Below are 121262 nucleotides of genomic sequence, written 5' to 3' on the forward strand. Positions count from 1 at the left end.
AGAGCCAAGTTGCGGAGTATAAGGTTATTCCTATTCAAGGTACTTAAAAGAAAATACTAAAGCTCACTACAATGCCTACAACCCAAAATGAGTAAGAGATAGCCAATATTCAAAATAAAGCCTTAGGGACGATACAATACGCGGGCCTTAGCCCTAAAGAAAAGCCCAAATAAAACGTGAAGTCCAGCCCAAGTAGACTATGCAGCGGAGTCATCTCTCTTGTTGACCACGAGTACCTCTCGCATCTGCTCCCATCAATAAATTGATGATCATCACAAAGGTAGAAGAACAACATACAAGGCAATCAAACAAGCAAAGGGTAAGCTAGAGCCAAAAAGATTTCATCATGCAATCAAATATACTTTCACAGTCCAATATACACAGATCATCCAAGCATATTATGACCTTCAAATCAATACACTAAGACTCGACTTGACTCATCCAGATACATATAACCTGGTCGGATTCAGCAAATGCTTGCACTTGTGGTGGATACCACTGCTCACCCCCGAGCTGCTCACCCCCGAGCTATGTGTTACAAGTGTTACAATGAATCAATTTCCTCACACACAAGGTTAGCCCTTGATGAGTTTCAGGCCTCTTGCTACTCTCACCACAGGAGTCAGTCCGCTCTAAGTGAGACTAACTGACTCCTTAGAGTGTCAGGATGCAATCCATACCTTGAATCCTTACCAAGTTATATAGATGGGGCACCACCATGGACACCCACTAACAGGGGCCATGGAATTACGTCCCGACCACTGAAGCACGACCAGGAAGTCTCACCTAGAGACTCATGGATTTATGTACTGACAACATACCAATCACATTCCAAACAAACAAATAATATTGATCATGCATTTAACACCTCACGCCATCCTTTTGTAACTCATCCTCATTCATATTCCATGTTGATTTCATACCATCCCATTCTTCTCAATTCGGGGATATAGAACTTCACCTCATACCAATACCATGCCATCAATATAACATTATTGTTCATACCGAATTCATGACCACATATATAACCAACTATTTCATTGAAATCGCATGCCAAGATTTATCCAAGTTCATCATTCACAATCCATGAATCACATCACTCATGCAAATTCATTCATCTCATACTTTATAAATGCATACCAAGACATACATATATCACAAAATAGTATTCATCCCAAATAAATGAGTGTCAACGTTTAAGTACTTGCAATTTTATACAATCAAGCACAACCCACAACCATAATTCTTACACCAAAATTCCCAAGAAAATTTATTATCACGAAACCAAAATCATTGTAGTAATGTGTGACACATTTCTCAACCTACAGACATCTAATCGATAATCTAACCGGTCAAACCATAAAATAGCATGTTATGAACCACATGTCAAAATTTGAGCTCAATCCAACGGTTAATGAGTCGGGAAAGTCAATTTTACTAAAACGACGCATATCAGAAAAATACACATTCGCCCAGCGAGCCAAGAAACTCGCCCAGCGACTATGCGACGCATCAAAATACGAGAAATGACGTCAAACATCGCAGTTTCATTAATATTTGAACCCCTAACTCATAAATATACCAAAACTAACGTTTTCTAATCATTTAAGCATAAAACAGAAACGAAAACAAACCATGTTTCAAAAACGCGGAAAAGAACCTAGCTTCCCTTACTTGGAAAAGGGCTAATATTGGACTTCGACTCTTAAGCCAGCGAAACCAGTACCTCCAAGGACAAATCTATGAAGTGAACGGGAGACGGAGGTTGAGCTCACTTGAACTTGGGTAGATCTCCAAACCCTAGCAGAGGTTATGTGGAGAGAAAATGGGTGAGTTAGGGCACTGATTTTTCAGAATGACTTACAATTGAGGGACCTTGGCTACTTTAGGGGCCTTGGCACCCTATGGACCAGCCCTTTAGGCCTCCAACAGTGTGACAGCCCTTAACATTAAGGCACTCAATAAAAGTGGGTCTTACAGATACAAATATATTCTTAGATGTTATATTTTAATCTTAATGTTTTAAATAGAGGTATTATAATAGGTTTCGTCTGTAAGTCAATCTGACTCACCGCAAGTTCAAGCTGGATTGAGAAAAATTCAGTTTTTTAAAAAATTGATTGGATTGAATCTGGTTCACCTAACTCACGAATTAAACGGACTGAAAGTGGATTGACCAACTTAACCTACAAACATTTTTTTATAATTCTTTTTTTGTTATAATTATTTACTATTTCTAATTATATAGGTTCACAATTTCATATTTTAAATGCTATAATGTTGGTCAATAATATTCGAATAGTTTGAATGTTTAATTAATTTGTTTGTCAAGTTATATATGTTAATACTTTAATTTTTAACTATTATTTCGGTAATTAGGTGAACACTTTGATTCCACTATTATAAAAAATAAATTAAGTCAATTAACTCTTATTGTAATACAATAAATATATTAAAAATTAGAAAAAATAATTATAAATGAGTCAACCCACCAATCCGTTGTGATTCGGGCTAGATTGTAAAATTTATGACTCAGAAAAAAATGAACCGGGTTGAGCTCGTCCTGTTTTTAGAGCTATTCTTGAGCCGAGTTGGCTCACATTTGATATCCATAATTTTAAGTTTTTTTCTTCTTGGTTTCATATGCCAATACATTTTTAATATTTTTCTTTATTTTAGGTTGTTTATATCTTAATTTTACTACAATATCTTATTTCAATTACTTACATTTTCTTTTTATTATTATTTATCTTTAAATCTTATTTTTTATGCGAATGTGAAGAGGGTTATTATTATTATTATTAATATTATTAATATTAGTATTATTATTATTACAATTACAAGTTGTTTTTTAACATCCCATTTAATAGTTTTTCACGCTATCAAATAAAACATTATATTATGATTAAGCACATCAGATAGTAAAGGAAGCAGCACTATAGAATATACAGTTGATACAGTCATCCAAAAACATATCCTATGAATTTGTGGTGAAGAACATAGGTATTCAAACATAAACTAAAACATCTCAAAACTACATGGCATCTAATCCATGAGCTCTACCACAGGACTACTCATCGATCACTCAGCTCCTGCTAGAGGGAGGGACATCACCATCTGGACTCGGCCCTGCTCACACCAACAACAGGTGATCATAGCAAGGAGAAACATAAAGAAAACAGACATGAACAATAAGGGTGAGCAAACTGAGATTTGAGGGAAAAACATACAATTCATATTGAAAACGTCAATCACAAACATATCGCAAGTATACATAAAATTCTAGACTCGATATCCGAATTGTGTAAGCGACATTGGAGCTCTTGGTGGCTTGCACCTGTGAAGGTTCCTAAACTCTGCAGAGTTTGGACACAAGGGGTTATCACCCAACCTCTCACAGGGTAAGTCCCCTTCGCGTCTAAGGCTCTATCGAGTCCAAAGACTAGGACCTCCCGCTACTCCTCATGACATAATCCATTCTACTCTACATGAGCATGAATGATTATTGGAATTTCAGGATGCCACCCAATACGGATTCCTCATGTCCTTACACACACTAACAAACTCTTATGAATTTCCCTTGAAACTCCATTATAAACACAACTTCTCATCCTTCACAATCATCAACTATTCGATTCTCACTATATCCATAAAATATTTAAAGCATACAGGAGAGTAACTGCACATAATTACAATACTTCTTATCACTTCAATCATTAAAACAGGATTTCAAGCCAACCACTGTAGTGGGCCTCGCCCAAGCTAGATAATCCAGCCTAGGCGAGAGGCCATCTTGCTCAGGCGAGTCAATCTCGCCTAGGCGAGACTCTAACAGTGGCCAAAAATAAAAACTTGGGCGAACTCTCGCTCAGGCTAGGCTGGCTCGCTTAGACGAGAACAGATCTCGCTTAAGCGACTCCAGCTCGCCTAGGCGAGACTTCGCGCAGGAACAGGGGTGATTTCTCTGATAGTTTCGCTTAGGCGAGAGTCACTCGCCCAGGTGAAAATACCAGTCTTCAAGCCTGTTCTTACATGCAAGGGTCCAGATTCATCACAAACTCAGCAACACACAGTAATCACACAATTCAACCATCAATTCGATACTTAAGCATACAATTCAGACTTATCAGGACAGATTCTAAATGGTTTGTGCAAAAGTTAGCTAACTCCCCTTACCTTTGGAATTTCCACTAGGATTGACTCCTCAACCAAAGAGAATACCTCAAACTCCAACCTAAGGCACTGAATTACAATTGCAAATGGTGAGAACAGATTCTACTACCACCCAGAATGCTGGAATTACTTAGAATTCAAAAATCAGAAAATGAGGGGGATACAAGTTGACTTACGCGTAGGAAAGGGAGACTCAGCTTGGGAAAGTGACTCTGATCTTGCTTCAGCCCTAAATTCTGCAACAGGGAAGAGGATTAGACCTACTGCAGAAATTCTTTGAATGAATTTGGTAGAGAGAAGGCTGAGAAGAGTAGGAGAAAGAGAGGGTATTAGAGAGGGAGTGAATTTTTGTTTCTGGTGAAGTGGTGGTAGAAGAGGTTTTCACAATTTTTATTATTAGCATTACTTTTATTATAAATTTTAAATCAATTTTATATTATTTTTTATTTTATATGCGATCATATTTCACAATAAATTTACATTTATTATTATTAGTAATTGATATCCATAACATTAGTATTAATAATAATATTGATATTATTATTATTATATATTATTATTTGAATTAATATTAACATCAGTGTTATTATTAACATTGATAATAATAATAATAATAATATTATTATTATTATTATTATTATATTATTATTATGAGTTATTTTTATTATTAGGATTACTTTAATTAAAATTTTAAATCAATTTTGTGTTATTTTTATTTTGTATATGATCATATCTTACCGTATATCTGACATTGTTGATTTAGGCACCTTTGAATATCTTTCTCTCTTTTAAATCATCTTTATATGCATGGATTTTTATTTACAGATTTTAACATTAATTTCATATCATTTTTATTTTGTTCACGATGCTTCACATATCATAATACACCTACATTTTAATTTGTGTTTTATACGTACATTTTACCTTTATTTACTAACAAGATTGTATTTCAAATACTTATATTTTTTTTTCTTTTTTTTTATTTGTACTTTTAACTTTTTATCATGGACAGATATTATATTCCATAATATACATACATTTTAATTTTATTTTTACATATATTTTACTTTTATTTATTATGAATCATATTTTAATTATTTATATTTTTATTACTTGTAATTTTTAGTTTTTATTTTGGACGAAAATCATTCATATTTTATAATATACGTACATTTTAATTTTGCTTTTACATACATTTAATTTTTATTTATTAAGGAAAAATATTTAAAGTATTTACACTTTTTCTCTTTTTCTTTTACTTAGACTTTTTACTTTTTATTTTGGACCAAAATTATTCGTATTTTATAATATATTTATGTTTTAATTTTATTTTTACATACATCTTATTTTTATTTAGAGATTATATTTCAATTATTTTTTTTTTTGTTTTTTTATTTATTTGTACTTTTTTGTTTTTTTTATCTCTTATTCTCGTATACAATGCAATATATAAGTATATACTACCATTATTTTTTATCTGTATATTAATATTGATATTATTATTATTTTAATTTATATTATCATAAAATAATATAATTATTTAATTTTTTATATGATTAAATTTTATATTTATATAACACATAATTGTAATAATTAAATATATATTTTTAAATTTATTTGAACAAATATATTTTTTAATTATATTATATTTTTAAAATAAAAACAGAAAATTTTCGTGTGTACGCATCGGTCACCAGGCTAGTTAATTTTTAAAATAAATTTATTTTTTCATCAATATTTTTATTTTAAAAAAAATTAAGACTAAAAAATAATTTATAATAATCAAATAAAAAATGAGAAACATAAATACTAAAGAAAATATAATAATCAAAACCACAATTAAAATTAAAAAAAGTTATGAAAAAACATATAATACAAAACTTTTTTCTATATTATAAAAGTAATTATAAAAAGGTTCATGAGATTAAAAAAATATATTAATTATTAAACTAATATTTTATTATTAAATGAGTTAAGGGAGATTTTTTTTAATAATTTATTTTATTTTATATTATATTTGATTTTATATTTTATTATGTATTAACTTTAAATATTGTAATTTTAAAATAAATAAAAATATATTTAATTTAATTTTTATCCATTCTAAATATAAAAATAAATTTTTGGCAAAATATAGTTTAAAAAATTCAAAATTTTTTTATGGCCATGACACCCTCTCCCTTCTGATGCTTCGCCGCATCATTAAATAATTTAGTCAGGTTTACATTTTCTGTTTGTTTTTTTTTTTCACTTTCATATTGTCATAAATATTTAGTTTGAGATGCATTATACAAGTATAATAATAATAAAATAATAAAACTAGGAAAAGATTATATGAAGTTAAAGACATCTTATTATCCTCATTTTAATAGAATGGTCGTAAGTAGTGGCGGATCTTAACCAATAATTTTGGGGAGTCAAAATAATATATTCAAAATTCAAAATTTATATATTTAATTAGTGTCACTAATACAATAAAAATAAAAATGAATAAATAATTTACTATAATTGTACCTACAAAAGAAATCACACATATACAAAGGATTGTCCTTCGTTCTTTCAAATTTTTGAACTCATTAATAATTGAATTAAAACTAAAATTGTCAACTATTTATTTTTCAATATAAATATAAACACATTCAAAATAATTAATATAAAACATGTTTCTCTAATTGAACAATATGATTGTTTGTATCATGATTCAGGATACGTTAAGATAAAATATTGAATTTGAATTATTTTCATCGTCACGGATAACTTTCTTTTTATCACTTTTAACAAATAAATTTATTCTTTTATTCTTCATCAATATATCTATTTTTTTTTTAAATTTAAGATTAAAAAATAATTTATCATAATTTAATTAAAAAATGAAAAATTAAGAGTCACTAAAAGAAAAAATCAATCGCAATCAAGTTCCAAATAGAATATAGTTATAAAAAAACACATAGAACAATAATTTTTTTCTCTCATAATCATAAAAAAAAATGAATATAAGACTCATATGGTAAATAATAATGTTAACTATTAAACAAATATTTCATTATCAAGTGATATCAAAAATTTTCTTTTTTTTTCTTCATGAATGAAAAAAAAAATGAGAAATGAAAGCAAAAAATAACAAATTTGTATTTCACTGTTTTTTTTTTTCAAAATAAAAACAAAAAATGTAAAAGTGCGAAATCATAATAAGTTGTGAAAAACTTAAAAATACAATAAAAAAATAAAAAATATGTTAATAAATATTTTTATTCTTTATTACATTTGATTTTATATTTTATTATTTTGTTGAAATTAAATGTTATATTTAAAATAAATAAAAAATACTAAATTAAACTTCTATTTCACTGTATATATTACATATAATTTGAAAATTTAAAAAAATTAAAAATAATTTATATTTATATATATATATAATATAAACAAAATTAAAAAATTGAGGGGCCATGGCCACCCCTGCTCAAAGCTTCGCCACTGGCTGTAAGAATTATAAATAAATAAAAGTTCTTACAATTTTTTATCAATTCTTACATCTTAGATAAACAAGTTATTTCCTAAGAAGTAATGTGACAATGATACAATAATAATAGGTTTACACAGATTTCTCCTACTTATTGTATTATTGTGTCAAGTGATTACAGGTCCCTTTTGAACTTTTAAAGTCCTAACAACAAAATATTAAATTTTCAGACTAATTAGACATTCTCTTCTCATAAATGTTCTAACCATATATAATTATATATTCTTCTTCCTTCTGTTAATACTTTGCTTTCCATTCAAAAGTTGGTTAACAGTTAATCAAAAAATTATTTGAAATTTTTATCCAAAACTTTCATATGAAAAAATTTGTCAATTTTTTTAAGTAATAATATACAAGTTAGTTTATCATAATCGATTCAACTTGAGTATTATTGGTAAGTCAAAATTGTTATAACTAATTCAATTCATCAAGATTCATAGTTTAACTAGATTGACTTACTTAAAATATGTTATGTATTTATTGTTATATAATTAGAATGAATTAAGTTGACTCATTTTACTAGTGTATGACAATTAAATTGTTAATTTAGTTTTTAAAATATAATTAAAATATCAATTTATATAATTTGATAAATAAATTAATTAAATACAAGCTATTCAAATATTATTAAATAATATTTCAATATTTTAAAAAAAATCATACTAACAATCTATATAATCATTTAAAAAAAATTATAAAATATAATGAAAAATTATTATTGATATAGGTTAATTTATTTTTGACTTAACTCCAATTCTTTTAAATCAAATATTAATATTTTTCCATTCAATCCAAATTAAATGTATGATAAACTAAATTAACTCACAAATTAAAAAAAAATTCTTTATATTAATGTTTTTTCTTTCGGTTTTGTGTCTCTTTTATTATGTCTGCCTTATAGGTATGTGTGTCACAGTAGAAGTCAAATATATGTGCAGTCGCAAGTACATTTATAATGGAAAGACAAATTTACCCTTTTAAAAGAATTAATTTCAATTTTCTGTACACAAGATGGAGGGTACATTTGACTTTCTGATTTTGTCCTCAATTTAAGGCATATGTGTATGTATAATAATCATATATCTTTGATTTGTTGGTTCATTATAATAGAAAAAGTGGCCATGTGATTTTTAAAGAATTATGTATTTCTTATTTCAGGAATCACATTTCAAAAACAAGTTCTTCTATGGTGACATTTCTCAGAAAAACATTTTTATCAAGAATGTTATATTTAGCAACATTTCTAATATGTTGGTTAAGTTTTAACATTTTTTAGAATATTTTTAAAATTAAAATAATTTAAGTAAAATTATAATTTTCTTGAAATTTCTTTGATTGTGTAAGAAAATAACGGTCTTACTATATCCTACAACAATTAATACATTTTCGGAAATAGTTTCTTCTAAATTTGCAATAAACACAACACAACAATAGTACAATGCCAAGTTCGCGTAATTACGTATGAATTTTCAATTCATGAAACAACCACATTTTTTAGGACCAGATAAGTGGTAGGTTGGTCCTGAAATTTAATTTATGAGTTTAGGAAAAGAAAATATATCTTTAAATAGTTTAGTTTCTATACAATTTGGATTTTTTTTATTTATGATTCTTGTTAAAGAATAAATAAACATTTTTAATGTATTGTAAAGATAAATTATACACAACATATTCGTTCATGAATTTATAAATATAATACATTAATAAGTACTAATATAGTTATACTTTCTTTTATTATGTCATATTTTAATATTTAAACAAGAATTAAATAATAATTATAATTTAATTTTATAAATAAATTTTGATGTTTTTTATAACTTATATTTCTGTTATATTTTTGGAGTGTTCTCAAGATATATTGATTTTAACATTCTAAAATATATTAATAACATTTTTAATATGTTAACATCAGTGTATTTTAAGAATATAGTAGAGAAATAATACTAAAAATATTGGAATTATAAATATAAATTTAAGTTTTATATTAATAAAGTTAAAAAAATTATGTATATAAAGAATTATTTTAAAATTTTAAATTAAATTAGTTTCAATGTGTTATATGAGTTAGGTTCATATGTCATCATTATTATTAACATCTTTCCTCTGTGAATATGTGTGAAATGTAAAAAAAAAAATATACTTTCATACAGAGAAGAAGGATCAAAACGTGCCTAGGTTCATTAAAGAAAAAGGAAGTCCTAAATTTTGTTAGTAATCATGTGTGGGTAAATTTGAGAATTATTGCTTTTTAGAAGCTGAGAAAAGAGAAGCAGAGTTAAGTTATATGAATGTGTGTGTTATAAAGTTAAGTAAGAAGCATGTGTTAGAGACCTAAAGAAGATATAGCAAATTGTTTACTTTTCATAATTTAAAAATCCAATATTTATAAAAAAAAGGAACCCTTTTCTTCCTTTTTTTACCCTACTACCCCACCCCACGTCCACAAAACACACTCAATCTCTCTCTCTCTCTTCCTCAACTCAACTGTCATTTTCTCACATATACTTCACACGAAACAAACAACATTTCACTTCCCATACCCATACCTTGTCATTTCCTCTCTCTCTCTCTTTTTCTCTCAATCTCTCTGTTTACATTTTCTCTTTTAAATCTCAAATCTCTTCTCTGCACTGCAACAAATCAAACACCTTTAGAATATCCATTTACTCACCTTTTTCTTGCACATCACTAACCACAAAACACCCTTCAAGATTTTCTTAGCCTTGTGCAATATTGCACAACAAAAGGAAATTGAGCTAGGAGAAAGAACAACTTAGAACAAGAAGAAGAAGAAGTATCTAGCACACATAGATATAGATAGATACATAGATAGACAGAGAGTTTGCCCTTGAAAAGATGGAACTATTTCCAGCACAACCAGATTTGTCCTTGCAAATCACTTCTCCAAACACCAAACCCACATCCAGTAATTGGAAGAAGAGAAGCACAGAAAAGGAGGAGATGGATTTGGGATTTTGGAAGAGAGCTTTGGAATCCAAAACAGTGAGAACAGACCTCTCCCTCTCCAATCCAACAAGGGCTTCTTTTTCTTCTTCTTCTTCTTCTTCAAACACCAACAACACCCCTAACCCCAACCACTTCCAAAACAACACTATCCAACAAAACCACTTCTTTCAGCAGCAGCAAGACCTACGCTTTCTCACACCCATAAGAGGAATCCCACTGTACCAAAACCCTCCTTTCTCATACACACCCACTTCTTCAACCCCTTTCCTCAACTCAACCTTCCTCTCATCACGCTTCCCTCCCAAGCGTAACATCAGGGCTCCTCGGATGCGTTGGACCACTGCACTCCATGCTCGCTTCGTCCATGTCGTTCAACTCTTGGGCGGCCATGAAAGTAATCATGCTTTCCTTTTTCTCTCCTCTTTATCTTCTTCACTTTCTTCTTTTCTTTTCCTCTAACCACTGCATTTCCTTTCTAATTTCCTATAGGGGCTACACCCAAATCAGTTCTTGAGCTAATGGATGTAAAGGATCTCACTTTAGCACATGTTAAATCTCACTTGCAGGTAATTAATCTCATTCTAATCTCTGTCTTCTTATTAATTAATCTTTCTATTATTCACTTTAGTTAAAGTTGGGTACACTTCTTAATTGACTTTGGTAAAAAAAAAAAAACCCTACATTATATACGTCGCAAATTCCAATGGTTTCCTTGCAGAGGGTCTCTCGTATATCATTTACTATTTCATCTGTTGCCTCTGCTCCTGCAAGCTACTAATAAACAGCTTTTTGCTTGGAAGAATGAACCATCCATGTTGAGAGATAGAGAGAGAGCGAGAGAGGTGTTTGTTTCTTTCTATAAACGAGTAAGACAAAACCCTGCAATTCAAAATGAGTCGCAGCGAATCCAGACTTCAGTCCATAGCTATAAAGAAACATATATTAGTATTATTATATAAACTGCCAAAGAAAATGGGGAAAAATAATAGCAAGTACAAAACACCATCATTTCTCAATCATCCCTTCCTCAGTTTTGCTTTTTAACCACACCACTTTTAACCATGGTTACATGCATTCCCTTCCCAACTTCACATGTACCTCAACTCACTGTCCTCAACTCAACATAACTATTTTTTTTTTATTTTAAAAATGAGATTTCTCACAGATAAAAGTCACGAGATTCATCTTTTCCAAAAGTAAAACACCCCTTTCTCTTCAGGTATTGCTTTATTTCTATAATCTGAAATCAAATTTAAACACATATCACACCTTGTAGGTTTCGATGCTTCTATATATATACTACAACTTTAAGGCTACTGCATATCAAATTAGTAAAATAAGTTTGATATATTATTCTCACACAGGTTTTCAGTTATTGTTATCTCTGGTTTTCTTTCTCTTCTTAAGTCATTCAGCTAAATTTTTCTCATTTCTTCGATGTGATATCTGTTAGAGAATAAATTCTGATGATGCAGGAAGGTTTTCCAGTGTCTATAAATTAATGTTTTTTATGTGATGTATTATACAATTAAATAAACATGATTAACTGTGTTGTGTACTTTTTGTTTTATATATTTTCTATTTTAAAATATTAATTAATGCAAAAACATTTTCTAAGCACATGCGTGTTCTAAATAAATTACATGATATAGCTTCTTTCCTGAGCTAATTATTCACACATTTAAATCAGATGTACCGAACAGTGAAAACTACTGATAGAGCTGCGGCATCATCGGGTTAGTGACTATATATATTGAACTTGGATTTAGTTTGAAAACAAATCTATTAGTATGTTACTATATATTTTTTGTTGTTCTTCCTGATTATTTCTCTCATTCTTGTTTAAACTTGAATTAATTATAATTAGGGCAATCTGATACTTATGATAATGGGTCTTCTGGAGATACTTCTGAAGACTTGGTGTTTGATAGAAACTCTCCAAGGAGGTCTGATCTATCTATTAGGCAGACAAGACCAAGTGTTAATCAAGATTATGGAAATGGTGGTCTTTGGAACAACTCTTCAAGGTAATGGCGTTATGATAATTAAGATGAATAATATGTTAAGATACTTAGTTAGAAACTTCTATATAACTAAGCCTTAGAGTTTTCAGAACTTTTTCTTGTCAACTTTATCCTTCTATAACATTTGCAAGATTTTAGATTGAGATTTTGGTGTTGCAAAATGCATCGTTTTCACTTGAAAATGCAAAATTGCAATAGACAATGTAGTTGCAAAGTTATATATAAAATAGTGTACTTTTTTTTTCTTTAGCAAATGTACGAGAAAGATCAATCATCGTATGCAATATGCAAATAGACGGTCTTTGGATTCAAAATACATGAACAGGTCACCAAATTTCAAGTTGTATAAAACCAAGATATATTAAGGCTAAAATTGTGAATACAAACAGTGATTTAGAACTTCATCACTAAAAATGTGTTTATTTGTTCACTTAAATTGAATGTCAATCCATAAATTTTGTTCACTGCATGTTTAGATGCTCGTCTATATTAGTAGTACATAGTTGCTGGTCTTTTTAGTTAAGTAATTTAGAAAACATCAAAATTAATAAAAAATAAGTTTTTATGATTAGTTAACTCAAACCTAACACGGTTTGAACTTATAATAAATATGTAATTAATATTTTTTTTTCTAGTCTTTACGGAGAATTTTTTCTCAAGTATAAGTGAAAAAGTTTTTCCTAACATACTCATAATTTATTATTACCTTTTCATCTAAAAACGCATAACATGTTATTTTGAATGTTAGAAAAAAAAAATTGGTTGGAAGTAACTCGTTATATATATTTGATTCTATCTTTAAATAATCGTAATGTAATTAATGACCGCAATTCATGCATCATGCACGTCTTATTCAGACGAGAATCTCTCTCTTTCGCTTTCTCATTTGATACAAAGAAACCAAGGCTCGAAAAATCACAAAAGGTGTAAATGATGTGAGTTTTTGCTTTGTTGTATCTGTTCTGAAACCAAAACTCCATGATGGGGTAATAATATACACACTCTCTGCAAGCAAGTGGGTGAAAAAGGAAGTAAAAGAATCCCATTCCAAGACATTAGATTTTGATGATTGCACAAATCCACCTCAGAAAGAGGGATATCTCTTTCCTTATGATTTGGTGGGGTTCATCCATAGAAGGGGTCCTACAACTATAGGAAACTTAGTCCTAAAGCCAATCCCTTGGTAGACCATATACCTACAAATCTTGGTGCCAAAACAAAGTGTTTTACCCTTTGAGATGCCCTATCACATGGGATGGCTTCAACTTTATTTCAGAGAGCAGAAGAAGCTATAAATAAGACAGTAAAAAGATTGCTTTCTTTCCTCAGAATGCTTTTCTTCTTCATGCCATTCAGTAATCAGAAATATTCTTTCCATGTGTGTTTGTTGTAGCAGAGAAGCCTTGTTGCATGCCAAGCCAAAGCTTGACTCCATTGGGAAAGTGCCTTCTGTTGAGGTTTGTATAATCTTATCTGTCACCAAATGTGTCCTTTTGCTTAGGATTAAGAAGTGTTTTGAACTGATATATAGAATAAAAGAGAACACGTTCTATTCTTTTCATTTAGCCTTGTACATTATGCAGACAAGGAAAAGAATAATTAGAGACTTTTCAAAAAGTTGCTTTCTTGCTCGCAAATTCAACCTGCTACGTAGACCTATCTTTTTCATAGATGCTGATTACAAGGTTAATAAATTGATGTTTGTGTTGGAAAATAAAATTTAAGCTTTAGTTTATGCCAACCTTTATTCAAACCTAAACCTACCCAACTTGACTCATATAAAGAAAGGGTTGCATATAGTTTTGTACATAAACCCTAGTTCATGTTGTTCTGTAATTCTGATCTTCATTTTCTTTGGTTTATGGAAGGGAATGGATCCAAAGGGACAAAGCAATGAAATATCAGATGGAAACTCTTCCTCAGACACTGCAGAATCAAGTGGCAAGAAGCCAAATTTGGATTTGGAATTCACGTTAGGTCGATCAGTTTGAGGTTTTGTGATGAATATTTTGAAATATATAAATGATTATATATGTGTCTAGAATCACAAGAGCTATAGATAGCAGGAATAAGAATCAGGTAGCAGCAAAGAAAATCAAAGAAAAAGAAAGCTGAAAAGAATAGAAAAGAAAGGATTAAGAAAAGAAAAAGGAGCTAAAGAAAGACAAGGAGACAAGAAAGACAGAAAGAAAGCAACAAAGAAGAGGGTGGTAAAGAAAAGCGTGTCCTTCCAATCAAAGCTCTTTGTGATATTCAAAAATATATATTAATTTCTCAGTAAGTATATTAATTAATCCTAATTTATTATTGTATATTTGCAATCTGACAAAAGAATGTGCAGAAAAAGAGAGCTTTAGATATCTTAAAGTATGAAATGATACTTGATAATTGCAACACAGGACTTTACATTATCAATATTTTAATCTTTTTCCCAATAGAGTTGGGTTCATGATGCCATAGATTTCAATCTGGGCACACTCAGCAAGAAAATATGAACGTAGGGAAATGGTTAAAAAATTGGAATAATTAAAGTGATAAAAAGAATACCATATAGTAAAGGTACAAAAGAGACAATAATAAGGTGAGATCTTATAAAAGAAAAATATTCTTCATCTCCTAGGAAACTGCAAAATCATGGGAAAATCATTTGGTTTCTGTACCTAAAATCAAGTAATCTTAATTTGTCTTTCCATTCCCCAGTTTTTTTGTTCTTAAATTAAATAAACCTACTAAATTAATTGTTTTAGTTGACTAATTACTATTAGTTGACTTAATTATTCTACGTAATTCTATGCCGTTCATTGTTTCTTAAACAAAGTCCACAATAATGATTAATTTGACATTATTAATTGTACGTAGAATGACGATTTAAAGTATTATAGGCAACTTTGTCAAAAGTTGATTGCATTAATATATGCAAGACCCAGTCTTGTTTTTTTTTTTTTTTCATTCGTGCTGCACATAGTATTTTAAAATTGATAACTAATAATTCATTTAAGCTCGTAAACTACACATTTAGCTGATTTTTTGTTATACCAAGCGGATTATAAAAATGTGGTCTTAGTCACGCATAATAAGGCGAGTTTGTACTATGTATAATTTAAAGGTTAAATATGTTTTTGTCCTCTAACTTTCAATCAATTTTAGAATTAGTCTATTTTGAAATTTTGGACCAATTTAATCATTCATCTTTCGAAATACGTAAATTTAGTTCTTTTAATCAAATTTTGTTAGGTTTATTTGATGTTTCGTACGTGTCTCATAATTGTATTTGAGTTGTTTATAGTGTTTGAGATATTTTTGTTTTAATGTTAAGTCAAATACTATTATGAAATATGCTTGAAATGTCAAATAAGCTTAACAAAATTTGATTAAAAAAACTAAATTCACATATTTCAAAAGATGAAGAACTAAATTGGTCCAAATTTTCGAAATTGACTAATTCTAAAATTTACTTAAAATTAAGGAATCGAAAACATAATTAACCCTAATTTTGAAAAGGGTGAACAGGTTACTATTATGAATTAAAGAATCTTTCAACTACTAAATGTATTTGATTTTTAGTTTGGGAGTTCAAATCTGAATTCATTTTAAAAATTATAAATGATGTTGATAAATTTTTTGTTCTATTTTATTAAACTCCAAACATGAGTTACTTTCAAAACAAAATTATTAAATTTTTTCATTAAATGAGATTTTCAGTTTATTCGACTAAATTTAATATTTTAACGACAATCCAAACATATCTTAATTTTTGCGAGGGTCATGCATGCACAAACACTTCATGCATATGATTTTAGTTGAATCAACGATGTTTAGTATATTATCATTGAAAGGAAGTAACGAAAGCAAAGAGTGGATACGAGGAATTCGTGAATTCTAAATCTAATAACATAACTCAATCCAACTTTCATAAAAATATATAAAATATTATTTCTTTTAATAATTTTATTTTATGATAAATATATTATTTATATGTATTAGCAACATTTTCAATATCTTATAAATATTGAAAATAACTATTTTAAGATTTTTTTTTCTCAGAAGATGATATAACTCTTTGTAAATTACTCATTTCTAGGAGTCAACCTAATTAAATTAGATCAAAAATTATATTTAAATTCAATACAATAATCTGTTATTAAATTAAGACACTTTATATATATATATATATATATATATATATATATATATATATATATATATATATATATATATATACCATGTATTGTCACTAGTACAGTTTTGACTTTCTAACTCGGCCTTTATGCCTCGGTTACAGAACAAACGAGACATATAAATACGCGGTGGCAATTTTGAAATGTTTACGTCTTTTATGCCTCGGTTATTATAATACCCGAGGTAGAAATCCACATTCTGCCTCGGTTCACACAGACCCGAGGCCTAATGCCTACCAGAATTTTCAAATCTCCCACAATTTTTAAATTTTCATTTGAACGAAAAAGTTCTGCCTTGGTTGTCTAATAACCGAGGCATATACTTCTTATCTGCTTTGTTTGATTTGCACCTGAGGCATAAGAGTTAGGTCAAATAAATAAAAACTCCCTCTCCAAAATCAGACCCAACACACACCAAAGCGGGATAAGATTGTTCTCGCATTCATGGTTCCTGGTGACGAGGTGCCCGCGACGCCGATGATGGTTTTCAGTGGTGGTTCGCAAGCGTCTCCGGTGAGCATCATGACCATCGTGGCGGCCTGGTTTCGCGACGCCGTCAAACCATTTTTCCTCTGCTGGTTGTGGGTTTTCTTGCAGGTTCTGGTTTTGGCTGCGGTGGTCTGCGTCGATGGTGGTTCCTCCAGCGGTGCGCGATTCGCGATGACTTCGTCAAAGGTTTTCGTCTCCATCGTCACAGCGGCGCCGATCTATTACGCATAGGGGTTTCGAGTCAGCGACGATCTGGTTCTGGGTTTTCCTGCAGGTTCTGGTTTTGGCTGCTGTGATGGTGGTTCCTCCAGCGGTGCACGATTCGCGATGGCGTCGTCAAAGGTTTTCGTCTCCATCGTCACAGCGACGTCAATCTGTTACGCGTAGGGGTTTCGAGTCAGCGACGATCTGGTTCTGCGACTTAGGGTTCGCGTTTTGGGTCCTCAGCAGGTCCGGTGATGGTGCGTCGTGATGGTGGCAGGACTGGTTTTTCTTGTCGTTGGCAGTTACAGCCTTGGGTCGCTGCTGCCATTTCCAGTGAGTGGGTGCGTGGGAAATGGTAATGGGAAAAAAGATTTTGAAATGGCCACTGCGTTACTTTGGGTGCGTGGGTGTTTTAATTTTTTTTTATTTTTAATGCCTACATTAGGCCTCGGTTATTCTAGAACCAAGACAGTAATGATTAAATATGTCTCAGGTGTGAACCGAGGCAGAAAAGTAACATTTTTTGCCTCGACAATATATGCCTCGGGTCTTAAACCGAGATCAAAGATTCAAAATAACCGCGGCAAAAGTACTCTCCTGCACTAGTGTGTGTCACATAAAGTAATAATAGATCCCACGTGGATCAATTATTTACAACTAGTCTAGATGTGTAAATAAAAGCATAGTAGAACAATTTCTTGAATTTTCGCAAGGGAATGTTCCCAATAGTAATTAAAAAAATCTACTTTTAATATGTCAATTTATTGAGTGGATGAGGACTACCAAATGAAGTTATAGAAGAGCATATTTTGTGTGACAATTTTCTATGACATGGTAAATTAATACTTGTACAAGTGTCTCAAACAAAAATATCACAACTTAATTTAGAGATATACGATTAACTATGAAACTTGAGTCATGATGTTTTATAAAGTGCACATGTATGATATAATGTGTAGAATGATGCAAACAAACCTTTGTATCTAAGATGCACTAATCTTAAATGATTGTTGATAAGTATTAAATTTAAGTAAAATGAATATCAAAGTTAACACTTAAACATAACTAAATGATAACAAAATTTCTTGAAGTTATTATAAAAGACCCAATCTTTAAATTATAAATATATTAACTTTATATTGAATTTTGCACAAAAATATGAAAGAAAAAGGATAAAATTCAACAATATATTTCTCTAACTCTTAAACCAATACTCAACTTATAAAGAACCACTTACCCATTGAAAGGAGGATGCTGAAGCTATAAAGAATTATTTAAGACAGTGGTAGTTTCAACAAGGTCTCTATGCCAACTCAAGTAACATGCCTATGCTCAAGCAACGTATTGAAAAAATAGTTCAAAATTATGGTGGCAAGCATGTCCCCCATGAACGATTGATCAAGCTAGGTTATGAAACTTAAGCTCTTAGCCTTCACTCAAACATTCATATTAGAGTTCAAGAGAGGATGGGTACTTTATGTATATATTATTATTTTATTTATATATTATTATCTTATTTATATTAATTTAGTTTGAAAAATCTGTTTTAAAATTTAAAAATCACGTTTTGTTCTCTATTATAATTTTTTATAATTTTTTATTTGGTTTCTCTCTTCCGTGCCTCCATCTCTTTCTCTCCTTTTATTTCCATCTCAATTTTCACCATCAATTCCTTATTATTTTCAAAATCAAATTGCACTACGGCAAAATTGAAGAGTTAAGGAACATTTTGGTTCAAGAGCGATTTTTTGATATTGTGCATGTTAAAGACACTGCAGCAATAACTTTGAAGAATGAATTGTGTGTTGTACTATCTCGACATAATCTTAATGTTTCTAATATCCGTGGTCAAGGGTATGATGGTGCTAGCAATATGAGAGGAGAATGGAATGGATTACAAGCATTATTTTTGACTGATTGTCCTTATGCATATTATGTTCATTGTTTTGCTCATCGGTTACAACTTGCCTTGGTTGCTGCATCAAGAGAAGTTATTCCAATTCACCAATTCTTTTCAAAATTGACTTTCATTGTCAATATTGTTTGCTCTTCTAGTAAACGTCATGATGAGTTATAGGCTGTCAAGTTAGATGAAATTGCATATTTGTTAGAAATTGATGAGCTTGAAAAGGGTAAAGGGGCAAATCAAATTGGTACTTTAAAAAGAGCTGGGGATAACCGTTGGAGCTCCCATTTCTCTTCTATTTGTAGCTTGATCATTATGTATGATGCAACTTGTTTAGTTCTAGAAAAAATTACTGTTGATGGATCTACTTATTTACAACATGGTGATGCTGATAATGCTTACAAAAGCTTGACCTCATTCGAGTTTATACTGATCTTGTATTTGATGAGAGAAATTATGGGGATAACAGATGTTCTTTGTCAAGCATTACAACAACAATCTCAGGATATAGTTAATGCTATGCGTCTAGTTTGTTCTACAAAAGGACTTATTCAAAACTTGAGAGAAAATGGTTGGGATAAGTTATTAAAAAATGTGACTTCTTTTTGTGAAAAACATGATATTGAGGTGCCTAATTTTGGGGCTTCTTATGTAGCAAGGCAAGGACGCTCTTGTCACCAAAAGGATCATATTACAGTGGAGCATTATTTCAAAGTTGAAATATTCTTTATTACCATTGATAAGCAATTACAAGAGTTAAATAGTAGATTTAATGACCAAGCAGTGGAGTTATTAATTCTAAGCTCTGCTTTGGATCCTAAGGATGCTTATAAAGCTTTTAATATTGATGAAATTTGCACTCTTGTGGAAAAAAATATTATCTCATGGATTTCAATGAGCAAGAGAAGATTAATTTGAATTTTTAACTTCAACATTTCATTATTGATGCTCGTCAATATTCAAATTTGAAGAATTTATCAACAATGCAAGAGTTATGTACATGTTTGGCAACAACAAAAAAGTCTAAAGTTTACTACTTGATAGATAGATTACTTCGTCTTATCATGACTCTTCCAGTTTCTACAGCTACAACTGAAAAGATCTTTTTCTGCAATGAAAATAATCAAGAACAAGTTGAGAAATAAGATGGAGGCTGAATTTTTAGCAAGCACTATGATAATCTATATTGAAAGGGATATTGCAACTAGCTTCAGCTCTGATTCAATTATTGAAGATTTTAAGTCATTGAAAGAGCGTAAATGAGCACTCTGAATAAAGGTAACTTTTGTTGTTTTTTTTTATATTATTGTTGATGATAAACTTTATGTTACTCTTTCATATATATTATTGTTATATTGTTTAGATTCTATTGTCATGAATGCTTATTTTGAATTAAAAAATGATGTAAAAAAATTAATTTTTTTTAATTAAAAAAATTTATTATTTTTTAATTAAAAAAAATTATATATAACAAATATAATTTGACACCCCTATAATTTTTGGTCAAGTTCCGTGCTCTTCAAAAAGTAGAGAAAAAGAAAGCAATTTCAAAAAAATCATTCTTCTCTCTCAATTTATTTTACACATTTTAGATTTAAGTAGTGGTGTTTGTAATAACACTGTTTTTAAAAGAGATTAGAGTTAGGGGTGTCCAAATGGATCAGCCTATTTCATCCTGGTCCAAAAAAATGAGATGGGTCAAACTGACCCACTGTATAAAAGGAGGTTTCAAATCTTAACTTGTCTTACTAAAAGATGGATCAATGAAACAACAGTTCTTTTATAAGAAAAAAATGTTTATTTTTAAAAATCGTTTATATGTGTATAAATATTAAAAATATATTTAATCATATAAATTTTTTTTAAATTTTTAATTGACTAAATAATTAACACCTTTAATCAAATAAATTAAAATAATTATTACACTTACATAATAAACTACTTTATTATTTCTAATAATTAAAATTTAATTTATAAGTATTAACAATTTAAATTATAATATTAATACATATTTGCATACTTAAAGTAATATAATATTAAAAAAATTATAGTCATTTGCATTTTAATTTTAATTTTGAAAAAAAAAAATCAACAAGTCAAAGCAGGCTTACAAGTTTAAAACTCTAATTAAGTCTGTCAAAATTTGTGGGTTACCAACTCACGAGTTGTGCCCACTTTGTCATCCATAATCAATATTAACAACAAGTGACTTTGGAAACAACTTTGCTATTATTGTAGTGAGTTTTATTTGTATACTTATGATTTATATCTTCTACCTTATGTTGATAATTTTATATGCTCATAATGCTTGCATTCGTATGATATACAACCATAATTCTTTATGTAAAATTCTAGAAAGTGGTTTGGTAAGTGACTTTTATAATTAGTTTTGATTAAAATCATTTCAAGAGACAGTAATTTTCTTGGACCAAATTTTACTATGTTGATTTTTTATGTTCTTAAAGCCTGGATTATGGAATTACCTACGGAGCATGACATTAGAATTTTAAGGAAAAATTAAAAGTGATTCTTTGGGATTAATTGCGATTAAATTACTCAATATATTAGGATTCATCATATCATTTACTTTTGTGGCACAAGTGGAAATATTTAATCATCTATATGGATATTGTATATTGATTGCTTATAACATGTTTAAGGTTGAAATATATTGTTATAAACGAGAGAAATTATTTAATAAGTATATTCTTGGACTTTATTAACAAGAACTAGTTATAAATTACTTTTAGAATCATGTTGAATAAATAATTCATGGTAGATGTTTGGTTGTAGTCATAAATACTTATCACGGAGTAATATTTACTTTCATACAATGTATATTACTTCATTGATTACAAAATAATTTTTTATAATAACTTGTTCATAATTAGTTACAAATCACTCACTATAATAACTGACACGGTGACAGAATGTTAAATAAGATAACATTTTATATATTGGTTGTAATTATAATTAATATAGAAAGTACAAGCGTTAACCATTTTTCAATGAAAAATAAAACTTTCTATACCGATTATAATTATAACTAATATAGAAATTGGACCCAATGACATTTTGACATAAAGAAAAAAAAATTATGTTAGTTCTAGTTATAATTAGTATAGAAAGTAGTTTGTTATGATATTTTAAATCATACTACATTGAAATCCTAAACTTTTCGGATCCTAATGGCAAACAATATTTTATTTTTTGTTAATTTTTTTATGTTTAATTATATTTTAACTTTTAACAACACTAAAATATAATTTTGTTATTATATAATTATTTTTTAACTTGTTTTTTAATGTGTGACAATTAAATTATCAATTTTATATATATATATATATATATAATTAATATTTATGAGTATTTTTGTTCTCTAGATAAAGTAAAAATGTACTAATAATTACTAAAGTTATGACTCATTAATCTTACAGTTATATTTTAAACTATGTTTTTAGAGTATCAATTAGCATTCTCTTATTTTATTTTAATAGAATGATGTAATTTTGACAAACTTTTATATAAATGAACAAAATCTTAAAAAATTACGAGATTGGTTAAGTAATATAAAGAAATACAACTTTGAAATGAAGAAGTCGCTGGAGGCTTTTTTGTAATTCAGGATTATTTTGACTAAGAATTTGTAAATATGAGTCGGTTGAATTTTTTTTTGTAGAACTGGGTCATGTCGTCAGGGGAGGACGACATTAAAGGTGAAGTCGTCCTCCCCAAAGCTGGATTCTTTTTTTGTTTTTTTTTTTTAAAACGAAGTCGTCAGGTTGGAGGCCAATTTTTGCACTAAAGTCATCAGGTAGGAGGCCGGTTTCAGTTTTTTTTTGTTAACGTTGCAGTTTTATTTTATCTTTTAAAAATTTTCAGTTTTCATTTTTTTTAACCTTTTAGATTTGATAAATTCATTTTTACAAAATTTTCTTAAGAGTCGTTATTATATTTAATCTGTTGGGAATTAATTTTTTTATTGGTACAATAAATTAATTTTAAAAAATACATTATGTAACGTCCCAATTTAGTAGAATAATTATAATTTATAGAACGCCTCATGTTTATAGTATAAAATAGAGCACCGACATAAAGTATATTAGAATTAACCTTTTATAGTTATCCCAAATTATACTGGAATGGAAGTCCAAAGACACAACAATGCCATGAAAAGAATCTAAACACATATTAGATTAAACTAGAAATTTGCTCAAAGAGCAAGAAACTACAAAATAACAGTACACAAGAAGAAATGCTCAACAATGAGCAATAAAGGACCTAGGAAGCCTAACTACATTGCAGCCTCCCTGCCAACATCACGATCGCCAAGAGTCTCCACATATGCTCACACCAAGGATTTGGTGATCATCGCAAAAGGAAAAAGCCAAAGAGAACAGACACAGAGAGAAAAGGATAAGCTAGAGTAAAATATTTAACATGTTATTGAGCAAGCATATTATAAAACAGGTTATAAACAAGCAAAGCAGTAAGCACCCAAAACATGTGAAAACAAACAATTAAAGGACTCCCTAACTCAATATTCAGATCATACTCTTGATATAGAATTCTAAAGGAAGTATACGCCTGTGTTGGCTTCTAAACTCTGCGGAGTCTAGACGTAAGGGGTTATCACCCAACCACACACAAGGTTAATCCTCTAATGTCTTGGACCCAATATGTCCCAAGACTAGGACCTCCTGCCACTCTTACCACATAAATTATTCTACTCTATGTGAGCGTGAATAATTTTTTAGAGTTCAGGATACCTTCCTTTATCTAGACATCTCCTATATTAAGGTATACACTAACCACCATCACCAAGAGTTTCCCTTGAAACTCTTTTACCAACAATTTTCACATGTCATCTCAATCATTCAAGTCTCATGCCAATCCACCACCAATCAAACAAGTCATGTTTTCCATTTCATACTCAACATAACAAGATTTCATTTAATTTCATACTTTATAAATGCATACAATGACATACATATATCACAAAATAGTATTCATCCCAAATAAATGAGTGTCAACATTTAAGTACCTGCAATTCCCTACAATCAAGCACAACACACAACCATAATTCTTACACCAAAATTCCTAAGAAAATTTATTATCACAAAACCAAAATCACTGCAGTAATGTGTGACACATTTTTCAAGCTACAGACATCTAATCAACGATCCAACCGATAAAACCATAAAATAGCATGTTATGAACCAAATGTCAAAATTTGAGCTCAATCCAATGGTTAATGAGTTGGGAAAGTTAATTATACTAAAACTGCACATATCAGAAAAATACACCGTCGCCAGCGACTGCCCGACACGTCCAAAGTACGAGAAATAACGTCAAATATCACAGTTTCATGAACATTTGAACCCCTAACTTGGAAATACACCAAAAACTAATGTTTTTCCCAATCTTTTCTCATATTTCACAAAACATTAATCGCATAAAATAGAAATAACGTGAAACTCTACCTTACTCAAGCTTAGCCAAACGAAACAGGACCCCAAGGAGAGCACCACAGCTCTAGAAACAGATTAAGGAGCTGGAAACTTGTGCCCTAGCAGAGCTGTTGGTCTAGAGTTTGAGGAAGGGGAGAGATCTGTTTTTTGTAAAATGAAGCAGAATGAGGAGTAAGGGACTGTGAGGGGGTCTTGGGGTCCCCATAATGGGCTAACTCTGGACCCTTAAAAGGGTCAGGCCCAAACCCCTTTTTAGAACAAAATTTAAATAGAAAAGGGGGTCTCACTCATTACATAATAGAAATAACATAATTAAAATTCGCAACCTAAAAATACATAATAAAAATGACATAATAAAAATGACATAATAAAAATAACACAATAAAAATTACGTAATAAAAATGAACTAGAAAATTGGATAAAGCAATAAATTACTAACGATAGGGATAGTTGCCCCTATGATATCCTTAATTTCTACAATATGAACATTTGTTTCGTCTGTTTGGATTTGGTTCATCCATCTCATTATGAATTCTATTAGTTGGTGGTCTTCCCCTTACCCTACGATGCATGTTTGGGTCTGAAATGAAATTTGGTCTGGTGTATATTGACCAATACTCTTTATTCCTAACCGGATGAAATTGTATTTCATTTGCTTTGTTGATGTTGTAAAGGCTATAAACTGGATGGATGTATGAGGTTAGGTCTATATGCAAGAAAGAGCAAACAACTATTACGTGATGACAAGACAGTCGAAGAGCTTGAAAATGACCACAATCACACCACCAATCATTTAATTTAACTGTAAAAGATATTGGTAGGCGGTGATCATGTGGAGAAAACATCTCTTGAACTTGAAATTCATTATTTTCTCTTGAGTATCGACGAACTTGACACATTCCCGCTTGTTGTTGATTTTTTCTAATAATAGCATTAATTTCCTCGGGATATTGGTGGCCTGCTCGTAACATGGAGTCTGCCTTAACCCCTCTCTCAATAAACCATGTTGCGGTCCTTTCAAATGTTGCCTTAATTAAAGCACAAATTGGTAATGAACGAGCTCTTTTTAAAACAAAATTCATACATTCTGCCAGGTTTGTTGTCATGTGCCCGAATCTACTACCCCCATTGTAGGCCTGAGTCCATTTTTGTAGTGGTATCCTGTCAATCCAAGTTGCCACTTCTGGTGAATGGGATCTCAAAGCCGCCAATTTAGCATCCAATATGGGTTGTTTTACCTCGTAAGCTGTAAAAATGCAATTATATTAGTTAGTTTAATTATTGAATATGGTGAATGAAAGAAAAATTTTATTACCCATATTCTTTAACCGGTTTTCAATTCGTGATTCTTAAATTTTTTGTTGAAATTTGAAGCAATATAACGTATGCAGTATACTGATTACAGTCCATCTGCTTCCCATTGTACTTCTTTAGATTGTAGGGTTTCCAATATGCCTTTTCCCCTGTTTGTTATCAAGCAGAGGTTTGATTGTGGTGTAATGTGCTCCCTTAAGAGTTGAAAAAACCATATTAAGGCCTCCTTTGTTTCTCCTTCCACTATCGCGAAGGCCAAAGGAATATATTACGTGACCCATCTTGAGCTAGTATTGTTAGCAATGTCCCTTGATATCTTCCTGTGAGAAATGTGCCATCGACTTGGACAACTGACTTGCAATAGTTAAACCCTTGGATGCATGGTCCAAAAGACCAAAATACGTGTTCCATAATATAGCAAGAAGTGTCAGGTTGGCCACTTACTTGTACAGGAGGTTCAATGCATTGAATTATTGTGACAGGATTGCTTTCTTGTACAACTTGATACCACCTGGGAAGTTCATTGTAAGTTCTCTTCCAAATCTCCAAACTCCTTAGCAAGCGCTTTTTGCTTACCATTCCAAGCTTTGTCATATGAAACTGAATATCCGAAACGATTTTTAATTTCAGCTACCAAACTTTTGATAGGTATGGAAGGATTTTCCTTTACAAAGTTCATCACAATAGAACCAATTTGGTTAGAATCAAGATTGATATGATCTGCAGGTTGCATAGTTGACAAACACGTGTGTGATCCGTCAATCTTTCTAATTTCCCAATTCAAACTCCGCTTACTATAAGCAGCCCGTAAATGCCACGGGCAGCCTTTTTTGTAGTTGACACATCGACATATAAATTTTAGATTTGATCTCAACAACGACAAATCTATAACCATTGTCAATATGGTATTGCTTGATATATGACATTGTCGACTCTTTTATGTCAAAAGACATGCCAATACATAGTAAATTTTTAGTCACTGGATTTGAAGCTTCAAATGAGGTGTGACTTGATGAGCCACTATGATCTGTTGTATGGATTGTATATTGGTTGGTAACCAACTCATCTTCACTAAAATCAGACAAAATATTTGGATATTAATTCAATTGATTGGTCATTTGTGTGCAAATTTGATGAAGAGATGAATAATAATATTAAGGTAAGAAAGAAATGAAGTAGTCTCGCGTGTTACTAAAATCAGTATAAATAATTTTTAGAAACCCTAATTCTTAATTTGTGCCCAGGCTAGCAACACATTTATTACTGCACACAAACCGCTATTAATGCCAACGGTTTTGTAATAAATTTGTAATGTATCCGTTGAAGTCGCTATTAATGCCAACAATTTTATCTTAAAACCACGCGACTTCATTAATTAAACCACACGACTTCATTAATTAAAAATAACTGAAACCGGTGCATGTTAGGATGGCTTTGGTGACATTAAAGCGAAACCGTTAGGTTGCCTAGCGACTTCAATTGGTTGTCGTCCGCACTGATGACGACTTCAATTGGTTGTCGTCCGCTTTAATGGCGACTTCGCCTTTAATCAAACACTGACACCATCATGGGCGCAATTAATTTCTTTGACTGTTTGACCTTTGCGCTGCACCAGACCACGAAATCAGGGTAAATAGTGGAATTCAGAGACTCCTCCTACTCCCTATGCCATGCACAGTTCAAAATTTGCATGCAATGGTCCAAAATGGTGGCAGCTTTTAAAGCTTTATTTGAATGCCCTGACAACCACATTGCACACAGCTTTTAAAGCTTGATGGACAACTGTATTGTGCATTCACGTGAATAAAATGCTAGCATTGGTTCAAATACTTTCAACTTGCGCGCATATTCATCACTTTGTGCATTGAGCTTGGACTGGCAGAAAATATTATGAAGTTGCGCGCAGTGGGAGAGTATTCAAGTTTTCACCACTCCTTTCATTGCTTCTACTTTCAAGGTTTAAGTATCATTTAATATTTTGTTTTCAATTAATTTCCAGACTTATGTTCTAATTTTTATTTAGCATTTTTAAACACGTTTAGCATGGCACAAAATGGACGCCTACCTCGGGATATGCCACTACTCCGGCTTCAACATGAACATATCACTCACGACTTATGGGAAGGATGGGAACGAGTTCTTAGACCGAGAAGAGCTGGAGTTTGGATACTAAACAACCAGGATATACTTGATCCCCGTGTCATAAATTTAATTCAACGGGCTGGATTCGGACACGCCTTGTATATCTAATACATGGATGTCAACTACTTCCTCATCAGTTCTTTATTAGAAAGGTGGAGATCAGAAACTCACACATTTCACTTCCCCCATAGAGAGACCATTGTGACACTAGAGGATGTAGTCGTCCTCCTTGACCTACCGATAGACAGAGATGTGGTCACTGGTCCCATTACGGTTCAAGACATATTCTCCACCTTCCATGAACATCTAGGTGTCATTCCACCACCGACGGTGATAAGAGGAAACTCAATTAGAGTATCTTGGTTAAACACTACTTTCCAACTGCTTCCATCGAATGCAAACAATGATGTTATTGCTCAATATGCGAGAGCGTACATTCTCACATTGATTGGAAGTATTTTAATGCAAGACACGTCTGTAGCTAGGGTACATGTTGTCGCAACCGGAATCGCGACGGGAAGGCGAATCGAAAAAAGAAATGGGTTTAAAAAAGATTTAGGAGTCACCACCATAATTATTCTGGAAAACTATGGAAAACCATAAAGATAAGACAAGTCTGCGAAAAACCATATTTTGGATTCGGGAGTCGGTTACACGTAGGGAAGGTGTTAGCACCCTATCGCGCCCACCCAAGGGCGGTACCTTTAATTAAAAAATGCAATGTTGATGTGGTTTTCAAAATATTAACTTTTCCCAAAAAAAAAAATAAGACAAAAAAAAACTAAAAAGAAACAAAAATAATATTTTTTTGTTTTTTGGGCCCGACAAGGATTGACCTTGGTCCTACGTATTCTCATTAAAAATGAGAAATCAGGGTTACGTAGTTCTTAAAAAGATATTTGAAAAAAAATAATTGAGAAAAAAAAAGATTTGATTTTTTTTAGAGGTGAACCTGACAAGGACTGACCCTGCTCCTACGTATCTCACGGTGGAGAATCAAGGATCACGTAGTTCTTAAAAAGATATCTTATTTAAAAACGTTGATGTTTTTGTATTTTGAAATTTTATATATTTTTTGGTGTTTTTGAATTATTTGAAAACATGTGTCATACGATGCGAGTGATCGGGCAGACACTAAAAGGGAGAGAAAATTATTTTAGTATTTTTTAAATTATTTGGAAGAAAGTGTCACACGACGCGGGCGGTCGGACAGACACAATAAAAATGAAAGAGAACCATTTTTTGATTTTTTTCTATATTTTAATTTTTATAATGTTCGAATATAATTGTTTTCTTTTTTTTTTAAATAAAATAAATAAAAATAAATAAATAAATAAGTAAATTTATAAAAGGATGAAAATATTTAAGATGGATAAAAGTGGAAAACAAAAAAGTAAGGGTGCACGAGTAATTGGTGGGGTGCACAAAGCAAATACAACAACAAACCCAAAAACAAAAGGCAAAGGCATGGGGTGCAGGAGTATCACATGTGAGAGGTGCGTGAAGTATCAGGTGGGGTGCGTGCGGTAAATAAAGGAATGTGCTAAGGAAACGCAAAGCAGAGGTGTAAGAATTAAAAAAGGGATGTACGAAGAAAAGAAAAGAGGAGGGTGGGGTTGAGGTAAAAGAGGGGGTGCGTGTGGTAACTCAAAGCCTGCAGCCCCCCCTTTTTTTCTTTTTTTCCAGAAAACCCTAACAAAAGGTTCCTCCCCTCACATGGCAGCCGCTTCTCCTTGACACCACCACGACTCCGACCTCTGACCTCTGGGACCGCGCCTGCACCGCCTGACTCACCGGTGACGATGCCGACCACCGTCGCAAGCCCCGCCGGCGACGACATCGTTATTCGATCCGCCTCGCGTGAGGTACCTCTGCACCAACATACGGCCAGCTTGCCGGCGGCGTCAATCGACGCCGGAGACGTCGCTCTCGTTCTCGGCAGCGGCAGCGGCGTCCACCACAGACGTTGACGGCGAGAACCCCGAGACGCTCGACCTTCACTCTCCCTCTCTCAGGCTCGAGTCGCGCTGCTCTCGCGACACCCAGGGTCGCTGCGATTTCCGTTCAAAGCTCCGAACCGCCAGCGGCCTTCTACTCCTTTGCCTATCTTTGTGCTATGATTGGATGTGACTGATCGGAGAAAATGAGACTAGAATGGGGTTTTGATCCGATGCAGTATTGGATTGCATGGGTGAGGGCTGTGATTCTGATTTTTGTGCAGGTGGATGAACTTGAAGGTGAGTCAAGACAGATGTTGGCTCGTTCGTGTGCTAGTTGTGTGTTGGTGAAAACGAGTATGTGACAGTGATGATGACAAATGAATGTGATTCTGGTTGTTTGTGGTGTTGTGTTTGGGTTCTGGCTTGGCAGTCTTGCAGGTGAAGGTGATGAGGGAAAGATGATGGTGGCGAGAGAGATTGAGATTGAGGATGAGGTTATTTTCCAGCACTCACCCGGACAACAGTAACATCCAAACAAGAACATATCTTAACAGATAAAATAAAAAATAAAATAAAAGAAATTGTGCTCTGTTCTTTATTGTACCAGTTGCAATGGGAATAAACAAAAGAATAACCATGCTCATTTCAAACCATCCATACATTCATGAACATCAATATCAAATTAACATAAGCTCTAATTCTTACACCCATGAACATCAACAACAACATCAAGTCATGGTAACATAAACTAAAGAGGAGTTAAGAACACTTACCGTGAAAATAAAACTTAATGCACTAACAGCTTTGTTTCCGTTTCCAAATTTGACTCCTTCTCTCCCTCACTGATTTCTAGTGCCCTCTCCCCTCTCTGTAGTAATTCAAAAAAAGACCCATCCTCTCATGAATCTTCCCCTTTTTATTATGTAACCCTCTGCACCTTCCAATTTTGAAATTTGGGACCAGACTAAGAGCAGATGTTGCTTCCTGCTTCTTCAGCCATCATGACCATGCCACAGACCTTTCCCAATACAAAACCATGATAGCATAGCATGCTTGGGTCTGACAAAAGAGAGGCTTTACGTTACCTTTTTCTTTCCCCTTTCCCTTCTCTCTGTTTTTTCTTTTTTTTTTCTTTTTATTTTTTTTTTATTAAACTAGAATGAGAGACGTAAAACAAAAAAAGGAGCTGTAATAATAGAAAGAAAAATAATGTAATAATCAAAATAATAAGCCCAAATAAACAAATAAATAAATAAAACAAAACTAAAATAAAATATATAAAAAAAAAATAATAATAATAATAAAATAAATAGATAATTATTTTTCTCAAACCAAAACATATTTTTTCTTTTCTTTTCTTAATTATTTATTTATTTATTCTTCTCAATTGAACTTTAATTAATTAATTATTTATTTATTTATTTTATTTTATCATTGTTACCCGGACGAAATTGGGTGTTGACACATGTCATGTATCTACTTAGGCTAGCTGACTTGAATGTAGTCAGAAATTATAGTTAGGGGTCTGCAGTTTTGGTCTGCCTATATCATTGCCTAGATCATGGCATTCACCTACGCCAAGAAAATATTGGTGGATGCATGATCTTGTTACAATGTTGGACTTGGGAGAGGATTACTTCTATAGCCTCAAAACTTCAACCTTTAAGTGATCAGGAGATGGCTGATGGGGATGGTTTCCCTGTCTGTAGAAGGTAAAAATCTTACTTTTAAATTATTATTTTTTCTTATCATTTAACTAACTTGAAATTGCTACATTTTTTTAGGTGGATGAACGTAACGCATCGAATAAATCCAACTTCAATTTCAATTACTGAATTTCGGTTGAGATTTGATTAAATACGTACAAGACAGGTAATACTTAAGGTAATTCAAAGCTTTTTGTCTTTTAACATTTCAAACTAATGTCTACAATTTTGTTTCAGTTCTTGTGGAGGCCTTACATTCAATACAACATTAATCGATTGATTGTGGTTGACATCCCTCCGGTGTCCAGAGCAACAGTCCCAATAATTTGCTTCGCGACAATAGAAATCCATCAGGCGGATAGAGTGATGCGTCAATTTGGTTTAAGACAAAACATTCCGCCTGAGTCGGTTAACCTGGATCAAGTTCACAGGGATGACTTGAGGGGGAGAAACGACAAAGATTGGGTAGCACATCATCATCAGTGGATTGCAATTTGGAATGATCGACAAAATCGGATCATTCAAGGTACATCGTTCAGTGGAAATGACCATTTGCGTGAGGAAACACCGTATATGTAGTGGTACATAAACCACACTATCCGCTATATATCTACATCGACAAAATCTTCAGATGATGAGGTTATTTATACTACAATGTTGTACATCTGTTTATCATACATACTTATTCATGGTAATAACCATGTTAACCATGTTATTTATACTACAATGTTGTCACAAGAACCTTCCCAACCTGCTTCATAACCCTACACTGGCCATGTTGGGTCTTCTCCAGATTTCATACATCATCCTCAACCTTTTTTCGGACAGTCGCCTATGGGTCAGGGTCAAATGTTTGGACATTCACATCCTCAATTTGGCAACCCATCAAACACATCATTCCAACATGTCCCTTCCTCATATGGTTTTTTCCCGCATTAGTCAAGTTATGGTGCTAGTCCATCACATATGTTTGGCACCACAACCATGACACCATTGTCTACCTATTATCCAGGATCTTCATCATCAATGTCATTCTATCCTCCGCCAATGTCTTCCCAATCACCACAAATAACGGTTCATCATCCGCAAAATGTCCAAAGTCATCAAGATGAAGATGATGATTATGATGATGAACCACAACAACAACAACCACCAAGACTTCCCAACAGACCCAGAAGAAGATCAACATGTGGAACTAGAGAACATAGATGACTGTTTTATTATTTTCAAGTAACTAAATTATTGTATTTTATTTTTTAATCAATTTAAAAATATATTAATGTTTATTTTTATTTTTATTTTAATTTATTATCATTTATTGTTCAAAAAAAAACTTAAAATGAAGTCGTCATCTACAAAGACGACTTCAACGTGCACAACCAAGAAATTGGCCTCCTGCCTGACGACTTTATTTTTACGAAAAAAAATAAAACTGTCATGATGGAGGACGACTTCAACTTCAAAGTCGTCTTTTATCCTAGCGACTTAACCCAATTTTGAAAAAAAAAATTTGAAGGATCTTTTTTACAAATGCGAGGAAAAAGGAACCCCAAACAGAAAAAAAAGCCGTGGCTGGAGGACTTTGAAATAAAGAAGTCACAACACGACTTTGAAATAAAGAAGTTGCAAGATAATTTTCATTTGAAAGAAATTATTTATTTTGTCCTATATTATTCAGTTGAATGATATTCCACTTTTTTTATGAAATTTGTACCTGTTACTGCAGCTTTTGTTGTGAAGGATTCTCTTTTTTGTCATAAACTAAGTTGTGCTCAATTTTAGTGTATTATAGATTTGCAGAATCACTTTTGGTGTTGTATTTAGAATAACGATTTCAGAGCAATATATATATATATATATATATATATATATATATATATATATATATATATATATATATATATATATATATATATATTTCTTTTTTTTTTGGGCAGAAGTCATGCCTGCCTTGTGATAATAATAAAAATGTATTGCACATTCAAAGTAGGACTTCAATATGAATTTTCATTTTAAAGTTATTCCCTTTATTTAACCAATCTTGTAATTTTTAAAAATTGTCCATTGAGATAAAAAGTCAATAGAAATAGCACCATTTTCGTAAATAAACCAAATATTACTTACCCGCATATAATATCTAATTTATTATAAGCATTTCATGTCTATAAACCTCAACTTCATAAAAGTAAGATGAATTCATTATACAAAACTATAGAGTTTGATTATGGTTTGGATTTTTAAAAATCCAATCTAAATCCATATATTTTATAAAAATAATTTAAATCGTTATAAATTTAATTAGATTTTAAATTCAAACCCTTTTTTTTTCAAAGTAATTTAGATTCTTATAAATTTAAATTTAAATATTGTCAGTATCTTTTAGTGTATTGTTTATAATTATGTTCAAAATATTTGTTGTAGTTATTTAGTATTATTTGTTGTAATTAAGAAAAAAGATATATTATTTCAACATTTATCCACTCACCTATTGTATTTGACTTCTTTACGAAAAAAAATATCAGTACGTCTTCCGTAAACATTATTAAGGTCTTAGATACATGGATTTGACTTTAAAAAAAATACATAGAAGATGCACTTTAAATGGTAAAGTGCATTTATGTTGTTGATAAATTGGAATTGATTCTTATAGAATACTCACTTCCCCACTAAATTGCATTTACAATTGTTGATTAAAAAGATCAACCGCTTAAATTGTGATAAAATAAAATACATATTCAATAAAATATAAACTTAATAATAATTACATCTACTAATTTTAAACTTAATTGTCTTTATTGAACTTCAAATTCTTTAAATGCATCTCACCTTACATGTGAGAAATCTTTTAGGTTAAATTATAAATCAGGATACTTGCAAATTAAACCATGTTTAGCATGTAACATCCTAAAAATAAATTCATCAAAGACTTGCACAAAGCTGATATCAATACAATAATACACTTTTATATATATATATATATATATATATATATATATATATATATATATATATATATATATATATATATATATATATAAGTCAAATTAAAAATAAAATCATATATATTTTCATCCAAATGTTGTTGTCCTGGTACTTATATTTGTTTGTGTATAGTATAATCATTAGGATTATAAATCACATCATAACAATACATGCAATAATAAACTATTGAAATAATTTTTGACTTAAAAAAATATGTATAAAAAATTATATATTTTTTGTCATTAAAATTAGTCATTATTTAAGAATTTGTTGTAATGATAATAATTTATCTTATCTGCAATGACTCTCCTGAAGACCAATGACGGATCTTGACCAAAATTATTGGGGGACCAAAATAATATACTTAAAATTTATATATTTAACATTACTGTTACTAATTCAATAAAAAATAAATAAATAATTTAGTATAGTTATAACTATACAAAAAATTACACATATACGAAGGATTGTCCATTATTTTTTCATATTCTTGAATTTATCAAATTATTCAATCATAACTAAATTTTTCAGCTATTCTTTTTTCAATATAGATAATCATATTATCTACAAATATTCATTTTCCATTTTACTAATGTGCACATATCGATTCAAAAGTCATCACAAATATTTTATTTCATTGTTATGCGATGACCAACGATATTGTCTTGTTTTGATCTTCACTTCTCTTTTATCAATTTTAAAAAATGGATTTATTCTTTTATTTTTCATCAATATACCTATTTAAAAAATAAGTTTAAGATTAAAAAATAATTTATCATAATCTAATCGAAAATTAAGACAACAAAAAATTACGATAATCAAGTTCACTTAAAAAATGTTTATAAAAAATCACATAATACATTACTTACTCTTCTATATTCATAAAGTTAATATACAAAATGTCACGTGATAAAAAATAGTGCTAAATATTAAACAAGTATTTCACTATTAAGAGAAAAAAAAATTTCTCTTTAAAAATGGAAGAAAAATATAAAGGATGAGAACAAAAATAATGAATTTCTGTTTAACTTTTTTTTTTCTTTGGTAACAAAAGAAATTAGGTAAAGGTGAGAGATGAATACAACATATGAAAAACTCAAAAGACAATAAGAAAAAAAATGAAAATTATCTTAATAAATTTTTGATTTATTATACATTTGATTCCTATTTTTGTTGTTTTTATTCAATTTGGTCCTCATTTTCGTTTTGTGTTCAATTAAGTACCCATTTTTGTCAAATTATGGTCAATTTGGTCATTTTCACTAACGGTGTTTAAATAGTTAACGTTTTTGAACAGTACATGTCATGTGTCAGCTACTGGTTTTTTTTATTTATTTTTTTCATTTTTTATAACTTTTTAAAATTTAAATTTTTTTTAATTTCAAAAAAATTGTCCACGTATCAACTCACAATTGTGTCACGTGTCAATGCTAATGTCATGTGTCAGTTTGTGGTAATATTATTTTTTTTGTTTAATTTAGTTTCTATATTCGTTATTTTTGTTCAACTTAGTTCCAATTTTTGTTAAAATAAATCAATTTTGTCCCTTTTAAATTGACATTAAATTTAATATCTTTTATAAAAATTATATTAATATATTTTCTAAAATTGACATTTGAATTTATTATATTTTAAATTCAATTATAAATTATTAAATTTAATTATAAATTGAATAAAATTCTTATATTTAATTGTTAAATAGAATATAATTATCTAAAATATTATAAGAATATAATTATTAATTTTTTTTCTAATATTTATATTCTAAAATACTTTTAAAATTGATATATAAAAATGTTTTAAATATTCAAAATAATTTAGAAAAGTAAACTAATATTTGTAAAATTAACATTTATATATAAAATATTTTAGATTTTAATATCTAAAATGCAATGAAAATATTAAATATTTTAAATTTAAATGTGAATTTTACAAATGTTAATATATATTTTTAAAATTTTAATAATTATATTTAAATAATTATATTCTATTTAACAATTAAATTTAGGAATTATATTCGATTTATAATTAAATATTATAATTTATAATTGAATTTAAAAAATAATTAATAATAATGTCAATTTTAAAAATTAAATGGTTCTATTTTAACAAAATTTGAGACTAAATTAAACAAAAATAACGAATATAAGGATTGAATTGAAGAAAATAACAAATATCGGGACTAAATTAAACAAAAAATAATAATACAACCACAAACTGACACGTGGCACTGGCACAATTGTGACTTGACATGTTGATAATTTTTTTGAAATTCAAAAAAATTAAAAAATTAAAAAAAATTAAAAAAAATCAAAAAAATCAAGAGTTGACACGTGGCATGTACTGTTCAAAAACGTTAACTATTTAAACACCGTTAGTGAAAAGGACCAAATTGACTATAATTTGAAGAAAATGAGGACCAAATTGAACACAAAACGAAAATAGGGACCAAATTGAGTAAAAACAACAAAAATAGAGACCAAATGTATATTTAAGCCAGGTTTATACTACACGTTTGGTTATATAGGCATCAATTATTTTAATTATAAAAGTAATTTAAATGCTAACATCTTCAAAATTTCCACTGGTATAAAAGAATTTAGTAACGTAAACTAATAAGTGCAATCCTTATCTATTCTGATGATCATTAATGTAAAAGAAAAAAAATATCTGGAACCAAATGCTAAAAGCAAATCTAAGGGAATAGTGTTTACAAGATATAGTTAAATTTAAACTGCATGTAATGATTACGTTAATATATATAAATAGGGATGAGAGATGAATGAAGTGAAAGTGTGAAAAGTGGTAGAACGTGACAAAGGAAAAAAAAAATAGAGAGAGTTTAGTGATGTGAATTAAGTTCATCTTATATTAAGAAATAGGTGAGTGCAACAAAGAAAAAAAAAAAAAAATATATATATATATATATATATATATATATATATATATATATATCATCAAAGTCTCAATACAACCTTGGTATATCTTTCACAATAAATAAGGTAAGGGGAGGAGACATATCATTTTATCTTTTTACTTTGATTATTTTTATCTGTTCATAATTTTTTTTATCTCTATATTTATCTTAAGTGAGGTGTCCCTAACCTCATTCTAATTTATATTTAGTTATTGTTCTTATTTATTTATTTATATTCATCTCTAGTTGTGCATTGGTCATATTTATTCAATTTATATTTACTCTCATTTATTTATTTATATTTATCTCCAGTTACGTATTGGTCATTTATATTTATTTATATTTATTTTAATTATTCATTGATCTTATCTATTTATTTATTTATATAATTATATGGTTTAATATTGAAATAAAATTTATGATAAATAAAGATTTGATTATTGTAGTCTGAGGTATGACCTTGGGGATTTAAACGAGTTAGTATTACTCAAGATGAGATGTTTTTGAGTTACTTTATTGGTTAGGAGCTTATTTATTCTGACTAGTCATTACAAAATTAATCAATATCTTTATAAAGTATGATAAAATCCAATTTTATGGATTTGGAAGAATTTTCATTTCATTTAATCTTATTGTGATATGTTGTATATTTTTAATGTAATATTTGTCTCACTTTCCTATTTTATGATTGTGTGTGAAAAACAAAATTTTATAACCTTATCATAGATGGTTGCTCCCAACATGCATGATCCCTTCTTCACCGACATTGTGGCTGTTTTCCCGGAGAATGCATGGCAAACCAATGCAGTGAATAATTCTGTGACATTTCAGAAAACTGAAAACTCCACTATTACTTTCCTCTATGCTCCAAACACGTCGATTGTCATTGAAGGACAAATCGGAGTTACCTTCTATTTACCCTAAACAGTCCAAGTGAACCATGTCCATAACATTTTCCCTCCACCTATTTGAAAGTCAGTATATGGAGGGGAAACTGTAAATAAATAACATTTCTTCCTCTTCTAATTTAGGAAATATAAAATGTACTAAATGGTGTGGATATAAGATGCATATAATAATGTAAATATATGTTTATGCGAATGTTTTAATTATGTGATATGTTATTGTAAAATTATGTTTTAATTTTTTTTAGTATAATATAAAAAACAATATAAATAAATAAATAATAGTCAAAAAGTAATAATTTTTTTTCCGCCACAGTTCTTTTTTGGGAAAGGAAGCGACGAAAAGGTGATTAATTGCAATATTACTGCATAAAGTCCATCTCTCTTTTTTTGAAGAGATTTTCGAGATAAATATGACTAATTACCACATTATCCTCTTATTATCCATGTTGATATATTGTGAGAAAGATCAAGTTCGGTGTTGCACTCATAGGCATGGGCTTGAGGTATGCAAACAAGATTCCTATTGCACACATTTGTATCCGATTCCAGCTTTCCACTTACCACATTTGTATCCGGTTACAAATTGTTGAGTATCCGGATACATGTTACTTGTATCCGATTCCACACCACATTTGTATGCAAATGTTTATTTTTTTAAATTAAATATTAAATTTCTAAATAAAATATATTTTAATATTTTTTTTCAATTCATAAATATTTATAATATTTTTATTTATGATAATAATATATGAAAAACTAATTACAACTTATCTAAATATCATTTAGTTATACTTTTTTTAACACTTGACAATTAGATCATTTTACATTTTTATCTATTAAATTTAATTTTTTTAGTCACATCAGTCAAATTGTTCACAAACTTTCACAAAAATTACTCTTAAATCCACTCCACTATCACTCTCAAATTCATAAAAAAGAACAACATAAATATCACATTCTAATCAATCCAAATCAATCATCTCACTATCTCTCAAATCATCACTCACATAAAAACACACTAAGATTCCAAAATATAAGCAATAAAATTTTAGTTTTAGTATATGGTAAAATAAGGTGAGAAAATTATTTTTCTCAACTAACTTTACAGAGATCGATGACAAAATCATATAAAAGATATAAAAGGAAAAAAACTTACTAAGTAAATAAAAACTTACTATGTTAAAAAAGTGATTGATAGAATTGATCTTAAGTAATCAAATTTTAAAATAAATAAATATAAAAAAAAGTTAGAGAGATAAATGAGAAGAAAGAGAAAAAATTAAAATTAAAATATTCTCTATAATTAATTTCCATATTATTTAAAACCACATTATCTTTGACTATAATAGAATATTTGATTTATAATAATTGTTATACCGAGAAAATAAAATTTAGATTTATAACAAAATAAACTGTCTTCGAAATAAAAGTGAACAAATTCGTAATATTTCAACCATGCTTTTATTAAATATTAAATATGGTTGAATAAAAAGAAATACAAAGACATTGTTTTGTCGATTTGAATTGCTTTACATTAAAATGTTGTTGCATGGACTTTTCCAACATTCCAACCAGAAAAAGCAGAAGCTGAGAGTGGTGTTGGATTGAGGTAACATTAAATGTGACTTCAATTCCAAAAAAACATTTATTTGGGAGTTCATTTCCAATGTATTCTTTGTATTATTTCGAAGTAGCAAAATCCAATCTGTTGTTGACAATTAATTTATTTGAATATTAAAAATATATAATTAATATGAGAAGAGAATTTTCACATTAGAAAAAGCTTATTTAATATTTTGTATGTTATAGAAAAAACAAAATACCTTTTGAGCAAAACATCCCAAAGTCTCTTTTTTATTTTTCTTTCACTTTTTCATTTTAGTGATGAGTATTTACTTAGATAATCAACCATTAATAGAAAAACAATTTGACTTGGTCCTTGCGGTTTACCATAAAACCATCTCATGATAAAAAAAGTATAATTAAAACCAAATGAAAAAAACTCAATTATTTTTTCAATATTTTCTTAACTCTATTTAATGAAAAGGACAGATAAGAAATTGTCTAATTGTAATATTTGTTTTTTAAGAGACTACTATAATATAATTTGATAATGTGTTAACTAATATATTTTTTATAATTACAGTTTTATGGGTTAGGTAGGGTTTAAGTAATTTTTTTTTCTTTTTTTACATGTAATTACGATACATAATTTCAAGAATATGATTTTAATTTAGAATTTAAATTATGATATAATTAGATCTTAAAATTTTAAAAATAATTAATATAGTTATTGTTACAAATTTGTTGACGTGACAACTATATTGTCACATAACACATAAAAATACGATGTGATGTTATTTGTCACATCGGTACATTTTTTAATATCATTTAATAACTAAAATAATTACAGTTTTCTGGATTAGATGGGGTTTAAGTAATGTTTTTTTTTTCTTTTTTTACATGTAATTACGATACATAATTTCAAGAATATGATTTTAATTTAGAATTTAAATTATAATATAATTAGATCTTAAAATTTTAAAAGTAATTAATATAGTTATTGTTACAAATTTGTTGATGTGATGTGACAACTATACTGTGATAGCACATAAAAATACGATGACATATTAGTACATTTTTTTATATCATTTAATAATTAAAATTAGGTTGACTAATAATATTTTTATCCATTTTTTTATCCATTTTTAATTTATTATTTTAATTATTAGATCATTTATTTTAATTTTTTTAATAATATAATATAATGATTTAATAGTGGTTGAAATGATGAATTAAGAATAAGTAAAAAGAAAAGTTAGTTAAAATATCATTATTCTTTATTAATAATATTTGAAAATCAAAATTATTCATAATCTAAGACAACGATTAAATTTAATTTAATATGGAAGCTAAAGAAAACATTTTAACCTTTTAAAAAATTATAAACATTTTACTTTTTATTAATTATATATAAAAAATAACAAGGCTTATTATTTTAAATGTACTCTTTTAACATTTACGGGAAATTAAATTGCATATTTTTTTTCAAATTTTGAATATTTTCATTTTCAACACATTCTTAATATATATGTAGTTATCTTAACTTAACAAAGTTAAAATTTTATTATTATTATTTAGTTTATTATATTATTGTTCTCAGAGTGATTATGTAGTTTTTTTAAAAAATTATTCTTTTATTTTTATCTCATAATGCCTTTATATGCTTATATTTTATTCTTTTATCCAAACTTATTATATTTATCAAATAATTTTTTTTCTAAACTAGGTTTCAAACAGGAGAATGTTAAGGGTAAACGTCTTCTTAATATATTAGTTAAGAAATAATTAATATGTATTAGTTCCATATTTTTATATTAACAGTTAAAATAATTAATTTATTAATTAAAATAATATAAATGCATATAACATATTTTATAAAAATAAAAATAGTCTTTAAGATTTTTAAACAGTTAAACTAAATATTTTGAAAATTCAACAAAATCTCAAATTAATACTTTAATTTTTTTTTATAAACTTTTTAGATATTTAACATTAATCTTTTTGTTGGTTTTTGTGCTAATTTAACTTTTTTTATGTTTAATTATATTTTAATTTTTAATAACATTAGAATTTAGTTATTTTATTATTTAATTAATTTTAATTTTTATTAATGAGCATTAAATAAAATATTAACACAATTGTATAATATTTATGGATATTTTTATCTTTTAAATAAAATAAAACTACATTAATAATTATTAATTCAAATTTTATTTAATATCACTATTAATTCTTATAAAATTTAATGTATATTAACTATCTTTAATAAGTATTCTTATGATACCAGTTAACATAACTCTTTGAAGATTTGTATCATTTTTTATTATTCTTTTAATACTCTTTATCTTTAATTAAGACCCATTTTTTATTTTTTTTCCTGTAAAATCAAGATTAATCACTGTTATTTATCAATAAAGTTCATCATATAGAAAAAAATTCAAGATTTAAATTAAGATTCATCTTTTATATATATATATATATATATATATATATATATATATATAAAAGAAAACGAATTTGAGAACAGAGTAAGCACAGTTAAATTAACATTTTATTTATTACAGTGAAAAAACCACTCAAATATTTACTGTATTTTAGTAAAAGGAATATTTAAAAGTTTTAATCAGGAATCCTTTTATAAACAAGTGATTTTAATTTTTGAAAAATTGTAATTTTATATTTAAGTTTCCAATTTTTAAATTAAAAAAAAATAGTTTACCATATTTAACTCTTATTTTTAATATTTTATGTAAGAAGGTATGATATTGTCATAAGCATAGCAATACTTGATTGATATATTGATAACATGACAAATTTGTTTAACTTAAAAGATTGACTGACCAAAGATATAAATAAATTGACACAAAAATTAAAATTACATATTTATAAATCATGGTAAAGTAAATTATTATTTTTCGATTAAAAACTTAACATAGGCACTGTATGTTTACTTGTTTCCATTGTAGCAAAATATTTATTATTATAATTATTAAAATAAATTGTATTAGTAATTTGATTTTTATAAAAAATATTATAAAAATAATATTTTATAATTTTATTAGAAGTAATTTATTTATTTCATAGATATTTTCTTATGAATAATTATTTCAGTTAAAATAAAACAGTTATTAAAATATAAAACGAATAATATGTTATATATCAAGAATTTACTTTCTTAAGGATATTAAAATAAAAAGTTTTATTATAAAAATATATTATTTTCATAATTTGATTATAAAGAACTTATTTATTGTGTAAGTAATTTTTGTAATTAATTATTCAAATTTTAAAAAATAATCATTAAAAATATAAAATTAAAAAAATGGTGTAAATAAATAAAAAGTACGAAATAGATTATTGCACACGTGCGGGTAGTACCGGGAAACTGCGTCGTTAAATTCCAAAACAATTAACTACCGATCCTATCCGATGTTCCAAATGTTGGGAACAATCAAAGCCACTGCATATGTCCTTATACTTCAAAAGTAATTATTCAAAAGGAAAAAAACTAATAAATGCTATCCAAATTGCAATCAAAAAGCTGAATCCATAGGAAACAGTACAGCACACAGGCAACACTGCAACATTTCGCAAGTTGATTGTGCAGTATATATAAGGCCAAAACCCTAGTGGCTTACCTAATCCCTGAGAGTAACCATTTTGCTCTCTTAATTGAAACCTAAATGGAGGATGAATCTAATCCCACACTCCATGTATGGATGCATGCTTTGTTGTGAATTCTTTCTCTTTCACCCATTTTTAATTTGACTAAACCAGTTTTCCTTGGGTTGTAGGTTGATACTACTGTATTTCCATTACCCCAAAAAGGTATTTTTTTTTCAGTGTTCCTTTCCTTTTTGTCCCACTTTCTTTGTTTGTTTATATAGTTGAGTTGTTTTATAATTTTCAGTTTGTTAAAATGTAAAATTTCTATAGGCAGGAGGGACGATGGAGATGAGCAAGAGAATCAAGGAAGTCCAAAAAGGCAGAAGAGAGATGCGGTTGCTAAGGAGCTCAAGAATGGGGTATTATCATATTTGCATAGCTCACAAAATTTCAATTTAATTTATGCATTATGGAAGCTTCAATGGAATAGATTTGATTTGACAACTTTATAACAATTTACGTGCATGCATTACTTACAAATGCATGCTTTTTACCCTTTAAATACTACTTTCATATCTTCTAATGAGTGAGAAATTATTTGTCAATCAATGCCATCCATGTTTATACTGCAGAAAATAAGAGAAAATTTAAGATGAAATTTGGAGGGGTGTAAGTGATATCCAAAATATGTTATTCAGGATCTGTATACCGATGCTGGTATAGGTTATGGAATACATAGATAAGGTTACCAATTTTTATTGGTTAGAAAAGCAATCTATGAGGGTGATAACTCTGTAGAAAGATATGAAGAAACACAAGAGAAAATGATGGAAGTTTTGGTATATAAATTATCAATTGTTCAGTCGATCAAATTTTACCCACTATATTTGTAATTTCATTTTGTTACATGTTCATTTCTTTTAATTGTTTATCAATCAAATTTTCTGTTCTGAAGATGGACACAACATCAGATGCTCAAGAATGTGACTCAGAAAATGTTCAACATGATTCTTCTAGTTATAGTTCAGATGACAACAGCCATGATGACAATAACTCTGATTTTATTGACGAGCCACATATGACTACAAATGTGAGAATCTTGGACATTGTGCATTTGTAATTTCATTTTGTTATATTTTCATTTCTTTTAATTGTTTATCAATCAAATTTTCTGTTCTGAAGATGGACACCACATCAGATGCTCAAGAATGTGACTCAGAAAATGTTCAAAATGATTCTTCTAGAGATAGTTCAGATGACAACAACCATGATGACAATAACTCTGATTTTATTGATGAGCCACATATGGCTACAAATGTGAGAATCTTGGACATTGTGCATGTAATTGTTTATTTTACAAAATTTAATACTTTAGCATGTTACTTTTGTTTGCAGCCTGTGAAAAGTTCAGAGAACAGTGAGGAAGAAATTGAGGAAAATGCCTCTAAAACTCCACAAGTAAATGTATAATATCATAATGCATTTCCATAGAGTTGCTAAAATTTTAAAGGCTATGAATTATTGCAATAGTGTGAAAAATGTTAAGGATGTGGAGAATGGTTGGTACTGCCTCTGTAGGTGAACAATATCAAATCAGTCATATAACATGTTATTTCCTGGATTTTGCAGCCTGAAATGCTAACTACTTTGAAAGAACGAAGTGTTGGATCAAAGACAATATATACTAAAAACTTATCATATAGTGTGGAACGTGCTGATCTGTATGTATTATTTTTAAGGTAGGTGCATGTCAATTATTTTTGTTTTATTTTTCTAATTTTGAATTTTTCAGGGAAGAACTTTTCAAAGATTGTGGAGAAATTGTTGATATTCGTCTACATCTGGATGAGGAAGGGAGGTTTAGAGGCTTTGGTCATGTTGAGTTTGCGACAGAAGAAGCAGTGCTAAAAGTAAGCTGTCATCTTGTGTGGTGTGTGCAAATAGTTTATAACTGCTGGAAGGTTTTGACAGATGGTTGCACCTTTGAAAGTGACAGTTACTTATACTTTTCACGGATAAAAAAATAGCAATTTGATTCAGTGAAATATTTGTCTCATTCCTAGTGTTTTCAATGAATTTGAATCCTGAAGCAAATTGCCACGGTGTACTTAGTTGTGGTTGATATTGCTAAAGTCTGCAATTTTGGCAGACATGGTTTCAGATTGGGGTTGTCTTCAAGATGTGTTGGGTTAATGTGTGAATACAGTGCTAGGTTGCCCTTGTCATTGAAATCTCATGATGGATTGGCATCATAATTGTGCTATATTTGGTTAATGTGTGAATAGAATTGTATTTGGACGGTAGGTTCATGACTATGCAGTGGAAAGAAGTTCCTCTTATCAGTTTTTAAGAATGTATTCCACCTCAAGTTCGTAAATGTTTGATTGAGGTCAGATATTGATATATGTGTGCCTTGATCTCTAACTTAAGGCTTGCGGTGCAAGTCTCTTATTACTTCTTTTAGGTACCTATCAGTACATTTCCGACAGAAGCTTCCTCTCCTATATATGAACTTCTGTAAATTCTTCAGTTGTGTGTGTGTATGTATGCATGCCCTTTGTTGCAATGCATTATCATCATTTCTGCTTTTATGTAGGCACTTAAGTTAAATAATACAGAATTGTTGAGATGTCGCATGAGAATTGGTGTAGCTCGAGAAAGGCGAAAATATACTCCCAACAGAAGGTATTTTACACATATAATGAAACTGTTTAAGAACTTGCCTATTGTTGCTGTCTCATGATAACTTTTCCTATTCAATAGCATTGATCTAAATTTCTTACAAAACATGTCAATTTGAATTGGAGAACATTTCTGTTTAGTGCGCTGCATCGTGTCTAGTATGAATATACTTTTTCAGGGTGTCTGAAAGATTTTTAAAAAACAAGGTGTGGTCATGACATTTTTTAAACTTTGTTTCCTATGCTTCCTTTTCAACCTCATGAGGAGGAAATTTAAACAGATTTGTGCATCATAAGCTGATCCCATTATTAGAAAAAAAAATAGAAATGTTTTTGATTAAAAATATATTACTTTTAAAGCACAAAAAAATGAGCCTATAATCTCTTATGTTGTCTCATTTCAAGATCTTGCGATTATGCTCTCTTCCCATTCCAGTTTTCATGTTAATTATTTTAGCAACAGATATCAAGGTACTGAAGGGAGATGTTCAAAGATTTCAGAAGATTGTGAGCAAGAAACTGAGGAAAAAGACTCCAACGCTGTTCAGACAATTGTAAGTGTTAAAATAGAGAACACAAAGACATTATCAAATGCCTGAATACACAATTAATATAAGTTTTTATAGAGGCATAACAATTATTAGGCTTCAATAGAGGATATTTTGTTTCTTCTAAAATAAAGATCACAAGGCTATAATAAAAAACAAAATGCATTATTCTGATTCTCAAAAACTCCCCCTCAATCTGGAGCATATAGTTCATATGTGCATCAAGCTTGCTACAAGTGCTACAAGTGTATCCAATTCTTGGATTGAACCTCCAAGAGATTTGATAGACATCTGTCACTTGGTCATTTGTGTTGACAAAACTTGTGCTAACATCTCTTTTATGAAATGACATTCGACCTCAATATGTTTGGTTCTCTTATGAAACCTATCAAATATGTTATATAATGTATTTCCTGAAATTTTTCAGCCAAAAGTTCAAGCTACTTGGAAAGAACAAAAAGCTACATCGAAGACAATATGTGCTAGAAATTTGTCTTATAGTGTGGAAAGGGAAGATATGTATGTATTATTTTTTGTTCTGGTGGTTATTAGTTATTTTCTGTGTGTTTTTCTAATTTCAAAATGGTTCAGGGAAATTCTTTTCAAAGAGTGTGGAGAAATTGTTGATATTCGTCTACAAAGAGATCGTGAAGGGAGGTCTAGAGGCTTTGGGCATGTTCAGTTTGCAACTACAGAAGCTGCACAAAAGGTAGGCTTTGTGACCTTGTCTAGCCTTTGCAAATCATTTCAGAACTGCCAAAATGATTTCAAAGAGTTGTACCTTTGGAAGCAACAATTCCAAACACATTTGAATGGTGAAGTTCTAACAATTTGGTTTGTTGAAATATTTTTCTCAGTCATTGTGTTTTATAGAATTATTTTGAATTTAATTCCTGACACAAGTTGCTACCTTGTACTTATTTGTGGTTAAGGCGCTTTATTGTTGGTGATACCATTAAATGTAAAAATTTAAGGAAGAGAGAAACATAAGTTGAAACCATGTGTTTTTTAGACAACATGGGTCCTTTATTTATATTGAGAAAAAAGACATTATATAATAAATAGAGGAACTGATAACAAAAGTTATACAAAAATAAATAAAAATGTTCCGAATAATACATATATAATCTAGATAGTCCTGATTATATAGAATCAATTCCTTATTTGACTAGAACAATATTCATGATTATATAATATTAGTTCCTTATTTCTATAATTATACCACTCTCCCTCAAGCAGGAACATATAGGTTGTCTGTGATTAGTTTGTTGCAAATATAACAAATCATTGGTCCTCTTATAGACTTGGTGAATATGTCAGTCAACTGTTCATTAGAGTTGACAAATCTAGTGACAATGTCTCCTTACTCCAATTTTTCTCTTATGAAATGACAATCCACCTCAATATGTTTGGTTGAGGAGAGGCAATGTGTAATGTTGCCTGGTTGTCACATAGTGCATTTGGGAACTTTATTTACATTTAAGCGCTTTGAGGAGTTGTTTTAGCCATATGATCACAAGTGACAAGTGTTATTGTTATTTATTATCCTTCTGCACTTTACCTTGCCACAGCATTTTTTTCTTACTTTTCCATGATATTATATTACCTCCAACTGGAACACAATATCCTGTATTGAAACATCTACTGCATCATGATCCTGCCCAGTCAGTGTCAAAATACCCAACAATTTAAGTATTTTCATAAATGTGTCCTTTCTAGGATCTTAATATACTTTTGGATTTGTATGACTGCATTCTAATGTTCTTTACACGGAGAGTTTAAGAATTTACTTACTATGCTCACTACAAAGGTGGTGTCAAGACGAGTCACAATGAGGTACCAACTAACCTTCTATATCTTCAAAGACCAAGATAAGGTCCTCCTTGGTCAACTACAAGTTTGACACTTGGATCTATTGGTGTGTCTACAAGCTTAGCATTTATCATCCCTATTTCTTCAGAATGTCAAGAGCATATTTTCTGAGATATGTTTACAATTTCAAAATTGTGCAGAGAAACTACTGAATAATATATAGTTTGAAAATGCCCAAACTATACACGAGCTGATTTAGGTTACCAGCTAGCCATTTGTATCTCCCAGGATTTGAATGGTACAAGTTCTAGATTTAACAATGTGACTCTTCAATTGCGTCAACAAGTCTGTCACACATCCTATATAACACTAACTTTTAAACCATAAGATATAACGGACTAATGGGAAATTAACTTCCTGCTTACTTCAGAACATGGTCTATTAGATTGACATTGTTATTTCTGGGATTTCTTATATATTGCCTGTTTTGCTGTATTTCATCATCTGTTGTCTATGTTTGCTGAACCCCTGTTCTATGCACAGACATTGAGCTGAAAATAATTTTTCTTTTGTCGCATAGGCTCTTGAGTTGGATAATACAAAATGGTTTGGACGATGCATTGGTGTTGGTATAGCTCAGGAAAAGAATGAATATGCCCCCAATAGGAGGTAATACATTTATAATGAAATTGTGCTGTTGTCGTTTGTTGGCAAAGTTTCCCACTAAATACGATTAGTGTAAAATTTCTTCATAACATGGGCTACTGTGTCTAGTCATTTATGTATTATTTTTGTTAAAGGTGATTGGATAAACCATGAAAAAAAGTGCTTTCATCATACAATTATCTTTTTTTTTAATATCGTTCCATCATATGCTGCTTTTTTTAGCTTATATGAAATGGAATAAGGCCTTTTTTCTTCAGAAAGTTTATCTAATCATTAAAGATTTTTTATCAATGTTTTTTAGTTATACAAGCATTATTTTAAAAGCACAAACAAGTGAGCCTTAAATCACTTGTATTTATTCATTTCTGTATCTTGTACCAATTTATTCCCTTTGCTATTGCCTTGTTAATAGTTTTAGCAACTGGAGCAATTCATTCAATAAGTCCGAAAGAATCGAGCCCATCAAAAGGATATGGAGTTCAGAGTCCCGTGAGGAAGATATTGAGGGGAAAGCCTTAAAAGATCCTTGGAAAAATGTATGCATTTCAGGATGCTATTGCTTATGATTGTTGAATGTTCATTTGTTATGAGTTATTGGGGGTATATAGTGGACTTGTTTGAAATGATTAAGCATGCGGAGATGCTCGGTGCTGTTTCCACTGGAAAGAATGCTGTTATTGAGCAATATGCTCACCCCCCTATAGTTTAAATGATAAAAAAAGTTATGCATTATGTTATTTCCTGGTATTTGCAGTCTAGATTGTTGGCTACTATGAAAGAAGAAAATGCTTCATCAATATATGTCAGAAACTTGTCATACAAAGCGGAACAGGCTGATGTGTAAGTGTTATTTTTCATGTAATTGATTATTGATTATTTTCTGAATGTATGTTTACAATTTCAAAATTGTTCAGAGAAAATTTTTTCAAAGAGTGTGGAGAAATCGTTGATGTTCGGCTACATAGAGATAATGAGGGGAGGTTAAAAGGCTATGGACATGTTACGTTTGCAACCGCAGAAGCTGCACTAAAAGTAAGTTTTGTGACCTTGTGTGGTCTGTACTAGTTAGAACTGCCAATAGTATTTCTTAGATATTTGTACCAGAAAATGATACATTAACAAAGTTTTTTTTTTTTTTTAACAAAATTTGACGAACTACTAAATGAGGTAAAAACGTATTATTTTATTACTTCTTTTTGATTAAAAAATAAAAAATTAATCTACTTTAGTCCTATTTATAAAAAGTGTCAATTTTGTCAAAAAAAATTTGTCAAAACCTCATTTTCCGAACCGGTTATCTGGTATGAAAGGAAATGGATATATGAGCGAAATACCCCTAATTGGTATAGAGGTGATAACTAATCTTTTCATAAAATTTTATTGTAGAAAATACCCTTTTATATGAAAGGTTTTTTATAGTGTAGAATAAAAATGTAAAATAAAAGCAGTTATTTCTCTTTATTTAAATTTATGAAAATGAAATAAAAGAATGTTGAAGAAATTCATATTATTCACCATTGTTTTATTCATATGCCTATACATATAAATTTAAAATTGAAAATAAATTATAATGAAAAAAAGTTTAATATTCTTAAAATATTTTTCTCTTGTCTGTGTCTGAGTATTATAATATAAATTTATTTATATTTATTAACTGTCCAAATCCTTTCTTTTCTTTTTTTGTTTATATTTTTTATGTAAAAACTATTGTAAGTATAACATCTTAAAATAAAAACGTTCTGCCTCCCTCGCAGTATGCAATTCAAAGTCCACTCCATACAATAATCACAAACTTCAAACTGTTCTCCCTGATCCGATCCCTTTCTTTCCAATATACGAGGAATTATTCTTTTTAATGTACGGCTCATACTTTCTTTTCCTTCACCTATTGTGTGTGTTGCAAGGGAAGGGAACAGTTTTTCCTGCTTTTCTTTCCTTCACCTTTATACTTTTCAGGTGCTGTTGACTACCTGCATCATTTGAGCCTATGTCTTTGTGAAGCAATTAGTTTTTAACTGATGCATGGCTGAGATTGATATTTCTTGGCTTGTCTATGTTGTGCATGATCATCATTTGTGCTCTTAAGTTTATTAAAACCCTATTCTGTGTGAAGACAATGAGATGCGCATCATTTTGCCTTTGTATTGTTAGGCTCTTGAGTTGGATAAAACAGAGTTGTTGAGACGTTGCATTGGAGTTCAAATAGCTCGAGGAAAGGGTGAACGTACCTGGAATAGAAGGTAATCATCATGCATAATAAGACTGTTCAAGGGCATGCCTCCTACTACTGTTTTTTAACAATTTTCCCTGCCTAGTAGCATGAATGTAAAATAATTTTCATGTGAGTTTGCAGAAATTCTGTGATGTTATGCAAATAATTTTCTATTTGGGGTGCTTGGATAAACTTTCAAAAAAAAACAAAATCAGTCATGATGTAATTTTGCTTCCTTGCCTTTCCTCACCGTTTTTTTGTTAATAATGTTATTAATTGTAGCAACTCATTCCAAAAGCATGAAAGATTTCAGCCCATGAAGGATACAGAGCATTCAGAGGACTGTAAGGAAGAAATTGAGAAAAAAGCCCGCGAAAGTCCTCATGAAAGTGTAAGCATTTCATAATGCATTTACTTAAACTTGGTGAAAGTTTATCTACTATATGACTCATTGGAGTGTATAACTTGTGTGAAAGAAGTTAAGGATGTAAATGAGGCAGCGTTTTAGCGAATGAGTAAAATTGTGTTAGTTATCAAGTAAAGAAAGAAATAAGAATTGAGAATACTATGGTGAACTGAATTTCAGTTTACTTCCTGCCATTTTGAAAGTCTCAACCTATAAAATACTCAAGGAAGGCCCTATCATGGTCAGAAATAATAACTTTTGGATAAACTTGACAACAGGAACTACCTGGTTTGAAAACAATAATTAACCTTAAGTTCTAGATACTATGTTGAATATTAAGAAAAATTGTATAGGGTTAATCTCCCTTGTGTCTAAAATACACATAGGGTGAATGTATTTATAAAAGAGTGATACAAGTATATATGACAACTGTTGGAAGTCCACTTCTAACATGGTATCAAAGTCAAGTCAGAGTCTATCCTAGCGAGATTTCTTGGACATTCTGTTCCACCCACTTTCGGGTCGTTAACAGATCATCTACTAATTTCTAGTCTCACGCACGAGATAAATATACCTCGGCATGAGGGGGTGTGTTGGAAGTTCTACATCAACTAAAAATAAGGTCAGTTCACAATATATAAGTAGGTGCAATCTTACCTTACAAGCTAGTTTTGTGGGGTTGAGTTAGACTTAAAGCCCACTTCTAACAACAACCAAACATAAATATGGTAAATAGAAGATATTGTAATAAACAATATCAACAATATCTTACCAATATCAAATAATATCTATTTTTCCTAATAAACAATAGACGCTATGTTTTCCTAATTAATGCGATATATCTAACAGGTCCTGTTTAAATGGACTTTGTTTCAACAAGTTTCTTCTGAAGTGATTCCTCTCGAATTCTTAGGCAAATGTGATTCTGAAATTGAGAATACAACTTACACTCACTAGGAATGGCAAGAACTTGGATGTTGATAGCTTGGCTTTCAACCTTTTCTCTATCTCTTTTACCTCAAGTTATTGGCAGCATGCCCATTTGGAAGCTTTTGTAGAAGAACCATAACTACTTTAAAGCTCACATAAGCTAAATCTCATTTTTCCGAACTGAATTAAGGAACATGGAGAAAGGTGATTGTTCTGTCACTTGTTGAAGGTCTTGCTTATATTAGGTCATGTTTCTATTGGATGGATTATCCATTGAGTATGAACCTTTTGTCACACTTGTTCATAGTATTGGTCTTATTGTTAATCATACTTGGTTGTTGGTTGATTCACCCTCATTGTTATCAAATGGAAGCAATGGAAAAAATTGTGGTGGTTTTTTCACAAAAATGCCATGCAAGGGCACTAGCATGGTAGGTTGAAAATTGCATCCACTAGACACATTGCATTGGTGGTGAACATGTTGGCATGGAAAAAATTACAGTTTTTTTTATAAAAGAAAGAGAAAGGGAATGTGATAGGGACTTGGGTACATGTGTTGCTTCAGTCCTACGTTTGGCAGTCTTAGTAAGTGAGTTTATGCTTCTCTTAAACTCACAATTTCACTTTGGGCTTTCAAAATTTGGATATGTTTGTGGGTTATGCCATAGGTTCGGTCTTACTGCCAATCCTGAATCCGTCCCAACGAAGGTCGAAAACAATAGGTAAAGATTGATACTAAAGTGTGCAATGTCGAGAAGTGCACTATCCACGGCTCAGTCAAACATATTTTCCATTCTTATGAAAAGTGTGCATGAGTTAGGAGTGAGGCTTATTCCCTCTATACTACTGACATCCAACGTCTATACAATGTTTGCCAAGATCTTTTGACACTACTTGCTCCATGCCGATTTGATGTCTGCTTGGGCAGATTCATGCTGCCTTACATGATTTAATGACTTTCTTATTCCATCTACGAATGTGAAAATACAACTTGAGAACTGCACTGCCTTACATGATTTTAATGAGTTCCTAGCATCATCAACTGATGTAAAAAAAGAATTTGAGAACTGCAGTATATTTTTTATGATTTCAGCCTTGTACGACTTGCTTCACGAGTATGTTGTTACATGTGATCTGATTCTAGAATCACGAGTAATCCTAACTATGACTTATTTTTCTTCAACACTCCTCCGTATTCCTCCAAAAGTAAATATGGAGACGCTAAACGCTTCTGCTGGGACACTAATGTTATATCACTTCGACATGTTACAACACAACTTCAAGTTGCAGATGTCTTCACCAGGGTTGGACTGTAACCATGCCATCAAGTTCTTATCAGCAAATTGATGATCCGTTACTATTTGGATTAATTTGAGGGGGATGTCAATCAGGATCCTGTTTTAATGTTTCCTATTAAATGTTGATTGTAATCTGTCTATTTTGAACTAGAAATCTGTGTTCATTATATTACCTAATTATGTGAATTAGAATAACTGTGCCATTATTTCTAGTTATGGCTATAAATATTTTTATAATAGTTATAGATAGAATGATGATCAATGGAAGAGGCAGAGAAACAGAAATTCTGATATCTAGAACTTGCCGATCAGCACGTCATTCTAGAAAAAACTGCATCTTCTGGCTCGTAACTTCCCTACTCTTGTGTCCTTCAGTTGTGAGTTGTTCAGTTAAGAAAAAAAGTTCATCATTCAGGTAGTTCTGGTGCAGCTAAAAATGTTGAATCACCCTTTACTTTTCTTTGACATTTTAGGTCCTAGTCGAGTTTGTTCTACTTTAGGGTTAACTTCTTTGTCACATTTATTAATGCTTTTCCTTGGTATACTTAGGTTTTCTTAATGAAAATGTGTTCTGATATTTTCTGTCTTCCAAGACTTTTCATGTGAAATTCAAAATCAGTTTGCAACTCTAATTAAAATTTTATGCATGATACTTGCAAATATTCGTCCTCCCAATTGTAGTCTTTTCTAACCTCTTGGGGAATTCTACACCAAGGATCTTGAGTCCACACACCACAATAAAAAGAGGAGCCTAAGTATTCTATAAATGTTTCTTCCCTCCTGCAACACACCACACAATAACAATGGTTTTCTTTCTGTCTGAATTCTCCCTGTCTATTCAGCTATTGGAAACGATTTGATCATATATTTTTTCCAAGTCACTGAAAACCATATGGTGGCTCGCAGGTTTTAGAGTAAATTATACTAGCACCCATTAAGGTGCAGAAACATAAATATGAACATGACCCTTATCTTGTCTTGTAATGTAATATCCGAATCATTTATATACATGTTATTTCCTGGAATTTTGCAGCCTAAAACGCTAGCTACTCTAAAAGAACAAAATGCTGCACCAAAGACGATATTTGTTGGAAACTTGTCACATGAAGTGGAACAGGCTGATGTGTATGTATATTTTTAATAAAGGTGCTCATCAATTATTTTCTGTACATTTATTCTAATTTCAAGATTGTTCAGGGAAAATCTTTTCAAAGAATGTGGAGGAATTGCTTATCTTCATCCACATACAGATCATGAAGGGAGGCCTAAAGGCTTTGTACATATTGAGTTTTCAACGGCTGAAGCAGCACAAAAGGTAAGCTTTAATGACCTTGTGCTGCAAATCATTTAGAACTGCTAAAAGTAATTGAATGACAGTTGTTATTCTGTAAGCAACAAAGCCATATACTTTGTTAGCATTGTTTATTGAATCTTTCTTATCAATATAATATTTTCAATGAAATGTATTGTATCTGATTGCTAAAGTAAAGCGATACCTTGTGCTTAGTTGTGTTCAAGGCTTTAACAGTTCATGGTTGCTTCAAGACGTGTATAACCTTATCTTTGGAATACAATGTTGGATTGACATCAGATATATATATATAATTTTAATGTGTGAATATCATGATGTAATAATAGATGGAGGTGCAAGTCAATACTATGGAAAATAATTTCCTATTAAATCAGTTTTGTAAAATGGTATTGCATTCCTAATAGTTGAGATCAGAGTTGTTCTATTGTCATTATCTTTTTCAAAATCTCTTTAAGACAAAACTTGCTAATATGCAGTATTCTATAATTATTGTAATAATAGTGGTACGGCTTATAATATATGATTTGAGGAAGCGTAATATTTTATTTATGTATAATTAATGTAATTAACCTATATGACCACTGTGTATACACAGTTTCAATCCAATATTTTTGTTTTCTCTTTCTTAACATTGTATCTAGTGTCTGACTGTGACATCTTAAAAATTAAGTTCTACCTTGAGGACCTGTTGTCCACGGTGACAGTTTTTTTAACCAAGTACATATTTAGTTTCTTGCTCCAATTTTTGGTTGTCACCCTTTCTTTTCAGTGATATTTTAACATATAATACATTTTTTTCACATTAATTTCTGTTAATTTGAAAAAAAAAATCATTTATTCTCCTTCAAGGTTGTGAGTTTAGAGAAGACTTATAAATGAGATTTTGAATTCATGTAAGTAAATTTGAAGAGATATTTATAAGTAAAATTGGAGCAGAAAGTTATATAAATAAGTAATATATAGAACAAATTTAGAATTTATTATCTTTTTTAATTAAAATGGTCATAGTATTAGTTGACCCATCCTATGTTATATGCTATGTGTAGTTTTTGAAACCCATATCTAAACCACTCCATGCTTCTACGGCAACAACTAACAAAACATTCCAAAGCTGCGGATCCACGATTTCAGGGTCCATGTTTTAGAAATCATGTGAAAAAATGTTATTTTCTGGCAAGTCTTGTAACAAGAATTCGGGTGGGAAATTTTGATAGGGCTATAATCTTTTACTTACGTACTTTATATATGAAGGTAAGAGAGGTTTGGAACTAGTAGAGAAGTAAAGTACAAAAAGTACACTATCTGTCAGCTAGGGGTATAGGACACCTACTGATTACTTTGAACAGAATGAATATAATTGGTATGCAACAAAAGATAGCTTTTACAATAGGAAATAAGCAGCTTTTCTAACAAGTTCATCCAAACATTCTTAACTCATGCATTGTATGTTGTTCTAACCAGCTCATAGGTTGCAACTTCTATACTTCTTCTTAACCCGGGCAATGATCAGTTGTTGTAAACCTAGTTAGTCTCAACTAACTTGGTGCTCTTGGCTACATTCATTGTTAGAACCTTTGTCTTTGCATAATAACTAGTTTTTTATAAGAAGTGGACTTTAATCCTAACTCAACCCTACCAAACTGGTTTGTGGACTGAGGTTTATACCCATTTATATACTATAAAATTTGTTTTATATTTAGTCGATGTGAGATCTTTAACAAATTTGAATTTATATTTCTATACTTTCTTATGTCCGTCTGTTTGTGCCTCATCATCATCATCACCATCATCATCTGTTTGTTTATGTTTATCAAAGACGTTGAGCTGACAATCAATTTGCTTTTGTATCATAGGCTCTTGAGTTGAATCACACAGAATTGTTTGGACGTACCATCACAGTTGAATTAGCTCGAGAAAAAAGTCATAGCTACAGTAGAAGGTAATCTACATATCTACACATGCATAATAAAACCATGCAAGAGCATGCCTCTTGAGTAAATCTGTCATTGTTTGGAAAAATTTTCCTGCCTAATTGCGTAATTGCTTTAATGTGTATTTCTTATAAACATGGCCATTTTGAACTGGAGAACATTTTACATTTTTTCACTCTGCATTTGCATGGGTTACTGTCTCTTGTATACTCATTTTGTCCAGGGTGCTCGGATAAGCTTTGAAAAAAAAATCACTTTCTTGATATAGTTTTTATTCATCTTTTTTTCATGATTTATGTTCTATCTAATAAAAAATTAATTAAAAATGCACTTTTTAAAACAAACAGATGAGTCTTTAATCACTCGTATTTATAGAATTTTTTTTTTTTTTATTTTGTATCTTGTATTTTGCTCACTTCTTCCCTTTGTTGTTTCCATGTTAATAACTTTAGCAACTGGAGCAACTCATTCCAGAAGGGTGAAAGAATTCAATCTCTAACTGTATATGTCAAGGGATTTGATACTTCCCTCGAGGAAGAAGAGGTAGTTTTTTTTTTCTCTTATCATTTTATATTTTTTACACCACTCCCTGCACTGATTGCATGAATCTCTTTCTATTGACTCTTTGATTGGTTTACCAGCAGTACTTAGCTGTATTAATGCCTACTTTTTTCTTTCAGATCAAAGCTAGCCTGGAAGAGCATTTTGGTTCCTGTGGAGAGATGACGAGGATAACAGTTCCGAAATTTTATGATTCTGGTGCATTTAAGGGGTATGTCTTGTTGTTTTGATGCAAGTTAGGTTATAATATACTGTTAAATTTTTTTTTTCTCAACATCATTCATCATCTGGATAAATTCACTTTGTTTACACATCTGTTGAAAGTTATCTAAGATAATACAGGAATCTCTGCTCCACACATATAGTGTGAGACTTATTTTATTTTATTTTGATTTCTTACTTTACTTTTTAATCTATCTTGTTTACACAAATAGAATTAGCTCTTTGTTTAATACTTTTCCTTCTCTCTCCCTCTCACTTAGCACCTAGAGCATAAATCTCCCCACTAAGTAGAAGGCTGGGTCATGGCTAGCCAGAAAGCAATGGTATAAAAAAATCTGCTTTAGTAATTATTAGAAATGAACTTCAAACCTAATTCAATCTTATAAAATCAACTTAAGGAGATATTTACATTCACTTGTATATTATAATTTTAATTATATCTTTAGTCGATATAAGATCTCTAATGTACTTACTCATGCCAAGGACATCAAGCGTAAGCGTGAGAACAGATAAGTCCAATAAACATTGTTAAGATAAACTCTTACGTGCTCTGGTATTATCTTAGAAGTAAATTTAAGTTTAATGCAATTTTACTAAATTGGTTTAGTAAGAAAATGTCTATACTGACTTATATATTATAATTATGACCATATCTCTTATCGACATGGGATTTTCAACAATAATGACCTTTTCTTGTTTAAGTTTCTCCTTGAGGACTTCCGATATAAACGTTGAGTAACAAATGGCCGTAGAACTCATGAAATCTCTTGAACATAATTAGTGTTTGAATTGTTGTGTATTGCATTCTAGTCTCAAATTGCAAAATTTGCAGGTTTGCTATCCTAGAATTCAAGGATGTTGACAGTGCGAAGAGAGCTCTAAATCTTGATCAAACTGAGATCGGAGGTCATACCTTGTTAGTTGAGAAAGCAAGGCCTCGACGTGATGGAAATGGCTCTAAAAATGGTGTTGGTTGGGGAGAAAGCAGTGGTGGTGGATGGCATTCTGGTGGTGGCTGGCATTCTTTATTTTTCTCATGAACCCATATCTATTTCAGTTTTCTACAGTTAGCTTTTTTGTTTCCTTTGTGATATACTTTATTTACTCAATTACTTATAATTATGTAGCCATTATATTGGCCCTCCATTAACTTTTGTTGTTATAATAAATGTGACTTCCTAATTTTTTTAAGAAAAAATATTTCTTTAAAAAGATTACAAAACCTTTATTTCATATTATTTAATTGACTTCTACAGTATTTGTTCTCATTTCATCTGTGTTTTATGATTCTTATCTTTCGAAAATAATAAAATAAATATGCATATAGGTATATATTACCATACGTGGATAGATGGTTCCCCTTACATTAGACAATTTACTGTATTGATCCAGGCGATTTTCTCGAAAATGCAATGGACTATAGACACACAAAACAATACTGTGAAAGTTAAGAGACAATAATCAACACGCTTATTCCTTCTTGATGGATCCCCACTAATCATCCTGATAGAACCTATTTTGGTCACCTTCATTATTCCTGCCATCATTGCTCACGTGAACTCCTTTTACACAATGTCCATAGACTAATCTATGTAAAAACTCATTCTTTTAAAGCAGAGTCTCAACTGCCTTAGTTCTAAACACAAGCCTCTCTCTTTTCTCTCAACTTCAGTTCTTTATCCTCTTCAACCCAACCTTGTTCTTTATCTTTCTCATTTGAATCTTCATCTTTTCTTGAGTTAGAGGGTAGATTTGGGTTCATGGTGGAGTTCTCTTTCAATCCACCCGAACAGTTTCTACCTTCAAGTAAGTTGATAATATGACTTTCATCTCTTTTTTCTATTTTTGAGGTTTTAATTTCACTTTGATCATGATTAGAGCTCTAATTTGTTTATGTGTTCTTGAGTTTTGGTTCCTTTAGGTGTAATTAGGGTTTTACAACTCAAAAATCATATTGGGGGTTCTTCGTTGTCTCAGCTTTGGTCTACGTTTGAGGTGAGGGAAACTATTTCTTTTGATGGAAGTAAAATTTGTCTAGCATGTTATAATTTGATAGATTGAATTGCTTGAATTGTTGTGTTTTGATGTGTAGAATTGATAAGTACATGTAAAATTTGTGATGGTTTGTGTTTTATGGTTTTGCATGCTTAAAACAGGTGAAATCTGCTATTCTAACTTAAGCGGGAATTTTTAGCTTAAGCGAGAGTCTTTTAGCTCAAGCAAGGAAAATCTAGCTTAAGCGAGAATACTCAAAATTTTAATTCCTTACTTTTTAACCTATGATTGATTGAGTTAATTTTAAAAATATGATGTATGAAGCTATGCATGGATGATGTTGGTATGTTGAGACTTAACTTGGTATGTTTTTTGTAAAATATGTGATTGTTTTGGTATTTGAAATTTGAAATGGAATTATTGATATGTGAATATGAAAGTATGATTAAAGATGTACGTGATTGTGAAAGTATTGTTGTGAAATTGTGATGACATTAGGTTTGTGAATATATATATATATATATATATATATATATATATATATATATATACACACACACACAAGTATTGTATGTGTTTCACGTAATTCAATGGGTCTCATGGGAAGATTTTATGGTGTCGTTAATTTAGTATATGCATTGGACTATGGATTCAAGTAAGGTGATATCCTAAAACTCTAATGATCATTCAGACTCAAATAGAGTAGAATGGTTCATGTCGTGATTATAGACGGAGGTCCCAGTCTAGGGTAGGATAATGGGCTTATATGATCATTGATTAACATTAACAATGTGTGTGGTAGAGTGAAACTCATTGGCAATGACTCCCAAAGCAGTAGAAGCCACCACAAGTGCAAGTCTCTAGTGATTCTGATTCCAAGTGCATGTATCCGGATAATCGACTTTAGTGTCAACTATTTGTGTGTAGTTATGTGAATTAATTGTAGTTACCCATGTATGAATTATAATTTATATGATTAAATGGTCTTAGGACAACACTTTTGTATACTAGCTTACTCTTGCACTTTGTAGTCTCGTGTTATTTTCTTCTTTTGCGATGATCACCATTTTGGTGGGAGTAGATGAAGATGCAGAGTTAAAGGCACCTCTGAAAGATGAGGAGTTCGTAGTTAGAGTCGTGAGATTGTGGCAAAGGTATGAGTAGTTAGTACGTTCAATATAGGAATACCTTTAAAGGTTTTGTGTTGTTTTATAAATAGTATATTGTTTATAGTTTGAACGCTTAAAGGACTGTATAATTATATTTTTTTATTTTGTTAATTTGTTTTTGAATATTATTATGAAATGTCTTATTTAATTAGTTTTATACTAGTAAAATGAGATGTTACATTAATAGTATCAGAGCATTTCTTCCTTAGGATGACATGAGGGTTGCGAGTTTGTCATGTCTAGCTTGTTTAAGAGTTTGAGTTTAGTGGAGTTTGTTTAAAGGGTTGGAAGCATTAAGAACAGAAAATGTCTTGGTAGAGTGATGAGAGTGCACACTCATATATCAAAGATAGTTTTTCTTTCTTAATTTTAAAGGTTTGGGAAAAGGGGAGTACAATTATAGTTTGAGTTTTGTCTTCTATACCTTTTTTTGTCATGTTTGCGCACTTTGGTTTGTGTTTGGTGTTTGTAGTGGTAGAGAAATGCATATTCAAGGTCAAACTTGACTTGTTTACCTTTGCAAGGGTTGGGTAAGGCCTTTGAGACAATCTCTTGCTCGAAGATGTGAATATGTAGAGGGTTGTATATCGGTGGATGAGGAAAGCTAAATTTTGGTTTTAGTAGGTTAAGATATGATGTTGGAGTTTAGAAGCAACGCTTTGGACTGAGGGAGCTTCAATAATAGGTTCTTATGACGAATACTACAAGTTTTGCAAGAGGAGTTGAGTTAAGAGGTTAGAATAAGGGAAGATATTGGTGCGCACTTGTATAACAAGGTTTGAGAAATCAAATTGGTATTACATCCCAACAATGTCTAAGGTCTGAGGTGGAAAGTTGTAGAACGTTTGAGGCTAAGGCTAAAAATAGTAGAGACCATGAAGGGTATAAGGAAGGTAAATTTCAAGTGGGAAGCTAAGTTGAGGCAGAGCTTGGAAGATTAATCCAGCAGGGTGGTGTTTTCCAAGTAAAGGGGAAAAACAATCATGTGACGAAAGGGAGTATATTAAGGGTTTTATACCAAATCAACATCAATAAGACATAGCTAGACTTTCTCAACAGTTACCAGCATTGAAGTGGAGAATAAAAAGGATGTTCCAAATAAAGTGGTTTACACCGGAGAAAAGTTTGACTTGGTTGAGGTGGGGGATTTCAAGTGTTGGAAGAAGAAGTGCATTGTTAAGTTTGATCTTGTAGGAAAGGCAAAACTAGTGATGTCAGAGCACAATAAAGGATTAAAGGAGAAGAAAAGTCTTGCGTAGCCAAAAAGGGTGTTCGTGATAGCTGGTGTCGATATGATTAGCATGAGTGGTCTATTTCAAAGATACTATTTACAAAGTGGTGCTTAGACTAAGGATTTTGGTTCCGTTTGGAGTTGTATACCTCTTGGTGTCACCAGTATGGTGAATGAGTCATGGTTGTATGCAACGGGGAGTTGGAGTTTAGTTGGTGCTTTTTCTACCGTTACGGCCAAGTGAAGATTTCTCGGATATATGGCATGTCTCATGGTGAGCAAAGGATTCGAGTTCAAGTCAATTGAATTGTTTCCTTTGTAAGATTCGGATATAATATCAGAGATAAAATTAGTTGTTTTTTTCAAATCTCATTCCTATGGGATGTGATACTCAACGCAATGATATTCTTTGATTCAAAAAGATAAATCAATGGTTGTGTATCAAGTGAGGAGCAAACTGAAAGGTGGGGAAAGAGTGTCATGTGAATCAGAGGTTTTTAACAAAGGCAAAGGAAGAATAAACACAAAAGATATCAGTTATGGAAGAGTTTCTAAACATGTTTCCGAAGCAGGTACTAGAATTTCTACATAGGAGTGGTGGGGTTCATTATTGCATCAGTGTCTGAAGCATAACCAATGCCAATAGTTCCTAATTGGGTGGTTCTTGCTAAGAGTGTAAAAATAAATGAAGCGGGTTGGGGAACTATTAGAGATGTAACGGTGTAGACTCAATGTAATCATTAGAATAACGATGAGTTTGGTGGATCTTGGAGGAGAGTTAGTGGTATGTTAAATCATTCAAGGGTAAGTGTTAGATAAGGGACGAATGGCTTTCAAGACTTGTGGTCTTAAAGAGTGGAAACATGATGAAGGTAAGGAATTTCAAGCAGACTGTTGGTGTTATCAAGGTTTTGTGGCAAGTTTCTGTTAGCTGAAAAACCAACACGACAAGTGCATCGGTCGCACGTAGAAAGTAATAAATATATAGTTCTCTTCATAGGGACTTGTGCAACACATGACAAATCTCACAATTCAAATCTCAAATAAATAACAAAGCTCATAATAACACAAAGAAACTCTTTTTGGTATTTTATCAAATAGTTGGTGTGCAACAGAAATTTAACATAGATTATACACAAATGTCGAAACTAGATTTCATTCACTTTATTCTCATTCATTCACAAACATCTCAATTTCAATTTCAAGTCAAAATCAACTCACAAGAATACTCAAATCCTATTCCTAACGACTTTGAGTTTATGATAACTCATCAAGTTCCAATTTTTTGAGTCTTCAACAAGTGAAATCATGCATTAAGTTCAAGAGTCTTAAGATTACTAATAAATCATGTTCTATCCTTATACACAAGCTCCATTAGGCATTCAATTTCAGTTCTAGGTTCAAGAGACATTTTCCAACACCCCAAGAACCACAAATCATGCATGGGTGGCCAAACCAAAGCAAGTGTTAAGCACGAAAATCAAATACTAATAGAGAAATGGAAAGCATATGTATTAACATCACACAATACACAAGAATTCAGTTCATTACATTTAATCTCAACAAATAGGTTTAGCTCTCCATGGTGGAGAACCTAGGTTTTACAAATTGAAGAGATAGGGAAGAAATGGAAACCAAAGAGAAGAAGCAAACTCTCTCCCAAGGTTCTTGGTAATTGATTGCTCTATGTTCCAATTGCGCCTCTCATTTGCGTCTCATCTCCAATTCGCAACTCATCTTCCTCTCAACCCCACAAAGGTGGAAACCAAATGGAGGAGAAGACCCAAGGAGAAGTGAGAGAGATTCCCAACACTCCTAGCAACCTCCAATAGGCTCTCAAAGCACCCAAAAGTGTTTCTTTATCATCAAAAATGAGGAATGGTCCATACCCTCACAAGAAACAAGATTAAAAACCCTTTTTTTACATGTCAGCGACGTCACCGCTCAACCTTGTCTCAACAACGCTCAGCCTTGTCTCAGCAATGCTCAACCTTGTCTCAACAGTGCTCAGCGCCAGATTTTACGAATTGAATAGTGCTCAGCCCACTTTCCACCACTCAGTCTTGTGGCACTCATCCCCAGTTTTCCATCGCTCAGCCTTGGGCAGTTTGACAGCATTATGTATTTGAAGCATTGGGTGTGATTCCAATGACGCCCGACGTGGGTATTTGCTTCAAAATCAAATTTTTCTTGTTGAATCATGCTCCCTTGAGTTCTTGTTTGTTTTCTTCCACAACAAATGTTTCCTACTAACTTATTTAACACTTAAAAGAGAGATTATAGGCAAAACAAACATAAAATAGCTAAAGCAAAAAAATAATACAAAACACACTAAACTTAAAGATATAACAAGACAAAAACTAGGAAATAGTTTATTTATTCCTGACAATAAGCACACAAAAAGAGGTAAAAATGGACATTATCAGTCTCTCAAGTGTGAAGACAGTCTTCAGGATGTTGAAGAAGAGCTTGATCGATGCTTCAATGCTAATCATTCTTGGCACAAGTAAGCCTTTGAGGTCTATTATGACTCAACACACTAGAAGTGAGTTTGTGTATGAATTAGAGTAGCGCAGCAGAATAATGGTAAATTATGCTTATCAATGGTAAGAAGTGCATGAGAAAAGTTGTCTTACTCATGACTTGGTGGTTGATGTAGTTAGGAGTGCTCTAAAAACAGCAAATGTGTCATTCTTATGTAGATTAATTAAAGGTATTCAATGACCATCCAGAGGTCGAAGTGTAGAGTTGAATAAGAGGAAATGGACAGAAGAAGTAAAAGATTATTTGAGCTATGGTTTCAAGAGGGGGGTATCAACTTAGAAGTGAGAAGTGAGAAGTGAAAGTAGATGCTTAAAAAGGTATGAGTAAGTTGGTGGAGAAGTATAAGTGCTTAAGTTGGGAAGTGAAGTTGTAAGGAAATTTCATTAGTGTAGTCATCTTACTATAACTAGTGAGTTTCTCAAAATGGTTGGGAAAAAGGCAAATCGAACAATCCTAATTTGAAATGTATCGTAGGGCTGTTAGGTACTGATTAAACTAATGATTTCAAGTTAAGAAAAAATGTGGTTCTAAGGATATGGTGGAAGGATGGTTACAGGTTAGTGGATTAGAAATGAAGATGGAGTGCTATAATGAGTATGGTGGTTGCAACAGTTGGAAGTTCTTGTTTGGAAATGGGTTAGCATTGTTATGGACGTTGTTACCTAGTGGCCAAAGTTAGTAATGGAAGTATGATGTTATGGGGGTGGTTATGGATAGGGGTGATAAAGGGTGTTCAAATATTGTCAGTATACCGAAGTCGTGTGTGATCAAGTCAATTAAATGGTGCTTCAAGAAGGAAAAAATGTGGTGTGATAATGATGTCTAACATGTTTGAAAAATTGGTAACCAAGGTTATCCGTAGATTTTGGTACAACCTATAAGAGGTGGTAAAGAGCATATGAAAGTTGAGTTTTGTATAGTAGATACAAATTATTGGTCAAGCGTAAATGATAGTTCAAGCTTTTGGAACAAAGGTTGAGAAGTTGTCTTAATGGGGTGGTGGTCAGACCAATCTACACGGTTGAACATCATATCACACAACACAAAGGTGTAGTTTTCAATTAGTATGAAGTTATGTGATTGTATGAAGTTATGCATGGATGATGTTGCTATTTTGAGACTTGACTTGGTATGTTTTTGTAAAATATGTGATTGTTTTGATATTTGAAATTTAAGTTGGAATTATTAATGTGTGAATATGAAAATATGATTAAGGATGTACATGATTGTGAAAGTATTGTTGTGAAACTGGGATGATAATGGGTTTGTGAATATATATATATATATATATATATATACATATATATATATATATATACACACACACACACGAGTATTGTATGTGTTTGACGTAATTTTATGGATCTCATGGGGAGATTTTATGGTGGTGGTGTTAATTTATTGTATACATTGAACTATGGATTCAAGTAAGATGATATCCTGAAACTCTAATGATCATTCAGACTCAAATAGAGTATAATGGTTCATGTGGTGATAGTAGAAGGAGGTCCTAGTCTATGGTAGGATAATGGACTTATATGATCATTGATTAACATTAATAATGTGTGTGGTAGGATGAAACCCATTGACAATGACTCCCAAAGTAGTAGAGGCCACTACAAGTGCAAGTCTCTAGTGATTTCGATTCCAAATGCATGTATCTAGATAATCGAGTTTAGTGTCAATTATTTGTGTGCAGTTATGTGAATTAATTGTAGTTACCCATGTATGAATTATAATTAATATGATTTAAATGATTTTAGAACAACTCTTTTGTATACTAACTTATCATTGTACTTTGTGGTCTTGTAACTTATCATTGTACTTTGTGGTCTTGTGTTATTTTCTTCGTTTGCGATGATCATCATCTTGGTGTGAGCAGATGAAGATGCAGGTTTAGAAACATCTCTAAAGGATGAAGAGTTTGTAATAAGAGTCTCGATATTATAACAGATATCAGAGTGGTTAGTACGTTCAATATAGAAATATTTTTAAAGATTTGATATTGTTGTACAAATAATATATTTTGTATGGTTTGAACTTTTAAAAAACCGTGTAATTATACATTTTATCGAGTTGACATGTCTTTAAATATTGTTATGAATTGTTTTATTTTATTTGTTTTATAATAAAATGAGATTTACCGTCTACTTTTTATTTAAAATAACAAATAGATGTGTGTAATGAGTGTTTGTTGCGGATAATCCTTATTTTAATAGTGTTTGTTGCGAATAATCCTCATTAAAAAATAATAAATAATTATATTATAAAGGATAAAATTGATATTATAAAATGTAGCAAAAAAAGAAAATCCTCCTTATTATTGATACAGATAACTTAGGGTTTTCAATTTTTTTTACTATTTCATACTTATTCTCTCTCAACCTTTTTTATTTAGTTACTCACCTAGTTTGCCACTCGTCCTAAAATCATGAATGCAAGTTCCATTATACAACAAATATAGTATGTTTTTTCGATTCTGAACATTAATTTGGTTTCTTCTTAACAAAATATTCAAAGAACAATTATAAAGTCATTGGTTTATGAATATTCTTTCATAAATAAAATTGTTATAATTTTTATTTTTAAAATAATGACACAATTAACCATAAAAGCTAAATTGAGACCTTGATGACGTTTCTTTGAATAATTACTTGTCAGAAGAACTTTATGAAGTTATTATGATAGGATGGAAGCTACTGTTTCATGAGTAAAAATATGTATTCTAAATGAAGATTGAATATTTTAAGAAGAGTTATTTTATAATGTTTAGTATACAAATACTATTTTTAGGTAAACATCCGATTATAATGTTGTTATTGAAGTAATTAACTTATTTATTATTTTATATTAATAAGAAAGACTTCAACATTATTTTCCTCAGAAAACTAAGAACATGCAACAGTTTCTTTAGAGTTTATCGTGACGTACTAATTTTTTTTTTCTCTTACTTATGCAATTTTAAAATATTATGTACTATTTAAAGAAAAGGCTTAAATACCTTTTTGTCCTCATTTTCGTAGTGTTTGTTGCAGATAGTCCTTATTTTGACAGAATGTTTAAAATGGTTCCCATCTTTACCGAATGTTTAAAATAGTCCTCACTTTCGCAATTCGTGTTTTATTTGGTCATTTTCTGTAACGCCGTTTAAATCATTAACGGAGCATTGTACATGTGGCACAGTTTGTATTAGGGTGTGTTACTTGTACTGCACAGGTGTGGTAATTAGATATTTGAGGATAAATAAGTGAGCTAGGGTTTTGGTAAGGAATGTTTGGGCAGTTGGTGAGTTTTGGCAATCTTGTTCCTCCATTTTTAATTGGTGTTGTTGCAATCTTCTTCTTCCTACAATCTCATTATATAGGTATGTCACGGTCTCAATCTTCTTCCTTTACTTCTGGTTGTAATCGTTGGAGGCAACCGTGTTGTATCACTTCGTGCACTGTTGGTGGTTCAACGAGAAATGGATTAATCCTGATTTGTAGCTGCAGAGAGATGACAACTTTAAGGATGACAAAAACTCCAAAGAATATTGGTAGAAAATTTTGGGTACAATCTGTTTTTATTTTTTGTGTTAATAATAAATTGGTTTTAATTTTTGGTTTATTGATTTACATAGTGGTGGTTCTAATAATGTGGGCTGCAACTTTTTCAAATGGTGGTGTTGATGAAAAGGATGTCATCATCATGACACAAAGTAGACATATTAATGATTTGGAGAACTCATTGAAGGTTGTTGAGAAGAGACTGCAATTAGTATTAGGGTTCACTTGTGTTGTTATTGTATTATTCGTACCGTTATTGTGTGTAATCTTTTAAAGTCCAATTTGTTTTGTACTATTGTTAAATGAAGAAATGAATTAGTTTGATTATGTTGATTAGTCCCAACATGTTCAAAATGACATCTTAATCTGAGCATTGAAGTAAATGGTATTGATCTAAGCTTGGGAAAAATTAAATTGATCTAAGTCTGAAAGAAGTTCATAACATTAATTCATCCTCATCAAAATGCACTACATCAATGTTTGACAAAAGTGAAATTGAACGAAGTTGAAGGAAAGTCAAAATGCAGTACATCAATAATGAATTCTACATCAGAAATTCCAACAAATAACTAAGACGTTTGTAGCTGCTATCATGGCCTCCTCCTAATATGTAATTTCATCCTAAACTGCTGAGATGATTAACTGGAAAATTGAAATGAAGAGCGTAATTGCAATCCAATGATGAAATGACAAGTATTAGCTGCTTCTTCTGCAAATCCGAGCTTAAGAAAGACGAAGATGAAGAAGTTTCTCTAATTGCAAAATTTCTCCTAAATTGAAAAATTAACGTTAATTAGGCATATGTACAGTACACGTAACACACCCTAATACAAACTGTGCCACATGTACAATGCTCTGTTAATGATTTAAACGACGTTACAGAAAATGACCAAATAAAACACGAATTGCGAAAATGAGGATCATTTTAAACATTCGGTAAAGATGGGAACCATTTTAAACATTCTGTCAAAATGAGGACTATCTGTAACAAACACTACGAAAATGAGGACAAAAAGATATTTAAGCCTTTTCTTTAAATAGTATATAATATTTTAAAATTGCATAAGTAAGAGAAAAAAAAAAATTAGTACGTCACGATAAACTCTAAAGAAACTGTTGCATGTTCTTAGTTTTCTGAGGAAAATAATGTTGAAGTCTTTCTCATTAATATAAAATAATAAATAAGTTAATTACTTCAATAACAACATTATAATCGGATGTTTACCTAAAAATAGTATTTGTATACTAAACATTATAAAATAACTCTTCTTAAAATATTCAATCTTCATTTAGAATAAATATTTTTACTCATGAAACAGTAGCTTCCATCCTATCATAATAACTTCATAAAGTTCTTCTGACAAGTAATTATTCAAAGAAACGTCATCAAGGTCTCAATTTAGTTTCTATGGTTAATTGTGTCATTATTTTTTAAAAAAAAATTATAACAATTTTATTTATGAAAGAATATTCATAAACCAATGATTTTATAATTGTTCTTTGAATATTTTGTTAAGAAGAAACCAAATTAATGTTCAGAATCGAAAAAACATACTATATTTGTTGTATAATGGAACTTGCATTCATGATTTTAGGACGAGTGGCAAACTAGGTGAGTAACTAAATAAAAAAGGTTGAGAGAGAATAAGTATGAAATAGTAAAAAAAATTGAAAACCCTAAGTTATCTGTATCAATAATAAGGGGGATTTTTTTTTTCTACATTTTATAATATTAATTCTATCCTTTATAATATAATTATTTATTATTTTTTAAAATTAATGGTTATTTTACTTATTTTCTATAAAATTGTTTATCTTATTTTTTTATTCATCAATAATTAACTTTTCTATTCATTTCACTTTATTTTTATCATTTCATTTCATTTTTAATAAATATAAATATAAATATAAATTTATTTTATACATATCACCTACTAAAATACTATTATTTATATTTAAAAAATGCGTATACACCGGCGCGATAGCACATGTGTGTATGCTAGTATTGTTAAAAGGTGAATTGGCAGGCCAATTAAATTTTTTGTTTCAAGTATAGTTAATTATAATTTTTTAAAATTTAGTAACTGATCAATTAATATTTTTAATTAGATAAATTTAAATAATAATTATTTTTACATAATAAACTATTATATTATAATTAATAATAAAAATTAAATTTATAAATATCAATTATTTAAATTATAATATTATATATTTGTATTATTCAAATAATATGATAAAAGAAATTGATTCTATAAATTATTTTAATTTAAAATAAATAAATTAAATTAAAGTCGAAAATTAAAAATACTAACCTAATTTATTAAATTATGGCTTTGTTAACGATTAAGTTATTCATAATCACATTATTTCTTCTATATAAATTTAGTGTTTTCTTGTTGTAATTAGAAATGTAAAAAAAAAAAATTGTACTTGTAGTTATCTACGGATAAAATTCACAATAGGTAGGAAATGAATATTGTAGATAAATATATACAGGTAATGGATACGTGTATTTTTTTATATTGTGCGTGTTAACCGGACGAGTACCTATATCATAGTATCCATATATGTTGATACTCATACTCGCTATACTCTACTTTAAATTAAAAAAAAATGATTAAAACATTAACACATCAATTTTAAATGGGTTATTTTTTATCCATTGGTTTTATTTAAAAATATTTTGGTCTCTTTGTAAACTGTCATTCAACACCATTTATGTGGGTTATTTACACTTTGTTTGAAATTTATGAATGTCATGCATTGTATCTTTTGAATTTATGATTAAAATACATTATTAAATATATTTTTTTTTGTAAATATCAGCGGGTACCCATGAATATTAAAAAAATATGCGGATACCCGCAGGGATATGGATACGAGACGAATATTTATCCAGCAGATAGGGTATGAGGGAGCTATTACCCGTATCCTAACTGCCCCGTTTACATCCCTAATCCCGCAGATAGGATATGGGAGAACTACTACTCATATCCTATTATCCCCATTAATCCCTAATTGTAATGGTGGTTAAGAGTAGGGATGACAACGAGTCAGGTCGGGTATAGATTGTGCCTACCCGTAACTCGATCCGCAAGAAAAATATCTACCCGCTACCCGTCTGTTTACCTTTCGAGTACCCATTTAAAAAAATACCTGCGGATTTTTTAAAATTCGTGGTTACCCATAATTACCTACATACTTTTGATATTTAAAAAAAATATTTTATATTTTTTAAATAAAATTATATAAAAATAATATAATATATAAATTAAATATTAAATTTAATTAAATTTAACTTAATAAAATATAATTTTAATATTATTAAATTTAACTTAATAAAATATAGTTTTAATTTTAAGTTTTAAAATAACGAATTGGATAATATTATACCATATCCAACCCATTCATAAATACTATTTATCATCACAAATTTTATGCGCATATATCATGGGTATTTTTATTATTCCCGTAATATTTGAAAATAGAACCATTAAGTAATAAATTAACAAGTTAGGCAGGTTATATAAAACAGGGAAAGAGATAATCCTGACAACATCTAAAATGGATAAAATAATTTTCTTTAGTTTAACTTCGGATTGTTTTGACCACATTTAAAAGAAAGTGAAATTTAAAACAATAATTATAGTTTAAAAGATACTTTTTTAAAATAATATTTTAATATATAAATTTTATACAGATATATATTATAGTAAATTATAATTATTGATTTAAAATTTAGTCTATTCATATATCTATGAATTGCTCTTACCTAAATTTGTATCAGTCACACTGGATCGAGTTAAACTTTATCAGATTTAACTCAATTTATTATCTGTGAAGTTTAATCGGTTAAATAAGTCCATAAATAAATTAAAATGGAGGGAAACATTTGTGAAATTGGTGAAAGCTAAACTTTCCCGCCATATATAGATAATTTTGTTGCACTTTCTCTCTCTGAGACGTTGGCAGCTTCTCACTGAACCCAATGGCGAAGACTCGAAGCGGTGAGAAAGCAGCGAAAGCAGAAACAGAGGACAGTGGCGATGGCCTCGAAATAATCTCCATCGGTTCACTCTACAAAGGAGCATGGGACAAGAAGTACTGGACTACCTCTAGGGTTTGATTCCATTCCCTCCTTTTTGTCTTTCCCGCCGTTTCACACAATCGATTCGCATTCTTCAGTTTCTTTTACTCTTCATCAACTCTTTGTTTTTTTTTTTCTCTCGTAATAACCATCTTTGACGAAATTTATAGATTATTAGTAAAATTGCGTTGCCGTATAGGTTGCTTTAGAAATAAAAATGTTTTTTATGCTGCTTTTGCAATTTAATTGAAAAATGTGTTTTTTGTTTTGTTCTGAAATATCAAAGATCATTGCATGGGAAATCGGGATTTGTGCGGGATTAACAATTTGTTTTTGTTTGTTTTTCTTTGGTGACTGATGTAATGCATTTACGTTGAGTACATTGCAGGGAAAAGATCGGTATCCATATCCTGTTGGTTATCAGGCTGTTCGAGCTTATAATGGGACGACTTTTAAGATGGAAATTTGTGAAGGTGTCAATGGCCCTACATTTTTGGTTCGTATTTGGGCTTCTATTTGTTTTATTTATGTTTTAAAGTTTGATGTAATATGATAAAGGTTCACATTTTGCTTTGGGTTTTATTGAACAGATTCAGTTGTGTACTGTAAATGCAGATTTCTTCTGATGATGGGAATTCATATTCTGGGAAAACTCCTGACCAACCATGGGAGGAATTTCAGAAGAAAAGTTGCCCCCGCATCAAGATTTGGCATGGGAAGAGACTTTCATCTAGGATGGATGGATTGGAGGTAGAAATCTGTGATGTTGACTAAATCATTTTGTAAAATTTCTGATTTTTCCAGAAATTTCCCTTTCTATGTTGTATGTTACCATGTTTTTTGTTTGCTATAATATGATATTTTATCCATACTATGCTTTCTGTTTCTTATATCTTACATCTTACCTTAGTCAGTCACGGACAAAATAGATTCTTCATCAACAATGATATTATTATTGATTTTTAGGATAAAGTAAGAAACAACTAGGCTTTAAATGTTAAAATATAAAACTAAATGTTTTTTCGGACTATTATCAGTTTTCACATAAAAAAGGTTAGAGTGAGTAACCAGTAGCATGTTGTTTTCCCCTGCATTCTCTGTCAATCATTTATGCTATATAACTGATCATACGTATTATGCATGCAATGAAGACCAAACTGGGACAGTTATTTATTTGATGAATTTGGTTTTAAGGAAGCAAACCTTACATTTGTCTCAGCAAGTGAACTTCTGTTAAGAGATAAAATCATTTATGGATCACTACCTTACAGCTTAAACTTTTAGAAGACTTGGTCGTTAATATGGCATTATGGACTTCCACCATGCCTCTTAGTTGCAAATACTTCTGTGGATTGTGATTCCATCATTACAGTGTTCTGCTCCTTGGGCTTCTAGAGGCATCAAACACAGGCCACCTGTGTGGCTAAGGATGTTAGGGATGATGGGAATTAGGATCCAAATGCCAATTATGGAATTTGAGTTCCACATGGGATTTTTACTAGGAGTTCATATGACCTTTGGTTTTCCAACCTTGATGGCTAGGTTTTGGGTTACTAGTCTTCAGGTTTGTATGAACTATATCTAAGACTCCAGTGATTAAGAGTTTAATTCTTGCTTCTTATATCCTTTTAATTGAAGTAGAAATTTTGCATAACTTTAAGCCAAAGGGGCATGTGATAGAGATAAAACCAATTATGACCTGCTCCTAGCAACATAAGTTTATTATGCAATGTGCAATTGTGCAAGAACAACCCTGTATCTTATGTTGTCATTGATTAAGTTTTTTTAACTTCTCTTTGGTTCCATTCATGGTTTCTTTAACAAGTCTTCTAGTTCTGGGATATATGCAGTGGAGTTGGAAAGCTTTATCATATTAACGACCTTGCTTATTTTTTCTGTTTCCTTTCTTTTGTTTGTGAGGATATGATATTTTACTCTACTTTAAACCCTTCCTTTTTTCTGTTAAATAAACTTTCTTCTTCATAAAGGTATCTAAAAGTGTGGAATTTATAGGATTTGTAACCATTATGGGTTGATCAATCTCATAATTCTCCCTCTTTTTCCTTTGTGTTATTTCATAATCGTGCATCTTTTTTACTATATTGTTTTTAATATAGTTATATGTTGGCTTAATATATTTTATTTTATTTTCATCATATGCAGTTTTTTGGGTTCAAAAACCAGTCTATCCAGAGGTTGCTCCGTGAACTGGTAACAAATGTAAATGAAATAGCAGAACGGAGCTTGGTATCCCCAAACACCTGTGAGGGGGTTGCTAGAGCAGATCATGATGATTGCTGCCCAAATGTAGGCACATATCCTAATTTACTACTTTACCTCGGAAAATCACATGTTACAAGGAAGAGAAGCAGATGTGAACTTAAAAACAAAAAATTAAATGTTCGAGCTCGACCTCAATCTCCGGAACTCATAGGTAGTGAACCCTCAAATGTAAAGAATGAGAAGAGTCGTGGTCAGGGGAGTTCTACAACCCATTATAGTTCAGAAGTAACTGAGGTCCACAATCATATAGGTGTGCCAGCTCCATTGCAAAGGGCATCTTCCGTTTGTAAAAGCAGTAATTGCATTTCATCCAAAAATGATTTTCTGCTGAATCCTCTTGAAATTTATAATAATAAAGAAGTGGGAGCTGTGCCTTCTGAAGGATCAGCTGGTTTTCTCTTTTCTGAAAATTGCAGGGCTAAAGAACTGACTGAAAACTTGTCCACAGAAGAACCTGTAAGCATACCTTTAAACTTGTTATATTCTAGTGGACAATATTAATTGGAAACATGTTGCTTCATAAAACGCAATCTATTGAATGGTTATCATTAAAAACATGTTCTTCCCTTCTCTTGATCTTGATAAACTCAAAAGCATAAGATTCAGTTGAAACTTTCCCAGAGATAGGGTATAAATAAAATTTATGGTTCATTTTGTTATAGAAGAAAATATCTTAACTTCTTGCAGCTTCATAGGTCGCATGATGTGGAGTTGAAGATGCCTAATTTGTTGGTGAAATCTGAAGACAATAAACTAATGCAGTCACATTCTAAGGAGTATGTAGGTTGTATTGACATTGATCTGTGTGCTCCTGATACCCTGGATTTTGTGCAAGGTACTTGTATTTTGTTTGTACTATAAAACCTATTACTTTTCACTTTTAATGATTTTCTACACCTGCAATCTTGCATCTCATGCTCATTTCAGTTGATGGGTTGGAAGACTTTTTGGCTAAGATGTTGACATAGTCAGTTATTTGACTTTTTCTATAACATTTGGGGTTTATATCTAATTTTAAACCTTTGCAATTTGGGTTATTAAATATTAGGTGATACTGCTTAATAACTTTGGCATTATTGAATAGTGTAGTGTATTCTTTACAGAATAAAAGTGTGAAATGCCTTGTGGTATTGTCAAATATACGACATTTGTTGATTCCACTAATTATAATACAATATTTATAAATTTATGGGTGGTCTTTGGCTTTTCTAATGTAGTTCTCATCAAAAACACATCTTGTAAAATCTCTTGGAATCTTTTTATCAGTATGTTTAAGCTTTTTTCTATTTATTAATATCAATATTTCTTCATTCTACAAAAGTATCCTTTAATAGCTGCTTTCTGTCACATTTCCCTTTTATCTTCTCTATTTTCCTGTTGAACCGGATCACTTACTCTAGTACACTGCAGAAAATAATCCTGATTCTGCTGCAAGTGAACTGGATAAAAATGCTTACATTGAGACAGCTTGTGAGGTCACCTCTGGAGAATTGTTAAATGCAGAGCATGAAAATGCGGTCAAATCTAATTCAAATCCATGCTCTGAAAAAGGTGACTTTGGTCCAGCTGGCCATGATGTAGCAAACTCAATGATGTCACTTCTGCTTCCTCAGGCAGTTCCTCTACTGAGGTCTGTTTCAACAGATATGGAGCTTATCATTAGTCCTGCAGATATGCCACCTTCTCAGGTCAATTTCAAGGACGAACATGTTAAAGTTGGACATAGTTTGGATGTACCCTCATCTGGTAAATATTACCTTATCTAGAATATTTTTTCTAAGCATTTGTTATTACTGTCTGTGTCAAAACATTTGATATAGTATGTTGTCATTTCAATCTATGTTTTCATTTTCATGTTTGAGCATTTATATATCCTTATGCATTATTAAAAAAATGTTTATATGGCAGATGTAATAATGATAGAGGCTGCTCAGGGGGGAAATGGAGAGACGAGACACGGGCATACAGACCCACATACAGGCACTCCTAATTCTGAGCATATGAAGTGTATCGTTCCTGACAGTTTTGAATATAGCCAATGTGATGATTATAAAAACAAGGTAACTTCCCGGTTCATAAGCCCTTCCCTTCCATTATCAAATCCATCCATGACATTGTGTATCTAACAAAACCCACTTGACCTTCCTGCTTGCCTATAGAATCAGGAAACGTTATGTACTGATCTTGTTGAAGCTGGTAGATCTAGTTTCAATATAGAAATGTGTTCACAGCAGTTTCTTGGTCATGAGATGCCAAACATAACATCCACAAGTCATGCTTCAGTGGTGGACTTTGAAGAAAGTCCTCAGAATTTTGATGTATGCATTCCTGAATCTGTTCTAGATGAAATGTCTGTTAAGGATCAGGTTAATTCTGAAAGAAGAGATGATGACTACTTAGATGTGAAAGAAAATCCTGCACATGTTAGTCTCAGTTCTGCACAAAAGGAGTTGCCATCTGCTCAGGATTTCACTGGAGGTAATGTGTTTATGACATTTGACATTGACAAAATTATTATAAATATGGCATATTGCAAAGTAATTTTTCAGTTATTTTTGAACTGAGATTCATGTCAAGCTATGGTGCACTGTCCTCCTTGGTAGTTATACCCATACTGGATGCACAAATTGGTTCCTGTACTTATTGGGTACGAATGGCCACCCAATACTCAATTGGATCAAGCATAAACTAGTCCATGCAGAACAATATGTTAGTAAATGAACAAATTGCTGTTTCATTCTCTTCAAAACTTGTGCCTTTAAATATCTTTTCCTCACTGCGTGAACACTATGAAAATTGTAGTTATATTTCATTTTAATGTTTGTTTTGTTTTTATATTTTATATGGTATATTCTCCCACATACCTTAGATTTAGAAACTTTTTGTACCCTCTAGATTTAGGAATCTTGTACCCTAATACCTGTATTCATAATGGTATTCATACCCAATGGTCCACTGATCTTGAGCTATTATCAACCCAATCACATGATCCAGCATCACTGATCATGGTTGCAGCAAATTATAGCTTATTTTGGGGCCAGGACTCAAGTGAAGAATTAAGCATAATTGCGCTGAGGCTGTTGCTTACTTGACTTGTTCAGTCTGATTCAGTGATTACCATTTCTTACAAATTTTATAACACGACGCAGGTGTTAGCAATGTATTCTCTGGGGACAAGTTTAAACTTCCTACTCCTCAAATGTGTACTACCAAGGACACTTTACATTCCTCGGAAGTTATTCTAATAAACAATTCAAATGATAAACCACGTGAATCAAATGATGCTGCAGGTTTGTGTGTTCAAACATCTCAAACTTGTCAGGATATTCTGATTGGACATAGTAATCTAGTGGAACGCAGCCTAGCAAAATCTCAGAATCCAACCCCGTTTGCTGAAGAAAATAAGTGTCTTGGTACCAAAGAGGCTCAATTAATTTCAGAACCAATGCCGCTGCAAAGCCAGGAACTCAAGAGTACTATGGGAAGCAGTGTTAAGTTTGTGGGATGTTACTTGCACCCAATGCCTGTTTCATCATTATTTTTAAGCACAAGAGAGGATGAAGTCCATGTTTGTGTCTTATGTGGCCAACTGACAGATCAGTACAGGACCATGTTTACTTACAAGGTAGCCATTGCTGGACCAACTCTAGGATACCCTTCTGTCATGGCTCATAGCTCAATACTGTTACCCAATCCAAACCGTAACTTCATAAAAGAAGTAAGTTATTTTTTGCTTGGTGCAATCTCAATCCCTTCTTCCATTTTATATTCCAACTGTTTGGTTGAATAAACGATCACTGTCAAAATCTGTTTAGAGTACAGCTGTCATAACAAAATGTAACCTAGTACACTACTACTTGGTAAGTGACAAAATCTATCATTTTATGCTAGACTCTGGTGGAAAGATCTGGGGTGCAGCTGACTCCTGGTGGACAGTACATTGTCTTAATAGGCAGCATAAAGACCCCCAATTGCAGGTTAAATGTTTCTACATGCTTCAATTGATAGGTAATATCCGTTTAAGTAGAATAACTAAATAGTGTGTCATCCCAGGGAAGGAAAAATTGATTGTTCTTGCTCAAAATGTACGTCAGTCTTGTCTGAGAAGAATGTTTTGAAGATTGTCCAAGTAGAACACGGTTATGTATCAGTTGTAACAACATTGGAAACGGTTGACAATGCGCATTCTATATTGGTGTGTGAACCTAACCGACTTGTTTCTGTTGGAGAGAGTGGGAAACTGCAGGTGTGGGTCATGAATTCAAATTGGAGGTGATTTAGTGACTCTTCTCACTCTTTACATTCCGTAGGGCCATTTATGTCCCTTTCAGAGTATGAATATTTAATGTTTTATTTTATTTTAATCAAATTTCTGATTTATTGTACCTTTGCTTTTGTAGCTGTTAGCATGGATATGAATTCCCTTTGGATTTCCTCTAAGATTGCATGAGAATATTTGGCAAACTGTGTTTTTGATATGTTATGACAGATTGGTCTTGGTTTAAAAGCTTCCTAGTTTTTATTAAAGTTAATTTGCTCAGAATCTAAGACCTGCCATCAGTTTTACCGACCTCTTTTCTAGAAGAGCAAATGCCACAATTTAATAGAATTTCTTCCTGTTTGTCAATGACGTCTGTATTGCCAATACTCGTTAAATTGTTGGTTTTATAGCTAGCTTAATTAAATATATAACATTCATATTTTGGCAGTGAAAAAACAGAGCACTTCACTATTCCAGCTGATGGCACTGCATCTCCTGGCATTGTGGAGTTAAAGAAGGTTCCTAAGTCTACTCATTTGGTTGTTGGTTTTAATAGCTATGGGGAATTTAGTTTATGGTATGCTTTCTCATTCACCTTGAAAGGGTTTCCCATTGTGTTTGCATCACTCAACGTGCTTTAAACCTCAAATATTGCTCATATTAGTTCTGAAACACCTAATACACCAGTCATTCTCAAGGACTGTTGTGTTGTTTGGGGACCATGTTGACATTTTAAACATTCTCTAGCCTAACAAGTCTATGCCAAATTGTTCAGGAATACATTTGGGGGTTATTCATGTGGGGCTTTCGCATTTTTACGAGATGTGTTATCAATTTATCATATTTGTGGAATGAATTCACTTACTCTTTTTGCCCATTATGTAGTCAGTATCATTTAGGGCATTAGTTAATGTTTTTATTGGATCTTATTTTCTTTTTACTCAAGTTAGTCAGAACACGAATTTTGTCTGTTTACTTCTTCCATAATGACCCCCTCTTCTGTATGCAAATCTTCAACATTAGGAGGTTTCAAAACTTAGTTTTATCTGCTTCAAAATTTAGAAGGGAGAAATAATTACGTTAGAAAAGTTTAAGTATCATTTAATCTGGGTTTACAATTATATTAATATGATAGTATCTCATTCACTATTTTCAACATTTTGCCCAGGGATATTGCAAATTGTAATTGTGTTGCAAGATTCTCCGCTATAAAAAGTCCAATACATGAGTTCTTTCCAATAAGCTTATTCCAGTGGCAAACAAAAGACTCGGGATTCAGCTATGCCAGCATGGAGGAGCAGGCTGATAAACTCTTAAAAGCAACCAATTCGTGGTACTCACAGCAAAGAGAGACCTCTTGGTTTTCACCATTAGAGGAAGATGTTGCTATGTGGCTTTTTGTCTCGACTTACTCTGATCAGGAATTTTTCCAAAATCCTATTTCAACTTCGAGTAGTTTTGATATACATACAGCTAGAAGTTGGAGGCTTGCACTTGTAATGAAAAATAGCATAAATTTTGGAAGTCCCTTGGATATAAGGTGCTATAAAGTTTTTTTTTCTGAATTTGAATGTAGTTTGTCTTGTTCTTTATTCCGTTGAAAGTTTTTACTATTTTTCACTTCCATTCAAATCTCAGATTAATCATGAAGATTGTAAGGAGCCATTAGTTATAAATATTTTTTACTGATATGGATAGAGAGATATATGAAATTGCATCTATAGAAGGGCTGATGACATCTCAGTATAATACTGTATGTAATAGCTGCCAAGTTATTGGTTATTCCATAATTCAGATTTATCATTTAATTTACATCTTTTAATGTATTAACTCTATGCAGGACTTGCGGTATTGGTGTTTCCTGTGGTTATGGAATCATCGGTACAAGCGAAGGTGTGGTGTATATGTGGGAGTTGTCTAAAGGAGCCAAACTTCACACTCTGCATCATTTCCAAGGTATGTTCAATTCCTTTTTCACTCCTTTTCCTTGACCACTTAGCACTACTGATGTGTTAAGGTTGATTTTGTTATTTAATCTTTTTTTGTTCACTGTTAGTAAGAAGACTATTTTTTTTTTTTATGAAACTCGTTATTAAACATGATTTCTTTTATATAGAAAAACACATTTTTGTTATTTGTTTTTTCTAAAGTCTTTAATTTGTTTCTATTTAGAGGCGGATAGGTCCGGTGGACTTGTATGGCGGTTTTATCGATCTGTTTCTAAATAATTATACCTTTCAAAAGTTGAATGTGATATTATTTTATTAAAATATACATATATACATTATAATTTACTAGCGTAACACAGGCGCTATCGTGCCTGTGTGTATACATTTATTAAATATGCGTGACATTATATTAATAGGTGATAATATTATAATGTTATTAAATTAATATATATATATATTAAGTTAATATATATATATATATATTAAAATTATATTTATTAAAAATAAAGTGAAATATATCAGAACAGATAAAAGACTAACCATTGATAAATAAAGAAGAAGAGAAGAAATAGAAACATCTGATTTTATAAAAGGTTTGTAAAAATAATGGTCAATTTTTAAAAATTTAATAAATTATTGTATTTAGAGGAGTAAAATTGGTATTTTGAAAAGTGGACACAAAAAGGGGAATCCCCTTTATATATTGTTATAGATAACAATATACAATGGTAATTCTTCCATTCCTTACGTGTACATATTTCATTTCTATATTTCATCCTCAATTATATTTTAAATTTATTACATTTTGAATAGCATATACAAACTATTCATCTACTAAAAGTAAGTACACACGTTTCAATCCCTTTAGCTGAGTTTTTAACACATGTCATAACCCAATACCCCATTGATGAGCTGTTTTCGTGCTTCATAGTAAAATATAGATTGGATTAATCCGTTACATTTTTTCTTTTCCCATTGGATGCCACCCCATTTTGACCAATTTTTATTATATATTTTTTCATTTTGCATTTAAAAATCAATTTATTAAAACATTTCCGTTTTTTTTAACTAATATTTATGTTTTATACATACATGACCTCTTCAAATTAAAAAGGAAAGACTTAAGGTTTCATTCTTGAGATAGTATCTGTGATGTATAAACAAAATGTTGACTGGTTTGTCATTGATTTCCATGAGTGGCAATTTTGTTTTCTATCAAGTTATTTCTTTCGTTTTTCACCAAATTTTAGAAATGTCTTTGATGTCAGATGGCCATGTTGCATGTGTTGCTACCGATGATTCGAGAGGTGCCTTGGGAGTTGCTGGTGGAGGACAATTGTTGCTTTATCTGCACCTTCCTGAGCTACATTCAGACTAACTGGTGAACCCAAAAGTGTTCTTTACTCACCTATCTTTTGCAATCATTTGTTTGTATCTGAATTGCATCAATGTTCTTCATTTTTAAGAATTGCTAATAGTGTTCAAGTTCTTTGTCAATTAGTAATTCTAATCTGTATGAGCGACTATATATTCAATTTATAGTATGTATATATCATCACCAGGGGATGTGAATTAGTGTAAATGCAATCAATTTTTACTTTCATTGAAGGCGCCCCACTTGTAAAATTTGAAAGTCGATTTGATCGTTTAATATGCCACAAGTTGATTATAAAACTCTACAAAAATGATATTTTTTCCTTTTTCCATTTTTTTCTTCGTTTTTTCTTTGGATGTGTTACACGTGTGGGGGAAAGAGGCAAAACTTTAATTTTTTTGATAGACAAAAGGTGAACTCCAAAAGTTCAGACCTTTGTCAGGGAGAACCAATTTAAGTGAACAGAGAAGCAAGGCATGAAGATTGTGTTCTCTACGGCAATCAGTGGTTTTTGAGTATGTTTTCATGTTCGGTCCGTTCTTGCGATCATTAACGCTTTGTCTTTGTTCGGATACGGATACGGTAGGACTTTACCACTTTGTGCTTGTTTTTAGGGTATAGGTTTCTTTCATTCCATCCTTCGTGTTCATTGAGATATCGTACATCATTTGGTCTTTTGTAAGTGTGAATTTTGTTTTTATTGTGTTCGTGGAGAGAATTACATAATGGGGGGTAAAGAACTTCAAATTAGTCAATGTAATGAGAAGAACAAGGTATTTACACTGAACTGATTGTGAAGAACAAAATAGTAGATTAGTTTCACTCTTTATAGAAAAAATTGTCACATCAGTTATCACACATTAGTGGGATCTATGTGCAAATCACTAGAGTTGCGTTAGAGTTTTGTAAAATTGTTTAAGAGGTTAGAAATTAACACACTATGTTCAATGTACATAAAACGGACCACACTAATGATAAGAAATTACATTAGAGTTATTCTAATAAAATCTCAAGCTAGCTCTTGCGAACACGTGGGAAGGCAAATACAAATAAGTAAAAAGTTAGGTTAAGATTAATACAAACTATGTTATATGTACCTAAAATGGACAATACAAATTAGTAATTATTAAGAAAATAATTGATTAGATTTAGTCTTTTTGAAAAAAATTCTCACACCACCCGTCACACACGTGGAGAATCATGTGAAAATAAATGAGAAGCGGAGATTTTTGTCCAAATTTTTGACAACTTTCAAATTAACACACCATATTCTACCTGTCAAAAGCATGTTCCCATAACATTTAAAAATTCAAATCAGCTTTTCTGTAAGTTTTTATTAACAAATTGACTTTAATGCATGACGAAAAAATATTAAACTTGCATGAAATATTATTTAGAAACCTTTCTATCATTAGTGATCAAATTACATTTTACACCACAAATCGAGAGGTACACGAAAGAAAAAAAAAAGCATATATCCATATAAAATTTGAAACCGTAAGTGTTTGTTATTTTGGTATTTATTTACTTTACATATATTCAATTCAAAAAATGGAAAAACCAATATAAGAACAAAGAATGAAACAAAATACGAAATGTATAAAAGCAGCAGAACAGTGGATCTTGCCAATAACTTTGATTTCGCCTGTTCCGTAAGAGGGAAAGCCAGCAGATCTGTAGCATCCAGCAGATTGCAGCATCCAGATCTGAGAAGTCACCAGAACTTATTACCAGTGCTCCAATCCTTCATTTGTCTGTCACATCAACCACCAACTAAAACAGATGCTTCTTCTTTTGACACTCCACATCAACATATCCTGAATTTACAAAACCTTTCTTTCATGACAAACCCATGTTAGATCACCTCATTCCTTTTGTATACATAGCCCATTTGGAAGACAACTAGAGTACCAACTATGGGACATCTCGTCAAGGAAATATGCCTCTTCGAAAGAATATGTATAAATAAAACAAGTACAACACAATTCTTTTTTCTCCATGACGGTTGTCATTGAGGCTTTCACAATCCCATGCATGTATATATACCAATTTCATCGATTAGAATTGCCTCCCAGGACCACAGGAAAAGGTGGGACTAGATAAGTAACCCGAGTTTCTGAGAGTCTAGTTAAAAAAATAGGTAGACTCCAAAACCTCTCGAAGATCAAAGTCTCCTCGTTCTGGTAAGGGAGGAAAGTTCAATGTGGGAAAATTCTTTTGGAAGCTCTCCGACAACTGCATTTACAAGTAAACAATGAACTGTTAAACAATCAAGTTATTTGGTATGCAATGACGAGTTTACTTGTAAGCAAAATATGTCAAATAATAACTCCAAAAGTAACATGCATCCAAAGATACCAAAAAATTGAGTCTGGTACGTTGATTGATTTGGTCAAGTAGAAGATGATGATCCAAGATAAACCATGAATAGTTACAAGATGCATCAAAAGGCTTCATAAGCAAATGGTTAGCTTCACATTATTACAATCCACTACGTAATTCACTTTTGCAAAGGAAAAGAAGCCATAAAAACAAAGTTTGAGTGGGTTGAATGACATCAGAAAAGCATTTACCAAAAGTTAACAGTATGAAAGGAAAGGATTAAGTCAGAATGGATTGATTTGGAGAAAATGCTTCATGCTTGGCAATCTAACATCTAAGTAACCAACTTACAAGGCAAGCTCAACCCAATCAAAGAGCCCAAATAGTTAAAGATACAAAATACAAAATACAAATACAAAATACTTTACATTTTCCAGTATTGGAGCGTCGTAGAGTTCAACAAACTTTTCCCTGAGTATCTTGTTCATTTCATCAACATCACATGCATGAGTCCAGTATGAATCATGAACCCCTGCAATTAAGCATTGGTTTACAAATTTAAATTCCTAATGGATAGTCAAATTGCATTCACCTAAGACTGTCTATGTTTTTTATATAAACCACTGAGCACCTGCAAAGTTTAAGCCCGCTTTTTTACAAGCAACTGCAGTCATCATCATGTGAGAACCATCAAGAGAATGAACAAAATTTGGGGGAAAAGCTGTTCTCTGCCTTTTAACCATGACCTGTAACATTAGTGTGGATATTCTATTAGCTTCACAATAGCATGCTTAGGGAAAGACACCTTCCATATTGCCCCAAGGGCATTGCAGGTTTCGACAAGTAATACCAACACAATAACAAAGTAATACAGACAACAATAGGAACACAAATTAGATAGTTTAACTAAGCCCTTCAGAACATAAACTACAAGTTGATATGGTGATGTGTCAAGTATCTTACAAATATAGGATCTTATTCAGCATGAAATTGTGACATTCAAATAGGAAAAAGTACTTCCAAACACAAGTCTACATATATGGTTGGTCAATTTCAATCAAATCAATGCTTACCTTGTCAGTCTCCCGTTGTAATGTCAATATCTGAAGGGAAGTTTTGATCTATACATCATATCCAATTACCACATTAGTGACAAGAAATGTGTCAACTTCTGATTTATTTGACTAGTAGAGGAAGAAAAAAGAGACAATGGAAAATAAGAAAATAGGCCAACAGTTAAGAAATTACAAGATGCCTTCCTAATTGTCGATAGGGTTGGACTACAGGTAGACCAAGGGGAGTGATCCACCGGACAGCTTGGTTATTGGAAGCAATCACCTATTCCATGTTCGAAATTTAAATCATTAAGACGATTGAGATGTAAACAGGTAAAAGCATGGGAACATAGTATTGGAATAGCCACATACAATTCTTGAATAACATGTTCAATAGCACTTTTGGAGAGAAAAAAGGGCATGTTGAAAAATCTGTGCCTATATTACGAAACAAAACTCAATAATAAATACAAGGATTTGCAGTTACCCTAACAACAAATACATTCTAAAAGTCCCACGCAATATGGAGCATATAAAATATATGACCACACTTGTCACATAAAACTTACCTTAAGACATCTCAATGACTTAAAGAATACATATTCCAGCTGATTATTTGAATTTACAGTTGGAAATGTCACCTAATTTCAGAAAACCTTGACACCTGAATTCATAGGGGCGTCAACAGGCTTGGCATATTACAGATTACAGAACTGATTCCTTAAGGATTCCCATCGTATACTTTCCGTAGAAAATTATGATACCATCCTTGGAATATTCCATCTCCATTCCAAAAAATACTGCAATTATTAAAGATCTCTTGTAAAAAATTATATAACAGAAGTTTCGGCTAACTGATGTCAAAATGCCAGGTGATTGTTGGTAACTACACTGGGATGTGCTGCATTAAAAGTTTAGGTTCATGTAACTTTACAACTGTATGAACTTTACTTTAAATTTAAATTTCAAATAAGGATTATAGAAGATTCAGGTAGTTAAGATCAAGGAATAATTTAGATTTGAGTTTACCTTATTTGCTTTTACTTTTTCCCTATCCCATCTAACATTATTTTGTAAACATATTTGGACCTCTCCTATCCATCTCTGCCTATGTAACTTCTAGAGGGGTCAAAACGGCTTCGACACTACCGGTATCATGCTTTGTCCTCAGAGTCCAGTTTACAAGTTATAATCCAGAAACTAAATGGAAGAAACTACATTGAACGGGCTCAATCTGTGAAGTAATATTTGGATGATCATTGAAGAAATCCATGAAATGCAAAGGATACTTGCCGAAAAATATATGGCAAGCCACCCAACAGTAAAACAAAATTTAGGTGGTAGGACACTTCAAGCCCCCAATAGAGGAAACATGGAGCAGAAGATAACTCCAAGTTACCCTCTTTCACCAAGGAACAATTGGAGCACTTACATCAGTTCTTCTCAACCAAAATGTCAATTAATCCAATATCATCTCTATCCCAAAATGGTATTTCTTTTTACGATGCTCTTCTTAGTACCTAAAGAGATTCTAAAGCCACATATGGATTAATTTTGGAGCTACTGACAAATTGTTCTCCAGGTTTAGCCCTTTTACTTATATCAGAATTGCGGATAATAACTTTAAACATATATGCAGAGAATATGGATCAAGTTACTCCAAGATTTAACTCTAAAAAAACTAATCTGCATTCTCTTCGTTATTTTTTTTAGTATAATGGTTCTAAAGAGTAACTCATTCTTTCAACATTAGATAAAAAAGAGTGAAGATGAGAAGTAACTCTCTCAGAGTGTTAATCTTTCAGTAACATTGGAATAAATTAATCTTCCTCCTCGTCTTTCATTTTCTTTTACTATAATGGTTCCAATTTGGAACTATTTTTTTACCATCAGATATAAAAAAAGAAGACAAAAATTGAAAAAATAATCTTTCATAAACTAGACACTCGTGCACACACAGATATAAATATTCTTTTTACATTTTTACATAAGGATGTATTATATAAAAACATATCTATTGATTAGTAATATTTATTTCTTTTTAATTAATACATAAATAATTTATTATTATTATTAAATTATTTACAATTTTTAAACTTATTGCAGTTTATTTTTTTTATTTCTATTATTATATATATAGTAAGTTTTAGGTTAAGGGGGAGAGTAAGAGTTAGACAAATTATGTAATATTGTTTTAAAAATAGCACTTTGCCAAGCCATTTCATTTCACCTATGATTAGTTTTGGCATGTTTTGCATAATCTATTATTGTGGACCACTTTCCTATGTGTTCAATCCAGAGAGGTACATACCTTTGCACAATCACCAAGCCAATCCATAATACTCCTTGCAGCCTCAAACATCTCTTCTAAGGCGGTGAGAGTGGTCTACAAAACAATGACTAATAAGTAAAAGTAAAATAAATAATAGAATAGATTTAGAAATGTTAATTTTCATACTTTGGCAGCATAGCAAGCAGCAGTAAACAGCTCTATATCATCCTCAATGGCACAACGCTCCTTTAACCTCCTCTTTATCTGGTCCCTGGCCCCAATGTAAGTCACTCCATAGACGGATGTCATCACTGTTTGCTTTACCAACTTTCGGTCCACCTAATGTTAATTATGATCGTGTTTAATGTATGTAAGTTCAAGGCTGGAAAAATTGTATTTCCTTTCATATTACATTATAAAGAAAAAATATAAAAGCCACTTGTAATGTCAGATTAGTCAACAACAATGTTTTTAATAATAATAGGTCTACAAGCTCATATCAATCCATCTTCAAATATTCGAGAGGAAAACATTCCAAAAAGAAAAATAACTGTTTGAAACTTCCAATTAAAAGAAACCTGGCTGATTAAGCGCCTAGCATGTAATGCATTTGGATTAGTTTGGGGATCTTTCTCTGCATCCCTTTTCATGATTTCAAGTACTCTGCACCATATTGCCAGAGACAAAGATGTCATAAACTTCTTTCCAACAGCAAATAAATTTAGAGAGTATCCATAGATAGAGGAATAAACAAAACAGTAGTGATAATTTAATACAGTCTCCTCAGGCACGTGTGGGGTAAATACTACAACGAACCTATAGAATGGAATCAAATAATTAAAGAGAAAATGAAAAGGCGAGTAGCATTTTCTCTTAAAGTTTTCGTTATTACTTAGATACCAATCCATGGTAGAAAAATACTAGGATTGAATAGCAAGAAGGTATGAGACTCAACTCCTACGTTGAAAGTGAGGAATTTCAACATTGCAGTATTCATCTGGGATTAGTCATAGGGCTAGTACACAGACAACCCGCATAGGCACCAGAGATGCAAAGCGTGGTGGACTGTGAAAATCCAATTGGTTATAGAAATACAGACAACCTACAATTGTGATTAAAAAAAACGTGGTGGTGCAGAAAGAACCCAAACTCTCTTAATTAGATGACACAAAATGGCAATAGAAAGCAAATTTACTACATTATTCGTTACTACAAATTAAGGCTTTAGATTGATTCTTTTGTATTTATGAATGTGAGGGCATACAGCACATAACATTCAATAGGGAAAATGAGTTTTGTCCTGGTACTTTCTGTTGAACTTGGTTTTGATCCCTAAACTTTTAAATTGATGAACGAGTCCTTTAACAGCTGAGAATATAGGAATTTAGTCTCTCAATGTGCTTAAATTTAACATCATCCGGCAGCGGATTTTGACTATCAAATAGTTGGAGGGAGGAAAGACTACATTCATGTATTTTTTTTTAATTGAAGACCAACTCATCAATCCAAAAGTACAAAAGACCAAAACCAAATTTAACTAGATGTACAAGAGAAAAAAAATTGCCTATATTTTTCTGTCTGGTATTTGGATTTCACAGTTTCCCATTTCTGCTCCACTCTACCATACAGGGCAAACAATATCCACAACCGTCGTGTGCCTGGCTGACCTGCCTCACAGTCCTCTACCAATCATCACCACACTGCCACGTCGCAACTTGTTGAGGCATGTGTTGTTTATATCCAATGTGTATCTCCAACTTGTCAAGGAAGACCACAAGAATGTGTCAACTTGTCAACTTTCTAAACGATATTAGGAGTTTGATTTTCTTTTCTGATTTACTGCAACCAAACAATACCCACAGCCTCTTGCCGAGCTTAATAAATCCTCTTTTCACTTTCCTAATTTTAGATAGATGAATTAGATCCCTTTTTTGTTGGGCAACAATGTGTTCAAACTATTATGCTTGACTAGCTCTTCTTTAGAATATTTTGAATATATAAATCTTGATTACCAATGTAAAAAATTCATAAAGATGTTAAATATATTTGTGTGAGCATATTTGTGGCATATTTGTGCCGTCGTCCCCTACATTATTTGCTAGTGTCACAGTATTCATATTTCATTGGCATCAACGGACATATAATACTTGTGGTAGTCAGAGAATAACATTTGTATCCGTCTTTATGGCTAGAATCTCACTAGCATAGTTGGAAGTCAAGACATTGCTGTTGAGATTTGTTTTTAGTGAATAGCACTGACTTCCTTCTCCAGATTATAATGGTTTGACCAAGGAACCACAACTCCACTAAGCCAGACCAAACAACTAATTATTCCAATTCAGTTTTGCAGTTGCATTATAGGAGTATCAAAAAAAGGGAAAACATGACTTGAGAAGACCATATTAAGGGCACTCAACGCACTACTTTAGGGAGAAATCGTGCCCAACATCTTCAAGTAGGTCAAAATTAAGAACCAAGGCAGAAATGTGCCCAAAAGAAGCCAACAAAGCTGTTGGACGTGGTATGACAAGACTCCAACATGCAAGCTGCACATCAATGATAATTGATCGATGAAGTGTGCCTAAGTATTAGGCCACGTGACTTCTTAGGTTGGGTTGCACTCCTCCAGGTACACCCATCTCTGAGTTCGCCATTAAAAGATGATTTGGTCGGCTGACATTGGCAACCAGTGTTGAATCAGCAAAAGAAGACAACAGCAGGATCTTACCCGCTCAGATAGAAAAAAATCAGTAAGCTTTGCCTCAGCTGATGTATTTATATATATATATATATATATATATGAAAAAGGTAAGATGAAGTGAAGAACAATTAGAGGAAAAAGGCTACACAGCCAATGACCTTTAATCCTTAAGCTAGATATAGCTAAAAGACAGCTTCATTAAAGCCGTAGAACAAATTATAAACAACAACTTTAACAAATGCAAAGTATTATATTCTAATTTTCAACATAGTTCGACCAACAAACAATGAACTACTTCTTTTATATGTTCAATGACAAGTGCAGTTTTAGAAACATTGGTGATAATTACCTGGCCGCAATTCCTGAGTAAACATCAGCAGGCTGGTCTCCACAAACAAGATTGACTGCAGCAGCTCCCAACTTCAAAAATAAAAGCGAAAATGTGGATGAGGCAGAATTGAAAAGGAGGGGGAACTGAAGTAAGACAACGTTGTCATACAAAAACTACAAAAAATTACCCTACTTTATGTAATTATTACTATTAATAACACTTTACATGTTTATATATCTTGTATGTTATATTTTTTAAATGTTTATGAATAGTACGATTCACAACATAATGATTGGTGATAGAAAACATTGGATCTTCGATTCAAGATTTAACTGTCATGGATCTCAAAAATAGTGACAAGGAACATTTCAACTAAACATCTCTCAAACTCCTATAGAATCCCAACCGCCCATCCACCACAAAAAAAAAACCGCAAACTAGAATAGCATATGCAAAATACCTTGTCTCGCCCAAGTGCAGCATAGTGTTGTAAGCCATTGCATGAACCATCCTAGCAAGCATGAGGAAAAATTAAAATTAGGAGAGCAATACTAAAGAATGGACTGGTGGCCTTCAAGCCTCAGCATAGCATGCAAGCTCCAGTGAGTAAATAGCATATGTCAGAGCAAATACAGTTTTGGGATACAGTTTAAGTATGCCAACTTTGTTAGAGTATGAAATTACTAAGGTATTCAATACCTGAAAACCTTGCATTATCTGGGCTTGTTACTAAAGCACAAGTAGTCAGGGTTTTCAATTATGTATTCCTAGGTACAGCCGTATGAAAGCTCAAGTTCTTACACATCGAATGAACAGCATGTTGATATATACTAGTTTGCAACAAGAAAATGTAACTATAATATAAATTTAATTTTACATGTAAATATTGATACTGATTCACAACTCAATTTAGAAATGTACCAAGGACAAACAAACTTCCAAGATAGGTAAAAATAATCTTATTAAACATATTTTAAAAATAAATAAATTGCCTGAGTGATGTGTGACACATTTCTTAATTAGCAAGAATAATGACTATGTTTCCGCCCATCTTCCTCCCCAAAAGGAAAATAAAAATTATGTTCTATCTGCATGAATATACATGATTCAGATGCAACTCCAATTTAAATGTCTTCACCCTCCTGCTAATAACTTTGCTTCTGAAAGAAAAGATTATACTGTTCCATTTAGATGAAAATTTCGACTAAAAATGGCAGCTGAGTTGTACTTGTAATATAAAATGTAAAATCAGTTAATATATATTGTTCCCAAATAACAATTTCTGACATCCCACACAAGGTACCTGGTGTACTGGCATATGAGAAATGGTAGTCTCAGGATTAGGGCTTCTCAATGCTTCAGAGAGATTCATGCATGCAGCCAAGCACTGAAAAGGATCCTCTGCTTGCAACCACCAGCGATTTCCTTCAAGAGGCCTGTCTGCAGAATCGAATATATCATCCAGGTGGTTCTCAGTAAACGCTATTCGATCATTGTGAGATAACTTGTCGACACCACCAGCATACAAATTTGCAATATGTATTTTTAACCAGCGCAAGCCTGACTTCCCTAGAGGACGTCCCTCTGCAAACTCAAGTATGCCTCGGCATAAATCAGAACCAAGATGGTTCAAATATGGGTGCATGGGATAAGCTCGTCCTCGAAAGTCAAGATTATGAGGATAATAGAAGCCTTCTTCATCCTTCATCTTTCGTGCAACCTACAGCCAAACAAACCAATGTAATGCAACAATGATGAGTGTATGCAACATCTCCAGGAAAGTATTTGCTGTATAACCCAATCTCTTTAATAGGAGTAGCAGATTTCTTACAGCAAGTTTAAGTTCTATGTCACATCGCTGTGAATGTCTCTCATTATTCTCCTTTTTCATAGCTTTGACTTTCCACTTCCATTTTCGGATTTCTGCCTCATCTTCTGTATCTGGTTCTTCAGGGAGGGGAACCTGACATTAAAAGAGAATTCAATCAAAAAGCAATAGTCAGAACAGTAGAAACACCCTTGTATCTTGAGTTATATTTGATTACACATTCTAAAATCTATATCTAATAGAAACTTTAAACCAACTGATACAAACCCCGCAAGGGTACTCAAAATTTATGGTAAGAGACCATTGACGTTGATATCACAAAGACATCAGATTGGAATAAATGTAGAAGGATGAAATAAAATATAAAAAGTGAACCAAGGGAATGGCAGTACTTCAGGGGACTGCTTCCTCACTGCCCAAAGGCCCCAATTTCGTCTCAATGAGTAGAAACTCCATACCTCAATTAGGATCCTTCTTTCACAAACAACTAACTGCATTTGTACGTTCAGTCAACTATATTCCCACTAATGCCCCATGTTCTCCTTTCCCTTACTCCTCAATTGATGGGAAGATGTAAAATAAAAATTAAGATGTTTTTATCCATTAATACATATCAAACCCTAGCATTCAACGAAAATTAAAAATCATGCATGATTCGAAGAAGTATATACTGTTGTGCTGGAAGCTACACAAGTGGAATATCACTTCCAATAAAGTGGGCCAAGTTTTGTGAAAATCTAGGTATTCAACAGATAAATTTAGCAACAAGGTTTATTTAATGCTCACATCTTCACGATCCACCAAATCCGCCAGGCGTCCTCCATTAGCCCATATTTGATCTATCACACACAGAACCCTTTTGTTTACCCTCCATTTGGTATTGCCAAGAGTATTAAGGGCCTAGTACAAAACAATACCAGAATTAACTTCAACGACTAACAACAGCAGCTCATGAACAGACATAGGAGAACACATAACTTTAAAAAGAATATCCAAACCTCAAAAACAGGTTCAAGTTGACTCTTGGTAGCCCTCTTAACTGCTTCACGTTGTTGCTTAGCTCCATGAATTCTCATCACATACGATGGCAAAAAAAAGTATGCTCCTTTGTCATACCTACAAAAGACATTGCAATAAGCAAAATGTAGTTATTACTCAATCGAAATGGCATGCCAAAAGGTTCTTATCACAAAAAAAAAAAAGTAAAGCACACAGCAAAGTAATTAGATGTTTGAACTTGTTCATGTGATTCAAATTATACCATCAAAAATTGTAGGTTTTACACTAGAGAATTAAACTAAAGATAAAATGAAGGGAGAAAAGATAAATCTCTATAATAAGAAAACAAAATGTATTAACAATTGTAGTACCCTGTCCAGTTAATAGGTGGCACCAACATTGGCATGTAAGGGATGACGACGTGCCTTGCCTGTCAATATAAACAAACTTCTATGTTAGCATCAATCTTATGAACTTAAGAATGAAGTATAGATGAAAGTAGAAGACTATACTAATTCTGCTTATAACCTACTTAAAGAAAAGGGGGCATGAATTCAAGTAGAAGCATTCCCTAGAGTTACTTACAGACTTCTCAAGGCCATTTTGCACAAGAGGATCACATTCAATAACACCATATCTCCTAGTTTCCTTCCTAGTTAAATAGAAAGCATCGATTGTTTAGGAATGAAAAAGTAGTCGTTTAAAAGTATAGATATTGATTGTGAAAGAGTGCTATCAATCTCACTGTATCTCGCTTGAAAGCGTTTTAAGGGTATGCTTAAATGCTGGGCGTATATCCGGTGGACCATCTCCAAACTGATTGGCAGGCGGTTGAATGTAAGCCGTTTCTATTAGCAGTTCAATCAGTCGAGAGCCAACCTGGAACGTACAATAAATACATTGCAATATAAAACAGAAGAAACATTCCATGTTCACAGGTACAACTTCCAAGTACAAGCATCACAAACCTTTACTTGAGCTTCTTGCCCCCAAGGTTTCCAAACATCTTGACCCCGAACTATTCCCATCGCTTGTCGCTTCTTCTGTTTTTTCATCAAACCAGCAACTCTTTTCCGAAGCTTGCTCTTCTTCTTTTCCGTTTCCTCGTCCTCTTCAATCACTCTTTCGCTTTGTACTGCAGGAGCAAGATGAGATGATTTGTCAGCGGCGGCTTTCTTCTCCCTTAACATAAATCGGTATATCCTAGCCTGATCCACATACAAGGGTAGCATTTCAGTCAACGAACACTTGAACATTACGAATTCAACAAAATAATGCCCAAGTTGAACAATAAAACCCAAAATTAATCACACTTGTCCTATTGAATCAATGACACAGCGATATATACATACAGAGATTCATATACCTCATGCTCAACCGCTTCTCCTACTTGGCAAGTGGCTTGGATGACTCTGGCGGTGCCCACGCCATTCGTATTCGTCATCAACAGGGCCATCAACTTGTGCATGGTGACCACAGCCATCATGTCCGCCGGCAACTCGTTGAAATAAGGCGCGTGGCTCAATCGGCACTTGCTCTCTTTACAAAGCTCTTGATCAGCGAGAATCGCATTCCTTAGAGGCTCGAACCAACCAAGGAAGAGCGACTTCATGTATGGCAAATTGGGAGCAAGCTTCTGCACGCGCATGTCCTCCAACAGCTCCTCGTACTCCCTCGCAGCTTCTTCCCACGCCTCCGTCTCCGTCTTTATCTGCCTCTTCTTCAGCATCTTGTACTTGTAGCTGTTGCAGTCTAATTTCTGTTCCGCCTTCGCCATTTCCTCCAACAGTTTCTGAACCTCATCGTAATCGTCTTCGGTGTCCGTCGATTCAATGGCCTCGGCCACCGTGGCGTAACCCCTGCCCGCCATCATCAATGACGGAGAAGAAAAACCTTCGTAAAACAGAAACGAGGACCGACTCACCCCGACTCTGGCGAAACCCTGACATGGGTATGGGTTTAGTTTTGTACTTGTTTGGGAGTCGATAATTCTCGGAGATAACGAAGAACGACGAAAACTGTTCCTTAAGGTTGAGGAAGCTCGCTTAGCGAATTGGGTCCACATTTTGGATATAAGAGACAGAGAAACAGAAGCGAAAGTGTTATAGTGTTCTGTTAACGGGAAAAGATCTGAGACAAACGCCGCACGAGCCAGCCGCCTCTAAACCCTCCATAAAACCTACTTCCCCTTACCGGTATGCTTTTCAACCAGGGTTTCGGGTTTCGGTTTCGGTTTCGGTTCGGTCTATTCCATTTCCTTCTCGGATCTTAATCATAACGACAGTAAAACTTTAAACAAAATAATTTAACTTCTAAGAAAAAGCATATGGGTTAAAGTGTGATACAGTATACCTTCATTTATTTTAATTCATTTCATTTTTTTAATTCTAAAATATAATTAAAATTAAAGTATAAAATATCTATAATACAAGTAAAAGTCAAATAAAAATTATGTAATCTCTTATTTTTGTTTATTTTTCTTTAACTTCGTAACATCTCAATTTAGCATCTTAAAATTTGTAAAATAAGAAACTTTGTTATAATATTCAAAATAAATAATTTAGTATATAAAGTATATGAATACAGTCTTTACAAAAGATAGAATTATAAAAATATATTATCTATACATTTTTTAAATTAATAAATTGTATAAGAAACTAACCACTTACTAAAACTCATCAACATTAGGGATGACAACGGGGTGGGTACGGGTTTTGTTATCCCATACACATCTCCGTAAAAAAAATTTAACCCCATCTTCATCTCCAAATTCAACGGGTATCAAACTTTTGTTTCATCCCCATCTCCACCGCGTAACGGATATAATCTCGTACTCATACTCATACACATTTTCTTACTACTTCAATATTAATTTTAATTATTTTTAATAAAATAATAAAAAATTATGATAAAGGAAATACAATATTATTAAATATTCAATACTAGAAGGATGATTGTTTCTTCGATATCAAATACTTTAAAATAAATTATAATTGTTTACATTTTAGATTATAATACCAAATCAAATTTCATGAGAACCAAAACAATTATTAAATTTGCAAATATTAATGAAACATAGTTGATAAAATTTAAAAATATTTTTTTAAAAATATAAAAGAAAAACAAATATTCAAATTAAAATATATTTTAAATGTTTATTTACTTTAATATTTTAAATTCTAATAAATCTCTTTTTTATACACTAATAAAAGTTATAATACATCATTTGATCAAAATGATACAAAAAATAAATAATAATCATAATAATAAAAGTTAACATAGATTCTGTATCTTTTGAACTTCAATTATGTTAGATGGTGATAAAAAAATATTCATGACAATTACATTAAATTTTTATATTTTAGTAAATAAAAGTTATTTATACAATTATAGTGAAAAAATCACAGTATGATTGATAATGAGTTAGAAAATAAAAAATAATTAAATAAAATATATCGAAATAGTATTCTACATAATGAAAATAAACAAGAAATAAAAATATTAAAAAATTAACAAATGTTTACAAACAATTTGAGAGACTATTGAAAGAAATCGCACAAAGGAAAACAAAAATATAATTAAGGGTATGGTAAGTTGAAAATATCTTAGAGATCTAAGAAAGCTTTTCAAATATGAACATATATAGTCAATGGTTGAGAAATAACAAAAATTATTTTAGTGAAACAAAAGAGTTATTCAAATGAAACAAAAACTAATAATAATAATAATAATAAGTAAAAGATTTTTTTTATATTACCTAGTAATCGGAAGGTTTGTGTTACTAAATACTTAGATTGAGAGTATTAAACATTTTCATGTGAAAGAAAAATATACAATAAATAGGAATATTAAAAAATAATAAAAAGACTCAAATGTGAGACATATTTTTTTTTAATTCACATACATCATTTTAACATAATTACATAAAGGTTATGATAAGATGAAAAATATAATTGAGATGCGAATGAGTTTCATGACAAACCAAATAATTAGAAGAAATAAAAAATTATATATATATATATATATGGTTACTTAATTAATTGAGAATATTTTAATAATTTAAATGAGAACGAGTATTATGACGGGGATATGTACATCCCCATACCCATCCCCATACCCAATTGAAAAAGTCGGGGATTCCCCATACTTATACCCATACCCAGTCAATGCGGGGATTCCTCGTCAAAATGGGGACGAATTCGGGTAATACCCACGGGAGCGGGTTTGTTTGCCATCTCTGATCAACACCTTCTAACACTCTAACTGGTAGTTCTTCATCCTCCATAGGTGTCTCTCTAAACCTACAATTTCGTCTGCTCCCACCCAAGAGGTGATCACTGCAAAAAAAGAGACGAATAACACAAGAAGACACAAAACACGCAATAAGTTAAGCTAGTGTACAAAAGAAATACTCATACATGTATTTATATAATGCCAACAACCTATAAACATGGTAGAAATCATATTTATGTCTATAATCACACAACCAGTTGACACTAAACTCAATTATCCGGATACATGTATTTGATATAGGGTGCATAAGAGGTGTGCACCTGTGAGGTTGCTAAACTCTACAGAGTCTAGCCATAAGGGGTCATCATCTAACCACACATACAGGGTTACTCCCGTTCAACTATAACCAAAGAAGAATTCTAAAGGCTAGGACCTCCTGCCACTCTCACCATATAACTTATTTTACTTTATATGAGTGTGAATAGTTATTAAAGTTCAAGATACCTCCCACCAATCATTCTCCCATATTAAGGCATACACTAACAATACTAACACAACCATCACCACCAAGAACTCCTCCTTGAAATTCCTTAAACATCATAACTTTGCATGCTCATACAACATTTCACCAAAATTGTAGCTTAATCTAGCGGTTAACGAAGTGAGAATCTTCATTTTACCAATAAAATGCAGTGTTGAAAACTTGGTAGCACTCAACGTCAAAAAGTGACGCTCAACGCTGATCAATTCGTAAAACCAGCGTTTAGTGTTGCCATGGTGAGGCTCAACGCTAATCGGCTCGTAAAAGTCAGCGTTCAACGTTGCCATGGTGAGGCTCGACATTGTACCTTATATCAACAATATCAAATTAAGGTCTTTGGGAAATCAAGACATGTTTCATAGATCAAATTGGTAGTCCTCCTTTGAGTATTGGTTTAAAAGAGTCTTTAAAGCATAGGAGTTAGTATCAATTTGATCAATGACTCAAATCCTACTTTTTTTTCATATTCCTTCACAATTAATATCATATACAAAATTCATTAAACATTTTACATACCAAAAACACTCATATAATAAATGATAATTACCAAACTCAATCATTCACAAACATGCCAATATCAATCATCATACTAGATCACAACCAACACACATGCTATAAATAATAAGATTATAATTATGAAAATAAATATAAATAATTTTTAGAATTTAATTATAAATAGTTTTGTTTATTTATATATAATTTTTATATAATTAATTTAAGAAGATGGACAAGTTTAAAAAAAATAAAATACTATTAAATTTAAAAAAATAGTCACATAAAAGTAAAATTGGAAAAAGAAAATATAGAAATACTAATCATTTTTATACAATAGTATATAATTGTATGGATAAATAATTTGTATAGTTTTTTTATTATATAAATAGTTTTGTATTATAAATAATTATTTAAATTTAGAAAAAGTAGTTATTAAAATGATAAAATTATAATATTTTTTATTATGAGTAATTATTTAAATTTGAAAAGGTGATTATTAAAGGATAAAATTGAAAAAAGAAAATGTCGATACTAAAAAATTTGGATCCTAATAGATGGTTTTTATTTATGGGTTAAATGTGTTTTTAGTTTTTGAATCTTGACACGAAATTGGAATTTGAGATTCGTTTATGTCCGAAAATTTGATACATTTTGGTCTCCAAACTTTAAAAACAAATAAATATAGTCATTTTAATCCAATTATTAAAGTTTTTTGCGTGTCAAACGTGTTTCCTTGTATATATTGATGCGGAAATAGTGGCAAAGTTTAGAAGGGGGCAGGCGGGGTACGACCCCCTCCCCCAATTTTTTGATTTTTTTTTACATTATTTATATTTAAAAAAAAAATTTATACAAATTTTTAAAATTGTATGTATTTTTTTAAAATTAAGTAATATTATATTGAAAATTAATGAAAATCAAATTAAGTATTTTTCTTTATTTTATAAAATACAATAATAAATAATAAAACATAAAATCAAATATATAAAAAAATAAAATTATTAAGATATTTTTTATTTTCTCTCTCATTGTCTTTTGAGTTTCTCATGTTGTTACTAAAAAAAGATAGACAAAAACTCATCATTTATGTCCTCATTTTTTTATATCTTCTCTTCCATTCTTAAATAAATAAACAAGATAATTTTCTTTTGTCTTTAGTGAAATATTTGTTTAACATTTAGCACTATTTTTTATTTCATGAACTTTTTGTATATTCATTTTTTATTAATATAGAAAAATAAATAATGTATTATGTGGTTTTTCATAGTCGATTTTTAATTGTAACTTGATTATCATACTATTTTTAATAATTATGTCTCTCAACTTTTGATTAGATTATGATAAATTATTTTTGGATTAAATATGTTTTTGGTCTCTCAACTTTTAATAAAAATTGGAATTAGTCTCTCTCCAAAACTTTAGTCCAATAGCCCAATTTAGTCTCCCAATTTTAGAATTGTGTGGATTTAGTTATTTTCACCAAAATTTGTTAAGTTTATTCAGTTTCGCATGATAATCGATTATAACTAATGATAATTGATTATTATTTCATCAGGTTTTCTCAAAAGTTTCCAAAACATAAGGTAATCAATTATTCCTCAATAATCGATTATTTCATAATGATAATCAATTATGACTTGAAATAATCGATTATTTGCACAGTGATTTTCGAAAAACAATAAAAATGGTCATTTTTCACAGTTTAAGACACATTACAAATATTCAATATGCCTAAATCTTTTCAAGGATTTTAGAACTTACCAAGATATCGAAAAAGCTGTTCTTGAAAATTGAAATTAACCTACAAAATACATATATTTTGGTCCCCAAAAACTTATATGGGTCTTTTAAGGTTAGAGACATGTTACTTTATAATATAAATCTAAGCATATCTTTCATTATGAACATCAAAATGTTTAATTCTACATTTATTTGAGGTGTGCCCCTTTTCATACAATAGAAACATGTTACACAATTTATATTCCTAGAATAAGGCTTACCTCTTTCTACCCATACCCTACCGGTTCTTTAATTTTTATTCTTGGGAGATTTTTTTGTTGCATCTTCCACTTGTTTTTCAAGAATATTTAAATCAAACATGTAACTCTTGCAAGATGTACACTCAACATTCTCATCCTCTTTATTTTCTAAAATCGAAATTTTATTTTTCAAAATTTCTTCTTCTTTAAGAGATTTTTTAAACTTATTTTGCAAATCCTTAAAATCAGATTTTAATTTTTTATGAGCAACATCTAATTTACTGGATTTATGAAGTAGTTGTTGAAATGCATCATACAAAGAATCATAATCATTGTCATTACTAGAGGAGCTTACCTCTTGAACTAATATTTTGGGGATGAATTTTTTTTTGTTGAATTACTCTTTTGGTCTATTTTTTCATCCAAAAATGTCAATTTGGTCCTCTAGATTTTTTTTAATCTCAATTTGGTCATGATTTTTATAAATTGATGTAATTTGGTCATTTTTGTTAAATTGAAGTGGAGTAAGGATTTTTCATCAAAATTGACTTTATGATTATATCAATTACACCAATAAAGCAAACCATCTCTATTCTCAACTTCAATTTTGAGAATAAAGATGATTTGCTTTGTTTGTGTAATTGACATAATCTCAATGTCAATTTTATGAAAAACTATTAATCTGATTCAAGAAATTTAATGAGAATTACATATTTTTTTCAAAAATCAACGGTAAATTGAAACTAAAAAACATTAGAAGATGAACTTGATATTTTTTTAATGAAAATAGGAATTGAAAAATTAATTTCAAATTTATTATACAAACTAATAAAAATATTGTATTTATTTATTTTATGATAATAAAAATAATAAAATTATAATTATTGTTATTATTATATTATAAAATTAAATATAAATATTTTTTATAGTTTTATAATAATTAATTTTCATTTATAATGATGAAGTTTAAATAAACCATCAAATAAAAAAATGGTTAAATTAAACAAATGATCACTTAAAAGATAATATTAATAAAATAATTAATTTATTTAAAAAATATTTAAAAGTTAAAATTGAAAAATAAAAGTGGACAATAAAAAAATTAGATATAAATATAGATGTATAAATTTTTTTAGAATATCAAATATTTTAAATATTTAAAAAATATATTTAAAGTTATATAAATATAAAAAAATTTGGGGGTGGGGGCAGGGTCTCCTTTGTCACTAATATGGTCCGCCAATGCAAGTCTTCCTCTTGAAAAGAAAAATCAATTTTTTTGATTTTTTATCATAATTTTTCTAATATGAATTTGTCACCTCTCACCTATCTAGGAAAAGAAAAAATTATGAATACCCAAACCTAAATCTCAAAACTAAAACTCAATATTTTATGAAAATTAACTACTTCTAAATGATTAGATTTTCTTACCTTTAATAGATTCATAATATTGTTTTTCTCTTACACAAATTCTTCTCTTACACAATTTCAAAGCCTAAAATAACTTCATTTACACAAAGAAGAGTTCGATCAATAATTTGATAATGTTTTTATTATCTACAACAAATAGATTTCTTCCTACGATGTAGAAAAGTCACATACAAGATGAAAACATATTGGTTCGAACAAAAAAGGGTAAAAAATCAACCTACTAAAAAAAAAGAAATTGTTCGGCCTAAAATGTTTCTTTAACTCATTAATTTCGTCTTAGTGCAATTTGATTTTGAAAATGATGAGAGATTGATGATGAAAATCGAGATAGAAAGAAGATGTGAGAAAGAGAGGTACAAAGAGGAGAGAAAGCAAATAAAAGAGGAAAAATACAAAGTTTTCAATTTTTGAAAAAGCCTTTTTAAACTAAATTTATATAAATAATAAAACAATATATAAATATATTTTAAAAAAATATATAAATAATAAAATATTTCCTTAAAAGGACCACCACTGAGAGTAAATAACGACGGTTAAAAATAACGTAAATGACAAAAATAACCGTCAGTATTTACATGTTTTTGTGTAGTGCCTGTTACATTTATATATATGTATGTATGTATGTATGTATGCAAAAGTACATGAGTAAAATAAAATAACAAGTTTTTCCATATAACATATCTATCTTACTTATCATATATCTCATAGTTTCATAATTTCTAAAAATTTTCAACACTCACAATATTTTATACTAGGTTTAATTATGCCTTTGGTCCCCATTTTGGAGTCAAAATCTCAAAATGGTACTCAAATTGGTCCCCTTTTTTGTTAAAACGTCTCAAGTTTGTCCTTTCCGTTAAGTCAAGGTTGACGCCGTTACAGGAAGTGTCACGTGTCAGTTGCTCGATTTTTTGAATTTTTATTTTTATTTTTATTATTTATTTATTTTTGAATTTAAAAAAAATCAAAATATTGTCACGTGTCAAGCTATCACCGTGCCACGTGGCAGTGTCAGAGTGATGTGGCAGGGACAGTGACACATGTCAGTATTATGCTAGGTGTCATTTCCTTAGTCTCAATTTGGTCCCTTTATTTTAATTTGTCTCAATTTAGTCCTAATATTTGTAAAAATGAGCAATTTTGTCCCTTTCCAAATTGAAACAAAAATTAATTTTATATAAATGTTATACTAATATTTTTATTAAATGTGATATTTTTATTCAAATTGATATTTTTATTATATATTTTTAACATAGCTAAGTTTATTTAAAATTGTGTTTCACATTCAACTTTACTTAAAATTGTTTTCAAATTTTAAATTTATATGTGTTTTATTGTTACATGAACTAGTTAATTTATGAATTTTTTTCTATTAACATTTTTTTCTATTAACAACTTTAAAACAATTTTAAATAAAGTTCAATGTAAAATATTAATTAAATGAACTTATTTTGGTTAAAAACATTTACTTAAAATAAGGGGACAAAATTGTTATTTATATTTGTGTATATTTATATAGAAATTAAATTTGATTTCAATTTGGAGAGGGACAAAATTGTTAATTTTTACAAAAAATGGGACTAAATTGAGACAAATTAAAATAAGGGGACCAAATTGAGTATAAGGAGATGACACCTGGCATAATACTGATACGTGTCACTGTCACTACCACATCACTCTGTCACTACCACGTGGCACGATGACAGCTTGACACGTGACATTTTGTTTGATTTTTTTAAAAAAATTCAAAAAAAAAAATTCAAAAACAATTAAAAAAAAAATAATAAAAAAATTCAAAAAATCGAGGAACTGACTCGTGGCGCTCCCGTGTCAATCTTGACTTAACGGAAAGGGCAAACTTGAGACGTTTTAACAAAAAATGGGACCAATTTGAGACTTTTAAAAATTTGAGTACCATTTTAAGATTTTGACTCCAAATTGAGGACCAAAGGCATAATTAAACCTTTATACTATAATTATATGATTCTTAATATTTTATATTGTAAATTATAATTATATAATTCTTAAAATTTCATAAGTCTACGTCAAACTCAAATTGAAATAAAGACTTAAGCGAATTTTTACTCTAAATTCATAGTAATATTTATTATTTCAATTAAATATAATAATATATTTTAAGAATAAAGTAAAACAAAAATTATTGGTTATTTGTTAAAATATTTTTAAAAATTAAAAAAGTGATTTTATTCTAATTATTTTGAAATTAAATATAAAAACAAGTGGTACAAATTAGAAAATAAATACTATAATATTATTATTATTATTATTATTGAAAAAAGCTAACTGATTTTATTAAGGGTAAAGTAAGAATGAATATTTTTTTCATGAAAAACATGTAAAAATAATTAAAATTAATAATGAAAATATTTTTTTATAAAAACTATGTAAAAATAATTATATTAATTTTTAAAATATTATAATAATTATATTGTAAAACATAAAATAGAAATAATAATGACGTGTTTGTTATAAATATATACTTATAAATTATAGATAGATATTTAATTATAGATTACTATTATTATTATTATTTCACATCAACGTTAAGATTACTGAAAGAGTGATGGACGTGTGTGTGTTAGTTGGTTAATGAGTACTCTTATTTGTTTTCATCTTCTTCTTCTGCATTGGAAGGAACCCTAACCCCTAATCGATCGGAATCAATGGAGGGAATGCTGTCCGCGAACGAGCAGCAGAGCATGGTGTCTTCGTTCCTTGAGGTTGCTCAGGGCCAGACTGCCGAGACTGCGCGCCAGTTCCTCCAGGTTTCACTCTCTCCCGAATTCCCCAATTTCACATCGCTCTCACTCATTATTGTGTAATTTTGAAACTTCTAAGTACTCATAAAGGTGCAAACCCAATTTTAATCAACAGTGAGGTATAGAATATTGTTCTTTGTTAACAGATCTAAGGAATATTAGGGTTGTTGCTGTGATTGATGTTGTAACAGGCTACCAGTTGGAAGCTTGAGGAGGCTCTTCAGTTGTTTTTGATAGGTAGTGAAAGTGGGGCAGTGCCGCCTCCAACTTTGCACACTCCGCCTTTGGAAAATGTTGATTCCTGGACTGACCAACCTCCCAGGTGGTATTGTGATTCTTGTGGTATTTTTCAGTGATTTTTGTGGGTTTTCTCTCTAACTTCTGCTTGTTGTTTCAGTGAACCTAGGAAGGACCCAACAGGGAGTGAAAGTGTTGGACTTAATGAGGCAGAAGAAGTGCGCCCTCCCTTACCTGTAATAAGGGAAACTCTCTATGATGATGCAATGCTGTATGGGTACGTTTTCCTGTACTTCATTTATTTTTTTTTTGTCAGAGATGCAATGCTGTATTATTAGGTGTTTTTTTAAACTCTGGATTACATATTTGTATAATCTGGAAGCTGTTTATGTGTGCCTTTAAGAGATATGAAACTAAATTAGGTGAACGAAAGGTGAATTTTTGAGTCTGGACAGGCAGTCTTGTTGTCCATACATAACTGGAAGGATTTATTTTTTTGAATATGGTGTGTCTGTTTTATGACGACCCACCAAGCATTATAATGCTTGCAATTATTATTTTTTTTGGAATATGGGATGTATTATAGGATGAATGTTGTTTTTACTTTTTAGTCCCTGAAGAATTTCTATATATTGGTTTTTGTTTCCAATTTATAAACAAATGTTTTGTCAATGTAATTTTGAAAAAATTCCTTTAGCCCCTAAAACTTGAATTTATTTTCCTACACAGGCACTAAAGTTTGGGTTTTTCAAAAATTGTAAACAGTTTAGGACTAAAACTGAAGTTTAAATAATTTTCAAGGACTGAAAACACTAGGAACTCTACTATGTACATATATGAAGTATTCATGTTGTGTGTGTGTATATATATAAACCAGCAACAAATGTGCGCAATATTGCAACAAAGGTTGTCAAACGTATTACACTAAAGTATGTTACAACTGTGACATATTTTCTTATCTTCATAATGTTAACTACAAAAGTACTAAGTGAAGTGATATTGTAGCCATAATTCAATTAATTGTGTTTAATAACTTGTCTTATCTTTAGAGATATTTGCCAATGTTTTAGTTTGGCTCATTGAGTTTTATAAGTCTACTTTCTTGTGCTGTAGTATATATGTTGCTTCGACATTCAAATGGTGTATTCATGTTGTTGTTTTTTTTCTTGTTTATGCAGAGCGCCAAGGGGTGGGCATCGTTCACAAGAACCCAGCACCCTAGTCGCATTTCGTAACTTTGAAGAAGAAATGAGAAATCCAGGGGTTTGGGAGCCAGAGCAAGGTGCTGCTTCTACAGCAGAGACTTCTCGAGACAATCTTGCTTCACTTTATCGCCCACCATTTCATTTGATGTTCAATGGTCCTTTTGATAAGGTAAACATGCTTCTTAGATTGGATTTTATGGATTCTGTTAGAGTGGAAACGAATGAAAGCCAAACTTAATGTAGACAGAATTTAAAAAAACACAGCTCTAGTACTGTGTTGGGCTCAAGAAATAAGCACACTAAATATAAAATATATTAGTTTTTAGGACATATTTGTGTACAAACTTGGGGTTTCCCCCTAAAACAGCTGTTTCCTCCTTTCAGAAGGCGAGGAATAACTTTTTAACACTTTAATGGCCCTTCACAAGCCTGTCACACAATCTGTCTAACTATTACTATCATATCATAATGTTTAACTACCTAATGTGAAATTAATATTAAATTTTTTAGATCGGTTTGATAGAGAGATAATTTAGAAAAAACAAAGAAAAGATGCTATGGATAATCTTTGTTTTAAAATACACGGATCACAATTTATGGATGACTTTAGTTGGTACAACTGAATTATAACCAAATTTAGGTGACTAGTAGCTGATCATATACGATATACTCTAGCATCTACCCTACAACTCAGGGTGATTGGTGATGTCCAATAACTTGGGTTTGTCTCGAAGAGTGATAGATCTGAGTTTGGTGAGAGGCTTGTGAAATGTCTGCAATCTTATCTTGAGCAACACGAGCAACAATGTGGGAATGACCTATAGCCTTTTTCTTTGACAAAAAAGTGTTCACTTCCATGCATTTTGTTTGAGGGTGCAGCACAGGGCTTCAGCTCAAAGCAACGGTGTTTTGATTGTCACAGTAGATTGTAGGCATGGAGCAAGCAGCTTGTAGTTCTTTCAGTTGAGACTGTACCCATTGATTCTCTGAGGTTGAAGTAGCAAGACTCCTCTATTCTGCTTCAGTAAGGGTTTTTGTAACCGAAGTTAATTTCTTGAACCATCAATAAATGAGATTTGGTTGGGGGGCTTAAGGAATGAAATGTGCTAGCAGCAGAAGTATATTTTTGGTCATCGATATTTGAACCACCGTCATCATTATAGTATTTCTGTAAGAGATAAGTTTTGTGAGTGCAGACTAGGATGTAAGAAAATCCTATAACATATTCTAATAAGCCATTAAGAAACTACTATCAATGTCAATTTGCTGAATAGACAAGTGATTAGAAAGAGACAAGGTCAAAATAACTCTGATAGTAATATATCTAACCACCTCTGAGTGTTTCAGAAAATTAACACTCAGAAAATTATTTATTTTAATCAAAAAGGAAAGAATGCTATTGCATTGCTATGAGTTGCAATCCTAACTAGGTTAGCACTACAACCTGTACCAATCATATCCAATATTCTTAATACAATTATTAGAAAATGAAATACAAAAGTGGGGGGACCTAACCAAAACCCACTAATAGAATTTGAAATACATCCTTTGTTTGCAAGTTCACAACTTTCTCATATTAACATTAGTAATCCCTTTCATAAAATACTCCAAACCCTTCTACTCTGGTATTTCAAGCTATTGCGCCAATGACATTTCAAAATTCACATATAATCTTCAACCAGCCTTGTTTAATATAAGATTGGGAGTTGTCACAGTGATCTCCATCACCACTACTTAAAAATCACTTGAATTATTTTTCCTTCTCTAGTAATGTGTTGGACTCAAGAATTAAACAAGCTGAATTCTAAATAAAGAAAGAAATAAATTGGCTTTTGGGACAGATTTGTGTATATACTCTGTGTTTTCTTAACAACATTGTCAAACTCAATTATCAGAAGAGAACGGGATGGGAGATAAAAGATGTCAATTTGACTCATACGAGTAATGCATATAGGAAAAACTACACAGACATGAACATTAATTTAAATAATATAGTCAATACAAATAACTCGTAATAATCATAAACATATCCAATACATAACACAGCTAGTCCCATAAGCCATATAATAACTCGTAATAACTACTAAATTCATAATTGCTCAATACGGATTATGAACTTAACACTCTAAATCTAAATGGAAGCAAGAATAGAAAAAAGTATTAAAAAAAATTATAGAACAAACACTGAGAAGAAAATGTCTTTTAAACTGTGATGGTTTACTAAAATAATAAAATAAGAAGTATCTCTGTGAGGAAAAAATCTGAACAGCCAAAGCAACAACAAAGATTGACGCACCCTCAAGACTAGGTTTCATGTCCATGAAGATTGATGACGATGAAGGCAGTGCCAGCAATAGTGATGCGAGAGTTGGAGATGGTGATTCAAACCTTGTCTACAGTGATGCTAGCAGCCCAACTACAGGAGTTGGGAACTAGACTGGGCAACAAAGTCCGAGCCTGCACAAAAACGCTTTCAGGATTGATGTGATGCATGATCGACTGATTTTATGAGCAAAGTTGCAATCCTGCAACGATCTGTGACCTTCATGTTCTGCCTTGCATGTTTGCTCTCTTGGGTCTCCCATACTCTTAGGATTGTGCCAATATACTCGCAATTTTGATAACATTGCTCCTAACAAGGAGTCTCATTATTCCAATAGATAAAGGATAATAATTTGAAGCTTTAATTGTCTTCTACAAGTCTGTCACAGAACCTATAAACCAATATAACTGTCATATCATAACAATTACAGCCTAATTTGAAGTTAATGTAAAAATAATTGCTTAATAACTTGTACAAAATTAGAACTGGCCAATACCTACCTAATTCAGGAATTGCCCTATCTTAGTGAGATTTCTAATATAAAATAGATTGTTTCTGGTTTGCATATATGATAGAGTATTTGAGTTTCCACTTCGTATTTTATTTTTATCAGTCTGTTAATAGTACAAGTTGATGCCTTAAACTCATTTTGATTACAATCATTTCCATCTCCATAGTTTATGGGAGTTTTTGCTTAAAAAGTTGTTGCAGGTCCCCCTAGATGGGCAGTGTATATATTTAGAAATATAAACATATAGATGGTATACCATCGTGACTAAACATTTGGCCTTTGTATGCAGGCAAAAGATGCTGCTTCCCTGCAGAACAAATGGTTGTTGGTGAACATACAATCTACCAAGGAATTCAGCTCCCATATGGTATTATTTTCTTGGTTTTCCATCTTCATTTATCTTGATCTGTTTCGGTATTGGCGTTACTAATATCATGATCACTTTGTGAAGCTAAACCGTGATACTTGGGCCAATGAAGCTGTTTCTCAGACTATTAGTACAAACTGTATATTCTGGCAGGTCAGTTTCCTACTCTGTTGACTTGAACACTGGCAGTTATTTTTGTCTTATTTTTAAAATGTTATTTATCATGGCATTTTTATCAGAGTTGTTGTAATTTCTCAGATTTCTTAAAAAAAGTTTGTGGATATTATCTTGCCTCATAATATACAGAATGACACTAACAATATGAGGTTAAGCTTAGCTTTATCTTATTGTAACTTTTTTTAATAAAAGAATAAGTTCACTAAGACTAAAGAAATTAATCATGAAGTTTGGAGGATAGTGATATTTGGACTTCAAAATGGGCGCATGTAAGATTACATTTTCTCTTGTGTTTAGTTAAATTGTGTATATCTTTCTCTTAATTGTGTTTATTAGTTTGATGAACTTTTACGTTAGTTGTTTAGACAGCAGCTTTCAATTTATGTATAGAAAACTTGAGTCAGTAAGACTCAGTTCAATTAGGTTTACGCTAACTGGAAACTGAGTTATTTTTTTTTCTAAATCTTAACTAACTTTTGTCTATGCCTCTTGATTTAAAAGTATTTGTTGCAGATATTACACACTTACATTTATTGTATTTTTTTAGTATTATTTGCACTTTTTCATTGTCAATTATTATTGTATTTTTTAGTATTATATTTTTTTTTCTAAATCTTAACCAACTTTTGTCTATGCCTCTTATTCAAAAGTATTTGTTGCTTATATTACACTTACATTTATTGTATTATTTTTAGTATTATATGCACTTTTTCATTGTCAATTATAACTTTTGCATATAGGTATATGATGATACAACTGAAGGCAGAAAAGTCTGCACTTATTACCGACTGGATTCAATTCCTGTTGTACTTGTTATTGATCCCATCACTGGCCAAAAGATGCGCTCTTGGATTGGAATGGTTGAACCCGAAAGCTTATTGGAAGTATGTGTGATACAGTTTTTTAACTTGTTGTAATGGAGACATTTTTTCTTGAGAAATTGAAACATTATTCATATGTAAATCCTGAACTAGGTTATTTTTTAACCTACTGATGCAGGGTCTACTAGCATTCCTTGATGCAGGGCCTAAGGATCATCATATTACATTGTCTCACAAGCGTCCTAGAGGAAGTTCTAGCCCACCAAAATCTAAAGGTTTGTTGCCTGTATCTGTATATATTCCAGGTGTTTGTTTGGTGTTAGATGACTTGATGTTTAATATTGTCTTTATTGTCATTGTACATGTTTACTTTACTAATCAACACTCTATATTGTATTGGATGGACGTTAGTCACCTCCCTTAATCTGCTTCTGGTATTTTTTTTTTTTCGAGTTTTTCAAATCCTGCCTTTTCTTGAGGTTTTCTTTTGAATCTTTGCATAGGATCGACCCACGCTCCTAGTTACCTCCATTTAATATAGTCCCCTAGACTAACTGCAATTTCTTCTGAAGCACCGCTGGCGTGCCAGAGCATCATGTTGTGGCATGCTGTCTGTCCCCCAACAGTCAATGTGTTGCACCTGTCTGTTGCATTCTTTTTTTGCAGCTCAAGTTACAGAAAATGGCAGCTAAATTGGGCCACATTGCAGTTCTACAGGGGTTCCTCACATGACTATGGTTGCTGTGTGTGGGTCAGAGAAGAGAAACACAACCCTAGCCCTATACAACAGTGTTTTTTTTTTTTATTTTTTACTTCAGTTGGTGTATAAAAATACCAAAATTTTAAAATAAAATGTCTACAATTCAAACATAGTCAAATGCTAAGATTAAACGCGACAAGACATCTACGATTTGAATGTACCAAATCCCAAGTAAGGTAAGATAAAGTGTCTACTCTTCAAGCTTGATCAAATAGTAAAGATTAAATATCTATAATTCAGACATGATCAAATCCTATGGTAAGATGAGATATGATATCTACAATTCAATCCTAGTTAAATCTTGAAATAAGATATCTAATCCCCAAATATTGGAAAATATCCCTTCTGAACCCTCACTAAACCCTAATCCTAGGTCATGCATACACACAAATGAAGAGGGAAGAAACAATCAAAACTAGAATATATGGTTGGGAGAAAATGGCAAAGAGTTGTACTTATGAATCTTACTCTCAGGCACACCAATGTTTCCCTAAGCATTCCTGTTTGTTTTTGGAACTTCACATCTGTTCTATACTCACCAACCAATCATGATGAGTGCGCTTACACTATTTGTTCAATTTCATGTAGTGTTATTAAACTCAGGTCATAAACCCTAATCCTAGGTCCTGCATACACACAAATGAAGAGCGAAGAAACAATCATAACTAGAATATATGGTTGGGGGAAAATGGCTAAGAGTTGTACTTATGAATCTTACTCTCAGGCACACCAATGTTTTCCTAAGCATTCCTATTTGTTTTTGGAACTTCACATCTGTTCTATACTCACCAACCAATCATTAACCCAATCTTAAATAATATGATCAGGATGCTGAAGGATACATGATGGGTGCGCTTACACTATTTGTTCAATTTCATGTAGTGTTATTAAACTCAGGTCAGATTGGCTGGTTGGTTTCACCATAAACCAAACTTGTGACTAGTTCAGTCAGTCAGTCATAATATTGAATTGGCTCTCAAACCGGTGTCAATGCAAGTGTATTCTATACTCGCCAACCTATCATAATCCCAATCTATGTTTGTTAAGTTTCAAGTAGTGTTATCAAGCCTGTTTGGATTGGCTGATTTGACTATAAACTGAACTTGTGTCAAATGTCGTTGAACTGGATGTGAATCATATTAGACTGGACCCAAAAGAAGTGGGAAGTTGCTGAAATGAAATTTTTTATTGTATCTTAAATTTGTTGTAGCATAGAGGGGGCTTAAGAAGAGAGACGAGGGAGAAAAAATTAAACTGTTTGTGTATGTAAGGGCTTGGGCTGGCTCATCACATTCATATGCAGATGAGTTTTCAGGTTAATGATGGCCTATTGGGCTCGAGTGATATGGGATTGAGCATGCAATTTATAAAAAGAGCTTGCAAAGCTAGATTCAGAAGGGTCAAATGTATGACATGCACAAAAATTAGTCAAGGCAACCACTGTGTCAATGCATACCTTTATATAAATATATGCATATATATGTACACACCAGTTCATGCAGTTTAACCATTTATCCTCTGACCTAGTACACTGCCCGAGTCAATGGTGGTTCCAAACAAAGATCATGTTTCAACTTTGAACTATTGAACCTTTGTTTTATTCATATATGATTTTCTAACCGCTGAGTATTGAATATAATTAGAGTAAATCACTCTGAGGCCCTCTACTTTTTTCATTATTATAATGACTTTCCTAAGGGGGTGCATATGAAATGTAATAAGGGATTGCATCTGTGGTGTCTTTAAAACTCAAGGGGTACTTGTTTATTGTAGAAAAGAGGGGCGGGCGGGGGGGTTTATTGTAAACTTTAATATTATTAAACTATAACATTACAAAGAGTGGTCATCTCGCACTCTGCTATCATGCCATAATGTTTTTGTGGGTGAAAACTTTGCAGCTATCTGTTATTAGCTATTATAATTCCAATTAAATGTCTTTTGAAAAAAGGCTACAATGATAACCCTAACTAATAGAACATAACTAAAAATTATCATAATTAATAATAATAAATAAAGTGATCCTTAGTGTGTATGATCATATCTAACAGTAATGCTAATAGAAAATAAAGAAAACCCTGATTAATAGAATCATAACTAAGAAATATTCTATTAAAATAATAAATGGTAAGGATCTGAAATTAGGAATTTTGATATGCTGGTTAAAAACGAAAGTAACTATAATAATCAAGGTTTATATTTTAGCACAGAGATATGCCTACCTTACATTTCTAATGATGAAACCATCTTTTTGAATTTTGTTCTCATCATGGTCTTGTTTGATGTTATAGCCTTGTTAGAATCAAATGAAAATAAAGAGGAGGACGAGGAAGTTCAAAGAGCTCTGGCAGCTTCTATGGAAAGCATGAAAGAATCAACTGCTATGGATGGTAGAGAAAATAAAGATGCTGATGTTGCAGTCAATGGGCAAGAAACAACCTTGGCTAAGAGGCCCACATATCCACCTCTGCCCGAGGAACCCAAGGCTGAAAGAAATCTTCTCTGCAGAGTTGGTGTGCGGCTTCCTGGTGGTCAACGGGTTCAGCGTAACTTCTTACGCACGGATCCAATTCAGGTAACGGATGTTGCTCTCATACCTGTAGGAATTCATTCAACCTAATGTTGTCATTGTTCTTATGGAATGATCTTCTGCCAATTTAATGTGATTTCTGGATGCTGTACCTTCTTTACCCCCTTCAAAGAACTACTGGATATTATTATCTGCATGTCTTCTGATATTTGCAACATTGTTTTTGAAATTGTAATTATTATGAATGGATATGATATGGGTGTATAGCAAAGTGAAATATTTTAATCATCAAATTTATCATGGATACTCTTCTTACTCAAGCATGAGTCATTTATGTTCTGCAGTACTGTTGATTTGTTACATTTTATTTGATGACTGCCGGATAACTGTAATGTTCATGATAATAATTATGTTCCCTGGTTTAAGTTGCCAGCTTATTTTCTTGTTAATTTGAAGAACAAAATTATTGACCCTCAGTTGAATTCATGAATTTCTTACACCACCCATCACTCAAAATAAGTATTAGTATTGCTTATTGGGATGCAAATTGATTGTTTTTGGTTATTTTATTTGTCTGATTTTGATTTCTGTGTTTTTTTTGTTGAAGCTGCTGTGGTCTTTCATTTCTACTCAACTAGGGGAAGATGAAAGAAGGCCATTTAGGCTAACGCATGCAATTCCTGGAGCATCTAAAAATCTGGACTATGAAAGTAATTCAACCTTCCAGGAATCAGGTCTTGCCAACTCTATGATTTCGGTGACTTGGGACTGAGTTGGTGTTCATTACTTTGCAGACTGAGAACTTCAGATTGGTGATTCCCATCAATATGATCCCTTTTTCATCTTTTAATGAGGATGCTTATGTTCAGAGAAAAGGTTATTAACTCTTTGTGTATAGACCACGAATCCGAATGATGGGTTAAACGAAGTTAATGGAAATATATTAACGTTGTTAATATCCTCTCAGAGCCTTGCTTTTTTGTGTAATAAAATGTTATTGGTTAGTAAATTAACTGTAAGCTTCTTTTTAATTCGAAAACTGGCAGGGTATTGATGAAGCCTTAATGTTAGTAAAGTCAATGATCTGTGTCACAAAATTTTCTTAATTGACCCAATCTTCGATACATATCTTTAATGCAACAAGTTTGAAGATTTTTCCTTTATGTTATTTAGCTTTATCGAACACTAATCAAAATCATACAACCAACAAATGGCATAACCTTTTTCTTATTTGTCTTTACTATTATAAAAAAATAGTTTTAATATAACATTTTTTTCTTCTATAGTTTAGTTAACTAGTAGTTTAAAACAAATAGATATGGCAAATGTGAGTTTGATTTACATTCATCCCTATTTACATGTTTAAATTTTTTGTATAATCTTCATATATTAATTAGTATATTCATACCTTATCCTGTTCATTTCCAAATATTAATCATCTTAAACTCACATTTACGAAAAATATATCTTCTCTTTCACTTTTTTTTTTTACACATTCATTTTTCGGATAATCACTCATCGCACTTTCTTTCCGCAAATTGGTGCCACATTTTCCCACTCAGTTGTAAAGCAAGATACACAAATCTAAAAAAATAAGTTGTGTTCCCCAAATTGCTTATAGTGACAGTTACACGTTTCATTCATTGAAATTTTTGATCCATAGATTTAACACGCACACAGATACTTTTTAAAAGAAAAAGTGACTTTAAAAATAGTGAACAGTCATATAAACTTCTTATCTTAAACAGCATAATATGAAAAACCCAATTAAAACTTGGAAAAATATATATAGAGAACTTCGTTATCAGAAAAAGTGAACGAGGCAAGGATACAATATTAAAAATGAAAAATTATGGGTCTTATACTTGAAGAATTCATAATTATGGGAGTTTTACTTTATGTACATCGTCAACACTTTTTGTATAAAGAAAAATTAACATCAATTATTTATTAATATTTACACTAGTTTTAGATTTCATCTAAATGCCACTGATATAATAAGTCTACTCATTTTTATATGGTTGGTTTTTTTACTGTAATCGATGTAATATGGTCATGTCAAACTCATTATTTATCAGCTTTGAATTTAAATTCAGTAAACTAAAATATAAATATAAATTTAATTTAAAAAATTACATAAATTATTTTTATTTTTATTTAAACCAGAATTTTTAATTTGATTTAATTTGAGAGTGATAGATTTTTCGATAAAAGATTCACAAGGTAGATTCAAAAACACTAATGAGACAAAATCAAATCCGTATAAAGTATTAATATTACTTTCAATTTAAAACATTTAAGTCCAAGAGACATTCTTTTCTTAAATGTCATTCAACTTCCTATTTAACTTATTCAACTCATATTTAGATATCTAAGAGTCTCCTACTCTAATGTAAGTTGAGTTTCACAATACATATTTTAACACTGATAAAGATATATTTCGTATATCTTCTCTGTCTTTTTTCTCCTTCTGTTTTTCGTTCTGTTATTCTGTTTTAGTTTTCTGTTACCTTCCCCAACTGTATGCTTGTGTTATATAAGGCCAAGTTCTGACATTGTAAAGACACACTGTTTCATTTAATGAATAACATAAGTCATTTCCTTCTCTCTTTCTTAATACACAAGCCAAAAGTGTGTTTTCCTTGGCTTCAAGCCTGACACCAAAGGCTATGTTTTATATGACATTCATTCCAAAACCATTATCGTATCCCGCAACGTCCTTTTTCATGAAACTATTTTTCCCTACTCTACTTCTTTATCTCCTCCACATCATTCCACTATTGCATCTCCCTCTACCAACAATGACTTGTTTCATTTTGATATTCCCATTTCATCTATCACAGCTGCAGGAAACAATGATATTTCTACAATCTCTACTTCTGATACTTCTCAAATTGCAGTTCATGACACTTCTCACCTAACAACTTCTGATAACAATCAAATAGAAGTTCTTAGGACTTCTAATCGTCTTAAAAATAGGCCTCGATACTTACAAAATTACTACTGTGGTTCTGCTTCCACATCCGATTCAGCCTTCTCTACTCCCTATCCTATTCATAATTTTCTTTCTTATGATAAATGTTCTTCTAATCATACTTCTTTCTGTCATAACATATCTGCCCAAGGTGAACCCTCTTCATACAAAGAAGCCATTCAAAGTGACTGCTGGAAAGAAGCTATGTCTGCAGAACTACTTGCTCTTGATCGAAACCAAACCTGGACTTTAGTTTCTCTTCCTCCTGGCAAGAAGTCCATTGGATGTAGATGGGTTTATAGGGTCAAACATAAAGCAGATGGTTCGGTGGATAGATACAAAGCTCGTTTGGTTGCAAAGGGGTTCACACAAACTAAAGGGATTGATTACTTTGAGACTTTTTCTCCTGTTGTGAAGTTGTCTACTGTTCGCATTGTTCTTGCCTTAGCTGCTGCTCACCATTGGTTCATCCACCAATTGGATGTTGATAATGCTTTCTTACATGGTGAGTTGGATGAAGAAATTTACATGAAGCCTCCACCTGGACTCTCTATTCCTCATCCTCAATCTGTGTGCAAACTTCACAAGTCTCTCTATGGCCTAAAACAGGCCAGCAGAAACTGGAACACCAAGCTTACTTTTGAACTTCTCATTTTGGGGTATTCTCAAAGTGTCGCTGATTACTCTCTTTTTGTCAAGCATTCTGGTTCCACCATCACAGTGCTACTAGTTTATGTTGATGATATAGTACTCACTGGTAATGACATTTCTGAGATTCAAATGGTTAAAAACCATCTTCATGATAAGTTTCACATTAAAGATCTTGGTCACCTTAAATATTTTTTGGGGCTAGAGGTTGTTCGGTCTTCACAAGGCTTAGTTTTGAATCAACGAAAATATTGCCTCGACCTTATCTCTGAAGCAGGCCTTCTTGGTTGTAAACCTGCACCTTCGCCCTCTGATCCTGCCACCAAATTACATGCTGATGAAGGAGTGTTGCTGTATGATCCTTCTTCCTATGGCAGGCTCATTGGTCGACTCCTTTATTTGACTCACACGCGACCTGACATATGTTTTGCTGTTCAACAACTAAGTCAATTCATTTCCTCATCTCGTGAACCCCACATGACTCAAGCCTTACGAATTGTTCGCTATCTGAAAAATGCTCCAGGGTATGGTCTATTTTATCAATCCAACATTGAGTTTAAGATCCAACCTTTTTCAGATTCTGACTGGGCCACTTGTGCTACCACACGTCGTTCTGTCTTTGGTTTTTGCATCTTCATAGGCACCTCTCTCATTTCTTGGAAATCCAAGAAACAAAGCACGGGCTCCAAGTCTTCTACAGAAGCTGAATACCGTTCTTTAGCCTATCTCACGTGTGAACTTTAGTGGCTCCAGTACATCCTTCATGACCTACATCTTTCCATTCCTACCCCTTATGTCACCTTTTGTGACAATAATTCAGCAATCCAAATTGCCAAAAACCCCACTTTCCATGAGCGTACTAAACATGTAGAGATTGATTTCCATCTCAAACGTCAAAAAATTCTTGATGGTCTCATTCATCTTCTTCACGTTCCTTCCGCTCATCAACTTGCGGATGTTTTTACCAAGTCTCTCCATCCTGCACCGTTTCACACAGTTGTTTCCAAGCTTGGCTTACGGAATCCCTATGCCTAGCTTAAGGGAGGGTGATAGAGATATATTTCATATATCTTCTCTGTCTTTTTCCCCCTTCTGTTTTTCATTCTGTTATTCTATTTTAGTTTTCTGTTACCTTCCCCAATTGTATGCTTGTGTTATATAAGGCCAAGCTCTGATATTGTAAAGACACACTGTTTCATTCAATGAATAATAGAAGCCATTTCCTTCTCTCTTTCTTAATACACTAACAAACACACTTCTTAACTCAAGAGTAGGTTGAGTTTTATTATAGGTTTGATATGATATACTTGTTTTACTCATTTATCTCAACACTCTTCACTTGACCCAAATTATTATTGGATCTTATCACAACTGTAATTTTGAAGATGAATTAAGGGTTAAACTCAATTTTTTGTTATCAAAGTTTATTCTAATGAGATTTGTTAGATTCATTGTATCATCCCGAATCAAATCACTAATTTAATATATATATATATATATATATATATATATATATATATATATATATATATATATATATATATATATATATATATGATGGAGGTGTGACAATGAGCAAAGACAAGGATCCACTTGAAGAATTTGGAGGACCTATGACAAGGTCTAGAGCAAAGAAAGTAAAAGAAGCTCTACAACAAGTGTTGTCAATATTATTTGAGTACAAGCCCAAGTTTGAAGGAGAAAAGACAAAAGTTGTAAATTGCATCGTGGTCCAAATGGAAGAGGACTAACACGCCAGATTAATGCAGTTTCTTTTATTTAAATAAAGGCCCATTTGACATCTTAAGAACCAGCCTTGGAAGACTAAGAAGACCTTGCTGAATAATTTTGGATGACTTTTTGGCTGTTCCAATTTCAGTTATAATTAGCCATTAGGTAGTGGACAATTATTAGCTTGATTGGTTTATTATTAGCACTAGTGGGATATAATGACAATTAATGGTCTTTTTGTAACCCTAATGGTTAAAGCCTCTATATAAGTTGAACCATTTCTTATCAATGAAATCAAGTTAAGTTTTGTTCAGAAATTCAATTTTCTATCTAATAGTGAGAGTGATTCTCCTAGTTCTTGAGTGATTCAAGAACCCTTGGCTGTATCAAAGGATTTTGCCATCCTTTGTGTGTTGCCTCCTTTGGAAAGAGCGATTCTTTCCTTCCACTTTTAGATTCACCCTTTATTACTTTCTTCTTCACCCAATTTTCAAAAGAATATCTAATTCTGCCCACAAAACATCTCGTGGTCATAACTGGTTCTAACCCTAAAAGAAAAAAAATATCCTAAGTTAGCCCTTGTGCAATGAGATTCATATCATTTGGTATTCAGAGCTTCGGTTTAAGGGTTTGAACGTCAAATTGGTAACATCCTTCCTTCTTTCTTATTTTACCAATTCATTACCTTATTACTTGTATTATTTATGTTTGTGTTGAATCATTGCAAAAGTTAGGCCCTTCTAAAAAATTAAAAAAAGAAAATAGTTACAACAATTCGTAATTGTACTGAAACTGTGATAAAAAAAAAATGGGCCGAATGATTCATGCCTCGTAACAACTTTTATAAGGTAATATATTGGTGTTATTGAAGGATTGTTGCTGATTTCCTTCTTTTTACCTACTTTTCTTGGCCTTTTTTTTTTCTTTGTTAACCTTTCTTTGTCTACTTACAAGCGTTTCGCTGCACATATTGGAGAATTGTT

The 121262-nt window shown here is 31.3% G+C and overlaps 5 protein-coding genes and 1 pseudogene across 17 annotated transcripts; 5 read left to right on the forward strand and 1 right to left on the reverse strand.

The window, feature by feature from the left end:
- The first annotated feature begins 10201 nt into the window (after positions 1-10201).
- LOC114175788 (putative transcription factor KAN2) lies at positions 10202-15080 on the forward strand. 2 transcript variants are annotated; one of them, XM_028060589.2, is made up of 6 exons: positions 10202-11054; positions 11150-11226; positions 12351-12396; positions 12528-12687; positions 14078-14141; positions 14553-15080. In XM_028060589.2, the coding sequence occupies exons 1-6, from the start codon at positions 10550-10552 to the stop codon at positions 14673-14675; spliced, it is 975 nt and encodes a 324-aa protein (XP_027916390.2). In that variant the 5' UTR covers positions 10202-10549; the 3' UTR covers positions 14676-15080. The 2 variants fall into 2 exon arrangements, with proteins under 2 accessions (XP_027916390.2, XP_027916391.2); XM_028060590.2 differs by having other exon boundaries at positions 14081-14141.
- Positions 15081-19776: 4696 nt separating this feature from the next.
- Positions 19777-20724, forward strand: LOC146887894 (uncharacterized; annotated as a pseudogene).
- A 23121-nt stretch (positions 20725-43845) lies between these two features.
- On the forward strand, positions 43846-59739 carry LOC114176139 (uncharacterized). 5 transcript variants are annotated; one of them, XM_028061076.2, is made up of 24 exons: positions 43846-44117; positions 44199-44232; positions 44341-44429; positions 44966-45100; positions 45193-45327; positions 45406-45474; positions 45640-45731; positions 45803-45920; positions 46607-46695; positions 47149-47245; positions 47667-47758; positions 47831-47948; positions 49632-49720; positions 50130-50253; positions 50472-50557; positions 50632-50749; positions 51869-51957; positions 52212-52320; positions 55597-55688; positions 55761-55878; positions 57729-57814; positions 58259-58349; positions 58487-58578; positions 59422-59739. In XM_028061076.2, exons 1-24 carry the CDS (start codon positions 44088-44090, stop codon positions 59627-59629), a joined length of 2400 nt encoding a protein of 799 aa, XP_027916877.1. In that variant the 5' UTR covers positions 43846-44087; the 3' UTR covers positions 59630-59739. The 5 variants fall into 5 exon arrangements, with proteins under 5 accessions (XP_027916877.1, XP_085527650.1, XP_085527651.1 ...); XM_085671524.1 differs by having other exon boundaries at positions 47155-47245; XM_085671525.1 differs by having other exon boundaries at positions 45406-45468.
- Positions 59740-73019: 13280 nt separating this feature from the next.
- LOC114176166 (DNA binding protein) lies at positions 73020-83259 on the forward strand. 4 transcript variants are annotated; one of them, XR_003602974.2, is made up of 16 exons: positions 73020-73196; positions 73552-73659; positions 73779-73913; positions 75327-75902; positions 76134-76281; positions 76857-77192; positions 77355-77506; positions 77606-77924; positions 78596-79164; positions 79338-79423; positions 79500-79718; positions 80156-80284; positions 80876-81247; positions 81346-81460; positions 81548-81663; positions 82925-82941. XR_003602974.2 is itself a non-coding variant. In XM_028061112.2 (15 exons), the coding sequence occupies exons 1-15, from the start codon at positions 73065-73067 to the stop codon at positions 83032-83034; spliced, it is 3507 nt and encodes a 1168-aa protein (XP_027916913.2). In that variant the 5' UTR covers positions 73026-73064; the 3' UTR covers positions 83035-83259. The 4 variants fall into 4 exon arrangements, 3 of the variants coding, with proteins under 3 accessions (XP_027916914.2, XP_027916913.2, XP_085526660.1); XM_028061112.2 differs by lacking the exon at positions 81346-81460 and having other exon boundaries at positions 73026-73196; positions 82925-83259; XM_028061113.2 differs by lacking the exons at positions 80156-80284; positions 81346-81460 and having other exon boundaries at positions 73023-73196; positions 82925-83259.
- A 1231-nt stretch (positions 83260-84490) lies between these two features.
- Positions 84491-96727, reverse strand: LOC114177667 (DNA-directed RNA polymerase 1B, mitochondrial-like). Of its 5 annotated transcripts, XM_028063113.2 has the most exons (19): positions 95906-96725; positions 95508-95747; positions 95285-95418; positions 95125-95191; positions 94911-94969; positions 94539-94656; positions 94327-94440; positions 93544-93675; positions 93016-93432; positions 92173-92223; positions 91731-91801; positions 89259-89343; positions 88867-89019; positions 88720-88794; positions 86602-86691; positions 86427-86474; positions 85985-86099; positions 85782-85885; positions 84491-85266 (listed from the first exon to the last, which is right to left on the reverse strand). In XM_028063113.2, exons 1-19 carry the CDS (start codon positions 96602-96604, stop codon positions 85156-85158), a joined length of 2883 nt encoding a protein of 960 aa, XP_027918914.1. In that variant the 5' UTR covers positions 96605-96725; the 3' UTR covers positions 84491-85155. The 5 variants fall into 5 exon arrangements, 2 of the variants coding, with proteins under 2 accessions (XP_027918914.1, XP_085527225.1); XR_014993771.1 differs by lacking the exons at positions 84491-85266; positions 85782-85885; positions 85985-86099; positions 86427-86474 and adding exons at positions 86781-86846; positions 86978-87208 and having other exon boundaries at positions 95906-96726; XR_003603161.2 differs by lacking the exons at positions 84491-85266; positions 85782-85885; positions 85985-86099; positions 86427-86474 and adding an exon at positions 87050-87208 and having other exon boundaries at positions 95906-96726.
- A 9053-nt stretch (positions 96728-105780) lies between these two features.
- LOC114179458 (UBX domain-containing protein) lies at positions 105781-115884 on the forward strand. Its single transcript, XM_028065804.2, has 10 exons — positions 105781-106004; positions 106190-106320; positions 106396-106512; positions 107414-107609; positions 110564-110641; positions 110726-110794; positions 111559-111702; positions 111818-111914; positions 114688-114971; positions 115534-115884. Exons 1-10 carry the CDS (start codon positions 105903-105905, stop codon positions 115696-115698), a joined length of 1383 nt encoding a protein of 460 aa, XP_027921605.1. The 5' UTR covers positions 105781-105902; the 3' UTR covers positions 115699-115884.
- The last annotated feature ends 5378 nt before the right edge of the window (positions 115885-121262 follow it).

This window comes from Vigna unguiculata, chromosome 3, assembly GCF_037176805.1.
Source record: "Vigna unguiculata cultivar grain cowpea cultivar isolate G323 ecotype 2 chromosome 3, ASM3717680v1, whole genome shotgun sequence".
In the NCBI taxonomy this organism is placed as follows: Eukaryota; Viridiplantae; Streptophyta; class Magnoliopsida; order Fabales; family Fabaceae; genus Vigna; species Vigna unguiculata.

Coding starts and splice junctions, on each gene's coding strand:
- LOC114175788 (XM_028060589.2), top strand. CDS start 10,550: ATGGAACTATTTCCAGCACAACCAGATTTGTCCTTGCAAATCACTTCT. Junction 11,227..12,350: donor ATGTTAAATCTCACTTGCAG/GTAATTAATCTC, acceptor CATTTAAATCAG/ATGTACCGAACAGTGAAAAC. Junction 12,397..12,527: donor TAGAGCTGCGGCATCATCGG/GTTAGTGACTAT, acceptor AATTATAATTAG/GGCAATCTGATACTTATGAT.
- LOC114176139 (XM_028061076.2), top strand. CDS start 44,088: ATGGAGGATGAATCTAATCCCACACTCCAT. Junction 47,246..47,666: donor CCAACGCTGTTCAGACAATT/GTAAGTGTTAAA, acceptor GAAATTTTTCAG/CCAAAAGTTCAAGCTACTTG. Junction 49,721..50,129: donor GAATATGCCCCCAATAGGAG/GTAATACATTTA, acceptor CCTTGTTAATAG/TTTTAGCAACTGGAGCAATT.
- LOC114176166 (XM_028061112.2), top strand. CDS start 73,065: ATGGCGAAGACTCGAAGCGGTGAGAAAGCAGCGAAAGCAGAAACAGAG. Junction 77,507..77,605: donor GTGATGATTATAAAAACAAG/GTAACTTCCCGG, acceptor GCTTGCCTATAG/AATCAGGAAACGTTATGTAC. Junction 81,664..82,924: donor CACTCTGCATCATTTCCAAG/GTATGTTCAATT, acceptor CTTTGATGTCAG/ATGGCCATGTTGCATGTGTT.
- LOC114177667 (XM_028063113.2), bottom strand. CDS start 96,604: ATGTGGACCCAATTCGCTAAGCGAGCTTCCTCAACCTTAAGGAACAGT. Junction 95,748..95,905: donor GAGAAGCGGTTGAGCATGAG/GTATATGAATCT, acceptor TATGTGGATCAG/GCTAGGATATACCGATTTAT. Junction 95,419..95,507: donor GGCAAGAAGCTCAAGTAAAG/GTTTGTGATGCT, acceptor TGTACGTTCCAG/GTTGGCTCTCGACTGATTGA.
- LOC114179458 (XM_028065804.2), top strand. CDS start 105,903: ATGGAGGGAATGCTGTCCGCGAACGAGCAGCAGAGCATGGTGTCTTCG. Junction 106,321..106,395: donor TGGACTGACCAACCTCCCAG/GTGGTATTGTGA, acceptor TTGTTGTTTCAG/TGAACCTAGGAAGGACCCAA. Junction 106,513..107,413: donor GATGATGCAATGCTGTATGG/GTACGTTTTCCT, acceptor TTGTTTATGCAG/AGCGCCAAGGGGTGGGCATC.